This window comes from Vigna unguiculata, chromosome 2 (assembly GCF_037176805.1).
Source record: "Vigna unguiculata cultivar grain cowpea cultivar isolate G323 ecotype 2 chromosome 2, ASM3717680v1, whole genome shotgun sequence".
Classification (NCBI taxonomy): domain Eukaryota; kingdom Viridiplantae; phylum Streptophyta; class Magnoliopsida; order Fabales; family Fabaceae; genus Vigna; species Vigna unguiculata.
The window spans coordinates 32,626,139-32,750,575 of record NC_140793.1 but is presented as its reverse complement, the minus strand read 5'-3'; the positions used below and the strand labels follow the sequence as shown (position 1 = coordinate 32,750,575).

General features: G+C 30.7%; 13 protein-coding genes and 2 pseudogenes across 17 annotated transcripts in view; 9 read left to right on the top strand and 6 right to left on the bottom strand.

Annotated features, from left to right (window-relative positions):
- Positions 1 to 8,242: 8,242 nt before the first annotated feature.
- LOC114173893 (alpha/beta-Hydrolases superfamily protein) lies at positions 8,243 to 12,372 on the top strand. The gene is made up of 5 exons (XM_028058561.2): positions 8,243 to 8,617; positions 10,332 to 10,522; positions 10,629 to 10,662; positions 10,954 to 11,567; positions 11,901 to 12,372. Exons 1-5 carry the CDS (start codon positions 8,290 to 8,292, stop codon positions 12,153 to 12,155), a joined length of 1,422 nt encoding a protein of 473 aa, XP_027914362.1. The 5' UTR covers positions 8,243 to 8,289; the 3' UTR covers positions 12,156 to 12,372.
- Positions 12,373 to 13,254: 882 nt separating this feature from the next.
- Positions 13,255 to 17,560, top strand: LOC114173586 (RNA-binding (RRM/RBD/RNP motifs) family protein). Of its 2 annotated transcripts, XM_028058073.2 has the most exons (14): positions 13,255 to 13,438; positions 13,622 to 13,847; positions 13,975 to 14,064; positions 14,536 to 14,601; positions 14,734 to 14,799; positions 14,929 to 15,014; positions 15,146 to 15,191; positions 15,379 to 15,433; positions 15,632 to 15,708; positions 15,930 to 16,074; positions 16,161 to 16,288; positions 16,401 to 16,505; positions 16,952 to 17,083; positions 17,219 to 17,560. In XM_028058073.2, the coding sequence occupies exons 2-14, from the start codon at positions 13,827 to 13,829 to the stop codon at positions 17,276 to 17,278; spliced, it is 1,077 nt and encodes a 358-aa protein (XP_027913874.1). In that variant the 5' UTR covers positions 13,255 to 13,438; positions 13,622 to 13,826; the 3' UTR covers positions 17,279 to 17,560. The 2 variants fall into 2 exon arrangements, with proteins under 2 accessions (XP_027913874.1, XP_027913875.1); XM_028058074.2 differs by lacking the exon at positions 13,255 to 13,438 and having other exon boundaries at positions 13,586 to 13,847.
- A 290-nt stretch (positions 17,561 to 17,850) lies between these two features.
- LOC114173585 (uncharacterized) lies at positions 17,851 to 20,378 on the bottom strand. The gene is made up of 4 exons (XM_028058072.2): positions 19,470 to 20,378; positions 18,781 to 19,105; positions 18,474 to 18,555; positions 17,851 to 18,257 (listed from the first exon to the last, which is right to left on the bottom strand). The coding sequence occupies exons 1-4, from the start codon at positions 20,086 to 20,088 to the stop codon at positions 18,051 to 18,053; spliced, it is 1,233 nt and encodes a 410-aa protein (XP_027913873.1). The 5' UTR covers positions 20,089 to 20,378; the 3' UTR covers positions 17,851 to 18,050.
- An 8,118-nt stretch (positions 20,379 to 28,496) lies between these two features.
- On the top strand, positions 28,497 to 37,411 carry LOC114173829 (zeaxanthin epoxidase, chloroplastic-like). 2 transcript variants are annotated; one of them, XM_028058459.2, is made up of 16 exons: positions 28,501 to 29,146; positions 30,027 to 30,189; positions 30,330 to 30,404; positions 30,629 to 30,729; positions 30,826 to 30,941; positions 31,080 to 31,291; positions 31,722 to 31,813; positions 32,039 to 32,153; positions 32,256 to 32,359; positions 34,478 to 34,523; positions 34,665 to 34,729; positions 34,820 to 34,903; positions 35,106 to 35,160; positions 35,240 to 35,328; positions 35,416 to 35,500; positions 37,126 to 37,411. In XM_028058459.2, exons 1-16 carry the CDS (start codon positions 28,641 to 28,643, stop codon positions 37,204 to 37,206), a joined length of 1,989 nt encoding a protein of 662 aa, XP_027914260.1. In that variant the 5' UTR covers positions 28,501 to 28,640; the 3' UTR covers positions 37,207 to 37,411. The 2 variants fall into 2 exon arrangements, with proteins under 2 accessions (XP_027914261.1, XP_027914260.1); XM_028058460.2 differs by lacking the exons at positions 34,478 to 34,523; positions 34,665 to 34,729; positions 34,820 to 34,903; ... (2 more) ...; positions 35,416 to 35,500; positions 37,126 to 37,411 and adding an exon at positions 33,392 to 33,585 and having other exon boundaries at positions 28,497 to 29,146.
- A 5,364-nt stretch (positions 37,412 to 42,775) lies between these two features.
- Positions 42,776 to 44,383, bottom strand: LOC114166873 (uncharacterized; annotated as a pseudogene).
- Positions 44,384 to 54,662: 10,279 nt separating this feature from the next.
- On the bottom strand, positions 54,663 to 59,348 carry LOC114173587 (CLK4-associating serine/arginine-rich protein). Its single transcript, XM_028058075.2, has 13 exons — positions 59,002 to 59,348; positions 58,826 to 58,864; positions 58,564 to 58,706; positions 58,268 to 58,343; positions 57,596 to 57,899; positions 57,389 to 57,498; positions 57,211 to 57,258; positions 56,879 to 57,088; positions 56,505 to 56,606; positions 56,093 to 56,220; positions 55,802 to 55,946; positions 54,961 to 55,092; positions 54,663 to 54,870 (listed from the first exon to the last, which is right to left on the bottom strand). Exons 1-13 carry the CDS (start codon positions 59,196 to 59,198, stop codon positions 54,846 to 54,848), a joined length of 1,659 nt encoding a protein of 552 aa, XP_027913876.1. The 5' UTR covers positions 59,199 to 59,348; the 3' UTR covers positions 54,663 to 54,845.
- Positions 59,349 to 64,404: 5,056 nt separating this feature from the next.
- On the top strand, positions 64,405 to 65,656 carry LOC114173522 (uncharacterized). Its single transcript, XM_028057979.2, has 2 exons — positions 64,405 to 64,952; positions 65,192 to 65,656. Exons 1-2 carry the CDS (start codon positions 64,517 to 64,519, stop codon positions 65,272 to 65,274), a joined length of 519 nt encoding a protein of 172 aa, XP_027913780.1. The 5' UTR covers positions 64,405 to 64,516; the 3' UTR covers positions 65,275 to 65,656.
- A 10,268-nt stretch (positions 65,657 to 75,924) lies between these two features.
- Positions 75,925 to 77,726, top strand: HSF4 (heat shock factor 4). The gene is made up of 2 exons (XM_028059093.2): positions 75,925 to 76,407; positions 76,772 to 77,726. The coding sequence occupies exons 1-2, from the start codon at positions 76,204 to 76,206 to the stop codon at positions 77,420 to 77,422; spliced, it is 855 nt and encodes a 284-aa protein (XP_027914894.1). The 5' UTR covers positions 75,925 to 76,203; the 3' UTR covers positions 77,423 to 77,726.
- Positions 77,727 to 79,817: 2,091 nt separating this feature from the next.
- LOC114169837 (initiation factor 4A-like protein) lies at positions 79,818 to 81,833 on the top strand. The gene is made up of 7 exons (XM_028055165.2): positions 79,818 to 79,956; positions 80,044 to 80,092; positions 80,172 to 80,309; positions 80,428 to 80,658; positions 80,855 to 80,894; positions 81,191 to 81,288; positions 81,562 to 81,833. Exons 1-7 carry the CDS (start codon positions 79,907 to 79,909, stop codon positions 81,577 to 81,579), a joined length of 624 nt encoding a protein of 207 aa, XP_027910966.1. The 5' UTR covers positions 79,818 to 79,906; the 3' UTR covers positions 81,580 to 81,833.
- Positions 81,834 to 84,646: 2,813 nt separating this feature from the next.
- On the top strand, positions 84,647 to 85,573 carry LOC114172985 (calmodulin-like protein 30 pseudogene; annotated as a pseudogene). Its single transcript, XR_014992911.1, has one exon. The product of XR_014992911.1 is annotated as a calmodulin-like protein 30 pseudogene (transcript).
- Positions 85,574 to 93,086: 7,513 nt separating this feature from the next.
- Positions 93,087 to 94,280, top strand: LOC114174193 (uncharacterized). The gene is made up of 2 exons (XM_028058984.2): positions 93,087 to 93,898; positions 94,033 to 94,280. Exons 1-2 carry the CDS (start codon positions 93,335 to 93,337, stop codon positions 94,099 to 94,101), a joined length of 633 nt encoding a protein of 210 aa, XP_027914785.1. The 5' UTR covers positions 93,087 to 93,334; the 3' UTR covers positions 94,102 to 94,280.
- Positions 94,281 to 100,004: 5,724 nt separating this feature from the next.
- Positions 100,005 to 103,121, bottom strand: LOC114171584 (uncharacterized). Of its 2 annotated transcripts, XM_028056530.2 has the most exons (5): positions 102,546 to 103,121; positions 102,354 to 102,409; positions 101,897 to 102,067; positions 101,676 to 101,747; positions 100,005 to 100,518 (listed from the first exon to the last, which is right to left on the bottom strand). In XM_028056530.2, exons 1-4 carry the CDS (start codon positions 102,861 to 102,863, stop codon positions 101,678 to 101,680), a joined length of 615 nt encoding a protein of 204 aa, XP_027912331.1. In that variant the 5' UTR covers positions 102,864 to 103,121; the 3' UTR covers positions 100,005 to 100,518; positions 101,676 to 101,677. The 2 variants fall into 2 exon arrangements, with proteins under 2 accessions (XP_027912331.1, XP_027912330.1); XM_028056529.2 differs by lacking the exon at positions 100,005 to 100,518 and having other exon boundaries at positions 101,379 to 101,747; positions 102,546 to 103,108.
- An 8,554-nt stretch (positions 103,122 to 111,675) lies between these two features.
- MAP1D (methionine aminopeptidase 1D) lies at positions 111,676 to 117,437 on the top strand. The gene is made up of 10 exons (XM_028058808.2): positions 111,676 to 111,925; positions 112,034 to 112,103; positions 112,393 to 112,621; positions 113,002 to 113,163; positions 113,237 to 113,278; positions 113,719 to 113,790; positions 114,738 to 114,817; positions 115,746 to 115,843; positions 116,372 to 116,419; positions 116,826 to 117,437. Exons 1-10 carry the CDS (start codon positions 111,808 to 111,810, stop codon positions 116,969 to 116,971), a joined length of 1,065 nt encoding a protein of 354 aa, XP_027914609.1. The 5' UTR covers positions 111,676 to 111,807; the 3' UTR covers positions 116,972 to 117,437.
- Positions 116,830 to 120,201, bottom strand: LOC114174355 (patatin-like protein 3). Its single transcript, XM_028059193.2, has 7 exons — positions 119,964 to 120,201; positions 119,697 to 119,884; positions 119,237 to 119,423; positions 118,989 to 119,153; positions 118,609 to 118,908; positions 118,239 to 118,414; positions 116,830 to 118,156 (listed from the first exon to the last, which is right to left on the bottom strand). The coding sequence occupies exons 1-7, from the start codon at positions 120,096 to 120,098 to the stop codon at positions 118,093 to 118,095; spliced, it is 1,215 nt and encodes a 404-aa protein (XP_027914994.1). The 5' UTR covers positions 120,099 to 120,201; the 3' UTR covers positions 116,830 to 118,092.
- A 3,879-nt stretch (positions 120,202 to 124,080) lies between these two features.
- The window catches only part of LOC114173989 (patatin-like protein 3), a 2,626-nt gene continuing 2,269 nt past the window's right edge, over positions 124,081 to 124,437 (bottom strand). Inside the window, exon 7 of the mRNA XM_028058705.2 lies at positions 124,081 to 124,390. Coding sequence (XP_027914506.1) covers positions 124,327 to 124,390 — 64 coding nt within the window. The 3' untranslated portion in view covers positions 124,081 to 124,326. The remainder of the gene's footprint in view (positions 124,391 to 124,437) is intronic.

Genomic DNA, 124,437 nt, shown 5'->3' with positions numbered 1-124,437 from the left:
TCTTCGATAATTGAATCATAAACAAAAATCTTCAATAATTAACTTAAAATCTTTTGTCATTGAATCATAACTAATTATTACAATATTTTTTTCAATATAAACTATCATATTACTTGTTAAAAAAATTTCAAATTTATTATATGTAATTCTATAAACTTTAGAGAGTTCTCTTTTTTTTTCTCAAAATTTGAACTTATAAATTTTTTTAAGTTTAGTTCATTTTTTTATTTTCATCGCAAACCTCTCTCAATAAACAATTCTTTTACACTAAATCCTTAATCACATGTAAAAAGAAAAATAAATTATTTAAAAAAACAAAAGTAGAAAATAAACTTACTCATTATTTGGTGCAAGATAATTATTAAATTCTCAATTTCAATGTAGTGAAACTTGATTTTGAAAATAATAAAAAATTAAGATCGAAAATTGAGTTAGAAGAAAAAGATAAGAAAGAGACGGAAGTATGGAGAGAGAGAAAAAAAAAAAACAGAAGGGGGAAATTTTGTTTTCAATTTTTTTTTAAAAAATCATTTTAAAACTAACTTTATATACATAATATAATTTAATTTGTTAAATATATTACATTTTATGTAAATTAGAAAAATATAATGTCTATTGTTTATTACACAAACACAAACATTATTTGATATTGATAAATATTGTTAATATTTTATATAACAATATTTGTTATTTATCGTATTTATATTTGTTTATCATATATATTTGTACCACTTTTTATTATAAATATATTCATTGTATTTTAGACATAAAAAAATACTGTTTTATAAAAAATATGGCATTAAGGTGGAATCTTAGTTTGTTCAGGTTAGACACATATTTAACATGTGATGAGAGCGAAATTGATGACTTGGTTATGAAAAATATTAAAAAAAGAAACCCGAGAATCATGCTTCCAATTTGTTAAACATTTGTCAATTTTTTACCCTTTGCGTTGATTGGACGTTTGAATTTTGAGGACGAGTCTTTTATTGCTCATATAAAGATGCTTTTCGTATCTTATGGGTACATTTCTGACAGCTGTAATGTAAAAAAACATCATAAATCCCACTTCACCACCAAAGACAGAGCATGCTTACATCCACTTACCATTTTTTATAATAATCATAATATAAATATGCCCTATACCAACAAGTTGACATTGACCAAACTTAGAGAATGTTGACCGCTAATACGAATATCGAATATTGTTCTTTTTGCTGGATTTTTATTTCTTTAATTTATAGGAATGCTAACCGATCTCCTAAAATTATTGATTAAAGAATAATTGCATATTTATTTCATTATTTTAATATTAAAAATTATAATAATTAATTTTATTAATTAAAATAATATAAATGTATATCACATATTTTATATCATTTAGATTTTTTAAGCTCTCTGTTAAAAAATAAAAAATATCTTTATGACATATTATTAATTTTATGTATTTATAATAAATAATTTTAGTATTGAGATATTATATATTTTTTTAATAAAAATATTTTGTTAAAGTAAAATAAATGTTGCATAACGTTATCAAAAAGTCAGAAAGAAATTTGATACAATCTCAATAATACTTTAAATGTTTTTTTCTTAACTTTTTAGATATTTAGATATTTGATATTATTTTTTGTTAATTATTTCTGTTATTTCTTTATGTTTAATTATATATTAATTTTTAACAATATTAAAAATATAATAATTTTATTTTTTAATCATTTTTTAACTTGTATTCGTTAATATTATATACAATTATATAGTTCTTTTAAACATATTTTTTCCTTTAAATAAAATAAAATAACATTTATTATTAAATTATATTTTATTTAACATCAAAATTAATTGTAAATTTGTATAAAATTTAATACTTATTAATTATCTCCTACCAATGTTTTTAGACCACGTGTTCTAAGGACCTTAGTTCATTTAATAATGTTAATTTTAGCTGGTGTGGAACTTCACAGGAGGACTTTAAAATTTCATGCATCGATATCGAAGTTTGTTTATATAAAGTTTTAGAAAGCACAAAAATTTAAATATAGACTACAATTTTAAAATATTAAATATTATATGTTTTAAAAAATTATGTCTGTTATATCTATTTTATTTGCATACTTTACTAAAATTATACAAAATATTGTGTCCAAAAAATAATATGTAAATATCGCACTGTAGTTTATTATATACTTCTATTTGTTCTATAGAAAAGATTTTGCATGTTTGTTGAAGAAAATATTTATATGATTTTTGTAAAATACAAAGACAATACATATATACATATATTTATTTTAATTTAAAAAATGAAATATAATATTTCAAAATAATTTAGAAACAAAAATCATATTTAATCAAAATATTAAATATTAAATAATTAAAAGACAATAAAAAATGAAAAGTAACATGTTAAATTTTCATTGTAAACACAAAAGATGTGAAAAAAACTTGTAAAATACAAAGACAATGCATATATACATATATTTATTTTAATTTAAAAAATGAAATATAATATTTCAAAATAATTTAGAAACAAAAATTATATTTAATACAAATATTAAACATAAAATAATTAAAAGACAATAAAAAATGAAAAGTAACATGTTAAATTTTCATTATAAACATAAAAGATGTGAAAAAAATCAACTTTATTTCTTAGATTGGTTGTATATTAATTAATGGATTATCTTTTCAATTTCTTGAATATTTATGAAAATATTTTATTGTATTTTAATATATTGAATTATGTTATCAATTTTTATGTTTTTATATAATAAAATGAGTAATTAAATTAATATTGTTAAAATAATAAATACTGATATATTTTACTTTTATTCATTTTCATCTCAATAATTATATTTTTCATTTTCTTACTTTTTTTTTATTATCTAATTCAAATATAGCACGAGTGAAAATTCTTCTAGTAGTTTCCTTTGTTTTTCCGCTCACATTGGTATGTTCTGGATGTTTCCTTTGTCCTGACTCTGCTGTAGTTTCTCGCATTTATAAAGAAGTTGTTGCCTTAAATACTTCTCCTCAGTGACTTATCATGTGCTCTTCACATTTCACGAAATTCAAATAAGATAAAAACACGGTACTCAAAAATTAATTAATAGTCTTAGTTACCGATTTCAAAATAATTAGTACATAGTATCCGCAAATAAAATTCACATTGTATATTAAAAATGATATTTGTGAATTATGGGTATAATATTTTTATATTCACTTGTTAATATGATAGATATGAGTATCATAATATTCGTATTTGTGGATACATGTACCAGTTATACTTTAATTTAAATTAAAAAATTATTAAAATATTAATACATTAGTTTTGAATATGTTAATTTTTTATTAATTAATTTTAAAAAATATTAATTTATATATAAATTGTCATTCAGCACTAAACAAATAGATTATTTAAACTTTGTTTGAAATTTATAAATATTATGCATTGTATTTTTATTTAAATTTATAGTTACAATTTGTTGTTAAATATTAAGTTTTCATTTTTGTAAATATTCGTAAGTACTCGTGGAGATTAAAAAAATATATGGATATCTGCATAACGGATACTTACACATATATAAATACAGGTACAACATGAATATTTATCCGATAAGTATGATATGAGAAAGTTATTACCCATACCTTACTCGTCCCATTGATAACCCTAATTATAATGTTCTCAAACTCTCAAAAGTTTTCATTTATGAATAATATTAAGAGGATCTCAGATATAATTACTGATATTTAAATTTATATTTTTATATTAAAAATTGGAGTGATTAATTTGAATAATATAATTTATACAAAGACAGAAATATTTTTTTAAATTTTTGAATAATATTTTCTAATATAAAATAAATATTTAAGAACTTCTAACATTTCTACTAAAAATGTTTGTAAAAATATAAATATAAACTTGTCAATTCTCTTAAAATTTTAAGTAATTAATTTTTTATTTCGGTAAGTTAATGTTTTTATAATTAATAATTTTAAATATTAAAATTTTATCTGTTTATTTTATATAGAAGATATTTTTAAGTTAATATAATGTTACCAAAAATTATCGATAAGTTAAGAAAAAAACTTAATTAAGTCTTAAATTTATATTTTAATTATTATTTTTAAGTCTTTTAAATATTTAACACAATTTTTTGTTTATTTTTTGTTAATTTAAATATTTTTCATTTAATTATATTAAATATAATTATTTAATTACTTTCAAATTTTTTATTAATATGTATTAAATAAAATATTAAACCGTATAATTCTTATAAATATCTTTATTTTTTAAATAAGATATAATTACAATAATAATTATTAAATCATAATTTATTTAACATCGCACTTATTTAATATCTTTTATAAAATTTAATTGTAAATTAATTATTCTTAATTAATATATTTTATTTATTTGTATTAACATAAAATAATTTTTTCAATCGGAAAAAGACAACAGTTTTATTTTATCTGATTTCTATTTTAATAAAAATAATTTAGTTTCATTTTTTCTTTAAAATAACTTGATGTTTAATAAAATAATGGAAAATGACAGTGATGTAATAATTATGGTTATGGACATGACTATAATCTATAACAATATATAAAAGAGGATTCTTCTTTTGTGTCCACATTTCATAATACCAAACATACCCTTTATAATATTATTATTTATTAATTTTTTAAAATTAATAATTATTTTTATCTATTTTTTATAAAACTGTTTATCTTTTTTTTTATTCATCAACAATTATTCTCTCTATTTATTTCATTTTATTTTTAATAAATATACATTTATTTTATATATTAACTTAATAACATTATACTATTATCATCTACTAATATAATATCATTCATATTTAAAAAATACACACACAGGCGCGATAGCGCCTGTGTTTACACTAGTTGTAATTAAAGTCTTATTCTGTCGACCATAATTAAATAAATTTTTTGTCTTAAATCTATTTACCATCTTTTATAATAATAAGTATGCCCTATACAGACAAGTTGACACATTTTATTATAAATTAAAATAAATTATTTGAAAAATGGTAATCAAATCACAAAAGTCGATAACTGTGATTATTTTTTCAAAATTTTTATTGACCAAACTTAAACAATGTCGACCACTAATAAGTTGTTTTTGTTGGATTTTTATTTTTTTTATTTAGGGATGTTAAATAATATTCTAAATACTAATTAAGAAATAATAAATATATATTGGTCCATATTTTTATATTAAAAATTATAATAATAAATTGATTAATTAAAATAATATAATTGTATATATACAATTTTATAAAAATATCTTTGTAAATTTTAAACAACGAGTCTATGATATAAAAATAAGCATTGGAATTTTTTAGCTCTTTACTAAAAATAATAAAATATATTTCCATGACATATTGTTATTTTTATGTAATTATAATGAATAAATTTTGATATAGAAATATTATGTATTTCTTTAAAACAATAGATATTATTAAATTAAGAGGAATATTATAAAAGGTTAACGAGAAGTAGGAAAAACAAAATTTAATCAAGTATTAAATTAGTACTTTAATTGTTTTTTTTAAATATTTATATGTTTAATATTATTATTTTTTAATTTAAAATTTAAAATGATAAATTATATTTTAATTTTTAATAACATTAAAATATAGTTATTTTATTATTTAATTATTTTTTAATTTTATTGATAAATATTAAAAACAATATTAAATCTAACTTACTTTTTATGAATATTTTTATTTTTTAAATAAAATAAAATATAATTACATTAATAATTATTAAATCAAATTTTATTTAATATCATAATTAATTATAAATTTTTATAAAATTTAATATTTGTTAATTATTTTTAACCAATGCTGTTATGCCACTCATTAACATCACCTTAATTCTTTAAATAATGTTAATTTTAGTTGTTGTGGAACTTCGGGGGAGAACTTTAAAATTTCATGCATCAATATCAAAGTTTGTTTATATAAAGGTTTAGAAAGCATAAAAATTGTTTATATCAGTGATTTATCATGTGCTCTTCACATTTTACGAAATTCAAATAAAACAAAAACACGGTGCTCAAAAATTAACTAATAGTCATAATGTCCTCAAATCCTCCCAGTTAATTTAAGGTGTTCTTCACAGTTTTTATTTTTTTTTATCGAGAATTAACCAAAACTCACTTATTATAAATTAGTGATATATGAATCTATCATTTTTATATTCAGACCAAAATAATTAATCTTATTAATTAAAATAATATGAATTTATATAACAGATAAATTTTTTAAATTTTTGATTAATATTTTTATAATAAAATATAAATACTTTTAAATTTCTAAAATTTTCATCAAATTTTTTTAACTTTATATCTTTATAATTAATAATTTTAGATATTAAAATATTATCTGTTTATTTAATGCAAGATATTTTATGAAGTTAACATGAATGTTTCAAAATATTATCAATAAATTAGAAAAAAAAATTAATTAAGTTTCAAATTCATATTCTAATTATCTTTTATATAGACTTTTTAGATATTTAATATTTTTTTTGTTAATTTAAATTTTTAATATTTAATTATATTTCAGGTTTTAAAGACATTAAAATGTAATTATTTAATTATTTTTAAATTTTTTATTACTGTATATTAAATAAAATATTAAATATAATTGTATTATATTTATGAATATATTTTTATTTAAATAAAATAAAATAAATTTATTTAACAGTTAATTATGAACTTTTGTAACGTATTAATTTTTATTTTATTTATTCCAACACAAAATGAATTTTTCAACCGGAAAGACAATAGTTCTATTTTATCTAATAGAAATAATTTAGCTTCATATTATCTTTAAAATATCTTATGTTTAATGAAATAATTTAAAATGATAGGGATGTAATAATTATGGTTGTTGACATGATTATGCTTGTAACTAAAGTGTTATTTTATTTAAGTTCACCATAAACCTTCATCGGATTCGCACGTTTAGCAGCACCCCTAAACATGTTCATGAAAAGAAGTCAAACTAAATAGAAACTTTTAATTAATAATGGGATAAAATTGTAATGATAAATAAAATAATGAAACAAAATGAGTCATTAAACTTAAAAAAGTAAGTTATGCAAAGTAAGGTATATTTTTGGAAGTATCTTGTATTAAAAAACTCCTAAGGAAATCGACAAAATAATACTCACGAGCTAACTTGTATAATACTTATTGAAGAACACGCTAACTTGTACACTAACAAGTTGTATTATTTTAAAAATGATTGTTTTTTTTTATAATTATTTACGCGCATCAAAACATTTCGAAAGAATAAATTAAAAAACCCATTTTTCACAAGATAATATATTTGTATGCATTAAAAAACAGTTTGCACGAATTTATTATGTTATTTTGTCCTTCAACGTGCCACTTGGCCACCTAACTCTGAAAAGTGTGAAAGAAGTTAAAATTAAAGAGATTAAAAGTTCCAATAAGATAAGATCTTTTATATTAAAAAAATAATATGATATATTTGTAAGCCGATTTAGCTAGTTTATACATAAATTTCTCTTCCAGAAGTCATACTTCATTTACACACAAAAATATTAGTACTATTTAAAGTTATATCATACACAAACTCCTTTTATAGATGTTTTAAAATAAAATAAAATAAAATTTAAAACTAGCTTATTTCCAGAAGATTTTAAATGTTGTTTTTAAGATTATATTTTCAATTCGTGTATAAACTAAATTTGATTTATAAAAAATAATAATGTTTTAGTTTTATCTTTTCAATACTCATAACAAGTGGGAAGAAAGATACTAAAAACAAAAATATCACCTCTCTGCACTTGCAGAATCCACCAACAATATTATCGTGCTCCATGTTTGTCACCTACACAGTATCTGTAAGGATATTATAGTTAGAAAAAAAGTATAGGATTAGTTTATCTAATTTGATAACATTAAAAGTAAAAAATCCTATAGTACTTGTTTGATGAAATATTCAAAAGCATCATATATGAATGATTGAATAAATTATCTTTTAAGTCATTGTTTTATTTTTTCAAATTATTTTATTAAAAAAAGGTTAATTTCTTTGTACATTCAAACTGTATTTTTATTTTTAGGGTTACCGGTCCATTTTATTTCACACTAACTAAATTGAATAAAAAAAAAGGTTGCAAAAAGACACGAGCTTTGTCATTCTGAAAATCGCAATTATAAATATTAAAGGGACACGAGCTTTATCATTTGCCCCTTCTTCTTCTTACTTGTGGAGCTTGTTGTTACCCATGGCGAGCGAACCCAATGGCAGCTGCAACAAGGGTATTGTTGACAGTTATATGTTGCTGAACCCAAAAGAAGCTGGTTTCTTCGATCTTCTTCATGTGCTGTATTCCCGAAACTTGAGAAACCGAAAATTTGTGGACAGCAAGGCCGAAGGAGATTACGAGGGAAGCTTCCGCCACAGATGGCTTATCTTCGTCTCCGTCGTGCTGCAGAAGCTTCTATTGCTCCTCGCCAAGCCACTTGCGTTATTCGGCTCTTTCATCGAGTTCGTCATCAACCTCATTTACCTTAACGGCGGTTTCATCATGATTTTCGTGAACTTCCTCTCAGGTAATTTCTTTGAATGTATCTTCGATAGATCTGAGGCTCTTTGTAATTTTACATTTCTGGTGTTTTGTCTTCTTAACTCAACAAAAATGTTTGCCACATCGATCAGATTCATTTGCTTCATCCACTGTTTTGTGCAAAGCTAAAACCCCCACTAGTCTCTTTCTTTTACCCACTGTGAAAATTTTTGTGAAGAAATCTGCATCCATCTATCGTTTTTCTTTGTCCTAGAAAGAGTAGTTACTCGGTCATTCAGAATCAAATCAGATCGTCTTCCAAGGTCGTTTCCAATTTCAGATTCTTTATTGTTTTTTTTTTCGAGTCCAGTTATTTATTTATTTATTGAGTTTTTAATATCATCTCTGTACGATAATTTTAAAATAGAATGGTATTTTGAAATATATATTTTAAAATCATAAAAAAAAGACACACTGGAAAAACCCAAAGATAATAGAAAATCATCCATTTCTTAGTCTTCTTCATAGTTGTGATTTCTCTGCTACTGATTCAATATTTTTGGGTTTAGAAATAGTGGATTATACATTCTAGCTGGATCCAATATTCTATGTTATTTATGAAGTATGTTTTTTAAACAAGTAATTATATAATATGCGTTGATGATATATTTTTTTTCATAAATAATGTGAGTATAATATGATATCGATCATATCTATTTTTTTATTTTTGTATTAGATAAATACGAGTTTTGTCATCACTTTAATGTACATTATGATTGATATATTTTATATAGATATTGAAGTTGATATAATCTTATCTCATATATTTAAAAGTTTAGGTTAAATTCAAAGTTCAATAAGTTTCTGAATAAAAAAATTGTGAGCCAGTTGAAACTCCAATCTCATTTTCCAACATTGTTTATTTACATAAAAAGATTTGGTTGGGTGGAAATAACACTATACGCCAAATTAACCCACAACTTGTCGCAGTCTCATTGAGGAACATTTGGAGAGGTGGGCCACTTGCCAGAACTTTCTTGTAATAATAAATAATTTTTTTTATTATATAGACAAATTATCTTTCATATCTTTTCTCCCGTTGACCCATAACTCATTACAATTGGGGACAGGGAAATATAAAATGAATTGAAAAATAAGAGAGTGGAAATATATAAAATTGAAAAGAAATAAAATATAAGCTTCATATGTTTTAGTTTATTCATTTTCTCATTTTTTATAACCCACACATAAACTTTTGTACTTCTTTTCAGTATTTTTTTCACTTTATATTTAATTTTAAGTTACATTTATTAAGGGGGGAAAGAAAGTATAAAGATAAAAAAAAGTTCAGTTGTTTGATAAGAAATAAAATAAAATTATAATAAACAAAAGCAAGTGGGGCCACTCACGAAATAGTGAATAGTTGTGTGAAAAGCGTGATTTAATATAAAATAGTATAATAAATCTCCTACGCAATCAAGTCCCATCATCAATTATGGGTAGTCGCTTCCATTGTTTTATTTATTTATTTTCGTATCCACGTGTAATAACAGTAATGAACAAAAAACACTCCTCGAAATTATCAACTAATAGAATAATAACTTGTACTGTTCATGCTATGATTGATATTGTTTATTCTCTTAATTGTTCATTTTAACGCGGTTAAATAAAAATGATGCAACCAAACAAAAGTATGAATTATCCACTCAAAGATGATTAACTTGTATCAAATCTCATGAACTAAAATTTAAACAAAACAGGTCACTTGGTCGTCCCAGATCGTAACGCACAAAATTATTTGTCTTGTATTGGAAATTTGGATGCGCGAGTAAAGTTGGATGCTATCAAGCGTGATGACTGCAGGTACTATGTTTCATTAGCTATGATGGCTTCAAAAGCTTCCTACGAGAATGTGGCTTACCTTAAATATCTGGTCAAAACTCATTGGAAGGTAAAATAATAGCTTTTTTTCTTTTCCCTCTTTACATTCTCTGTCTTTTCCTCAGTTTGCGATGCATTCTTAATTGATTTTGTTTGTGACTTGTGACCTCTTACAGATGGAATTCGTGGGCTTTTTTGATTGTTGGAATGGTAAGAACTGCAAATAACCAATCTCATTTGCATGTCTTAACGTACTAGCAAAAGAAATAATATGGTGACTTAAATATCAAATTTTAATTAGTTTCCTAAATCACATTTAATATTACTATTTCAAAAATATGCTTTTATCTCTAAATTTAACGATTATTATCAATAAATATAATTAAAGGTAATTTAAAAAGAGTATGAATTGAAAATTTAGAAGTCTATTCACACATTCAATAATGAAAAAGGATAAGAACTAAACTCTTGTATCCACCTTTGGTTGCATTGACATGGCAGAATCTCAAGGAAAGGCCACAACCCAAGTGTTGATTCTTTTGGACAAGCACGAGCAGCGCGATACTTACGTTGTGGCTTTCCGAGGAACGGAACCCTTTGATGCAGATGCTTGGTGCACTGACCTTGACATCTCGTGGTATGGGATTCCCGGCGTCGGAAAAGTTCACGGTGGCTTTATGAAAGCTTTAGGGTTACAGAAAAACGAGGGGTGGCCTGTGGAGATTCAAAGGGACGAAAATCTTCCCCCGTTGGCCTACTATGTTATCAGAGACATTTTAAGGAAAGGTTTGAGTGAAAACCCCAATGCAAAGTTCATTATTACGGGTCACAGTTTGGGAGGAGCACTCGCTATTCTGTTCCCTACGATCATGTTCTTGCATGATGAGAAGTTGCTGATAGAGAGGTTGGAAGGGATCTACACGTTTGGGCAACCTAGAGTTGGAGACGAAGCATATGCGAACTTCATGAAAAAAAATTTGAAGGAGAATTCCATTAGGTATTGCAGGTTTGTTTATTGCAACGACATAGTTCCGAGGTTGCCCTACGATGATAAGGACTTGCTGTTCAAGCACTTTGGGGTCTGCCTTTTCTTTAACAGGCGCTATGAACTCAAAGTAAGTACTTTCTCCTTTTTTGAATTATATATTTATTTTTGAAAAAAATTGACTTGAGTCGAACTTGATATAAACTAAAGAAAATTCATTATTTGATACTTCAAATTATTTGAAACTAAAGAAAGAACACATCCACTTAACAACCCATTTGATTTTAACAATATATAATGATGCAGTAATACTTCAAATCAAAAAAGTGAAAACGATGTGATTAGAAAACTATTCAAAAGAAAGTGGTATATATCTGGATTGCAAAATGGTTTTTTTGACAACATGCACGGATCAAAAGAACAAGGTGAACCGAAGAATGAACAAGTTGTTTGATTATTGCAGGTTTTGGAAGAAGAGCCGAACAAGAATTACTTCTCGCCATGGTGTGTGATACCAATGGTGTTCAATGCTGCTTTGGAACTATTAAGGAGCTTTACCATTGCCTACAAACATGGACCTCACTACAGAGAAGGATGGTTTCTGTTTGGATTCAGATTATTTGGTTTAGTGCTACCTGGCTTACCTGCTCATGGTACACAAGATTATATTAATTCCACTCTTCTCGGAGCAATTGAAAAGCACTTCAGAACAGAGTGATTGATGCGTCCATGCAACTCACTACTAGTATTTCCTTAATTAGCTACCCAGTCTTAAAGTCTGTTTCATGTTTCTGCATGGTTTGTCATTAATGAGGCTAATGCCAAGTTCTCCATTTCACCTCTTTTTTTGGTAAATGCTTGTTCCACGTCTTGAAGACACAAAAATGCCACTAGTTATATGTATTAGTGTTTGGAAATTTTATATCCTTTCTCAATATCATCTTTCTCAAAGCGTTTCGGGACTTGATTTCAATAGTTAATCATAAGGTTTATTTAGAGTTATGTTAAAAAATTAATTTTGAATTTTAATTTCACAGTAGTTAGTTTATATTAAAACAATTAATTGCCCAGGCTTGCCCTTATTAAAAGTTAAATTATAAATATGGATTTATATTAACAATGTGACATTGCATATAAATAAATAATTTTATCAGGATAAAAATAAGCACATATATATTTTCTGTGTATGCTTTCATGTTTACAATAGTTATTTTTTTAGGAGAAAAATTATGATATTATGACATTACTTTTGAGCATAAAAATAATTCCATAAAATAATTATAAAAAGTGTATACTCAGTCATACAATGGTAAATATGAAGGACATGAATAGCTTTAACCCTAAATCATAACAAGGGATGAAGATAGCATCTTTTGATGAAAAGATACCACAATTTCGAAATCCAAAGGACAAAAGAACAAGAAATTGAGAAAATCCACAAATAAAAAATTCATTCCCATATTTGAGAATTATCCCACAAGATGATCTGCATGCCATTAACACATTCATCATAGTTTAAGGATGTGTTATATTTATTTATTTTGTCACAAATGCTATGTTGTCTAAAATATTTTATTTTAGTTTATTTATTACTTTTTTTTCAATAATTCTCAAGTTTAATGATATTTTACTTAACAATTTAAATAAGTTTAAGATTAACTTATAATTTATTAGTAGAATTTTTTTTGTAAACAAAATTACAGAATTTATCATAGTAATGTATATAATTAAAGATTTTTAAAAATAAATAATTAGTCATAGGAAAGAATGTATTTAAATGGTTTGGTTAATACTTGGTTCCACCCTAAACCGGGTCTGACTCGGCCCAGCCCAATTCATAGATAGAGATCGAGAAGTGGGCATGTTTATGATGGCCCGATAAACCAAAGAGGGGACGGAGCGAAAAAGCGTCACGAGCGGGAGAGGAAGGAGGAGAGATAGGGAGGGCTAGCGAGAGAGGAAGATCTTCGATTTAGGGTTTTCAATTTCGTATTCACCAAGGTCAGTGAGCGCCTAATTCACCGAATTCTTTTTCAATTTGTAATAGATCTCTGTTTTCCTTTACAGTAGAACTCCAACCCCCCAAAAAGCTGATTTTCATTTGGTAGTATATGATGATGATGCTGATGATGATGATGACGACGATATTTGTGTGTGAGAAAGAAGTGTGCTTGTTATGTGCAGGCGGCGAGTGTGAGAATTTGAGAGAGAGAGGGTTGAGAGCGCTGAGTGCTCTGCTGAGAGATTCCATTACCCCAAGAGGAGGAGGAGGTGGATAGATTATTTCCCCCCCTTTTTTCTTTTTTCTTTTTATTCTCAGAGTGGTGGACAGGGATTTTTCCATCCACAGCCTTCCGTTCTCTTTCATTGTGATTTGTTGAAGATTTTAATGGAGCAGCGAAAGCTTGTGGTTAGTCGTGCTCGTTCAATTTTCTTATTTCTTCCCTACTCGTATGCTTACATGTTCATTATAACAAGCAAAATGATATCGTTTGATATTTTTTTCTCGATTCCTGTTCTTTTAAATTGCATATTAGGTTTTGGGAATTCCGTGGGATGTCGATACTGAAGGATTAAGGGAATATATGAGCAAATTTGGGGAGCTGGAAGATTGCATTGTAATGAAGGTTAGCCGTTGCTTTCCATTTTTCTGTTGTGTTGTTATTTCATGTTCTGTTTATACTCGTCTAACGTGTCGATACTTAAATGCAATAAACAATATGTGCGTGTGTTTCAATTATCCGCTGTAATTTTACTTCATCCTGTCTGTATTCCTATTGGCGTTGAATTTAATTAAAAGCCCCTGGTGCTTACATTTTTTTTTCTCAAGAAAAAAAATTAAAGAGGAAGAGGGGTTGAATTCTTTATACTGCTTTTGAAGATGTTTTGTCCATCCAACTGCCATGTTCTTAGGCTCTAAGCTTCAGTAATATTAATCCATTTCGAGTAAACATCCATTCTGCTCCTCAAAAATAAAATTAGTTTAGTGTTCTTGTACTATCAGAGTAAATACATAAAAAGTTCCTTCGTTGACCAAATTTGATGTCTAAAGGTTGTGGTAGAGAAAAAAGTAACATAATCTGCCTTATTTATTTTAGGAGCGGTCAACTGGAAGGTCTCGTGGTTTTGGATATGTTACATTTGCTTCAGTGGATGATGCTAAGGTAGTCCCTTTACAGAGAGGGGGAGTTGTATAGTCAAGATTAGCTCCTTCTCATATCTCTACCTCTCATTTGATACACCCTTATATAATGTCTACATGCTATATCATGATTTGGATGATCTTCTGGCCGCAGGAAGTATTATCAAGTGAACATATTCTTGGTAATAGGACGCTGGAAGTCAAAGTGGCCACACCGAAGGTTATAACCAAATTTCAATCCGAAACTTGAAATCTATTCTGCTTCATTCCTGGTTTGCATTTTATCCAAAATATAATAACCATATCTTATGATAGTACTACTCATTCTTGTAATGCTTTCATATTAAAGGAGGAAATGAGGGCACCAGTGAAAAAAGTTACTAGAATATTTGTAGCCAGGATTCCACAATCAGTAACAGAAGCTGCTTTCCGAAGGTATGAGTTTGTAAGATTTTCATTATGATAATCCACCGAGGATTTTTTTTTTCTTTAGTAATATATTCTTGTGTTGACTTAAATTTATACAATAGTATCGCAACCTTATATTCCTTTTCTTTTTCTTTCAGTCATTTTGAGAAGTATGGTGATATAACAGATCTGTACATGCCAAAGGTACGTTACTCCTATTTGATCGTTATACATAATACATAATTTAAATGCGGTTTGTATGTATATTTAATTCTTTTTTGTATGCATGCTCGCTGTTGAATTTGCATCTATGGCTGTGCACATAAACTGCAGACTGTCGTGTGCTGTACATTTTTCTTAATTATGGACACTTTACCATTTCTTCCTACAGGATCAAGGTTCCAAAACACATCGTGGAATTGGTTTCATCACTTTTGCAAGTGCAGGTTGGCGTCTATATCAGCCTGTGTGCTCTAATTTTAAGTTTCTACATATTTTATCTGCTTTAGTCATCTGGGATCTTGGGTATCCCTTGGAATTTTACATACGTGCAGTATTTTTGTTTACTATTTTGGTTTTTGGACTTCTGAAATATTGTGGAATGGATGTCCCGATCACTGTAAGGAACATGTTTTGTTGTACAGATTCTGTGGAGAATTTGATGTCAGAAACCCATGAACTGGGAGGTTCTGCGGTGGTGGTTGATCGAGCAACACCGAAGGCAAGAGTTTTTATTTTTTTATGGGTTGTCATTTTACTGTAGAATAGTTTTGGGAAATTTCAGAGTAATAACCAAGACAATTTTATTCAAATTAATGAAATATTAATAGCGAATTTGCTACCCAAGTGTACTGTTTTATTATTAAAAGGACATTTTATTATTTAAAATTTAAAAGTTCCTTATCCTTTTAGTTAAATAAGATTATATATTTCTTTTTCCAGGATGAAGACTTTAAGCCAATTGGCAGCAGAATGCCACCACAGGGAGGAGGATATGGTGCATACAATGCTTACATTTCTGCAGCCACTAGATATGCAGCACTTGGTACTCCTACTTTGTATGATCATCCTGGCCCAATTTATGGACGTAAGCATGCAAGCACCAGTGTTCAATTAAATGACTTCAGTGGCTTCATACTAGTTAGTGACTGTCTGGCATATTTTGTGAAATAGGGGGAGAACCTGCTCGTAGAACTAGTAAAAAAATTTTCGTTGGTCGTCTTCCCCCAGAAGCATCTTCAGAGGATCTTCGTCAATATTTTGGAAGATTTGGCCGTATATTAGATGTTTATGTTCCGAGGGTAAGATATTAAAAAATGCATATATGTTTATGTTGCAAGGATAAGATATTAAAAAAATGCATGTACGAGTTTGACAAAGCTTTGTTAACTTAACTGCCTATTTTTTGGGTAGGATCCTAAGAGAACAGGCCACAGAGGTTTTGGATTTGTTACTTTTGCTGAAGATGGTGTAGCAGATCGTGTCTCACGTAGGTCTCATGAGATTTGTGGGCATCAGGTACTTTAATTTAAATTTGCTGCGGGCTTGCATTACTACCAACTTTCAGCTGCTATAAGTTTCTGTTTGTTCATTTTTCTTTGATTTAAATTTAGATGTATAGATGTGGTGGAATGGAATCTGTGTAGGTACGGGGTGGAGATGAACTCTTCTGCTTTAAAATGCCCATTCTTAGCCTCCCTAGATTTTAGACTCTTAACTATATAGTTCATTCAAATCAGGAGAAAACATGTAATTAGTGGATTTGTTGTTCTGTTATTTCTTAACGAGATCTATGTGATGTAACGTGACTGTCTACTGTAATTGCATTACACAACATATATGCACAGTAGACAAATATAATCCCAGTGTGAATTCCTTATGACATGTCATCATGATGTGAATGTGTTTTGATTATATTTTTTGGTTTAAGTACGATTTTACTGATTAGTGGTTTTCATCTGTAGGTTGCAATAGATTCGGCTACACCCGTTGATGATGCAGGGCCCAGTGGGAATTTCATGATGGAATCTTTTGGGGGATATGGCGGTCCTGTGCGATCTTATGGGAGGATGTACGGTAGCTTAGACTTTGACGATGTGAGTATTTACGTACTAATAATTTTATAAGCGATATGTATAGGAAATGAAAATTTGGGCAATATGTCAAGAAACATTGAAAGTATTAACTAGTGTTTCATGTTTCCGATTTTTATTATAAATTTTCTTTTGCAGTGGGGTTACGGAATTGGGAGACCATCAAGAGCAGCAGATTGGAGGTATAGACCATACTAGTAGGGACACAGTTCACTGGTGACTGCGAACTGTGGTACTGTTATTTAATCATGATTTATGAAGTTGTAAGAAATGTGGATTGAATTTTTTTAATCCATCGTAAGCCAGAAATACTTTCGTTTGAACATATTATCTTGTATCGATTTGTACTAAGCAAGATGATGGGAACATGTTATATTCTAGAACAATGCTACATTTCGTACTATGTATTTTGTTCCTCGTCGTCTATTATCAGACAAGATGCTGATGTATGGTCCATAATAAATTATTCAGTTATGCCCATATTGTATTTTGCGAACGAGAAGATACAAACAATACGAGCTTTGCGCTTTTCTTCCGATTTGACGTGAAAAATTAGAAAGACGGTGTAGAGAAGATGTCGTACGGATGTGATCCAACTCATTCTATTTTATTTAACGCATATCTATATGATGTATCGGCACCAATTTAAATTATCTTGTCTATTGAGATTGAGATGGAAGCCCATCGACAGGTTTGCCCATATGATATAAAATTAAAAATTAAATTGTTGTGCATTTTTTTTTCAGTCTTGTTTAATACCGAATCACAAGTTGCATGGAGGACAAAAAAAGGTAATCCAGAAATAATCCCGATTGGGTTTGGTACATAATGCCGAAAATGTCAAATGCATTAAGAATGCAGTTGTAATTCACTAAGGCAAATAAAAATGGCCTATAACTTAAATTATTTTTCTGTGCTTATGGGCAAAACCTTAAAAATTTCAGGACTTGTATATTGGATTAAATATTAATCATGGAGCATGAGTGCCGAAGCAGCTCTTTGGGGACCATATCTGGACATATTTTTGGAATGAAAATACTTTCCGAGTCTTGGAAACCTGCTGCAGATCCTCTTCTACAGTTATTTGGTTTCTCATCTTTTCAGCTTTCATCTGCGCCCTTCTCAGCTTGTTTAGAATCTTTTCCATCGACGATGATTTCTTCTTTTCCAATTTCATCTGTGTAAAATACTTCCATAATTAGGGGAAAGAAAAACTCGATATGTCCCTGATGTAGTTTTATCATGCAGCATGACACGACACAACCATTTTACGGTTTGGAGACGGAGCCTCCATTAGTGAATGTAATATCTTGCATACGAATTTGAGTTGGAATAGGGACACACATCATATGAGAAAGTTCAATATATATACAAGCTGTGATGAATAAAAAACCTCTAGTGTTCGTATTGCAGCTTCAGCCTTGGCTTTTTGCAAACTCTCCCATGCAATGATTTTGGATTCCTCTCTCTGAAACCTGCGCCAAAAACAAAACAACGACATCAAATCTGTTCTGATCACTGAATGAATGTTCGAGAGATTCAAATATCTTGATAATAATGATACTAGACAATGGAAAACATGCATGGCAGTAGAATTTGAATTCATTTAGTAACTCAATTAGATCTTCCAAATTTATTTTATATCTGGGACAAATCCAAACCCAAGAACACCAAACATCTAAAGAACCTAAAGAACATACTTGGTAGAGTCCAACGTTGACTCTGCAATATCCAAACCCGAAGGTTGGGCTTCCATACTAGTCCTTCTCCTTGAGTGTTTACCAGGTAGCAAGCTCAGCCTGGGTACATGGCTCTTGGACCACCTAATAATAGTAGCCTCACTGTCTACCTCCACATCTCTCACCTCTAACTTCGCAGCATGCCTATTTTCATGATTCATGGTCGAAGTGGGTGACGATTTTGCTGCATCTTTCTCAGTTTCAGGAGGGCTCATTTGAGTTCCTTTATCACATCTAGAGAGAGATGTCAATGCGTCCTCATTCTTAGTTCCATTTCGTTTCTCATCTGTAAAGGAAATTAACTGAAACATTTTAAATATGTGAATATATAACTTTTCATATTCAACTATCCGGTGACTGCACAAAAACAGAAAAGCTTATCCTCGCTTTGATCGAGTTATCTCTCCCACAAATACACCAAGACACTAACTATATTACCAAATTGAACCAACGAATGTCTGAATACAGTATACTTGGAGTTAAATATTCCCTGAAACAAAGTCAGTCACATACACTGGGCTATAAACTATATCGTATCAGTTTTCACTAATCTTTATCCATTTGATATACATATTCAGCATCTTAAATAGAGTATACAATGCAAGTTTAGAAAGACCACTGCCTCTGAAGAGGAACTCCGGTATTCATACCTTGAGAATTAGGCGAAGATGGGTCACACAGCAGTTCTGACCACACCGGTGCACTAGACACTGATGCGAGGATAGCTTCACTGTTATCGTCGAGAAGAGGACTAGAACATTGCATAGTACTGTCAAAGTCATAACGGGGACCAAAAACGGCGTCATGTGCATAATAATGGTGAAGAGAAATAGCATCCGGTGCCAACACCCCCGTTGAAAAAGGGGAACCACCCATCATGAAGTTTTTCACCGCCAAACCTTGACGAAGTGGAATTGTGGGCGAGTAATTGGAGTAGTAGCCTTTTCCTGGAGGCACAATAGGACCACTTTTTGATTTGGGTCGCCGATGAAGTTGTGCATAGGAATTAGTTTTGTGATTAGTATAGCCCGAAACGGGGCTACAAATCCACCTCTCTGCATCATCCCATTTTGATGGTACTGTTCTTCCACTGTTGAAGGGTGTCAAGTTAGCCACACTGGCTTGATGCCTTATGCTGCTACTTGATGGCTGCAACACCCTCTCTGAGCTCCACCCGTTTTGGCTCCCGCTGTTTTTCTCTCTATAGTGCGGTGCCCCTGGACTTAGAAATGAACCAAGTTTCTGAGAGGAACCGGAACTCTTCTTCATGACACTTTATCTACCCCTTTTGGAGCTACTTTCAGTTGGCAAAGCCTCTTGAGCAAGCCCTCTGTCACTTCAAATATGGAAAATCTTGTTTATACCGAAACAGATATCGGTGGCGATGATTCTGAAACAAAGAAGAAAAAGAAAACACCAGTTTCCAGAGGAAAACTAAGCTTTATGTTGGCAGTATCAAAAAAAGAACTTGCAGTAGGTTTTGACCACTCATTACTCAATCACTCGGTATGGTTCAATCCGGGTCACACAGGAAAGCAACAAGGGGTTGAAGGGGACGATTTGTGGTGTTGCGCGTTAAACTAAGACACCAAATGCCGAAATTAGAGGCTTGAATGTGAGTTTATTACTGACTTAGTTGCTAATTACGCTTGAGATGCTGTCATCAATGTTGAATGATGGAGTGGTTTAAGTAACGTTTTCTGCTACTATCGACATTAGAGGGATGCGTACAACACATATGTGTGGACAATTATAGGTTGAGACTTAACGCATAAGTCCAATAACAATGAAGCGAGAGATAAGAAGGTGTGTATTGCGGTGGAATAACCAAGTGAGGTGAGGTGGGTAGGTCTTACCAACGATAATAGGACAAGGAAGACGTGAGCTGTGAGACATCACAAATCATTTCATGATGCAGATTAAACCATCGTCGTTCCTCCAATCAATGTTTACATTACACATAATTTAACTTCGTGATTCTTTTGAAGTTCAAAAAATTTATCGTACATGTCATGAAAATCAGTGTAGAAGGGTTCCACATCGTGTAATAATTTTTTGGGAGACATTATATGAAACACACCCTTGCATTTGTCACGTGGTTTTTCCGTAAAATTGCTTGGGACTCCTAAGGTCAGGCAGACACATGGTGTGGGCCGGAAGCTAAGACATAGTATAAAGTGGTATTTAGAAATCAGTATAACACTATTTTACGAAAAAAAAAATCAATTAATTACATAATATAAAAAACATCTTTAATTCATGATAATTGATATACACACTTTTCAACGACACTGTGGCACCTGCCAGCTGTATATGGGAGGTGTAGTGTATTATTAGAGGAATAACAGTGACTGTTTGTTTACATCGAAACAAAAAGGAGATGGAAACATTGTTAATATCACTATCTAATGCGTATTTCATTCATTAAAGGGATTTGTATTTATTTTAGATGGAATTATCTGAAATATCTCCCTTTCTCGAAAATAGTATAATGAGTTTGTGATTAAAAATGAAAAGTGTTTGGTTGTTAAATTGTTACGGAGAGGAAAGACAGTGAAAGAGAAGGTGTAAGGAAGCAAATGAGGAATCGAGGTTCGTAAGAAAAAGGATAGTGATTACCAAATGTGGAAAAAAAGAAAGGTGAGGAAAAGCAACGGCAACAGGTGATGAATGGAAGGTGTTTTGGTTGGCACAGTGTGCAATTGAGGGTATTGGTGCAGAAGAAGGTTAATGTTGTGTGGCAGATCCAGTGAAGATGTCAGAGACCTGCACATAACGTCAAATGTTATCTGTCGTGTCTCAGAGGGGAAAAATTCATTCACTCTCATCTCAAGTAAAATGAGTGAAACAAGGTCTTGTACTCTTGACATGCCTGTGCAGGCAACCATTGCCAAACATTTTTTACATTTCAAGTATCCTTCCGATGGAGCCCTCCTAGTGAATATCAGATAATGTTAAAAATTTAAATGTGAATTTTAAAATCTTATTAATTATTTTATAAATAATGTCCCGGTACACCTAATAGTCTCACATTCAGGGACGGAACTAGGATAGGACAGTGGGAGCCATTTTTTTTTGAATTATATATATATATATATATATTTATATATTTTTTAAAATTATATTATATATTATTTATATTAAAATTATATTATGGAAAATTATAATAAAAGATAAAATAAAATAAATTAATAGAGACATTAATTTATAAAAGAGATTAGAGTTTTTTTTCTGATTATAAGATCTTTTCACCGTGTAAATTATCATGAAAGTGTATGAAGAGAGATAAATACAAATAGATAGGTTGGAAAATAGAGGTTGGAAACACATAGATTGAGATTCATGTATACATTCTTGCATGATCTCTCACAAATCAATGTTAGTATCTTATTATGATGTATGTATGTTAGTTTATGATTCTTTTTAGGATGTTTCTTCCAACTTAAGTTTATCCCAAATTAATATAAACCCTAATTATAATTTTAGGGATTCTTTTATGAAATTGGTATGAACCCTAATTATAATTTTTCTTAAATTATTATAACCCTTAATTATGAAATTTAGGGATTTTGTATTTTTCGCTACCTATGGTAGTTTTTTTTTTAAGTTTTGAATTTATACAGTATAGCTTATTTAATTAAAGTAGTATGAGTTTTGTTATGTTTTGCATTGTGATAATTGTGATTTGTGAATATAAATTTTATTTTTTTAAATAGATAAGAGGTGATAAATTTATATTAGAAAGATTATGATAAAAAGTAAAAAAATTGATTCTTTTTTTCAAAGAGGAAGGTTTGTGATGAAGATGAAAAAGAAATGCATTTACGTTAACTAAACTTGAGAAATTTAATAAGAACCAAGAATTTAAGACAATATAAAACAAATATCTAAAGTTCTTAGAGTTACATATAATGAATTTAACAATTCATTATAACGTGATCTGGGAAAAACGACATCAAATTTGACAATACCACCAAATCAAATTGATGAGATACGAATGACTTGTCTAAAATGGTATTCATGAATTGGTATCATGATATAATAGCATGATATAATAGCGAATGATATTAATATTTTTTTGAATTCTACTATTATGTGTGTTTGTTTTAAGAAGAGGAAATGAAGAGAAAAAAAAAATGAATAGTTTTTCTTCTAAAGAAAAATTATATATAACAAATCTAATTTGGCCCCCCTACAATTTTAGTCCAAGTTCCGCCACTGCTCACATCGTTTAAAAGTTGAGATCAAACACAATTTATATACTATCTTCATCATTTAATTTGTCTTTTAAGGACAAAATTAGAATTTCACGTTCTAAAATGGACAATACATCGAGAATAGAGTAGTTGATTTATGGGTTAATTGTGTTTTTGGTTCCTCAAGTTTCAGCGAAATTTGGAATTAGTCCCTCATCAAAAATTTTGACCAATTTAGTCATTCATCTTTCAAAATGCATGAATTTAGTCATTTTAACCAAATTTTGTTAAGTTTATCTAACGTTTCAAGCGCATTTCATGATAGTATTTAAATTATTTACACTGTTTGACACATTTTTGCTTCAATGTTAGTTTAAACACTATCATGAAATGTGCTTGAAACGTCAGATAAACTTAACAAAATTTGGTTAAAAGGACTAAAATCACGCATTTTGAAAGTTGAAGGACTAAATTGGTATAAAGTTTTGATGAGGGACTAATTTTAAAATTCACTGAAACTTGAAGGACCAAAAACATATTTAACCCTTGATTTAATGATGTTGTCGGACTTACGGTCGAAACAAATAATATATTAAAAAATATTTATAAACTTGTTAAGATTTTAATACAAATGTAGTGTTAATTTTTTAAATATATCGAATTTATGTTCTATGGATGTTGTGTATTCTTGATAAACTTTGGTAAGGCAGTGTTAGAAGATGGATTTAGGAGAAAGTGTGAAGATGAATTTGTGTGTATTTGTATAGGTAAATATGTGTGTTTTTTTTAATGGATTTAGAAGGTAAAATAAATGAATTTTTTGAAAATGAATTTTATGAAAGTTAGTAAGTAATTTAAGTGATGTGATAAATTAAATATAGTAAATAAAATTTAAAAATTACCAAACTACCATTTTAATAAAAATAAAAATAAAAATAAAAAATATTAAATTTTAATAATATTTTAATTTTAATTATTAATTATTATATACATATATTATTAATAATAATTATATATATTATTAATTATTATGTTATATATATATATATTTGTATAATTATTAATTATTGTATACATATATTATTAGTAATAAATATTATTATTATATATATAAATATATATTATTATATTATATATATATATAATAATAATAATAAAAATAATAATTATATATAATAAAATAATATTAATAAATAAATAATAATAATAATTAATAAAAATAATAATAATAATAATGTATAATAACTTATAAAATGCAGTGATGTATTTCAATGAGGATAAATTTGTAAAATCAAATTACATTCACTCAAATATGCTATATAAAGAGGGATAAAAATTTTATGTAATTTTGTAAATCCATCTTATCAAATCAAGGCATTTCTCTTCAAAAGAATGCCTATAACATCTTAAATGCATCGTTGCAAATCAGCTGATTTGAGTAATTAACTTAAACGAAGAGAGTCTAAAAGAATCCATCACATAAATACTCTACCACCTTAAGTGAAGGGTCCTAGATGATACGTGGGTTTTGTATAATCGAGTACTTAAACTAATTGATATATTATGACTTGAATTAGTTATTATTGGTAATTATTAAGCCAACTTCTAATTTTAGTTTGGTTATTGTTATATTTTTTATTTTGTTGTATGATTAGTCTAATATTTTGTTTTCAATTCTGGAGTCAGTTTGGTCAAAGTCTATTTATGTTAGGATTAGTTTTAATGATCTTTATAACTTATTTTTACTTTTCAATTATTAGTTTTATTCATGTGTTACTGCATAACATAGTAGCAGGAGTTGTAGGTAAGATTGAGAAAGAGAATGGTGTTTTGAAAAAAATAAAATAGTTTCATCATTAATTATTAAATAACAACGATATCAGAAACAAGAGAAAAAAAGTAATAGAGGAAAAAAAATCAAATTTACAATATTATTATATCAATAAGTAGAGGGTAAAATAAAAATTATTTTTGCATTTTTAACTTTCAATATAAAAGTAGAAAATCCTAAGGTAAAGTCTTAATGTAGATATCAACGAGTTTATTGACAAAGCTTATTTATATGATATCTTATTAGTATTATGTTGCTTAGGAGTTACTTCAATAACAATAAGAAGACATAGACAATAAAACTGTAGAGAGAAAGCTCATATTAAGATACAACTAAACTAAGATAAATGGTATGAAATATTTGGAGAATAAGTAGTGAAAAGATATATAGATTTGATGATATAATCATTAGAACTTTTTAGGGAAAGAGATTTGTGTTTGAGAAAAAGTGGATAAAGTAGAATATAACTATTAGATATATTTTTAGTAGAGGGTAGAGTAAAATAATAAAAATCAAACAAATGATAAATAGAGGTTAGATAAAACATAGAATATAAAAGGACTCTTTTGTTACCAAAATTATAGTAAAGGAAATGCTCTTCATAGTAAATCACATTCCTTGTAACATCAATGAGTATGTTTTTCAAAGTATTTGATCAACATAAATAACAAAAAACACATAATAAAAATTTTCATATGGAGAAACAGAGAAAGATGCATGTAAACAATTTAAAACTATTTGATTAACATATGGAGAAAATGTTATTTATATTCCATATTAATAAAGAAATAAATAAAATATCGAATTAAATTAAAATAAAACAGACAGCCTTGCCTTGAAAGTAATCACATTAATATATGATAGACATTTCTAACATAAATTTTATCATAAACTATAAACAGAATATTACTAGCACCAACCTTGACAAATACAAGACTTTTTACGATAATTATACTGAAATATCACATTTATTCATGTTACCCATAACCCTATTAATATAGATCACACCAGTAAAAAATCACCATCATAAAAATATCAATTCACAACAATCTTAACATAAATATAAACGGAAAAAATGAACTAATTAATTGCTATAAATGAATTTTAAACGTGTGACAAGGCATTAATTGGCCGGTTAAATATATAACATTATAAGTAAATGCATAAAAATAAATAAACGAATCAACTACTAATTAGCACATAAGACCATAATAAAGAGATATTAAATATATTAATAAATGTAAATAAAGAACAATAAATTATTCATTAAAATATAAATAATAACTTCAGAAAGTATTAATAACAAATAATAAATATGATTATTAAAAATTACAAGTGTATTAATAAGTACAAAGGAATTTAATTAACAAATAATTTTATTTTGGTGATAACAATTTATCCAATATTAATGTATTGTATATATATAAAATTATTTTTTAAATTAAAATAAATATTTCAAAATAAAAAATAGACATTTATAAACTAATTCATAAATATTAAACATATAGATAAAATAAAAAAGATAACTAAAAAAAGTACGAATTCAAATAAAAAAAATATAAACTGACATATGTAACAAAAGGAAAAAAAAATTGTATCAACGTATCTTTAGTACATATAAAATTAAGCTAAAATTAATTAAGATTATTAATTTAATTTTCTAGATAAAAATATATGATTGTGAAGATAACATTTATTAAAAATAGATAATTAATATTTTAATTAATAAAATTAATATGTTTTAATAAAAACCAATCATCAATAAAATTAATATACATCTTATTATGCAACAAATACTAAAAAATGTTTTAATGAAAGCGAACATAATTTGAGTTTAAAAAGAAGACGAGCGGCATAAGGTATATTAATATTGGTCGGTAGGTGCAAATTATCGCTTTGAATATGAAAAAAAAAAAATCATACATACTATTTATTTAAAACATAAGTAAACTTAATTAATTTTATATTATATGATAATTTTTTTAATTTTTATTTATTAATTGGGATTTTATTTTCTTATGTCTATTTTTCTTTTTAGGAAGAAACTAGTATGATTGAGTGGAGCAATTATTTTTCATCTTATTCATAGCAATATTTGAGTTGAGACTGGGACATGTTCGTATCTATTAATTGTCCTCATAATATATTGGCTTCATAAGTAAACATACAGAAAAATATGAAAAGTCATTTAGGATATAATTTTTTTTAAAAGAATTAATTTATTCCTAAACTAACATTAATTGTAAATGTACTTCTTTGCATAATTTTTTTATGTAATTTTCAAAAAACAAAATTATTTTTGTCTTCCGTGTAAGTCAACTGTATCTAATCTATATGATAGTGAATTATGTTACCCAATCAAATATAATTTCTAAGGATTATTCACTGCCACAGAGAATTATTAGTTCATTAATAACTATTTCAATTGATTTATTCTGAAAAAAAAAAGAGGAATAGAATTGTTCTTGAGTTTTTTCTTTATAAATTTGGAACAAAAAACCTATGCATTTATTGTGAAGATAAAGTATAACTATTATTCTCTCTGAAACATGTTAAATTACAGCTCAGCAAGTTAAATCATTAACTATTTATTAATTTCGCTATAATTGTTATTAATGAAAACATGTCATGGATTATGAATTATTTATCCGAGTTCAATAAAATAGGTGAAATAATTAATATTTTAAACTCTTTGAGAGTTCAATTTTATCTTGTTTTGAAACCTTATTCTTTTTCCTATTGCATTATTATCAACAAAAAATAAAATACAAATTATGTTAATGAAACTAAAAGTTAAAGGCAGTAAAAATACTTTTACAAAAAGAAAATATATAACAGATGACAATTTCCATTGTAAAAAATATTACTCTTTTAATCTCTTAATTAATTATCTCTTAATAATATAATAAATAACGAGTTAATGAATTAAATAAAAATACATTCAACTCTTACAAATTAAATTAAATCTGTTTATGTGAGAATGTGATGAGTCATTATTGAGGAAGAATAATATAAAGATAAAACTCTAATAAAACACGATAATTAAAATATAAGAAATTAATACTATTTTTAAAATAAAACCTTAAAGACAATGAGAGCAACTCTTATGTGTAACGCTGTTTACATAATGAGATTTGTTTGTCAATCATCCGTCACGAATATTTTTGATACAGTATTCGTATAAGTTTGTCATTAAAATAAATTATTTACTTATTAATAATCGGTCTTTAATAAAATATGATTTATAAAGAATATAAATCATGATAAATATTTTTCTTATATAAAATTTTTATTTTTATTCTATATGAAACTTAAATTTATATTCTAAAATGAACATTGTATATCACAAATAAAAGTAATAATAAGTGGTATACATGAGTGAAGTGATGTATCTGGATCAAGTCATTACTCGAGTATAATACTGATCTGTACTAAAGAGATCACAAAAAAGATGAATATTATAATCTGGCGGTGGGTTTTGATGTATCATATGATTGATATGTGGGTGACCTTAGGGGATAGAGCCACCTGTTCCAAAATCTAAGATGTCTGCCACATGTTCATTCAGAGAGTGCCACCTGGCTTTGACTTCTCCATCATTGGTGAATGTTGATCTACATGTGTCCAACATTTTATGTTTTTGTGTTTTGTTTTTGCCGCACCTAAGAATACCACCACCACCTTTCCCTTCTTTTATATTCATGCATTTGCCTTCACTTTCTCATCTCCAAGCCACGATCTAATCTTCCACTCATTGCATGTCCTTCTCGTGTTGACTTTCTGCTGCTTCCACAATGCCTCTTACCTTGACTTGCAGCTCTCTGCATCCCTCAATGCCAGTTTTCTCAAGAACTCTTTTCTCAATTCCTGTGTGCCAAGAGTTTTCACTACCTTGTGCCAGTTATGGAAGCAGAACAGTAAAACAATGGAAGAAGCTGATTCCAATCAAAGCAACAGTGGCGGAGGCACCCCCTGATGTTTGGAAAAGTGTGGCTGGAAATGGAGGGGATGGTGTCCCTCAGAAGAAGAAGAAGCTTAGGGTGCTTGTGGCTGGTGGAGGGATTGGGGGGTTGGTATTTGCTTTGGCTGCCAAGAGAAAAGGGTTCGAAGTGGTGGTGTTTGAGAAGGATATGAGTGCTATAAGAGGGGAGGGGCAGTATAGGGGTCCGATTCAGATACAGAGCAATGCTTTGGCTGCTTTGGAAGCTATAGATTTTGAGGCTGCGGAAGAAGTTTTGAGAGTTGGTTGTATCACAGGTGATAGGATCAATGGGCTAGTGGATGGGGTTTCTGGCTCTTGGTAAGTGTGAATTTGAAGCTGGTTACAGATATTTGATTTGAGTACCTTGATTTTGTTCTTGCTCTTAATGTTTTTGCATGAGATACACCTGACTGGTTTTAGTTTATGATTTGTGGATTTGGGAACTATTTGACTATAAAATCCCAAATTATTTAGTTTCAATTTACTACTGTTTTGTGTGTTCATCCAAGCCTGATAGTGGCGTCTTCTCTGGGAGAAAGACGTGGTGAAACAGATATTTCGAAATGAAATGTATCAATTGAATGGTCCTCTAATTCAGAAGTGCCAGTTCGATGTAAACTCTGATGCTTGACTGGCTGGCTTATTCAGAAATGACACTGCCACAAATTGTGATAATTATGTCAGTGTTTCTAGTAAATTTTTTTACTAACATCATGTTTTCTGTTGGGATTGATTAAACTATTTAGAGCTTTATACATGATGATACTTTAGCTCTACAATACATTGCACGAGTCTGGTTAACATGTATTTTCTGTCTCATTTGCCACAAACCACGCATAAAATATTTGTTCAATGCTGTTTGGGATTATTGAGGGTTTGGTGTAGTTGTGACAATATATGTGAAGTTCTGGGCAGTTTCTAAGAACAAGTAATTGCTGGTAGAATTTGTAAATGATACAAAAATCTGAACTGATGAGTATATCCCTCGTTTGTAATATGTTAATATTCATTTAGCATGTAACAATAGGATAAATCTGGTTTCAGGAATTGTTCAGTTACTGTAAAACAGTACTTCTTTCTAATAAGAATCGTGCTTACATAATATTTTATATAAATTGAATATAGTTTTAAATGCTTACTTTATGAAATTTTAGCACGCATTGTGCCTGCCATGAATTGATATTTAGTTTGGCATTAGGTACATCAAGTTTGATACATTCACTCCTGCAGCAGAGCGTGGGCTTCCAGTCACTAGAGTTATTAGTCGAATGGCTTTACAAGAAATCCTTGCTCGTGCAGTTGGGGAAGATTCCATTATGAATGAAAGTAATGTTGTTGATTTTGTTGATCATGGAGACAAGGTAATTATTTAAAGAAAGCTTTTAAGTTGAAGATTCTCCTCATATTGCTATAATAGGTGTTTTTGATCAAGAACATGCAATGGAAAACTTGAACAATGTTTGGTTTATCACTTGTTTCATCCTGCATTTCACATTTGCAGGTAACTGTGGAGCTGGAGAATGGTCAGAAATATGATGGAGATCTCTTGGTTGGAGCAGATGGGATATGGTCCAAGGTCTCGTTAAATTCACTTTGATTCCAAGCCTTTTTGTTTAGCAAATTATTTTTCCGTTAAAGAAATGAATGTTTATTTATCCGAATGCATCAATGGAATTTACAAAGTTGCTTTAGTAGAAGTGCTGAACTTTTTGTCATTCTGTTCTGTAGAGAGTCTTTATGGTCATAACTCATATGTACTCTTTCTTAATACAATCTTAAATGGTATTATTCTGTGAATAGGTGAGGACTAAGTTATTTGGTGAAACAGAAGCTACTTACTCTGGCTATACTTGTTACACTGGTGTTGCAGATTTTGTGCCTGCTGACATTGATTCTGTTGGGTAAGTTGGCCGTGATTCATGTTCCATATTTATTGGCCTCTTTTTTAGTATTCCCTTTATCATGTTGAGAAGCTTACTTGAATTTCCGTGTTGAAGGTACCGAGTATTCCTAGGACATAAGCAATACTTTGTATCTTCGGATGTTGGTGCTGGAAAGACGCAATGGTATGCATTTCATCAAGAACCAGCTGGTGGATCTGATATCCCCAATGGTAAGTGATCTTATTGTGTTTGAGATTTGACATCTGTCAGAGCACAGTTACTGAATACAGTAACTGTGGCTCATAGAAATTTGATGATGGTGCAAAGAAAACAAAGAACTCATCTTACTTTTGAATTCTGTCTGGCAGGAAAAAAGGAAAGGTTATTTAAGATGTTTGAGGGTTGGTGTGATAACGTAATTGATGTACTAGTTGCCACAGAAGAAGAGGCGATTCTTAGAAGAGACATATATGACAGGACCCCAACATTTACATGGGGAAAGGGCCGTGTCACCTTGCTTGGTGATTCTATCCATGCTATGCAGCCAAATATGGGCCAAGGAGGATGCATGGCTATTGAGGTATAACTGATATATCTTAAATAGTTGTTTGTTATAGAATTTGGGGGAGTGAGTATTCTATGGGATCCTTTCTATTACTATACTATTTCACTCAACCAAATAGTGAAGTATGAATTTTTTTTCTTTACTTTTCAGTCAGCTTCAGCAATTTCATACGTATTTAGACCTAATAAATATCATTGTCCAAGTCTTCATAACTTTAGCGGTTTCACACGTATATCCAAGCTTTCTTGACTTTGTCTTTATGCTTATTTTCCTTATAGCTGTTTAAACAACTTACTAACATGTAGAACTAACTAACCCCAGAAGAAGCATAAAATGAAGATATTTCTTACTTGTTGATGCAATGGACATCAACAAAGTCAAACTATCTATGAAACACTCATGCTAAGGTGAAGTCTTTCTTACTAGTTTCTTTTATCATTTACAGGACAGTTATCAACTTGCATTGGAATTAGACAATGCATGGGAAAAAAGTACCAAATCAGGCTCTCCACTTGATATTGATTCTTCCTTAAAAAGGTAACATGCTAATGAATGCTGAATTTGAATCTAAAGCTACCTCATTTACTTTAATTTTGGAACAAATGAGAGGGAGGCAAAGCACTAAGAAATGCTTGCGTATGTCAGCTAATACTCCAGTAGTAAATCTTACATCATTAGCAAATTGGGTTGATTTTTTATTATAAATCTTTTTTTCTGACTCATAGTATGTATCTTACCCTGAATTCCATTGTTTCTTTAAAGCTATGAAAGAGAAAGAAGATTAAGAGTTGCCATTGTTCATGGAATGGCTAGAATGGCAGCTTTGATGGCTTCCACCTACAGGGCATATCTTGGTGTTGGTCTTGGACCATTAGAGGTACGAACATCAGTTTTAAAATTGAGATACTGAAGAATATAGTGAAGGTGACTTATCAAAACATCATCCTGTCCACAAATTCATGGTTACTCTCATTTGCAGTTTTTGACCAAGTTTCGGATACCGCATCCTGGAAGAGTTGGAGGAAGGTTTTTGATCGGCAAGGTGATGCCTTTGATGTTGAACTGGGTCTTAGGTGGCAATAGGTAATGATGAAAACCCTCATTTATTTGCTTTATAGATTTCATCATGATTTGCTGAAGTTTTTATATCTGAGGATATGCAACATGCATGCTTGAAATTTTAGCCAAGGGGTTATTTCAGAAAAGGAAGGGATGCTCAAGAAACTGGCATTTGTGAGAAATTGTTGAGTGTTTGCACCAGTAGCTGTTTAATTTAAAATCCCTAAATATCTGCCGATGAGTTTTGATAAAGTATGTTAGAAGACTTGGTTTTATTTTTTACTAGCTGTTACAGGTAGTGGGGTAGTAGCTAAAGTTTAGGAATTGTGTTACTTCTCTGTTGTAAGCTATGAAACCCCGGAGATACGGCTAAATTGAAAAAACATAAGACACAAAACATGACATATATATACCTATTAGTTTCAAACTTTTAACTAACACATTGTTAACTAACACAAAAATGAATCTAGTCTATCTATCTAATATCCAAAAAATTGAAAAATAGTGATCATGAGATTTTTTCCTTATTTTTATAATCATAATAGAAACTTACTTGATAAGTTTACAAGTTTATGGGTTTTTTAGAAAACTATTGAATTTGTGGTTATTAACATTGTGTTGAAGTCATGACAAAATAATGTTAAAGACAAAAACATCTTTCAAATCGGATACTTGACTGACACGTGTGTCGTACAAGTATGTATGTGTGTCGATGTCTGATATGTGTTGGACATGGGACACACCATTGATATTACATGTCTGGGCTTCATAGGTTGTAAGTTTTTATATCTAAGCAGATTATTATTCAATAAATTGGTATCTTCTTCAGTTTCTCATTGTTTCTTAGTTACGTTTTAATCCTACAGTTGGTATCACAGCTTAATTATTCTTGAGGGATCTGGTGAGTTTTAAAGTTAAATATCAAAACTTAAACATGTTATTTAGGTAAAGGTGAAAATGCAATCTGATAATGAAACTGATTATTAGAGACTTAGCTAAATTCAAATAATCTTTGGGAGACGGTTAAGGATGACTATAAGATTCCTCGCTTATTAGACAATCCAACTCTTACTCGATATTAAAGTTCGCAAAGGCCATCTGGGATGTTCTTAAGGATTATGAAGGTAATGAGAAGTTCAGAGCGATGCAATTGCTGAATCTGATCAAGGAGTTTGAAATGCAACAAGCAAAGGAGTTTGCTCAAGGTAGAGTGTACCTCAAAAGCTCATAGAGTCTTTCAATAATAACAGGTAAGATCCTAAATTCTCATTAGTTCATGATGAAAAGGTTGATGATCCACCCGTTAGAGGAACTAGGCTGCTTTCATACATTTATGAAAGATATATATAGTTTGAGCCTTACAATTTTAGTGGACAACTGCAATGCAAAAGGAGCTTAAGATGATTGAAAAAACCAAACTTTGCAATTAAGTCTGGACATGAACACAATAATGTTATTGATGTTAAATGGATGTTTTGGACAAAGCTAAATGCTGATGGGTTTATTAATAAGCACAGGTCAGGCTTGTGGTGAAGGGATATGCTCAAGTATTTGGAGTTGACTTCTCTGAAAATTTTGTTCCTATAGCAAGGCTTGATGCACTCATGTTGGTTCTGGCTTTGGTTGGCAGCAAAAAATCTGCTTTCCTGAATGGTTATTTACAAGAAGAGATATATGTTGAGCAACCTGAAGGATTTGCTATTACAAGACAAGAAGATAAAGTCTAGTTGCTAAATAAGGTTCTTTATGGTTTAAAACAAGCTCCAATTGATTGGTATTCTAGAATTGATTTGTATTTACTTAGTTTTGGTTTCACATAAAGCCTACGTAAGTCAACTCCTAATGTTAAGTGTCTAAATTCTGAATTCTGATTGACTGTGTATGGATGACTTCTTGGTGACTGGAAAATGATGCACTTGTTGTGGATTTTAAACAAAGTTTGATGAGTAAGCAGATTATTATTAAATAATGGTATCTTCCTCTGCCAATAGTTTCTTAGCTACGTTTTTTAACCCTGCAAAAATATGTTGCTGCTTTTTATTGGTGCTGGCAAGAATTGGAAACATTTTACATGAATAAAGCTTTGGAAAACTGTGCATTATTACTTTCATCCTTTACATGAAAAATGGTGCTACTTTGCAGCTCCAAGCTTGAAGGTAGACCGATATGTTGCAGGCTCTCAGACAAAGTATGTTGCTCAAACCAAGTTACTTTTGTACTTTGTTACTTTTATACTTTGTTACTAACAAATGATTGTTTGTCTTTTATTGGTCATGTCTATTAGATTTTTTTTTACTGATCTAGATATTGGGTTTGATTATGTATGAAGGCAAACGACCAGTTACAAACATGGTTTGAAGACAACGATGCACTTGAGCGTGCCATTAACGGAGAGTATGTCCATGCATGTGCCAATATGAATGAATATTATCCTTATGATAATGTATTCCATATCTAATGTCTCCATCATTCTATGATACATAGGTGGATTTTATTACCATGTGATGAAGCAGGCTGTATAAAACCTATATCTCTAAGTCAAGATGAGATGAAACCATGCATAATCGGGTAGGTCTTCAGTTACTCCTACTTACAACATGTTACATGTTCGTAAAATAATGAGGATTGATGTTTGATCATTTTAGGTAACATGTTTGTAATTTCTGAGATTAAATTAACCACTACTTACAATTGTAGGGACTAATTTGTTGTGTTGTGCTTCCTTTTGCTCTCAACCAATTCTTGCTCTGACAGGCTTTTGTGACTGCAGGAGTTCACAGCATAAAGATCATCCGGGCAGTTCAATCATAATACCTTTACCCAAGGTAAAATAATTCATCATTAACTGAACATGGTTTGAAACATAATGCTTAAACATCACGCAACAACCATTCTATTTTGAAGGTTTCTCCATTGCATGCAATAATTAACTATAAGGATGGTGCCTTCTTCTTGACTGATTTGAGGAGTCTATATGGCACCTGGATCACTGAGTAAGTAAAGAAATTTGAGGCTAATACTTTATTCTAAGTTTAAATTATTTAAAATGTATATATTCAATTGCCCTCTCATATTTTCAGCAATGAAGGAAGGCGATACAGGATACATTCAAATTATCCTTCTCGTGTTCGTCCATCTGATGTGATTGAGTTTGGTTCTGATAAGGTAATAGACACTATCCCTATAGAAAAGCACTTTCATTAAACAAATATTGCATATTTTTGTCTTGTAAAGCTTATAAGTTATAATAGGTGCATGCTTTTAGAAGTAAGAGTAGCCAAACCTTTGAGGCCTTGACCGCATTAAACACAACCAAATTTTATACTTAGCGAAAGCTTAGTCATGGTTAATTCATGTCATGTTCAGAGGTCTGGAAACAGCATCACATCTAAATAATTTAACATTGTTGTAAGGCTTCTGCATATCCATTACTACTGTTACACGTTGACTTGGGTACTTTTCAAGATTATTTTCTTGAAAATAATTGCGGTATGCCTTAAATTGCTTGACATATAAAGTTAGGCATGCCTTGGGTTATAGTTAGGTATGCCATAATCATTGTTGATTCAGGTGCAATAGTCCTGGAAACAGCAAAACATGTAAATAATTGAACGTTTTTAAGCCTCTACAAATCGAGCACTGTTACACGTCAGGTACACTTGCATCTTATCAAAGATCATTTTACAAAAGAAAAGTGTATGTGGGCTATAGCTAGGTATGCCTCAGGTGAAATAGTCCCGGAAACAGTATCATAACATTTAAATAATTGAACATTCTTTGCAACCTATAAACATTAGGTTAGGCCACTCATTCTGTACTGCTACAAGTTAGGTTCACTTGAGTACTTGTCAACATATATATATTTTTTAAAATTGTACATGACTTCAGTAAGGTTCTAATAGAACTATATGCGACTAGGGGTAAAAATTAGTTTAGACAGATGAGGTGGTGTTTTCAATTCCCTTTTCCCTTCTTCTAAAAGCAATTTATTACGTTGTGTACAAGGAAATGAATGCTGGCAAGGATTGTATTATTTGTTCTTTAGAAAAAATATAGAGGAAATAGGAAAGAATAGTGTGTACCTAAACATAGGAGGGTCATTGTCCTTACATAGAGTTGTACATTCATAACGGTAAAGGATCACAAGACCTAGAAGCTACCTAGGTCTTTTGGTAAAGTTCCTAGGCCATGCTCATGTTTTTGGGCCTGGACTTGCCCTAGTCTGGAGGGACACTCTGAAGAGGTCTTTTGGGCTGGATTCAAATCCGGGTTCAGAAGATTGATTTCTTTTATTGGTATGTATTTAAGTTTATATATTAATCTGACTGATTCAGTAGGAGTCGGTTTATGTAACTGCAAAAGCATACTTTAATCTAAATATCATACTGAAAGAATCAATTAGACCTGCAAAACAATGTTACTGATGCAATCTTAGCTTTATACAGAAATGGTTTCCTGTTACCAAGGTTCAGCATCATTTGAAAAGTGTTACTCAAATACACCTTTTCATCACTAACGATTATTTTCAGAACAGAAGTAGTCCTTTTCATTGAATTTTTTAATAAGTACACAAAATTCAGTAGTTAAATACTTTAACTTAACTAATTTTTGAAGTATAAAAAAGTTGGTCAAGTAACATATTCCTTCTCTTTATCCAACGTATGAATGGTCGCGGTCTTCTATCCCGACATAAATCTTTTTGCATTACTTCAATGTCCTTGCTGACAATATGAGAATTTGCTTCCAAATGGTGTATTTTTATGGTGTCTAACTATCGAAGTTATTTGCAGGCTTCTTTTCGTGTTAAGGTGACAAGATCTGCTCCAAGAGAATCAGAAAAGGAAGGAACAAAACTTTATCAGAAAGAATGATCATGAATATGTTCAGTCACCATTTGTCTTTGAAAGTTACAGAAAAGTTGTACAGCACAAAAATCGCAGTCGTAGAGCCAACATCTGCATTCTTTAGGGCAGGGTATAATACAACAATGCCAATCATTTATGATTTGAACATTTTATACGACTTTTGATGGTGCTTAATAAGAGAATGAAAGGAAATTCGATTTCTTGTCTGCAATATGTTACCAACTTTACTTGATTTGGATCCGACACTTTTTACTTGGACAGATTAGCTCAATTCATGACAGATATGATTACAGGGTTAGTTCATTGTAGCATGAATTCTGCTCGTATGTTGACATGAGTAAGCGTTGTGTATGATTCTCACTTCCCACATCAATATTTGACAGACAAAAGGCAGACACTAGCATTTTACCAGGAATGAGATGTCACTGTTTCTCGGATACTTTATTGGATAGGGAATGTCATTGTATCATGGTTTCGGTTCATATTCAAATATCTGTGACATACTGTGAACAAGTAACGTTTAGACATATAAATTACTGAATTTATCTACTTTCAGTGATGATTGAGTTAAGTTTTTTGGATCAAAAGATCTATTTTTCAAGGGGAGCTATGACTGGACGAGTAAAACTCAACATAAAAATCTGAGCATCTTGCTTCAATTCACTGAAACTCACTACACAGCACTAGCATTGTTATTGATGGTGACAGTTATCATATCTAGGCAAATGATATTTGGAAAACAATTGAGAGGACTGTGAAGTTTTTGTTGTGCCAATCCAACAATGACATGGATTAAAATCAAAAGGAAAGCAAAGCAAGAAAGTCAAAGATAAGAACTTTTTGGTCTGATGTTGTCTCACAAGATATTTTCACAAAAAGTCATGATAATTAAATCAGCATTTGAAATATGGACTTTTTTTTATTCAATGCTGAAAATTGTTAGGCAATAAATCTGCTGGACAACTATCTGCTGTTATATAATATGGCATATTTGTAATAATTGCATATATTTAGGATTCCTAATTTAGGTTGAAAAAATCAGGAATTAGAATCAATTATCATTAATAAGGTGATATGTTATGTATTATTTAATGAGGTGAATAGAAGAGTAAAGGGCATCGAAAACAGAGAGCCCATTTCGTGAGATGAAATGAATAACGGAATGAGTGTTAATCTTGTTAGAGAATTTGAGATGTTAAAAAATGAAGGAGTATGCTAACAAAATCTAATAAATGAGATTCTTTGCTTTTGAATTCTCTTATTAAAAAAAAAAAAAAGTTATGATGTGCTTGAAGTATAAAATTAACTGTCAATTAATAGATATCTTTACTAAAACTCTTACACGAAATAGAATGTTCATTGAGAAGTTATAGTTCAATTAACTCTTAATGTGCTTTTAGTGTTGCTATTTTCTTTTTTAAATACTCTTATAGTACAAAATTTTAATTAAGTAATAATTATTATTCAAAATTAGTGAACCGTTCTCTTTTTATCTTATTTTACATAGAGTAACTCCATTATGCTTTCGACTTTGACTTTGTCAAAAACAATTTTTTTGGTTAAATTCGATATTAAACATACATTCATACACACTTCTTTGTTTTCCTAACTTTAGGATAGACGGATCAGTAACATTTGTTAATATTATTTAGTTCAAACTTTTATTATTATTTATTTCAAATTTTTTTTACTCCTTAGATGATAATTTATTTGTGGAAAGAGTTCTATTTCATGCAAATGATTCAACATTTTCATCTGTAAACTACAACGAGATTAGCGATGTAATTTTGGATAAAATTGGTTAGAAAAAACTAACAATGTGTTATAGGGCTGACATATTGTAGATAATCTAGTTTTTTAAACATTTGATCAAATATTTGATTTCAAATTCATGCATATCGAAAAATATTTGTTGAGAAAAACCTAAAATGCTCCGAACTTTCAAAACATGTGTTTACACATCCTTGAATGCTCAAAACATTCAAAACAACTCGTCTTTCATTTTTTCCGTGTGTACATTTATCGAGTTCACAATCATGTTTGAAGACATGTATAATTTATGATGTGAATGGGGTGAGGATTAAGGATGTTTTTGGAATAGTACATGTAAAAGGGTTGAGGACGGCTGTGATATAAGTTAAGTGAATCAAGTCACACTCGTGATATTTGTACAGTTACAGTTTTAAGTAAAAAATATTACATCAAGATTAATAACTATAGTTTTTGACATAGTATTAAACGTTTCATCGATCGTGAATATAAAATTTTGAAATAATAATAATTATGGTAATGCAGAGGAGGTAATGAATTGAATGGGCCCGTGGATGGATAGACGTGAAAAGTAGGCATTTATGTGTTGATGATTTAATAATGATGTGATGAGATGAAGAAAGTAAGAGGTGGGAGATGGATTGAAGCATGGGGCTGGACCTACAATAAATAATGCAGAGTAATCGAAGAAGTTTAGACATGGCATGGTGAAAACACAAACCGTATAGCAAAGGACAATGTTGGAAGATTCGACAAGGTTGCCTTAATGTCAACAAGCTCTAGTCACCATCCCTCAATTCTTCACGTTCTGTAGTGTTGTCTCCCTTTCCATCAACAAAACGCAAGCCAAAGATCAAACTTCAAACCAGGAATGTGAGAGGGGTGAAGTGCTGGCCACTACCGTCACCCTCTCTCCCAGACAAGATAACTTGGATTCAGCCTCACCACCACCACCACCTCCCACCGTCACATCACTCTTTTCTGCTCTTCATTTTCAAATATGTATTCATCATACCCATAGCTAAATGGCATGTGGACCCTACAAAGGATCCCAACACCATACACATCTCATGGGACCACCTTAATTCTATACTCAATATTAATTTCTTGTTATACTTTTGTTTAAACGTTTGAACGAATAAATGCAGCAACAGCAGCATAGGAAGATCCAACTCCACAACATATTTTCCTTCCGAATATTTAGCATTATCATGAGAGAGGAGGCACATGGAGTGAGGAAATGATGAAGAGTCTTGGCATGTCACATGAATGATGGGAGAGAGAAGTGACAAGAGATCAACGGTCAAGTTCAGAGATCACGTAGAGACAAATAAATAACTCCAATCTGCACTGCTATGACCGTTGGTGGATGCATTTATTGATTGCAGTATTACAAATAAAATGTTTTCGTTTTCTGTTATCTCAGTTGCAGATGTAAGTAAGACTGTAGTTACATTTTTTTTGTCTTTTTTCATTTTCTGGGTTAGTGTGGCCTTCAGCTCAAAACCCTCCACTTAGTATGGCTCTTTCATTACAAATACTATGTTTTCTTGCTACTGTTTTGGATTCATAACTTTCCCATAGTTATGATCTGTCAGCTCATAGTATCAGAAGTTATTGTCACCCCAAAATTTATTTATCATCCTTCACCAACACCATACCATGTACTGTTTATAGTCTCTCCATTTTCTAGCTGCAACTAGAAAATCTGTCACTTCTACACAAAGATGAAAATGAAACATCACCATTTTAGAAAAAAAAAAAGTTCCCTTATAACTTCATAGAAAGATTTTTTTTGTTTATAATTTATTTATTTATATTATTTTGAATTATTAGCTTCTAAGTTTTTTACTTCATAACTTCATTTGATTTTGACACATTACTAATGTGATGATACCCCTTTGGAGCTATTTGAGTGCATGGTTTTGAGAAGTCTAAAGTGAACACTGTAACTTCAAAACATTTCATGCCAATGCTACAGGGGACTTTAAATCTAAAAGCTAGTTCTTATGTGTCTTTTATTTCTGTAACTATAATATGTTTTTCTAACTGATAATTGGGATTGTTTTGATATGCAAAAATAATGTAAGTTTTTTTTTTCAGTATGAAAAAATATGATCATATAAATCCAACATTTTAATAAATTTATTTAAAAATAAATAAAATTTTTACGTTGTTTAATATTTTTTATTCAATTTTAAATTTTTATAAATTAGTATTTGGATTAAGAAACATTTATTACATATATTATATATAAAAGATATATCAATTTTAAAGTATTTTATGTACATTTATTTCAAAGATATATTCTATATGTATATATATAAAGTAAAAAAGCTGCTAAATTTTTAAGACTGGTATATATGTTAGGCTCATAAAAAGATTTACATAAGAAAGAGATCATATACCTTATAGGTGTTTAAGTTTAGTTTCCAACTATATTAATCATTATAATATGTACATGAATGTCCTTATTGTAGAAAATCTAATAATTCAAAACATAAGAGATATGCTCTTAACTTTTTTTAGCCTAATTTATTATTTATTTAATTGAATACTAAAAATAATTCTAAATGATAATCTGTCTTGTTTAATTATTATATTTTAGTTTATTTGCTTTATTGAATAAAAGGAATTGAGTAGCTTATAATGTGTTGGATTAAATGAATATTTGTTATGATATTAAAATATAATTTATGTGACAGATATTAGAAATAATGTGGATATGTTAAGTTTGAAAAATATGTAGTAAAGTCCAAAAGCAATTTGAATTGGAAAGTGGTTAGAAAGTGCAATGAAATAGAAATGCATAGTTTTGTTTCCCGGTACATCTCTCCCTGGCTCCTCCACATGAGGACCTGCCTCTGTGTCTGCTTAAGATAAAAGATGAGATGCTCCCCAAAATCTTTACAAAACAACCAAATTAAGACAAACATCTAACTAAAAAAAATACAAAATATCAGTTTCCTTTCATTTTTTCATCACCCAACAATTTCAAACTTCAGTGGAAGCACCTACGAAGTTTACAAACAACATAAAAGTTTGTACTGTACTAAATATTTATGAGTAATTCAATAATAATCCAATAAACAATAGTATAACAAATCTTATCAATAAGTTTTAGATAACCCTCATCTTATCTTAAGAAAATAATTTTAAAACTAATGATGGTTTCCATTCATTGCCTAAAGTTTTTTGTGTTTGGAGTTCAACACAAGCTGAAACTCATTAATGTGTATGATATTAATTTCATTCAATATAATAGTGTGTTTTCTTTTTTCATTCTTACGGAATTTGATTATTATTGGGAAGCCAACAAAATCCATAACCATTTTTGAGATTAAAATGTTTGCCATAAAAGCTAAGATTTTAAGATAATTTGACTGAATAGTGATACTACTTAATTTCCTTCTCTGAATATGACGGTGTGTGGTATAACATAACAAATGACCATGCCAAAGTTTCTGTGTATTATGTTGTATACTTTTTTTTTTTTGTGTCAGTATTTTGAGCGTGCAAACCCATACATACATTGCATGCATATCCTTTTCCAGATTCCAAGGAAATCGAGCTTCAGTAAAAAAGAAGGGAAAATTTTGGCGTATCTCTGTGAATGACATTGAAGTTGAAAATTATAGTGAAAAGGATGAAAAAGTGGGAGTTTGATTTTGAATGGTTGCCATATGAGAGCAAGTTCATCTGATTGGAGGGAGGCACACCTTTCAATTCAAATAAACAACCATACAACAGAATACGTACAAGTGTGGTGAGTGCAGATTCACACGTGCACCCTCCGTGGTGCTCATTTCGAAACAAAATTCAAGATATTCATTACACTTCTTAGCCTTCAACATTTATTTTCAACTTATACATATATTTATATAAAAAAAAGGAAAAGATGATCATCAACTTGTGTAATGTTAAACCTCTTTGATCTATTTTGTGCATAGTACAACGCGTTTTCCCAACTCTTCGTCGTTTTTAACCCAAAAGAGGGAAAAGCAAGCCCGTAAAAATAAAAAATAAAAAGTGTAGTGTGAATTCACTCATTCATCGGGTTTCCCTCTCCCAGGTATTTAGTCTTGACCGGGAAACCGACTGAGCCAGTTTCTCAATCTTCTCCGCGAGTTGAGGTGACAGTTTCTTAGCCGGTTTCCGCTCCTTCTCTGGTCGGAAATCGAATCCCAAAGCTTCCGAAACCTCTTCGGAGCTCCACCCCGCTTTTCGGAGCGAATCCGAAAATCTATCCGCTTTCAGAAGCAGAGCATCCAACAGAGCTTGATTATCCAACACCACCATCTCTCCCTCGAAGAATCCAGAAGCCGAAACCTCAACCATTTCATTTATATCTGATTCGCTCCACCCACCCGCTTTCAAGACAGACCCGATTTGTCCTATATATTCTTCCACCCAACCCGGAACCTTACTCCGCGGCATCTCGAAAAACCTCTCTGGTGACGAAGACGCCGATAACGACAACGAAGACGACGAAGAGTTTCTCCTCCGCTTATCCGTGGCGGCGTCAGTCCAGAACTCCACCCACCGCGGTGTCCTCCCGCCGGAGGCGTCAAGGCTCCGCCGCGAGAAACCCGCTGAAACAGAAACACCGGTTGATTTCTCGCTTACGGATCGCTGCTTCTTCAGAAGTATAGGATCCGCTTCGGAGCTCCGGAAGAGCGACTCGCGGTCGAAGAAATCGGAGAGATCCAAGCCGCAGCAGAAGATTCTGTTCTCGTCGACGAAGAAGATGGGGTTTCCAGCGAGGGAGGGATTGGACGGAATGTAGCAATGGTTGAAGATAGGAATCAACAGCGGCGCTCTCTTCAGCGCGTTCCGCGCCACTCGCAGCGCCTTCTCCGGCTCGCATGGCCTCGGACCCCATGACTTCGACCACACGGCATTCCTTGCGATCTGGAATGAAATCGCCGCGATCGGGAGGTCCAGCGAAGCGCGCAGATGCAGCCGCGCGCCGCCGGAGCGCCAGTCCGGGAATCCCGGACCTACGGGAAGCCCCGCAGCCAGGACGGCGCGGAGGTCCGGAGGGAAGACGAACCCGAACTCTGCCTCGGCACGTGCGAACTCCGCATCGGAGAGACCATGCTGCACGTGTATGCTCGAGTCCCGAAGGTGGTTTATGACTTTATCTGCCAAGGAAGCGAATGAAACGACACCGTTACGGACCGGGACAGATGAAGCCGCCGCTGCTCGAGCCGACAAACGGCGTAAACCGGCTACGTGAGCCGGATTTAGACCGGTGATCCTCCGGTCGACGTCCACCATTGCGGTTATATCGAAGTGTAGTGATAATTAGTGTGTTTCTCTTTCTCTCTCTCTTTGGTGCCTTTCCACACAGAGGACTTCAACTTCCATGCTTCTTCAATTTATAGCACCAAAACGGTGGACCCCACTTTCAGATTTCTTTTCTCTCTTTCCTTTTTCTTTCTCATAACCCATGTTTTGTCGTAAATGGTAAATAGGAAATTCCAAATTGCAAGGCGTGATATGAATAATAGCTGTTGAGCAACGGTTCATTCAGGAAACACCTGTGAGTGACTGTACTTTTTATTATTATTATTATTGCCAATGGTAATCCCTTAATCTTCTTGAGCTAGTTTTTTCAGTGATGAAGATAAAGAGATTTGGTATCATTGTTTTCACTGTTAGGTTTTTTGTATGGGATGGTTAAGTTGTGATTTTAATTATTATTAGTAGTAAGCATGCATGACTAATGTTTGGCCCACTAGCAATCATGTTTATGTTTGGCGGGGGATCTTAAAGCTAAGCACACAATCATCATGGCACATTGGTGTGTTGTACTCTAACGTTAATCTCTTCTCTTTCCTTTTTTTTTTTCTTACTTTCATTTCTTGCTTCTAATCTTTTTTTTCTTTCCGCCATGTTCGAAGAAAAAGTAATATCCAACTAATGATTAGTGATTAAGAATTAGGTTAACGAGGAGGTGTCTCTTAAACAGAGGGCATGGTTAATTCTGCATTTAAGTGGCCTCCCATCCCAAGTACCAATATCTGTTTTACACATGATGATGATGAAACTACTATGTTTGGCGTTGTTAACTCCCATATGCTACCACTACTATTTTCCTGTTCAAATATTGCCATGTTTTTCCTCTGCCTCCATCCAAGTTAATAAACAAACCTATAATTTATCAATAACCATTCTCAGATTGAAGTTCAGCCTCCTTTAAGTCAAACATAAGTTATACTTAATTCCTTGTAATTTAGTAAACAAATATTTTAGTTATGTTACGGAGATTGACTACTTTTAAATCCTTATGCTCTGTTTCCTCACTACGTTACTGTCACTTTATCTTTTTTTCTATCTATTTTGCAATCGAAGCCTCCGTTAGAAATTCACTTCTCTTTATTTTATGGTTTTAAATTATAATTTGTTGTAAATAAGTTTAAGTTTAGCATTAAATAAAAACTAGAAAGTTAAATATTTTATAAAGTAAAAATTTCATAAAATTCAATATTTTAAAGTTAGAGATACTCTCAAATATCTTATATGGATTTGATTGAGTTTTATTGTTATTAAAACTTTTTTATGTATGTCTTGGAAAAATCTATAGATTTAAACTTTGGATTAATTATTTATAAAAGTATCTATATATTGATAAACCAAGTGATCCAACTATTCCTAAATAGTTAACTCTTCTTTATATTTTTTTATTTTAGAAATATTGAAAATGTAATTAATAATTTGGCATATAAAAGAAGTAAAGTGTTGGTTAAGGTGAGAAGGTAGCTGCGTCTAGTACTGTTTCCAAGAAGTTCACCGATTTAAAAGCATCGGTGAGAAGTTAGCATCACGCAGCCTCGCCATTAATGTGATGGTTCATCCTAAAAGGTGACATTGTATTTGGATTTGGAGGTTAGGGAGAATAGTAACCTCAACCATAACTATCACACACTCACTAACTCTACAAGAGGATGGGGTTGGTTGGTGCATTCACGTGGACCTACTTTTTTTTTATCTTCAAAGTCTTCATAACCTATTAAATCACCTCCCCTTCCAAAATTTTAGACAAAAAACTTAGTTAAACTAATTACGTTGTTTCGATGTCATTTTTAATTCAACAACAACAATCTAAAGCACTTTAAATTATTACATTCATGTTTGTTGAATAATATACCAGAGGGCTTAGTATGTGGAGTTTAGTGGAACTACATTGTCAAACTTGCAAAAAGAATGGACCGCGTAACTGGTAGGTTTTGTTTGTCCAAGTAGTACCCAAAAAGTTTGGGGAATCCTAGAAAATTGCTATCAAAATAGAAAAAAGTGATGAATTTATCTAGTTTTGGCACCGCCTTGTAATAAAAAAGCCGGCACTGATATTTTCCTTTTGTTATTTTTTTCTTAACGTCTCTCTGTAGCATTGGATGCAAGCACATGATGGCATCCTACAAGCATTTGTGAAAACTTTGATTATGGCCGCCCCAAATGTTTTTCCCACGCGACACCCAAGTTTTGTGTCAAATAAGAAAAGGAAAAAAAAAAAAGAATGCTTCTACTAATTGTTTTGTTTAAGGGATCATCATCAACGATGAGAAAACAACAACCTTTGGTCAAACACAGTTACGTGTCGAGAAATGAAGGAAGATGCATTTATTAAGACATGTTGCGACGTTTGAGCGAAGAAAGAGAGAAAGAACAGAAAAATGCACATGCATCCTGTTATTTTTTTTTTTTTCTGGTTTTATTTTGGACTTAAACCTCAACTGCAAAAGGTGAATGGAGATTTGGATAAAGTTATCCCCTTCTTCTACTTTTTCTTACTATGTGCGTGCAGTGCCCTAAATAAATAGATTTTGTGTGAAGAATTGTGTTCATAGCTGTTTGTTTTGATTTAAATAAGATGCCAAATTGCACACTAACGGTCACTTTCTGAGCCTCAGCACGTGACCGATTCACTCATATTCCACCAAAGATATTGGCGCAAAGAGAGGAAATTAAGTAAGGTAAAACAAAACAACTGTCATGTGAAGTTGGACCATTCCCATGAAAGAAAAAAACTGGTTTCATATGTTACATGATCGTTCGTTGGTAAAGGTGATGTTGGGTCAACGACTTTGTGTTACTTATTAAATAACATGCACATTGTTACTGAATGCTTTTTTACCCGTTTGTACCAAAATTGGTTCAATGTTCAAATATCTTGGGATTTTATATCATGACAGTTATTGAAAAACATCAACTAAAACCACTCTCTTAACGAGATATAAAAGACATAGACATAGATAATCGAGTTTTGTTTCAATAGTCAACTAATTTTTAATTTTGACCATTAAGGTATGACTATATAAATATATAGTCCGGAATTAATTAATGTTTTCACATTTGAAAAACGAATATTTGTTGATGATTTAAAAAGAAAAAAAAAATATACATAAAATTGTTATTGATATTGTATTATTTACTATAACATATAAAATAAAGGGCAGTGTAATAAGCAAAACCCGAACCCACTTGAAAGCGTCTTAGTTTGGAAGCAACTTGAAGGCCACTCATTCTCCTCATATCCTATTGTGAAGAATCTGAGTTTGTTGGACTTTTGGGGGTTTTCATGGCCCATTTTTCACACTTGCTTTTAAAAGAAAAGCCTCCACCTTTGGGAACCACCGTGCTGTTTTTGCTTCCTCATTGTACTTTTCTTGAGAGCAACACTTTCACAGCCTTTAGTACTATATATATATTATGCATAACTGTTCTTAATTTGTGGATGACGACGATCCATGTGCAACTTTCAAAAAATAATATCAAAATTTTTGTTCTTGGCCAACAATGCAAGGTTTGATTTAGCAGGGAATGGAATGGAACCGTAGCCACAAAGATTAGGAATAGATGGGAGGGTTAAGACTTTTGAGGAAGGCATGGACCAGTTAGCATGATCACTGACCTTATCGTAAGCTACAAAAGAAGAAAATGTAGAAGGAAAAAGGTCTAAGATTTGTGGTTGAGTGAGTGAGGAAGCATTTGGAGATTCTCCACACCTGTCGTGAGAAAGATGAAATCTTCTCGTGAAAGTGGATTTGGTGGGCACAAAGAACAACGTAGGGGTCCATGCATGTACCAAATGGAGGGTGGGGGTTGTGGCCTATATTGTTTCTTTGTCTTTCTCAAATTAACCAACAACTCCCAACATTTTGTTTCTTAATCACTGATTTGTCAACAAATGACAACCAATTTCTCAGTAACATTCCAAAATCTGTGTTCCGCTCTCGTTTTCTATTGTCTCTGTTCTTCACGTCTGAGTCTAACCACGTTGGTGGGTCAAGAGAATTTGTTTTCATACATATATACCACTAATCCTTCTTTCTATGTCCATTTTGTTTACCATTAAGCAAAGTTCTATTGAAAAAAGAAGAAACAAGAAACAAAGTGGTAAGTAATGTGATTTGGAGACAAAAAGTTGGAGTTAACATCTGTCGGCTTGTCATCTGAACGAACGGTGAATTGAGAAAGAAAAAAAAAAAAAAACTGATGACATTTTCACTGTAATTCACAACTACTTTAGTACTGCTACGTCACAGTGACAAAGCTGGTACTTGAGAGCAAAGGTGTTATACTTTATTTATGTACGAAATGCAATTTTTTTCAATTTCTATGTGTAAAGTAGTTTTAGTCCCATAATATTGAGACAAAAGCTAAAACTTTTGAAATGTAAATTTATATATTAAAATATACATTTATCTTATGTATAATGCATCACCTAAACTATTAAAAAAATTCTCTGAACTAAAGAAATTACTGTGGTTAAAGTAAATGTTTTCAACAAAGTTGGTGGATGGATATTAAAAACTAGGTTCTGCTGGTGAAGGGAAATGATGAGAATGAAACTAGGTTCTGCTTACTGCAATTATCAATCAAAATGATCGAGCGAGGATTTCTCACCTCTTATATCACACTCACAGAAAAACCAAAATGACGCAAGAATGATGTAAAGGTGCACTAGTATTAGAGTGAAGGTAATTTGAAACAAGGGTTAGAACATAGACCAAATAATTGAGATATATGCATCCATCGAAATGACTCTATCTTTCTCGAAACAGATAAAGCATGGAAAATGTAGTTTCTATTTGATACACACTTATACAGTGTAATATATTTATTAGTTTTAGAGTACAAGCATGTGATGATAGGAGATTCATCAGATGTGAGTGCATGCCTAATAAAAGAGAATATAATGTGTAGGGTAAGAGCCTTTACCTACTTTTTCTTCAGTATTATTGAACAGTATATCAGAATATATATAAAAACACACATATGTACCAATTGGGACACCAAATATAGATTAATTAAGCCGTCCAAGAAAAGATACGTCACGCCATGTGCTTCACTTATATAAATCTTAACCTATTTTATGTTAATTAACAGGGTCAAGCTAGTTAAGGGTCTGAAAGAATATAAAGTTTTTGAAAACATATAATTAGTGGATTGTGATTAGCTGTTTCAGGTACATATATATATATATATATATATATATATATATATATATATATATATATATATATATTTCATATAATCCACAAAAAGGTTTAATCATTTCAAGTAAAGAAAAAAAAAAGGAAAGAAAAGTGGCTAAAGATGCAATATAGGTTTCTTTTAGTTAAGGCTTTCTCCTTGTCCAAGAGAAGTGTTAGCTAGGTAGGTGTGTAGCCATAGTTGCTAAGATTAGATTGTGTTTTAAACAAGATTTGTGAGCCCTCGTGTGAGAGTAAAGATAGTGTTATATATTGGAAAGTGTTGTCTGTGAAAAAAAGGTATTAAGTAAAGGCGAGAATAGAAGGTTAAAGGGTAAGAGGCGTGGGGCGTGAAAAGGACAGAATAAAGTGAGGTTTTAGACGTGAGTTTGATGGCATAGCTTTAAGATGGATGGATGGATGGATGAGATACTGGAAAATCCCGTGTGGTTCAAGAAATGCTCGAGAGATGCGAAGGACAAAGAAAAAGAAAGTAGCCATAGCAACAAATTGCAATAGCTTTCGGTAACTCATTAGTATTTCCATATATAAACAAATATCTTAGACTTCCTTTTCCTTGCCCTACAATACAACTATTCACGGTAGAGGTAGAATGGAACCAGTTTACTCAATTGCATGCATCCCCACTTGCCTTTTTTATGCTAACAAATAATATCACAGCTTGGTCCACGCACACAACATAAAGGGTTATCGGAAAGCTAGAAGCTTGCGTGAAAATTTTTGAATAAACAATACACTTTTTATCTTATCATCACGTATCTCATATTTATATCATCGATTTTTTCATTATGTCATCTCTCTAATTACTGATCCTATAACAGTGCGTGCCTAAACTCAAATGATTATCATCTTGGCAGTTTCAAACTGTTGCAAAAGCACTGCTTTTTTAGTTTTGTGGCTTTCATATCCCTATCCCACCTTGCATTTTCTTTAGTCTGCTTCAATCTTCAATCTCTGCCACAGTTTTATTTTCTTTCACCTGCAATCAGTTCCTATATATCCTTATCGCAGGTAAATTTGGTCAAAAGCAAATTACATGAGCTTTTGTTTGGATGGCATGACACAATGAACATCCATAATTCAATGGAGAAATAAGAAGTCTCGGCTTATCTTGGACAGTGGACACTGACATAAAGTTGCCACTAATTTAATGTGCAATTGGTTTTCATCAGATACTGTTAACTGTCATCGTCAGTTTTACCCAACCATCAACTTATACTACATCATCCAACAAAACGAGGAGGGGAAGACAAGACCAAATCCGACTCAATTCGATGATAAACATTTTCTTAATCCAACCAAAGGTTTGTAGTAAATAATCCAATGATTTCATTGTACAATTATTCTTTGCAACAGTTTGCAGATACCACAAACTAAAATATCAGAAAAGATGATGCGCAATTGTCATCCAAATTGTCCAGGACTTCAACCACTCAACCGACTAATTTAACTTTTCATCTTAAGAAGTTTTAACTTCAATTGAATCTTACATAATTGATTTGTAAATAGAAGGTTTGAATATAGTATAAACGTGAAATCTTCCATACACTCCTTGTGACGAGACATTAGTATGATCTGACAGTCGATAACATAATAGGTCTATCAAACAATAAATCTCGTTAATACAAGTTTTGAATAACTTTAATACACAAGAAATTCATATTTGAGAGGAGATTTGAACTTTAAACCTAACTTATAGTTTCAATTAGAAAACAAGTGCTTAATAAAACTGACAAGATGTTAACTCACAATATGTTTGCTGATGCAATTCCTTATAGTAACCGATAACTATGGATAATGGCAGTGGCACCGAAAAAAGCTAAGTCATGGAAATCTCATGACTTTGATTGGGAGGTTCCTGTGTTTTGCTTTTGAGAACTGTCGAGAAATACACAATTGGGAATGAACTCTGTTACGTAAATTTCTCAACAAGATCTGCTTCTTTCAAACATTTGTAAGTATTTGAAACATTTGGTTACACCTACTAATTTAAAGACCGTGAAGAAATAAATTAATACTGAATACCCACATGATATTCTCATGGGAATTGATGTCATGTGAAATTCATATATGTAATGATATGTTCCACAGCAGAAAGTGCAAAATTATTGGACGTCGCAGAATTTTATATATTCATAGTATTACGTTAACTCATTAAAAACTTTAATCACAAAATTAATTTCTGAAGAACTTAAATCTTCGATGTGTTTATTTTAAGAAAATATGAGAAAAATAGTCCACTACAGTTGACTTGATCAGGATCAATTACAAATGAGAGAAATGTGGAGAATTGAAAACAGAAGAAAATGGCACTTCCTCACTCATTTTAATATTAAACCAAACGGAGGAAGAAAAAGAGACTTTAAGGAATGGGTCCATGGGTACAAATTTCTCTTTCCCATTTGTCAACATTCAATCACTCTTTTCAACTCAAGGGGAAAAATGTGCTTCATTACATTCAATTTCTTTATTTTGACTTTTAAATGTAACTAATATTTTGGGGGAAAATTATTTTTATTCTTATCCATCTAAACAATATTTTTTACTCTCTTTCTTTTTTTACTTTTGAAAGTGACTTGTAATCCGAAAAAATCTTTGATCAAACAAAGTGGTCAAGATTTCATGTATCATCAAAGTAATCTCTGCTACTGTTACGGATTTAATCTGTCACTATCTTTGTAATTCCAAAAGTAAAATTGTGAAGTTTTACTAGGATTAAATTGATAATGAATTTTTTTTTTTACGAAATAATTTAATGTTGAAGTCATTAAAGAGTTAAACGTATGACAACATAATAATTGAAAGATTAATTTAGTATCATATTTTTTTTGAAATGTAATTTATAATAATTTTATAGGCCTGATGTTCTCTTTTCTTCTTTTAATAAATCTAAAATATCTCTTATAAACACATCAAAAACTTTCCTTTGTTAAGCAAGGTGCTTTAATGTTGAAAAATGTCTACAAGTTTTCTTCATATATCCTCCTTACACTTCTTTTGGGGCTTTGCTTTGTGACTGTGAAAGGATACATTCAGATCTAATTCTTCTTTTACCTTTATTATATTTACAATCACCCAATACAATAAAGAAACACAAAAATAATTTTAACAAAAAAATATTAAAAGTAATGATACTTTATTTTTTCTCTACACTGTCTCAATTCCTCCTCAGTTTCTTCATTTTGTTGTTAATGTTTCGTTGTTACCTTACATATAGTTCATTGTTGTGAAAGAGATATATTTTTCAATTGTTATATAGTGGTGCATTTTAGATCTGTGGACAAACATTCTTGACGGGGCGTGTCATATAAGATCTTCTAGATTCACCTGTCTGAAATTAATAGAAACATATTTTATGGTTATTTCAAAACCTGTGATGAATTAGATACTCCCAAAATCTATTTTAGACATTTCGTAAGTTGTTTAAATTTCTGTGTTGTAGTATAATATAGAATGCATTTATAAATAGAGTAACCCTTAAAGGAATTATTGTATTTTTTTAATAGTTATAATTTTTTTTTTCAAATTGTGGTAATCGATATAATGTTAAAAACCTATTGCCTCGTTACATACGAGAAAGTCAGTGAGACTAACTAATCAATATAGCTAATAATCAATAAGATGAATTGGTAAAAAGTTGTTTGATGAAATTTATTTATAAAAAAAATTGTAATTTTAATTTAGTCAACAAGAACACTTGACTTAACAATTAGAAATTTAATGTATAAAAATATTGATAGTAACTTTACCGAAAAGCAATTTTCTATCTATAAATATAACTACTTTTATATTAGTTCAATACCATAAAAGAATATACATTCCCATTGCGTGATACTTTCCATTAAATCATAGCACATTAACGATTCACGTCATCACGTTAAATCAAATTAGGAATAAGCAATAATTATTCAAACAGAATGAACTATTTAGAGTTTAGCCTTATCTTGAGAAAAACAAAATACTTCACCAGAATAACATTTAATTTAATTATACAGGAGGACGATATCTTATGCGTAATAATGTTCATCAGCTCAGCTGGTAACGGTATGAGTTCTATAATAAACAAATATTTATCTATGTTATTATATATATAAATATACATACATCTTTTAATTTATTTATTTTTTAAATTAATAAATAAAAATGTATTTATTTATTTAATAAAATAAATGAATTCTATAATAAACAAATAGTTATCTATGTTATTATATATAGATATACATACATCTTTTAATTTTTTTTTTTAAATTACTAAATAAAAATGTATTTATTTATTTAATAAAATAAATAGTTAAACATTTTTTTTTCTATTTCAAAATAATTAGAGACTTTTTTTAAAATAATCACTACATAATTTTTAATAGAATTCATACAAAATTATATATATTTTAAACTTTATTGTTTTATTATTATTCTTAAAAAGTTATATATTTTTGAAAATAATATAATTTTTAGTATAGTAAAAATTAGTTTTCGCTATGTAGAGTAACGGAGGATATCGGATATTTTGCCTAAGAAAATTAAAACTAGTTCAAGGTTTTGGACAACCAACGGCACTAAGTCCAATATTCGTGGTACTGGGCTCAGTTGCTATCAATGCCCCAAGTTTACCCATACTCAACATATTTTTGAAGTTTCCCTCAATCATATATATATATATATATATATATATATATATATATATATATATATATATATATATATATATATATATATATATATATATATACTAAAACTTTTGGAGATAAAAAAAGTAAAACTTTCATGTCTGATTTTCTTTCTAAATGATTACATTTCCATTAAACTGTTTATCAAAAATGAATTAGCCTTAATTTTCACCAAATATTTAAGTTCCATAAGTTAAAATAAAACTTCAATAAAAAATCACTAATCTTATTAAATGATTTAATGCAACAATAAAATAATATTGTAATAAAAATAAAATACTTGCCTGATTTTCAGAAAACCTAAATAAATATTATTAATCATATCTTTTAACCAAACAAAAATTAACCATAGTTAAGAAGCAGAATTTCCTGAATTCTTTCTATGTGATAATAGGAAAATATCTGTTTCAAGGTTTGAAAGGGTTTCTAACTTACATTATAGTTAAAATCATTCTTTTTTTTCTTTCAAGGAACCTACGTTGTACAATTTGATTCAATAAATATGCACCTGATACGAGATTCGTGATAACAAATTATTCGATATACATTAGCAAATACTGAAATGACATGTTCAGAAAGGTAGCATACCGCTGCTGCTTCAACACAACTCAACCAAGAGAGTTTTACGCCATATATTAATAATATCCATACTATAAACAAATGAACACAAACTTCGTCAGCCTTTCTACACGCACACAGCTTTGCCTCAGTGCCTTGATCTGTTTCTTATCCTGAAATTTCATCTTCTAAGTCAGTCTTTCATGATTTAGAAGATCTAGCATAAATTTCACGGGACAGGCAAATGAAAAACAAAACACTACCTAGGAGATCGAGAATAAGGAGACCGAGAACGTGAGCGGGAACGGGTGCGAGAAGGGGACCGGGATCGGGAGCTAGAATAATATCTTCTGGAACCTCTGCTTCTACTAGGACTTCTACTGTGCCTGTACCTTCTGCAAGTGTTCATATCATTCAGTATTAGCTAACCAATAGGAAAACGCAGTAAAACTCCATTTGCTGAAAATAAAATTTCTACTGATGGGTACTAATTCCACTAATTACTAATCTTAAAAGTCCATCAATACATATTACCTAAATGCTACAAACAAATTACAGATCCCTTGAGTATTCAAGGTCCTAAGATGTATTACAGAACGGACGCAATTCCCGTGAACGAGGAAAGGCAAAAGACAGTTCTGATTGAAAGAAAGTCATTCTGATGAGCAGTTTAGATTAGACAGCAATATTGGGCACGAAAAATTGTTCTTAAATGTCAAGACACGACATCAATTTGCACAAATATAATATCAGTATAGATTAGAACTGGCGACAACACTTGCTACAACCGGATTTGAAATACCTAAAAGATAACTTGACACCTGAAAATAACAAGAATTACATTACATCGGGATGGAGGAGCAGGAAGGTAGCTATAGAATTTATATTATATCCAATAAAAAACAACATCCTTGACTTCAAACCACAAAAAGTTGCCTAGTTGGTCTAAAATATAATGGAGAGGTGAAAACTGATGTTACTCAAGCAATTAGACCAAATTCTTGCAGGCTGACCATTCCATTAAATACAGGGGTAAACTATTTTATCTGTGAGTCCATTAACAGCACAAAAGCATCTAACATGTGCAAAGTGAGTTTCAAATACCTTGGAGGGGAACGGCTTAAACTCCTGCTGCGACTGCGGCTGTGCCGTCTATACCGACTCAATCGGCTTGTTTCTGCAAGTTTTTCCTGCCTCTGCCGTTCCTGTTCCCTTTTCTTGGCTAGTTCAGCAGCAGTATCTTTCTTAACTGCACAGGCAAACAATTTTTAACATTAGAAACCGATACAAAATTCACATAAAAACTGCTATACTTGCTCCTGAAAAGAATTAGTGAAATGCATATAGAAGACTTCTTTGATCTGTAAATAAAATAAATTATGCAAGCAGACATACTTTGTTTGTTTAGTTGTCTGTTCATGATTCTTTTAAGTCTTTCTTGAGGAGTTTCTTTCTTCTCCCCTTGTTGTTTTAAGGGACCTCCAGAACCACCAGCCTTTAATTTTGCTAATGCTGAAGAAGCACTGTGGATGGGGAAAAGAGAGCAACAATTAAAAAAATAAATAAATATTCAGAATATTTACATTTTAACAAAAGTGAAATATCCATTTTTAAAACCAGATAAAATAAGCTGAAAGAAATTAATAATAAATAAAAAAATTCTATTGTGTCTTTGACAAGATGACAGTGTAACTGACGCAGACCAAACTTGATACAAAATTTCATGCTCAGTAGAGAAGATGGAATTGCAAAAACCATCTACAATATAAATGTCCATTTGCATGTACACCGTTGGGTGATGGCATACCTTACTGATGGCTTCGCAACTTTAGTGCCCTTATCTTTATCAATTGATACACCGGAAGCAGGATCAACATGCAATGCCTCCAGTATGCAACCAGATGAAGGCCTGCAAAAACAGTGGAGGTATCAGATAAAATACTTGCAAGATTTCCATGCAGCTCACAGGTGAGTTAGTTATGCAAAATTCATTTCAGGGAACAATGAGATTCAAATAGGAAGCCTCCTCCCTTCTCCTCTTGGAAGTTACCCCAACAAACCTAGTCCTGATCTATTCTAAACCACAAAAAATTGCCTCAGACAACAATATGGGAGATATGCTGCGCAGAGAAAAGACTGTCCAATCTATCTTGGCAAGAATTAAAGGTCCAGTGCTCCGACCGGTTTAACATATCAACTTGAGATGTAGGAGATCGTGGTGGAGAAAATCCTTCAAGCCGGGGTTCATCTGCTGCTCCAGAGCTCCCAAATTCAGTTATGTATTCTATTTTAGGTGTCCTTGGTTTGCTTCGGTGAATATCATCAGAATGACTACTACGTGAATAACGCCTTGAGTGCGATGGAGAGTAGGACCGTGATCTGGACCTTGACCTGCACAAAGAAATTGACAAAAAACACTTAATAGAAGTTCCTTTCCAATAAGTACGAGTAATGGGGAAAATGGATATATGTACAGACATCATTCAGATAGAAATGGAGAACCGGTGGCATACCTTCTAGATCGAGAATAGGCTTCATATGTTGGACTTTGCCTTGATTCCCTGCATGTATATATTGAGTTCAAGATTATGAGTAGCATGGAAGAATAATCAGCAATCCCATTTGTTAGTAGGAGTACAATTTCATATATTCTTCGCTCAATCTGAAGGATGGAAATATCAGTTTGTCTACCGGTAGGGGTCATGATGCAGCACACGAGTTCCTGATATCCGTGTGGCTTCTCTCTCTCTCTCCCTTTCAATCTGAGAAGCCTTCCTTCTTTCTTTACGACTTAGCTTCCTCTACAAAATTTATAATATATCATCATAAAACATCATCCAAAAGGTCATCTACAAATATGAAGAACTAAAACATCTTACTGTGAACTTGTGCACTTACAATTGCAGGGTCACCTTTGATCAACTCCTTTTGCCTTTTCTCTTCCTCCTTTGCTTTCTTATCCATGTAGACAAGCCAACCATACCTTTTAACCCCATATTCTTTAGCAATTATTTCCATTCCTTCATCATTGCTATCATCACTATTAAAATCCTCATCATCATCATCATCTTCATCTTCCTCATTATCATTATCATTATCATCATCATCTGAAATATGGGTTTCTTCTTTTCCATTCCCATCATAAGAAAACCCAACCTGTGAGTAGGATCCTTTACTTGCAGAAGGCTGTGGTAAATTAGATCTACAGGTGTACATACATAAACAAAGTAAGATCATCTGCTATGAAGTATACTAACTTGACATCATATAAGGATACAGTTGTTATTACTAATTGCTAAGGTTCAGTTTTAGAAATGGAACAAAAATTATAGCATAAGTAATATAAAAAATAAAAAATAAAAACTAATATTCCAAGACACCAACTAGAAAGACAGAAACAAACATCAGGTCCACAGTAAAAAAGCTACAAATAAATCAAGCAACATATTTTCAGCAGATATTGCTTACATATAACATTAAGGATTAGGAACTTAAAAATTAGTATGTCGCATACATGATGCCAAGTGACTAAAATATAGTTGAATATGCATGAAAGGAACATCATCCAACCTGTCTGATGTAAACGGGGCAGCAGCCTTGGCTTCCATCTCTTGATTTACATGTTGCAAAGCCTCCTCGTCAGTAACTGTTAACATTAAAAACCTAGTTTGTAAATTCAACCTCAAAATCAAAAACTAGAAATCAGACCAGCCTGGAAACCTTTTTGTATCTTATTCCTTTATCATGAATGAACATCATTGAAATAGATTAAAAGACAAAGAAAAATCAATAATAGTAACAAAAACATTAAAGGTCATCATTACAAGAGAATCAAACACATTGTCGAGAAATAAAAAAGTACCGACATCCTCTACGGCGATGCTTTACTAAATCCCGATAACGCTCAAAATTAACAAACTCTTCTAACTCTTCTTCTTCTTCAGACTTTTCCGGAGCGCGTCTATGACTAGAATCGCGAATGAAATCAAGGAGAGCACGGCCATCAAATCTGCAAATGCACACATAGGATTCACATCAAAAGAAGCACTACTAATAAAATTCAATGCAATGAAGCAAGCGTGATTAATTAATTAATGAAATACACGTAAGAGAAGAAAAGGCTCGCACCTGTCAATCAATACATCCTGTTTCCCATTCCAAGGTATCCTGAGATACAAAAAATCACCACATCAACCTTATGCAAATTAATTAATCACAGAATACAATTGAATCGATTAGAAGCTTTGGAAACGGTGATCGAATAAAGATCAAGGTATTGAAAGAGAAGAGTGAAAGAAACGAACAGGCCCTGCTGATCCTGTGTGGCTTGGTAGAGAGCGTCGTCTCGGTAGGTTCGGCAGCGGAAGCCTACGAGTTGAATGGATTGCTGAGGATCGCCGCGTCTCTTGGCGAGGTAGACGGCGCGTCGCTGTGCTCTCTTCCGAGCTGCGTCCATCATGTCGTGGACTTTCTTCTCCGACCTTCTCGCCTCGTGCCACATCCTTCTTCTGCTTCCCCTTCTTCTTCTTTCTCTCCAATGCGGTTTGGAACCCTAATTTTGATTCCTGCAATACACACAGTGGCCTTGCACCTCGTGTCGTGCTCACAGAGTTTGCGCGGGTTTCATCCTGGACCCGGACTTAGTCCCCCACCTATGAATGTATGAATGGCCCAATCGAGGAAATTACCATAGCTTACTGAACCCGGTTCCCTTTGTTGTCACTTGTTCCATTTAATTACCTCAGGCCTTATCTTTTTTTTCTTAACTATTAATTAATAATTAATTTTATAACTTTTATAAACTTATGGGAAAAATGTTTTTTATTTGTGATCATTTAGTTATATAAATTATCTTTTATTATAGTTTTCAGTGAACTAAAATGTAAAAATTAACGTGGCATTTAAGTTTTTTTTCGTAAAGCACGACTTTGTTTAAGAATAACAAAAAAATTATAGTGATGATGTTTTTTGAAAAAATTATATATATATATATATATATATATATAACTAAAACGATATTTAATTTCAATTGAATGTTTTAGCTTGACCATAATAACTAATAAACTTTAATGTAAAGTTTAAATTAATAGTTTTAAAAAAATATATGATTTATGTTTAATTTGAGTTTGAAGGTTGTTGAATAATAATAATAATAATGAATACATATTTCTTAAACTTTAAATAATATTAATTGCTGTAATTTAAAATATATATATATATATATATATATATATATTTTTCATTTAAATCTGAATCTGAAATAATAAAATAATCATGATAAAAAATAAAATTTGGAGAAAATCGTAAAAATCAATACATTTTCTTAACTTGTGTGTGGAAATGATTAAATAATGTGAACAAAAAAATATTGATTAAAATAATCCGATAAGTGAGTCCTGTTCTTTAAAATAACTGTTCTGTTTTATAATGTTTTATAATGTAAGAATAAATTAAGGATCAAATTATATTTTAAATTTAAACAACATGTGTAATTAAGCTGTAAATTTTTTTAGACAGTTTTTTTTTTAGATAAATGAATAGATTCTATAACAAAATTCAACAAGATATTTTTTTATCGAGTCTTTCAATAAGACATTGGTTTCTTGTTCTAGAAAAAAAATATAAAATTATAAATTTAAAAGATTCGTAATATATTTAAATAAAACATGAATGTAATATTCTAGTTTTTGTTATATATGTTTTACTAGTTATTTGTAAACTGTACTCGTATATAATTAAATAATTAAAATTAATAATTATGAAATTATTTAAAAAAATAGTTAAGAGTAGTAATGATATTAAAATATAATATTCTATTATTTTACAATTAAAAGTTGGATTATAAATAAAATTTTCATTATACGATTTCTTACTTAAATGTCTAAAATCTCATTCGACAAGGATTTTGGATAAAGTAGATTTATCTTTTATTCTTTATCTGTCTTGTGAGTATATTTCTTGCATTTACATTTGTGAGGTAGCATCTATCCATGTAAAAGAAACTAGTTAATTGTAATAAATTATTTTATTTTAAATTGATGGATTTAGTAAGATAATTATTATGTTTCATTTGATATTTTTTTGTTTGTCAAGCTAGTTTGATTTGATAGAATTGTCCAATTTAGTATATCTTATAGTTAACTATAACTAACATAAGTTATTTTAAACTAAGAAAGAACTGCATAATAATCAAGTCAGACAGCTTAATCAAGTCAAAAATTTTAGAAGTGCTAAATTATAATTTTTATATATAAATTATTTTTTTCTAATTAAATAAAAAAAGCTTTTCAATTCATCTACTTAAACCATTTTCACACATCACTTATGGACTTTTCAACCTCTGATTTTCTTTTATTTATTGCATGCACACAACAAACCTATTATAATCTTCAATCCAATTTAAGGTTATCCTTAAATATGTATATAATGGATTCGTAATGCATATATCCATAAAATTTTAAAAATTGTAGCATGTGGATTTGAAAACATAAAATTCTTAAAATTTATAATTAAGATTATACTAATTTAAAATATATATATATATATATATATATATATATATAATTAGGGTTCAAACTAATTTAGGAGAAATATCATAGAAAAATCATAAATTTAAGATATATAAATCATAATAAAATATTAATATTGATTCATGAGAAATATTGTCATAATATATTATTAATCTCTCTATTCTTCCAATTTTCGTTTTCTGATTTATCTCGATATTTTTTGTTTTCGACTCCCATACTTTCTTAATGACTATTGAGAAAGTATAAGAAAAAATCCTAATCATTTAATTAACAAATATCCATCAAATTAGTTTTTTATTTTATTTTATAAACAATAAAGATCTATAATGAGTGATATATATAAATAAAATGGTAACAAACTTTCTTAAACTTAATATAAATAATATAATAATGTATAATATATATATATATATATATATATATAATAAGATTAGAAAAATTTGGGGGAGTTAGTGACTTTCCACATTTATACAAAACATTAGTAAGGGTGATAATATGGACTGACCTGACTCACTTGGCCCACAAAATGCAGGTCAAGCTAGCCTGTCATGTATTTTCAACATTGTATGAAAAGTTTGACTCGTTTCACATAAATGCAGACTAATAAACCAATTTGGTTTTTCTTTTAATTTGTTATCATACAACTTTCAATACTCATCAGATCGAAGAACTTTAATAAGAATCAAACAAGAATTTTGAAGAATTAATAATAAATTACTATTTTATATGTAAATTAAATTAAAATTTGTTAGTATTTTTTTTAATTTACCGCAAAAAAAAGTTGTAGGTTTTGAATATATATTTGATCGTCGTTTTGAATACCTAATAATATTAAAAAAATCAAATATATAATAAATTAAAAATAGTGGATATCAGACTGTAGACTACATCCTGTAGTTTTATAATCAAAAATTCAATTTTAAGATTATATATATTTAAGAAATAACGCAAGTAAAATAATATATTATTTCTTATGACATGTCATGTCATCTATAGGGATATCCGTACGTATATGCTAGATTAATCAGCAACAGGGATAATAAGAATAGGGCATGTAGGTCCTAACACTAGATATTATTTCTTTCTTGTGGTTTTCATGGTTTTGGGATGTGTCTCTTAAACTACCACGTTGGTTTGCACCACTAAACTAAAGTCTGCTAAATAAAATTAGTGTTTTTTCTGTGTGTTACATCGTATTCAATTATTGTCACTCATGCTTTCGCAATTTGATGATTTTATATTTTTTATTTCAATAGTTTGGAATATTTCGTATATTCGGTTAAATAAGTTTTAGGTTTTGAATATATATATATATATATATATATATATATAAATAAGTATTTAATAATATATTTTAATTATAAATATAATATGTAATGTTTATAAATTTTAAACAAATTTCAAATAACTTTGACCTGACCTGATCTCTTGAAAATATAGTTAATAGGTTATTTGTCATAATAATTTTTACAAACCTACAAACAGTTTAAACACGTTACCTATTTCAGCAATTTTTGAACAAAAATTATTTTAACAAAAATAACTTAAATTTTTACGAATTGAAATTATTTCATATACAAAGTAATTTTAATTTATGAATTAATTAATTTTTTGATGTTAAAAAATTTAACAAGGCAGCTTATAAAATATTTTGTGCAAATAGTTTTTCATTTACAAAAATTTACTCTATTTTTCGTTCTCTTTTTATATTTAATAATAGAAAATTTTTATGCTATTTTTTTAAAATAGATAATGTTTAATAGGATAAGCACAAAAGTATGAAATATATAAATATAAGATACAATTTTTGTACCTGAGAGATAGTATAAAGTTTTACTTTCCTTTTTAATATAATATTTATATTTGATATACAAATCAAAAGAAGACGTCAAGTTGATTTTGTTATCATAATGACGACTAAGAAATAAACATACACCAAATAACATATAAAATTCAAAATTTCATCTATAAATCCATGGTTAAATTTTTCAAATATTAATGAAATTATCAATTAACTTTCATTCGAAGGCTAGATTAAATATGTTTTTAATTTACATATCATTATATTGCAGTCTTAATTAAATTTTCGATTCAGATGTTGCTAAAATAAATATTATTTTCACTAAATATGCTGATGCGTGAACAAATGATATAAAAGTTAAGAGGGGTTTTAGTTTGACCAGATTGCTTATGGATAACTATGGTTAAAGTTCAGAAGGAGATAATAAAGGTTTACATGTACTAGTTTTTTTATACAACATTAAAAGTTCTGTTAATAATTCATAAATATTTTGTCAGACTCAATAATCTTAAATAAATATAAGTGATAACATGTGCAGTTTAAAATAAATAATATCACTTTCACTTAAATGTGTAACTAATTTAAAAATAAAATATTATTGTAGCTAACTTAAATTTTATAAAAATGGTACACTTAAGAATGGTTCATCGAGAGGGGAAGAAAAAGAAAAGAGGGAAAGTATCTTCACGATTAAGAATAGAAACTCAGGTTAATAATATATAGAGATGAAATAAAGAGCCAAATTGAATGTTTACATGAGTAAGTTGTGGCGTCTTTGTGGTTGGAATTGACAAAGTAAAATGGCGCATGTATATAGTTTAATCGATGTAATCTTACTAGTGGACCACGCATTCATACTATGCGAATGAAACTATAAAATATAATTTCTTTTAACTTATTATTATTACAATAATGGAAACATGCATGGTTAACAAGAAAATTTTCTGGATCCCAAGTTCCCAACACGTCATAGCCAGAGATTGCTTTTAAGGTAAAGGATTCCATCAATAATGCATAATGCAAATAACAACATCCATATATCGTAAAATTGAAGCTCTTAAGTATAATTTAAAGATAATTGAGTATTATACCTAACTTAACGTATAGTTAATCTCGAAATAAGCATCAATTAATGTGAGTACCTGGAGCTTATTATTTCCTTAGTCAACAAGGCATTATTATATTATTATAATATTTGATTATTCTCTGCCAATGTATTAGTTGGACATATAAAATATGGTAGAATGAAAATATTTGTACGTCATGCAAGAAAATAAGACATAAGATTAAAAAAGAAAATATATGACGTGGACCAATGAGAGAGGACAGAGGTGTGGGTTTGATCCAAGCAGCTAAGAATAAAGCCTGTGGTGTCCCTTCGCATTCAAAAGCGCCGAAAGAGAGAAACCTAACAACGCCATAGCGTTCTCTAACTCATCGTGCGAGGTCCCTCGACCTCCGCACAACCCCAACTCTAAGGGGCTGTGCATGTTTTCCACGCCCATGTCGGAATCGGATGTCCACGCGCAGCCGCCACCCTTCCTGCTCCAGCGTCCACCGCTCCTGCAGTCTGCGCCGCCGCTCTTCAAGCAGCGATCATGGTCGCCGGATGTCTACCGTGACGAGGCCTGGCTCCGCCGCAAGGGAAACTGGAAGAACCGCCGCAGCAAGAGCGTCACAGACGAGGATGTGGACGAACTCAAAGCCTGCATCGAATTGGGCTTCGGATTCGAATCCTCCCCTGAGGTTGAGCTTGATCACCGCCTCTCCGATACCCTACCAGCTCTAGGTCTCTACTACGCCGTCAACAAACACTACAACGAATCCCTTGTCCCCAAGACCACACCGTCTTCCTCCGTTGCATCTGACTGCGAAGGCACTCCTTCTCCCCACGGCAGTCCCCACTCTACCATCTTCACCACAGGTACTTAACAGTTATCTGATCTATTATCTGTTTTCCATAAAAATCTCTCACATGTGTCACAATTATAAAAAGTTTGCATCCAATAATTTAGGTTATCAATTTTTTTGAGAAATATAGATAAGGACATTTAAATCTCGGTCTTGTTTAATATGCGTTGAGTGTGATTGAAGTGGATTAAGATATGACCATATCTTTGTTTGCTGAATCATTGCTTTGTTTGATGTGAATAAATTATGAAGGTGATAACCCTCAGACGGTGAAGACGAGGCTGAAGCAGTGGGCTCAGGTTGTTGGTTGTGCGGTGCGTCAAAGTTCTAGCTGAATGGATTATATGATGCGATGATGATCCTTGATCCGGAACCGAAGCAGGGTTGTGAAACCTAAATCATTACAATAGAAACTGTGATTGATATAAATGACAACTATTTCTCACCGAACTGAAGCGATGGCGGACCCTGTTTAACCACCCGATTGTGAGGGAAGCAAAGTAGGTAGTTAGTAATACATGTGGGGTGTCGGCAGAGCCTTGTTTTGTGATGTACTTGTGGAATATGTGATGACTACTAAGTTAGATCTATTATAGTATTGTCTATGTGATGTGGTAGAAGTACGTACATTTAGTTTTGTCTTTGTTTTTGTGTTTGTGGTGAGTGTGTGAAAAGAAAAGTGAAAAGGTGTTGGTTCTACTAGTGCATTTGAATCCAGTACTGTGTGTGCTGCTCTGCTCTACTCTGCTCAACTTTGGTATCTGTAGTTTCTCTTTCCTCTTGGATTTGCCTGGTAGCTTGGTTGGAGAAGCGAAGAATATAACTTGAACGAGGGATAGAGCTTGCTTTCTAACATGGACCTGGTAGCAGTACGATTCAACTTATGTCTTTCGTGAAAGGTAAGACAGGGAAGCTTCAAATTTCAACATTCTCCTGTTCGTCTGGGTCTGAGAATATTGCGCTGCTGGCATGACTACTTTGTGTTTCTTACCTTTTGTACTTTTAGCTAGCTTCCCTCTGTCATCACTTATTTTCCACCCATTTTCCAGAGACAGAGTGGCAATGGAATGGAAAGTCTCCAGTGTTGACTTTTTTTACGCGGAGACTGCCGTCAAGTCAATCCATTCCGACTAACATCAAAGAAATTGCAGTGACCGGTTATGTGTTGAACACCTATGTCACGAGAACTGTGCCATCCATGAAAAAATTGAAGGTTAGGATGAAGGCTAATGTTCGGCCTGCACTCATTTGAGGTGAATTTGGATGATAGTAATAGAGAGATAAGAAAAGTGAAAAAGATAATAGTAGATATAAAAAATGGTGTGGTTAAAAGAAAATACATTGAAATGAGAGTAAATTTATAATCTTGAGAGGTAGGGAATATCTGACTATATAATCTGGATATATCTGACTATGTAATCTGGATATAACAAACACAATTGAGTGTAGCTAGAAAACGTTATGAGTCATTTGCACGGAACATATGAACAAATCGGGAAAGAAACTACGAATCCATGGAAGTTTTAGCAGAGCTTGGAGTTTTAGCAGAACAGAACGTTGAGCTAAAACATATTGCAATATATTGTCCTTTCTCAACAAACCATAGTTTATAATTCTGCATGTATAAGTTACATGACTGTTCAGTGATATACCTATTTTTCTCGTGTTTCTGTGTACAGAGTTTTTAGTTTTGTAATTAGTTATATTTTGAACCGAAATTATTGACACCTGCAGTAATACGGTGTACCTTAAACTTAATAATGTAAGGATAATAATATTTTAATTTATCACTTTAATATTTTTAATCTGAATTTTTAAAATAACAATTTCACCTTGTTTCTTTCTTTTGTCATTCCTAACACCTGATTTATAATATGTATATAAAGTTTGACAAGATGCCTATGACTCGAAAACAGAACTTTCAAATATGTCATTCTTAATACAAACTTAAATTATTTGTTATTATTTTTTTATTCTCTGAAGTTGTCGTTTACATAATTCACTTAATTAATTTTCAATCTTAATCGACCATTGTTATATTCTATTTTATTTATGATAAGAATATAGTAAGTTAGTGTGTACCCCATCATTTAACTTCTTTATCCAATTATTTCTACTTCTTTTTGCTTTAAGTAAATATTCTCCTTTAATATTGACTTTTGATATAATATATAAACCTTGTTACTCAGACCACTCAAATGACTTAATAATTTATTTAGTTAGTAAGGAATAAATGAGGTTCATTTCAATTCTATTTTTTCTATAAAAATAAATAAATTTTATCACTAAAAATAAATAAATTTTATAATTAAAAATAAAATTGTGGATTAAATATTATAAAAATAAACAAAATGTAATTTAACGTTAGTATTATTTCACACCTCTTGTACTTAATGTCAAGTAATTTAATTTTATGGGTTTTTTTAGTGAACAATTTTTTTTTTATTTCTTAAATGCATGATTATTTTAAAAACTTGATTTTATATATCTTGATCTTAATCAAGATATTTTACATATTGTATCCCTCAATACATCGAAGTATGATGCGGTCAACTTTAGATTATAGTTAGAGTCTAAATTATATCAACTTATTTAATTACAAAATTTAAGAGGTCAACTTTAGATTATAGTTAGAGTCTAAATTATATCAACTTATTTAATTACAAAATTTAAAACAAAATTTAAGAGGGATGGTTCGAGAAGGAGTATTATAACATTCAACATGTGTCTGTAGTGTTCATATATATAATAACTTAGTCACGAAAATAATTATTTTACATAGTTTAAAATTTAAAATAAAATAAGCATAAAATTGTTCTTTGCACAGTACAGTATTTTATTATACATGTGAGTCAAATTGCATTGCATTATGTAGTTTCTCCAATTTTTATATGGTATTTATTAGTGTTCTTATTTGTTCATATATTCAATAATATTCAAATTTAAGAAAAATATTATTTAATTAAAATATTGTTTATAGATAATTATATTAAATAATTTGAACATAAGAATAATTATGTTTGTAATATTATTTGATTATGAATTATTTTTAAATGACGACAGGTTATGTTTAGTTGTTTTTAATTTTATGTGTAACGTACCATTTAATTAATAAATCAAATTAAAAGGAGATGTCACGTAGAATAATATGTTAAGCTAAGCAGTCCTGGAGTACAATCACAACTTCATACAGTAACCAAGGCACACCATGATGCCAAAATAAAATATAGAGAAATAACGAAAAAGTTTTCAAAAAAATAAGCCCAAAGGCCAAACAATACATGGGCAAGCCATTGCCCTAAAAGAAAAGTCCAATCAGCACAAGAAGTCCAGTCCAGGAAGACTATGCAGCGGATTCATCTCTCCCCTGTTGACCACGATTTCCTCTCGTATCTGCTCCCATCAATAAATTGATCATCATCGCAAAAGTAGAAGAACAAGCAATCAAACAAGCAAAGGGTAAGCTAGAGCCAAAAAGATTTTCTTCATGCAATCATGTATACTTTCACAGTCCAATAAATATACAACACCTAAGCCACCTAAGTCTGTTATGACTTTCAAATCAATACACTAAGACTCGACTCGACTCATCCGGATACATATAACCTGGTCGGATTCAGCGGATGCTTGCACTTGTGGTGGATACCTCTGCTCACCACGTGAAAATCGAATTCAAGAGTGAAAACTCCAAAACCTTTGCTCCGATCAATTTAAATACAAGATCCAAAACTCTGCAAAAGTAACAGAAGAAGTCAGGATCAGTTGTAGAACAAGAAATGACACCACCAGAATGGTCCCCATAAACACCCAATACAATATTTTCTTTTTGCAGCTGGTTAACAGAGTCATCACAGTTTAGCCTCAACTCCCAATGAAAGGTAGAAGAATATTACCCATAAGCTAAGAACCTTGGAAGAAACATGTCCTTTGATTTATCAACAATAAACCATGTCATATAAAACTCTAACCATCTTATAGTGCAAACATGCGGAATTGTCTCCATATCTCATGTTAAATTGATGATGAGTTGAATGAAAATTAAAAAAATATCATGGTTGCAAGGATAGAATATAAAAATTATATTTTGTCCTATTTGAAATTTTGATATAATTTGCTTTTTAAACTTTAAAAAATAAATTTATAACCAAATTGTGGTAAATTTTGTTAACATATCAAGCAACATTAGAGTTGTTTAGATCATTTGATATATTTTGACTCAAATGTTAGTTTAGTTCGAAAGAAAGACAGGTTAACACGTAAACAAAAATTAACAATATTGTGTTAATAGAATTATATTCACTCAAGTTTAGAAACAAAAATGTATCAAAGTTTTAGATAAAGACAAATTATAACTTTGAGTTCAAATTTTGAAACTAAAAATATATCTAACCAAATAATTTATAATAAATGTTACATTTTTTAAGACAATTTTCATTCTTACATATTAGGTATTGTATCATCCTTACATTTTTTTAGTAACACGCCTTTAATTAAATGAACTAAATCATCAACTCACCACTTACATGTTCAATTCTCATTTTCTTTCTTTAGTCAAAAATACATTGTAAAGTTATCACACTATATTTTTATTGGCCAGTAGAATTGTCCAAATATAAAACTCTTAAATTATACAAGATAGCATCAAAACAAGAAAATAACTTTTTATCTACAATGAAGCAATAGTCAATTTTTTTTTAACCTACTACGAGATATATAACTCCATTATCTAGCATAAAATATTAACTAGATGTTGATTTTAATTTTTGTATCAACACAAACAACAAAGTTTGAAGTATTACCTTGAAATCACTAATTTGTGTATATGTAAGCATGTCATTCTTTGCTATTTAAAGATACGTTATTAATTTATTTACATTTTTGTAATAGTTGACACTTAGATTAATTGACATCTGAACGTCCAGTTACAAATACAATGTTAGGTTTAATGTAAATTTGAACATACATAAAATTATCCATTGTCAAAATATTTGATTTTATTATGTTTCTCTTTAAAGTTTTTTTTTTTTTTGGAAATTGACTCAAGTGCAATTTATCACTATTTTAGTTATACTAGATGAATATATTTTTTTCTTTTTATGTTAAACCTCTCTATACTCTTTTGGTATGTAAGTCTATAAAAACAAAGTTAAAATGATTTCATATATTTATTTATGAATCCTAATGTATATAACATAAGATATCTCAACCATATACTTTTATATTAATATTTTTTGAGATAAAATATCTCAATGTAACATATATATGACCATTAGTTACAAGCGATATGATATTATATACAGTAGCGGATCTTGATCAATATTGTTGGGGGAGCCAAAATAATACGTTCAAAATTTATACATTTAATTATTGTCACTAATATAATAAAAATAAATACATAATTTAGTATAACGATAACTAAAAAAAAAAAGATTACAAATAAATATATGGAAGACTTGAATTTGTATACCTATTTAAAAAAAAATACTAAAAAATAAATTTTCATAATCTAATAAAAAACTGAGAGACGTAAATATCAAAAGAAAATTCGATGATAATCAAACCACACTTAAGATCCAGTTATAAAAAACACACAGTACAATATTTTTTCTTTTATGTTCATAAAATAAAAAATTAATATACAAACTCATTAAATAAATTAATATACAATTATTAAACTAATATTTCACTATCATGTGATACGAGAGAATTACTTTCTTCTTTATTTTTTCGAGAATGGAAGACAACAACTTATATATGAGAGCAAAAATAGTAGATCTTTTTCTCTTTAAGAAACAAAAGAAAATAGGTGAGAATGGGAGATGAGAACGATTTGTGAGAAACTCAAGTCATATAATGAACCACAGTATCCGGTTATAAAAAAAAACACACAATAAGATACTTTTACTTCTATGTTCATAAAATAAAAATTAATATAAAAGAGACTTATTAAATAATTTATTAAACTAATATTTCACTATCAAGTAAGATAACAAAATTACCTAATTCTTTTCCTCCTCGTGAATGAAAGAGAACAAAGAGAAATAAGAGCAAAAAAATAAATATTTTTCTCTTCAAAAGCAAAAGAAAAAAAATTTAAGAATAAGAAATGAAAACGATTTATAAGAAGGTCAAACCATAATGAAAAATAATAATAAAAACATCTTGATAAATCTTTGTATTCTTTATTCTTTATTATGTTTAATTTTATATTTTATTATTTATTAACATTAATTATTATATTTATAAAAGAAATAAAATATTTAATTTAATCATCATTAATTTATAATATATTATCTAATATCTATAATATAAAAAAATTTAAAATACCTAAAATTTTAAAAAAAAAATCAAATTTTTGGGGGTGCCATGGCCCCTCCCTGCTACCACAAAGGTCCGCTACTGATTATATACAAGTTACTTTGTGTATGGTACATACTCTAGGACCGATCATCCTTTGACGATCACTTTCGAATCGATCATTCTTAGCTGACCAACTTGACCAATCATTCTAGCCTACTTGTTGTAGAATAAAGATCAGATTAATCACGAATCAACCAACTAATGTTGATTAAGGTATGATTGAGTCATGATTAGACCAACAAAAAGGTAGAAACCTATAACACAAACTAAAAATAAAGGTTTTAAAAAATAAAGGTTTAAGGTATGGTTGCAAAAACACATGCATTACAACCCTTAATACCCTTTTCATGAGTCACCTATTGACTTTAGTTTAGAAGTACCGCAATATCATCCAAGTGGTTATAGGTGAACATGAGACCTTAAAAATTGAATGAACAAGAAAAATAAGTTTTACACGATAAATTATCTTGGAATTGTAGACACTTAAGCAAACCGATCCATATTGAAACACTTTAAAAAAATTCTCTAATATATTTGAATTGTTATATTTATTTGAACAACTCAAAACTTTGTCAAATTTAACTACTTGATTGAGTTTATGTAATTCAGATTGTTCTAACTTAAAAACAAATATATGTAGTGATTATCATGGATTTATATTTTTTAGTTTGGTTCTAACTCAGCTTTAATTTAAAGTTCTCAATTATTGTTTAAGTTGTTTTAGTTCTCTTTTTCAGGTAACAATGCTTTTGTAGAAACAACTCCACACACGTTTAGAGTATTAATGTGTGAGATAACTTACCGTTAAATTTTGTAAATTTTAATCTCATAGAATATATATGTATTTTGTATATTGCATGTGCACGTTCAAAAATATTTATTATTAATTTTCTGTATCGCAGCTTTATTTTTAATAAATTAAATTTATTATATATATATATAAATTAAGATTAATATTTATATTAATTTTTAAAATTAAAAAAATTACATATTAATATGGTAGTGAGTCATATCATATCTATTGTAACTGTACTTTTACCTTTCAAACATGGCTCCTCGTCTTTTTTTTTTTCTTTTACTTGACACAGTATATTGTTAAATAAAAATATAATAGGTGAAAATGAAAATGATATTATGTATTTTGATAAATTATTATTAAACTTTAACTGTAATAGAAAGAGTCAAATATGTTACGGTAAAGCAGTGGTCGGAAAGTCATACCCTTTATTTAATGCGAAGGAATTTTGATGATTATTTATTCCTAAAGTTTGACTCACATTTTTCACGCAAAAGGTGTGTATCGTAATTCGTGTATCGTAATTCGTTTGGTGGTGCTGCCAACTACAATGAAATTGTAGAATATTCATTTATCAAATACATTCCTATGTTGGGCATGCATCAAAGTAATTTGACTCCAGTCAAATTGTTTTTTCCTTTTAACTATTTTGCTACATTGAACTATATTTTCTCTATGTATCTTTCTACATTGAATTAGAAGATTAGAAAATTCCATATATTTCTTTAATTAATATTGAGAACACGTATTTTCTCTCTCTATATATATATATATATATATATATATATTTATAGTTTTATCTTATATCCAAAATATCTTTTCCTATATTTTTAATTTTAATTGTTGAATAATTTCATCTCAATTGTAATAAACTGAGTTAATTATAATAAATTGAAATCAATGTACGTAATTATATGAATTTTTATATTTTTAGTTAGTATGATATTTGCGTCCTCGTTACTTTAAACTGTTCACTTGCATTTGAAATTTTATTTTTTGAATTTTTGAAATAAGTACATGATTTTTTTTTTCTTTGTAATCATTTTTTAAAATTTAAATAAAATTGTATTTTTGTGTATGAGTTTTTGCGGGTTTAACATTTTACTTTTGGTTTTGACTTTCTATAATTGAGTTTAAGGACCTATAATTAGAGCTTATATTTAGACATATTCTTACTTTAACAAGATCTTTATGCATAGTATTTATTGAACTCTCTAATTTAGAACACTTAATTAATTTTTTAATTTTTTCATTGTTAAAAAAATCATCTTTAACTTTCAAAATTTTATTTTTCATATATGTTTTTCTTTTTGGATCAGTTGTTCTTCAAGGATGAATAAATAAGTTTTAAGGTTCAATCCATAGAATTATGATTATACAATAATTGAGTTTTGCTTTAATTGATGAATTCTTCATTTTTCTTTAAATTTTACATTTACATTTTATGGTATTAAGTTGTGTTTATGTTTTTTCTAGAATTTAAATCATAAATTAATTGAATTATTAAATATGAATTCAACTAAATGATATTTTAATTTAATTCATAATCATGAGTTAGTTAGTTTTCAATTGAAGTAACTGATTGGACAAATTAAGTATTCAATTTTGGACGAATTTTATATTTCCATTTTATGATAAGTTGTGTTTATGAATTTTTATAATTTTAATTAGAAATTGATTGAATATTGTTTTAATAATTAAATACATTTAATTTAATAATTAAAAATATAAGTAATATAATAATTTAATTTTAAGATAATCATTTAAAAAAAATGCTATTTGTTGTTTTCATGAAAATTATATTTCTTTTAGCTTTAAAGTAATATTCCATCTTTTGTATTATTTTCAAGATATTGTGTTCTTCAATTTTTAAAAGAATTACTTGTTTTTTATTTTTTGTTTTGTTTTCTATGTAACTATTTATTGCTATTTTAAATGTTATAAATTACTGTATGTGCAATTGAACACATTATTATCATTTTTTTTATCTTATTTTTAATTATTAAAAAATAAAGATATTTCATGAATTTTTATCATCTGGACTTACTTAATAATAATATACAAGAGATTGACAATTTTGAATTCACAAATGTGTGAATTCAAATATGAAACAAACCTTGAAATGTCAAAGCTGAGAATTTTTTTAAGATAGTGACGGCATATTTTTTTTTTTCTTACATTCCAATAATTCAAAATCAAATTGTTCTTAATTTGTTATTAATTATTGTTGCCTTAAAAATAAAATATGACAAGTTAAACGATTATGATTTAATATATTTTTTGAAACATAATATAAGAACCTTTTTGAAAAGAAAAAAAAAATCTTAGTACATAGTATATGGCATCAATTATTAACATTTATAATCGAGTGAGAACTTATGTTAGTCGTAAATTGAGTAGTGGACAATGAGTAAATTGAATGAAACATCTGATATTAAAGTTTCATTATTCATATAATGTAATCAAACATAACTTTTTTAATGAATAATCATGAATATATTTTATATATTTTCTTTAAAAGGTATATAAAAGGGATGGTCATTTTATCAAACACATCCTAATATACATGTATAATAATATTTTCATAAGTTTAATTAACTAGCAAATTAGGAAAAAAAATTAAGTGGAAAAAGTTATTAACGAAAGAATATGACTATTTTTCTCTCTAAAGATACAAACACAGTGTCCTGAAACATCATTATCCACACAGTTTAGAAACAAGCGTATCATCTAAGAAAGGTGTTTTGTCAGAGTCAAATACATCATTAACCTAGACTAATTAACTCCTAATAAGGTATATATCTTTATTATTTTGAAACCTAAGTGATTTGAATAAGACTGATAAATGAGATTAGTTAACCTAGGCATTCATGTATTAATTGTCCTTAAGTGGAGTTGCTTGAAGAGACAAAAATCCAAGCGTAATTAATTTCAGTGAAAAAGAAATGAAAGAGTAGCACGAAGTACATAGTTTAAAATGTGGTGTTAATAATTTAGTGTGAAAACTACATCGGAGGAATCTGTGAGGAAAGAACATAAAAGTCCAAATCAAGTAAGAGGACAAATAAAAGGCATATGTGTGTTTGTATCGCATTAGTCTTCTTTTTCTTCCATTGTCAATATTTCTTTATATATTTGTTGGGCGGTCATAACAGGCAGAAAAGGTCTAACACAAAAAAAATTAAAAAAAATTGGACAAAGTGGATGGGGCGACCAATTGATGAAACATGACAAGACACGTACATAGTTAATCATAACAACATTAGTAATAATAATAATTAAAATATCAATAACGATGAATGCAGAGTTAGGTGAGGGCAGAGAAAAAGCCCTCTTACCCACTTGCTCTTTCCCCTTCCGATAAATTAAAATTAACCTTATAAAATATAATATTTTTTAAATTAATTTATTTCGCAACTTTTACAAATACTTACAAGCGCACGCGTCCTTCTATCAAAACAATATATTTTATGTCATAATAAGCAAAAACTAAAATGGAAAAGTTTTCAAGCAGGGAAGCGTATTCGAAAGTTCGGTTTAGAAAATGTATGAAGTGAAAACGCAATTTGCACGAGAGAAAACCCTTGTGAAAAGCGTGTGTGCAATGCTTCTCTTCTATTGCCTCCTTATCCAATTCACTGTTGTGTAAAGCAAAGTGCCCTGTATATTGCGTACGTGTGGATTGAGTTTTGGTTTGGTCCAAAATAAACATTGCCATTTTTTTTTATATGTGTAAGTTTCTCAAAAATTCTAGAACCCACACGTCACTTTGGGTTGGAATATGTTTGGTTCCGTATTATATAAGAGTCCGTCTCGTCCTAGAATCCTCGAGGAGGAGAATAACAAAAGTATAAGTATTCACGGTACTTTATCCTTTTGTGTCGTGAAATTATGGTAATTGATTTGGAGATTTTGACTCATGGATTCTGATCATTCCAGAAAACCTTCCAAGAATTTGCTTCACTCTCGCTTTTTCCTTTCTGGCTTTTATTGCTGGGATTGGGAGTTTTTGACAGCTCTCCTCCTTTTTAGTTCTTCCTCCTAAGTTCTCTCTTGCTTTTTTTATTTAGAATAATTGTAATAAGAAGAGATTTGTGAGGGTGAAATCATGTCGCAACGATCTGTGCCGGCACCGTTTTTGACGAAGACGTATGAGTTGGTGGATGATCCAGGGACGAACGAGGTGATATCGTGGAGTGACAGTGGGAACACGTTTGTTGTGTGGAAACAAGCGGAATTTGCCAAGGATTTGCTTCCTAAATGTTTCAAGCACAATAACTTCTCCAGTTTTGTTCGCCAGCTCAACACCTACGTATGTTTCTTCTTCTTTCTTTCTCTCGTTACATTTACTTCCACCAATTACTCTGCCTTTTTCTGTAATAGTTCTTACTAATTGCTACGTATATTCGAAAACATTTGGAGTCCAACATTTGGCCTGCAAAAAAATCTTAAGTTAAATTGATATCTAAGTATGGTATATTTTTTACGATATATGATAGGGATGAGCAAATTTAATGAGCTTGAAATGTATAATTATTTCGGGAAAAAGAGAAATGAAAACATCAATTAACAAATATGATTACTATTAATCATTATTATTATTATTATTATTATTAATATGATTAACAGCCAATCATTACAAATAATAATAACAAATCGGCGTTTTGAGATTGCAGGGATTCCGAAAGATTGTGCCAGATAAATGGGAATTCGCAAATGAACATTTCAGGCGAGGGCACAAGGAGCTTCTCTGCGACATTAAACGCCGCAAGACCGTGCCGCAATTGCCAGCGCTGCCACCGGAGGCCGGAAAATCCAGCGGGGGTGGTAACTCTCCGTTAAACTCCGGCGGTGGAGATGACGCTGGGTCCACCTCTACCTCGTCCTCTTCCTCCGGTTGGAAGAACACGGGGTTGGTGGAAACAAACACAACAGCTCCTCATGAGTTATCGAGCGAGAACCAGAAACTGAAGAAGGATAACGAAACGCTGAGTTGCGAGCTGGCACGTGCGAGGAAGCAGTGCGATGAGCTCGTGGGTTTTCTGAAGAACCGTCTGATGGTGGGCCCTGATCAAATAGATCGCATCATGCGGCAAGGAAGTTGCGGATCTGAGAAGGCGGTAGGTGAAGAAGGTGGTGGGGAGTGTTTGAAACTGTTTGGTGTCTGGTTGAAAGAGGATACACTAGCAGACAAAAGACACAACAACCACAAGAGAGCGCGCGAAGACCAAATGGGCTTCGGTGGGCCTCGCCTGAAGGAGTCCAAGCCCGTTGTTGACTTTGAACCTCTAAATCTCATCATGACGAGCAATAAGGTTTGCAACTGACCAACCGATGAACAAAGAAGAATTTGATTTTTCCTGTTAGGAAATTAAGGAAGGAATAGGATAATGAAAAAGTAAAAGGCTAAGCGATAATTATGTTTGGGTAAAGAGACCAAATGCGGTAGCCTCTGCTCTGCTCCCTCCACGTGTCTAGGTTATGTTATTATTTTAATTTAATTTTAAATTTAATGATGTATATACCTAGGTCAATCCTTGTATGATTGGAAACCATATATGGGTTTTTTATGTAAGGCATTCTGTAGCTTGGTTGATGTTAACGATTATGTTTGAATTAAAGTTTTCAAAACAGTATTTCTTGTAATAATGATTAATAGGAGAGATAGCAATTTAATACTGTGGCTTTTAATAAATCAATTTTCATTTTGATTAATTTATTTTTGATTAATCAAAAAATCAACGTCATAGATGGATCTAGCTTAATTGATTTATACTTTTACTAAGATAGTTTAATTTAGAATAATGAATAATTTAATTCTTAAATCTTAGAAATTTTGCTGATTTAGTCTTTGAAATAGTAAAAAAAAAAATTCATTTTTTAAAATGTATACACAGTTTAAATTGGCTGTTAATATCATAGCTTTATAACAAAAATAATCCTTGATTTATATGTTTGAGTAAAAAAGACCGATGGAATTTAACAATAGAATATAATTTCAAAACTTGGTATACATTCAGAGACCAAAATGAAGATCTCTTATTTTCAAATTTTAATTTAACAATATCTCACCAATATTTCTATTTACTCTTTAATTTGTTGCTCAATTTATGTCAATATATTTTCAATTTTTCACAGAAATGATATTTATGATTCTTTTTCTTTAATTATTACTATTATTTATTATTGTGATATGATGTTCACGCTTTTAAGTGCATTGCACACACATATAGCATATTGAAGTTAAAAGTTAACGGTTTAAACTATATTGTCTTATCCTTCATATTATTTTTAAATTAAAATTAATCTTTTTATTTCTTAATGAGATTCACTTTAGTTTTTTAATTTTATAACTTCATCTAAAACAGTACTTTAATTAAAAAAATTATATTAAACGTGGCCAAAATACAAAAAAGAAAAAGCAACTAAATTGAATCTTGCTAAAAAGAATTAATTCTACACAGAGGCAGTTCTCATATTTTTTCTATTCGAAAGATATTAAAATTAAATGTACTTATAGATGTTATATATAATTATATTAAAATAAAATATAACAAGATACCATAAAAAAAATAAATACAATTAATATATTATAATTTTTAAAATATTTAATTATATTTAGAGAATGTCAAGGTCTTCATTCCTGAAGACACAATATCGAAAAAAAGGTGAAAGGTAATAATGGTATTGTTATTTACAAGTGTGTTCCCAAAGTGTAATTGCTTATAGATGATGATTGTTTATGAATAAGATGGCATCACTGTTTGGCTTGTTACTTTCACTTCACTTGGTGAAATGAAACTATCGAAAAACTAAACATTGTTCACGAATTTAATGTTGGTAATGTGATGAAAAGGTACAAGACACCGACGTATGTGAACGTGTGAACATTGAGATACGGATTAAGATGAAGATAAGTAAAAAATAATAGGATTCCCTTCCTAAAATTAAACACGTTGATTTTGTGAGAGAAAGGTTGTACCAAATAATAAGTCATGTTGGACTTTGGCATAAGTAGTGAATTTTGTTCACCCTCTTTACAAACTTAAGGTTGTCGTCAAATTCCAAGCCACGTGTATACTATAATTCCAATTTTAACATTCCGAAAACTTAATTGTTAGAATTAACATATTTATTTTACGTTAAAAAAAAATTCAAAGAAAAGAAACATACAATAAAAATGAAAGCTGTGAAGACATTTTTAAAAATCAAAAAATAAAATAACAAAAGTTAAATATGTTTTTTCCTCAAATTTTTAAAATTTGGAATTAGTAATTTTTGAAAACTTTATTTGAAGTTAGATCTTTATAAACATGTAAATTTAGATTTTTCAACCAAATTTTATTAAATTTATTTAATATTTTAAATATATTTTGAAATAATATTAAGTTGAATTGTTTATACGTTTTACATATTTCTATTTAGATATTAGTTTATAAATGATATTATTTGAGTTGAGTTGTTACACATTTCTATTTAACTGTATAATATTTCAAATATATTTGGTAAAATGAATTTTGAATTTACATAGTTATGTTTTCATATTTAACCTTTCAAATGCATATCATAGTATTTAACATTAAAGTGGATTATAAAATAACATTAAAGAAAAACATAACAAACATGTAAACAATTACACTCAAATGACACGTTTAAAATATAAATGAAATTAAAAGAATTAGTTTAAAAAATCTAAATTTATTTATAGCTAAATTGGAAAAACATATTTATATATAAAAAAAAAATACTAAAAGCGTGGAAGAGAAAGAGAGTCCACGGTGAAGCAGCATCTCCTCTCCTCTACCCTGGCGATGGACAGCGTTTACGGTTCGTCTCCGCCGTTTCAGGGCGGACCGTTCGGGTACTCTTCTTTCCATTCTCCTTCCTCGTTTCCCCTTTAAGTTCCTTTTAAGATTCATAAACATTCTCCCCTCTCCTTTATTTTCAGCCACCCGCGTCATTTTTACCTCGCCGTTGACAGGCTCAACTTCAAAATGGTACTCTCTCTCTCTCACTCACTCATTTTCACTTTTTGTTTCGATTTTTTGATTATCTAAAACGATCGACATATCGCAGCAAACGGTAATCGAACTCGTGGATCTGGTCGCTCGACGTCCATCCTTGCCAATCGTGGTCTGTTGCAGCACGCGCGACGATCTCGACTCTCTCTGCTCCTCTCTCTCCACTCTCCCCTTTGTTTCCTCCTCTGCTCTGGTCTCTCTCGAATTTTCCAATCACCAACTCATTCACTTCCTCAAAATTCCCACGCGCTACACTATTTTATTTACGTAATTCGCTCTTGTTTCCTCCGTTTCCCTTTTCCGCGTGTCAGTACAGTGATCTCGCTGAAGATGAACGCGCTTTTCTTTTAGAGAAATTTCAACAGGTAACAGCACGGTGGAACCAGTCGAATCAGGGTGGAGCGCCAAGCGAGGATGAGATTGGGAAAGACGAGAAGTCTCATATGATCATTGTAACAGACTCCTGCCTCCCTCTCCTTTCTTCTGGCGAACTTCCCCTGAATGCTCATCTTCTCATTAACTACGAGTTACCGGCAAAGAAGGTTTTTCTCTTCTCTCTCTCTCTCTCTCTCTTCTGCATATTTTACTGCAGCTGATATTTACCATCGCTATCTGCATTCTTATATTTCATGTTTCCTAGCAGAAGAATGCAGGTTTAGTTGTTTATGTATGCGAAATTGGTGTCCCTGAGTGTATCGTCTGTTCTTATTTTCCTCATTATTTTTGTGTTTCCTGCAGGAGACATACGCTAGGCGATTGGCAGCTTGTTTAACATCCGGTCCTTTTTTTATTGCCTACTACTTCTGTAGTTTTTTTTTTTTTTTTTTTTTTTAAATTGGCCAAAACATAGATACAGTTCCTTAGATGCTATCTCTTCTATTTCCTTCTCAAAATTGAAGTTTTATCTCGAAATTTTGCATATTCCTTTAGTGTAAACCTTTATTATCGAGCCGAGTTTTCAATTTTGACTGAAAACAACACAAACAAGATTTAAGGAACTGTATTTAACTTTTGTCTAAGTATGTGATAGTTTGTAGTTTTTCATTGCTGCTAACATTCCCGAGTAATGTGCAGATGGGATTGTTATTAATATGGTGGTTGGGGGGGAAGTGGTGACTCTGAAAAGTATCGAAGAGAGCAGCAATATTGTCATGCAAGAGATGCCTATGCGAGTAAGTTTGCCTTCTAACTCTTTCTGCTCGAGTTTGACTATGGGAAGTTCACATGACAGTCATCTCACTCTGAATTTGTTGAAGTATATTCATACCTATTAGTTTTTTTTTTTTTCAGAGCAAGGAATTCTGTCTTATATGTTGTTGGATGAAACACTCTTATGTTTTTTCTCATTCCTATTGGTCTTCCTGTCTTGTTAGTTTAGTACTATTGTATAAACGTCTTTTTGGTTCTTCAATGGTCTTATAATTACATATCTTATAACATTGCAGATTCTTGACGTTTTATGAAGATCTTCAGTCTTTGCTCTTTCTCGAAGAAAGCAAAATTTGATCGCTTGCATTCATGAATGTTTGAAGACATGAGGCTTGCTCATTTCTTCGAATATTATGGGAGTGGTCACTAGCCAGTGCAGCAAAAAAATACTGATTTTTTATTACTATTTTGGATTTGTAGATTTTCATTCTAGATTACATCTTTTATTGGATGTTTAAAATTATAACACAGAAATTTGGTAGAAATGACAAACTTCTTATTCTTCTCTTTTCTTGGAGATATAATTGTAATTTATAGTTTAACATTATAGAAGTGGTATTTGAGGGGGGAGGAAGCAGTTGAGAGTCAGTTTTCTCTCCATCTCTCTCTCGGAAAGATGAATGGAAATAACTTTTGTAGTTATATCTTCGGGAGAAATTTAAGAATGAGGCGAAATACTAAGCACGTAGAAGGAAACTTATCATTTAACAACTAAGCACTGATCATGCTCGACAAGCAGTATTTGTGGTGCATGTATCGCAATGTAGACCGTGGGACACTGACATTAACACGTAGACTATGCAAGAAAAAATTTACTGGTTGAAGTGCCCTGAAATTTGACAGTGCCACTTATGTGCTTAGTTTTTTCCGAAAATAAGAGGCCTTTTATAGCATAAAAGTGCCTGAAATCTAGGCCCTGTATTTGTCCTGACCATTGTCTGGGAAAACACTGAAGCAATAGAAACACTGAAGTAGATTCAAGAAGTGTGCTAATACTGTGTACAGTTTTCGATGAGATCACCCTGCTATGAGCTGATTAGCCTAGCTCTTGCAGAGTAGGAATTGAGCGATTTTCAATTAGGCTTCCATGAATTTGGACAATCTCTTGTGGGAGGTTGAAGATTCTGCACTAAATAGTGATATGACTAAGTTTAATATAGAAGTGAGTGATAATATTCAACTTATAAATCGGTCTTATAGGAACGACAACACAATGCTAAAAATGAAATCGAAATTTATTCTAATGGAGCTTGTTAGGTTCTCTATTGTTAGAGGATTTCTAAACATTTAGTCCTATCATCTTTATGTCTACCAGACTTTGCTAGCTTAACTATTAGACCATTTGTAAATATTTGGCCCAACGTTGTGTCTGATATGTCTAGTTATTTAGTGAGGAGCATATGCAGGTGATCTTAAATTGATTAGTAACATAATCAAATTAAAGTTTGCAAGTGACTTTGGATCCCACGTAAATCGAAATAGAAAGAAAAAGTGATTTTCCAAGCAAAGAAACATGAGGCATTTTTTATACATTAAAAATGAAAACCAATGTACGAGGCTGATTTTCTGAAGCACATTTTTGGGATGGAGTCTGTACTCTAGCTAAAACTCTAACCGCAAAGCTTTCCTGTGCGTAAAACATGAAAGGGACAAAAAATGTCCCGTTGATGAAGTTAGGCAGTGACATTCATCTTAAAAAATGTCTCGAATCGTTATAGTATCGTCAAACGTCTTGGTGAAACGTCCAGGTAGTGACTTTTATGTCATAGAAACAAGCACTTGAAAAAAAAAGCACTTCAACAGAATATTTGAAGAACATAAAAGAGGTTGAGAAGACATTTCTTGACTGTTTCTGTTTTTTTTTTCCTTAAACATTTCTTGGATGAAAGATTGATTGAGTGAAATTGTTTGAGAAATCAGTTTGTAAAACAATGTAAGAAGACAATCAATTAGACAGTACTTAAGAACTGAAAATGTTTGATAAAACTAATTATGAGCTTTGCTTTGAAATATGGCTCGATGGGCTTGTTGCGTCCAAGCAGCAGGGCTGGTACATGTAAAATGTAATGGCTCTTTCTTTCTGCACCACATAGTTTAAGGAAAAGAGTGTTTTATATTGTACCATTTGGAAGTTATTTTTACCCAAAAATAAAATTAAATTGTAATTCAATTTTTTTGTGGATTACATATTATAGAAATGAAAGACTTTTAGAATGTGCAACTTATAATTTTTTTTTTATGAAAGAAGATGACTTCTAAATTACATAATTAAGAAATTATAAAAGCTTTTTAAATTATACAATTTGAAAGTCATGTAAAACGATATACAATTTAAATTATACATATTTTCAAATTGTACGAAAGTTTTTTTTTTTTTTTTTTGCAAAAGAATGATTTGGGGATTGCTCAATTTGAAAGGAAAAAAAAATCTTTCACATAACTTTTAAAGATAAAGTTTATTCTGTATTTCTTGGAGGCCCACAAAGAAAATTATAGGGGGTGTAGGAAGAAACAACCAATGTAATTAAATAACTTAATTAAGTGCTTGTTAAATAGTATTATGTATCGTATAATCACTTGTACAGGTTTTATTATGATGTAGGAAGAAGCACTTAATTAGGTCTCTTCATGAATAAGTAGGAAGAAGACATTATTAGATTAAGAATTGTGAGGGATCAGTTTAAAATTGACAGATATTAGGTCTCTTCATGGCCTTATATCTCTCGGTCATTTGTTATTGTCATTGTCATGTTTTTTCTTTGATGCTTGCATCTATACAACTTGCTGGCTCAACGAAAATTAGGCGAGTTAATATGCTCAACAAAGTTTTCAATTGCAAATGGTTGAGTGGTAAAGTAGAATATATTGGCGAGCTTCAGATGGGTGTCATCATCTCTAGTGTGATGAACTTCACATGAATGAAATAAAAAACTGCATATACATTAAAATTTACGCAACAGGAATGAATCTCTCCAATCACCAAGTCCAAAAGAAAGAAAGGTTCATGTACACGCGTATATACCTCATCACACATATATATTAACAAGTGACAAAAGAATAGGATTCGTTCAGCTCTGTATGTGGTGAATACACGGTTTTACCAAAAAGATCGAAGGGAATCGTCAAACACATTGCATTTCAACCTAACACAACACCCACCTACGTGAATTCTGACCAATCAAAAAAATATTCTAACTTCACCAAACTAGTGTTCATCAATAAACAGCTTGAGCGTGTGAGCAGAAACAATCCTAAAGAATGTAGCATAAAGCATATATATCAACTAGAGTTTAAACTCCGGGCATTGGAATGAGTCTTTATTCAGATTCTACTACTTTTCCTTGTAAACAATATCTTGATCCTCGAGGGAATCCAATGGAGGAAGGTTATCTATATAAACAAACCATGATGAAGTAGCCTTCATAATCATACTAAAGCCTAAGATTTGTGTATGTTTTTAACCTAAAACGTATACATGTCGAATTTGAGTTTCCTGAGGTTCAACTATAGCTTCTCATGGAAGCCCTCCTCTTCACGCAAGCATAGCTTCATTTCAAGACAGACATCGAATAATGAAGGACAAAGTTTCCAACCAAAAGAGGAGGAAATGAAATGGGTGTTTCAGAAATTTGACACCAACAACGATGGCAAGATCTCACTTGAAGAATACAAGGCTGCTGCAAGGGCTTTGGATAGGGGCATTGGGGAAGCTGAAGCAGTGAAGGGTTTTAGGGTGATGGACTCTGATGGGGATGGCTTCATTGACTTCAAAGAGTTCGTGGAGATGCTCAACGGAGAGGGTAAGATTAAAGAAGCGGATATCAAGAACGCTTTTGAAGTGTTTGATTTGAACGGTGATGGGAAGATCAGTGCTCAGGAATTGTCCCAAGTTCTGAAGAGGCTAGGAGAGAGTTGCAGCCTTAGTGCATGCAAAAAAATGGTGAAAGGAGTGGATGGAAATGGAGATGGTTTCGTTGACTTGAACGAGTTTACGAGGATGATGATGAGTGGGAAGAAACTAGGCTAAGTGTTTAGACTAATTATCTTGTTTTCAGTGTTTCTGTTATTCGTGTCTTAAGAAATACTTTGTTTCTTTTTCTTTTCTTGAGTGCTAGAGAGGTTACTATAGTTTGTTGGTCCTATATATGAGATTAACTATAACTATATCATGCTTAGTTAGTAACAGGTGTAATGCTTCTGATATCAATGTATATGGTAAATGTTAATGTTATTTTGTCTTTGATTCCCTGCCTTGTTGTTTTCTCACTCGAGATAATCTCTTACACATCATGCTTGGAAACACATTATAATTATGATATGAAGAAAAATGATATAAGAGAACTGAGAAATTTAAGTGTCAGTATAAGTTTCATATCGACTATAAATGAGAAAGTGGAACACTATATAAGGATAAAGACCCATAAACCCATCGTCTTAAGGTTTTGGGTTGAGAGTGGTGTCAATGCCTTATGTGGTTGGGCTCAGGTCTCATTTGGTACTGTATCTCCCCAGTGATATCTCTCCTTATAAACCTAACAAGTGGTATCAAAACCGATGGTTAAAACCGGCTCAGACGAGTACAGTATGATCCTAGTATCGAAAGTCTTCCTGGCAAGAGTTTCAGGTATCTCTCCAGTGAAACACCCTCCTTAAAAACCTAACGAATTGAATGAAGAAAAATGATACCAGAGAACAAACTTTGAGATATAAGTTATAACACAACTAAATCATGGCCCATGATAAACAAATTGAATTAATCAGATCTTTAACTTCTGTTGCAATTAGAAACTAAATCCTAAAGCACTGAATCGTTTAATCAACAACAATTCTTAATCTAACGAGTCTCCTGTTCTTTCTACCGGGAGAAATAATATTAAGGCTCTTGACCACATATTTATACTGGAATATTTTTAGAAACCCGAAATTATGATTCGGCATGACTCTCTAGGACAATTTTTCTTATTAATGTTAGACAAAGGTAACAAATAAGTAGTACCAATGGTTATAAAAGAAAAGTTGTTTATAAACTTTGATGCAATATACATCGGATATCTAAGTGGATTAGAAATAGGATAAATTTACACCCATATGAGTAGATTTATATTGTCTGATCAAATTTGTTTTGTACGGTTGAATTAAATTAAAGTCCACTTTTGTTAAGTAAACTTAAATGAGGATATTTGAAAAAATATAAAAGATAGCAGTGTTTGTTAGTAATAATTATGGAGTTTATTAAATTGTATTTCGGTAATAGTTGGATAACTACTTTTAAGATTAAAAGTTCATTAGTAGTATTTTGGAAGTAGTTGGATAGTTATATCAATTGTATATTTTGGTACCGGTTGTATTAAGGTTCAAGCTAAAGGGTCTTACAATTACATTGATTTTATTAAAAAGTGTTTTAGATGCGCATGGTTCTAAGTTAATGTCCGATAAAAAAAATTAGATGAGTTACTTTTTATTCGCATTGGAAACACATTACACTCTGGTAGGGTAATATCTCACACTTTAATAGATCTTTTACCTGTTTAACGGGATAGTTAAGAGATTATCTGGGCTTAAACTCTTCACAACTTTTCAAGGGATAAACCTTTTTTATACGAGTAGTTTATCATTATGGGCATGGATGTTTTTGTTTAGACTACTAAACCCATGTTATTAATTTCTTTGCGCGGTTGTTGACAGAAATTAAATGAGAAATTAATTAAGTGTTCATGAACTTACATCTTTGGCTAATTTGATAATGTACATCTTTGACTAATTTGATTTGATGGAGAGATAAACTAATGACTATTTCCATTGTACAAACAAGATAGGTTGGACTAGCCCACTTTTCCATAGGTTATATATTCACTTATGTAGCTTTCTTAATTGTCTCTACATCACACATCATAAATAGTAATATTAAAAGAGTGTTTATCTAAAAAGATTTGTTGTGGACATAATTTGGTATCAAAGTTATTTAAAAATCTATATTACTTAAGGAATTTGGTGTTTATTAGAATTATCGTGTTATTGCATCGTTGATAGATGTCTAATTTAAAACTTGATATGCATAAAAAAATTATATTTAAGATATCAATTAGAAAATAAGACAAACTTATATCATTTTATCAAACCTTAAATGTTATCTTTATTAATTTATTACCGGGATTGGAGGCATTTTTATGGGTAGGGCATGGTCTTATTGATAGGTAATTAATGCAGTTGGATAGATTTTGGTGGGACCTCGATATTTCCGAAATGCACATTTACCTTTGCATTCTCTAAAGGGTGCATGGAGTTTTGGTTGCAGTTTTTGAGGCATAGAATGAACGAAATCAAAAATGGCGTTGGAATTGCGTAGTACTAGAAGTCACGGTCACTCTTGATGGCACCAAGAAATTTCTGAAAAGCAACCCTTCCCAAGGCCCAAATTTATAAACAATGCTCTTTTGAACTTAATTAAACAAAGTTATCTGCTTACAGCTGCGCGTGTGAGTTTTCAACTTTGAGACCATATCGCCTGTTGCGGCGTTTTATTCTATCCATGTACAAAGGAAACAACTGCATTTTCATCTTCTACATTTCAACTTCTTTCTCCACTTTAACCTAACATTAATTTAAATATATCCTTTTTTCTTTCTTCAAACATCTTTAAGGATGTTTCAAATTTTAAAGTAAACAATACTTGGCTAATGGATTATAATACTATTACCTTCAAATACTTGAAGATTGGAAGTGTTCTTTCCCCTTACCATTGTGGATTAAGTGATGCAGAATTTGTCAGTCTAAGATCAGTTCGAATTTGGTGAATGAAAAGAAAGTGTTGGATTTTTTTTTTTTGAAAAGATAGTAGAGATTTATTAACAAGGACATAAATTCTTCGTATAAAAGAAACTAACATTACAACATAAAATCTTAATATTAAACCTTAAGATTTAGTTCATGGATTTTGTTTTTATATATATTATTCAATTATTTTTCTATTCTATGTCAGAATTTCATGAATTTCTAACAAGAAAACAAAGTTTGAGGTTTTAATTTTGTGTCTGATGGCTTTTCTTCATGTCCATTCGGTTTGTTCTAAAGTCCCAACGTACTTATAATGGAATACATGGAAAAAAAAAATGTCCAATTTGTTATAGGAAAATATTAAAACATTCAACTCTTACACCATTTTCAATTAGAGATTTTATGTTTATATGCATTTTTTTTTCACTTTTTACGCAACCAAGAAGAAATAATTTATTTATCTAGTTTGATCCTTTTTTATATCAGTGTCACTTTTTGTTTTAATCCCTATATTTAAAATTCCATGTTTCATTTTCTATGCCATTGGCATTTCATATGTTTCAGTTTTTGTTTCAATTTTGGACAACTTTAAGCTATATGATAACTTCACTAGACTGCCATTGGGGTTTTCTTTTTCGTTGAAAATTTCAAGACTTGTTTCCCAAACTTCTTTGCACAAATATTTAGAAGAAAAATAAATTTCTTTATAAATAAAAATTAGTTTATATATAAATTAATTTATAAAATATATAACTTCTTTAAATTCTTATTTTTAATTTGCTAAAGAATTTATTTAACTTTTTTCTCTCTCCTATTTAAGGAGAAGCTTATCTAAATTATTGTCACCACAGCTATACTTAGTTATATTAAGATAATTAAAGATAAATAATATTACTAAAAAGTATATTGCAATAAATTTCAAATTAATCTTTATTGTTTAAGTTTTGTGTTCACATGTAAATTATCTTTTATATTTATCAAATTATTATAAAAAAAGGTTAAGATGAAGTGTACTTTTCTATAAAATTATACTGTAAACAAATTCCTTTTTCCTCATATGATCTATCCATTTCGCTTTATATATATATATATATATATATATATATATATATATATATATATATATATATATATATATATATATATCATTTTTAGAGACAAAATTGTTTCCGATTAATTATCCTTTATAAACAACATAAATTAAATACTTTTTTCAAGACAATCCTTGATCAATATTTCTAGGTGAGTAATTAGTTAGAGACAAATACTATATATTTCTGACCTTAGAGATATTATAAAATAAAGAAAAATGGAGAGATTCGGATGATTAAGTTATTTACTACAAAAACAAAATAATTTACCTAATGTAAAAGTTTATGGATAATAACAAAAATTCATGGTAATCAGAAATTACCAACGGATTATCCACAACTCAAATATTTGATGTCAATATTTTTTTATGGATTTTGTGTCTGTGAGAAATATCAATTTGTGGATAATAAATTTGACCATCGTTCGTGGATCATTTTTCTCCACTCAAATTTTGTAAACAATGTATACAGACCACCTTTCATATATAATTTTCATGACTTCACTTATGTGAGTAATGCTGACAAACCATTATTTGTGGATAATTTCTCACCACAAAAATCCATAGATAAAATTGATGATAAATTTAAAAGTGTTGTCTCTATATTCTCAGATTTTATTTTCTTATCCGGTTAATTTCTTAAAATATAAAAGCAAGGGTATGATATATTATAATGAATTCCTTGATACATCATATATTTTTTTTCATTTTTTTTTCTAGCCTATCGCATAAAATTTTATTTTATTTTAATTAAAGTGCCAAAATCGTAATTGGCGAATGGTTCAATTCCTACTGAATTCCTAGAGTTTCATTTTATTTAAACACATCAAAGTAGGCAAATGACACGTACAAATCAATAATGAGCTTACCAAATTATGAATTAAAGAAAAATCGACACTAGCACATTATCTATTTCTAACACTAACAAATAAAATAAAAATAGAGATAATTAACAATATCCATGTGAACTTTTCAAATTTGAAAAATGTTATACATATATATATATATATGGGATATTATTGTCAATTTAGCCAAAAATATAAAAGATAATGATATTTTAACCTTTTTTTTTTATTTACTTTTAACCCGTGAGCTTAATCATCATTAGATCATTACATCACTTGAAAAAATCAAAATAAATAATCTAGTGATGATTAAAAAATAAGTAAAAAGTGAGTAAAAAAATGTGAATTAAACTATTTTTATCCAAATATGAATGAATATCGAAGCCCAAAATGTGAGGATAATTAATGAATAGATTTAGCCAGCGTGACTTGCCCTATTTTAACTTATATCACAGTGCCACTACTGGCTGAAACAAAGCCTCTTAACAGCATGAGCACTTTTGGAAGCTGTTTTTTCAAATGTAGGTCCATACCTGTCTCCCAAACAACTCTCACAACAATCATTCATTACTCTTCTTCACACGTCTTTTATTATATACTATCCATGCTCAGCAGTAACCATTTTCAAAATCATCAAACAGTTTAATTGCATCAATTTTACAATCAGCTTCCATTCCAAACCAAAAAAACTGTTCGGATATAAGTTTAAGTTTTGTATCAGTAAAAATAAGATTTTGAGTTGAATGTACAGTTATTATTTTCTGAGTTTGGCTCAGCTTTCATTGTTTTTTTAATCTCTCCAATATTTTTTTTTCTCAAAAGATTCATCAGAACTACAGCACGAGGTGGGAATAATCCATCTATAAGACACCACCAATGACTTATTTTTACGTATTACATGAAATAATCTTCCTGTTGTTAAATCAAAATTAGTTTATGTATAAATTAAAAGGTAAAATCTTATATAAATTATACAAAAGCAAGTTATCATAAAGAAATTAGACACAGAAGAATCATCTAGCTAGAAATTAGTTCGTTGTTGAGATCTGGCATTGGGAAAGGAGCATGGACATTAAATATAGAAGAAGTTTTTAATATGAAATTATGTTAGGTTTAGGTGGTATCACAGACGATATAAGATGGAAGTAGTTTTAGAAGGAAATGGAAGAGCAAAACCGGGATGAGGACAAACTGAAGAGCCTTTTCATCTCCAAGAATTTGCCGATTGTGTTTGACTGGTCCATGTTCGAGGGTTTTCATTTGTGGGAATCAGCCACATGTCATAACCCCATTAGCAGAATCACTTCAAAAGAACTGAACCACGTGAGTGACAACCTTGTCCTTTGCTGCAGCTTAGTTTTTCAAATTTTTTAATAAACTTTTAGTGGTCTGTGTCCTTTCCCTGCATGTTACCAGGCTTTCTTGGTCCTGAAGACTAGTAATTCTACTTCTAAACAATACTCCAAGAGTTCAAGATTACGACCCCTCTCACCCTTTTCTTTCTCTCTCTCCCATTTGCAAAACAGATAATCATAGTAACAATTTGTATGATTGCCATAACAGAAGTTGCAATTAGGATGCAAAGCCATTTGGTGCGTACCAGGAATATTCACACAATAAAGATTCAAACTGATATATGAATTGGTGTAAGCAACTCATGTTCTAGCTAGATATATCCAACACTTGAATATGACATTACAGTTAAAACTCTTCACATGAAATATATATATACATGTATACATACACCTTGAACATATTAAAACATACCCTTGTGGGCTTTGGTTTGGAATAGAGTCTTTTTGAAGTGAGGAAACTGCACTTATTATGGTTGGACTCATTAAGGATTGTTGAAAAAAGGATTGAGTCTGTTTATCTTTCTTCTGATATATACATCGTGCTGTCTGTTTCATCACACTCGATTTATGTCAGTGCAGAAGCTATCATTTGTAGTTTTTGCTACTTTTTATTGGTTTTAGATAAAACTTGAATCTTGAACATGTCCCCAAACCAAACCATCCTCAAAAAGTTAACACAATTTATAACCAGAAAAGAAGACAAAAAAAAAAAAAAACATGGCTTGAATTCAATTCACAACAAAAGTAAACGAGCATTAACTTATTTTAAGTGAGACACATTTATTTATTTCAAGATTTGGATCTAGTAAGTGATGGTACTAAAATGTTGTATCTTCCTCACCCATGTATGTGTGTTGGGTGTTGAGGATTTAGTAGGTTGAATTTGAATTAATAAATGTGTGTTGTGAAGAAGAATCCGGAGTCACGTGGTGACTTTGATCCGTTAGTGTCGCCAGCTCATTCCCTGGCTTTGTTTGATTTTAGAGTCAAAGTTGGGTCAATTATGAGAGATAAAATGTGTATGAATACAGCATATATGCATGCGCATGCCGGTCCTCTCTGTAACTGTAAGCTGTAACTCTGCCACTGTGCCACTTTGGTGGTGGTGGTGGTGGGAGCCTTCAAACTTTCATATATTCAAAAATATTCCAACCATCTAACTCTGCATAATCTCAATATAAACCCCATTTCTTTAATTTAAATGTTGTTTTATGTAACTCAAATGCTTGCTAACTGCTATATATCAACTCTCCTCCATAACCTCGACACCTTTGAAGAGAACAAGGAGCAAGCAAAATCTTTTGTCTATGCAATGGTTGTTATGTTATTCAAGTTGTGAATAAAGAAAAGAAAAGATAAAGCATAAAGCATATATAATATGGTTTGTTATTACTGTGCATTGGATGATGAGAGATGGCATAGTTAAAAGTGCAAGTTCTTCGAATCTTCCCAAAACTTTGTTTATATTAGAAGATGAAACACAAGGGATTGGCCTAAAAAGGAGAGCTTTTGCATGAGTTGGAAGCAGCCGATGGTGATGGGGTGAAAGGTGAGAAGGAAAATAAATAAACAAAACAGTTAAAATACTTAAATTGTTGGCAGTTGCAGGCATTCACAATTCACATGTGTCCAAGAAGAGCAGTGTAAACTGGAGACAGTACAAATCTTGAAGATTGACCGTCATTGAAGGCCAAATTGACATGTCATGACAAAGCATCATGTCAAGGCATGCCATGCATGTAAATAATAGTATTTATTAGCAAAGATAGGAAGAAAAATCCAAAGGAAGATCCCTTCTGTGACACATATAAATACAAACCTCTGCTGTAAGTGGGGTTGCAACACTGTGAAAGAGGGGGTCCCAAGTGGAGTTCATTGTTTCTACTTCTCTCGCATGCATCCATTTTGTTTTCTTTTTATCTTAGATGCGGTGTTCTGAAATCTCATGGCATGCTTAGACATGTATAACAACTCCGACCACAACCGTGATGAAAACAACCACCACCACCACCATCCCCATCACCATCACCATCATCATCAGTGCGCTCCAATGAGCCCTAGAATCTCCTTCTCGAATGATTTTGTGGATGTGCAGCAGGCCATGAAGCAACAAGAACAACGAGGCTCAAGATCAGACGCGCCTGCAGTGTCTTCAGACTTCGAATTTTCAGTCACGAACTACTCCATGATGAGTGCTGATGAGCTTTTCTTCAAGGGTAGGTTGATGTCGTACAAGGACAATTGCAACAACCACGTGATGCAGCAAAGGGCCACCACCACCACCACCACCACCACTCTCAAGGAAGAGCTCCTCATAAATGACGATGAATACGATCAGGGTTTTTCTCTCAGGCCACCCAAGGCCTCCTCAACAAGGTGGAAGGGCCTTCTGGGTCTCAGAAAGACTCACATTGGCTCCAAGAAACCTCACAAGAGTACTGAACCTTCTTCAGAACCAAGGTCTGCATTGCTCAATGAAGCTCCTCCGATTAATGTCGCTTCTTCTCAGGTCATAAACTAATCTCTCTCTCTCTAAAAAAAAAACTTCACCTGTGGGTTGTGTTTGTTTTGGTTTTTGTTTGATGTGATCACTACGTAGGTGGTTGTCTGATAATTGGGTCTTTGTTTTTTGGTGTAATCCAGGAAGTTTTAGATGAAGGAGGATCAAATTATGGAGCTTATGGGGTGGGTGACAGTGTTGAGTATTTGTAGAGGAATGGAGCTTCTCTTTTTTTCTCCTTCCTTCTTTGTTTCTTTTTGCCTCTTCTTTTGTTTTTCTCTTCATTTTGTTATGATGAGTTAAGTAAGTTTATTTGTGTTAGGATTTGGCTGTTTTCTTTTTATTCTCTCTTGTAATTTATTTCTCTTGAATGTAGAACCTATTAGCTGTACATATTATTTGCATCTTGCATCTTCATGTTTCACTCACAAGAAAAATATTTTGATCGTCATTAATTTCCCCTAACCACTACATTAGGCTTATACTGAAGGAAAATAAATGTCTCTTATATATCATGAATGCTCGAATCTAATGCGAGCAGCCACAATAGATCGAGAAAATCACTATAATAAATGTGTACTGTGTTTTATTATATACAAAGGGAAGAGAGAAAAGAAGTGCACTGTATAATGGGATAGAGTACGCTGTGTTAAGTGATGCATAGAAGAAGAAAGGACAAAAACACTGTTTCTTTGATTTAGTTCCCACAAGAGTGTTTCCTCCCTCTCCTTTCTATTCACTTCGAAAAAATGCTTTTGTTTGCAGTTTAGTTTTTCATGAGAGTTTTATACAAATATATAAAATTCTCATTGGTGGAAGATTTTGTTGTGTGTTTTACTGTAGTTTTTGAGTGTGAAAGAGACATGTGCAATATTCTACCTCTTTTTTTCTGAAACAATCAGTAAAAGACCGTCAAAACCCACTTGTTATATTTTAATTTTGTTAATTTTTACGTACAAAGAAAAAGTTAAAGTTGAATAACTTTTATCTTAGAAAGTAGCAACTATAATATTGGTATCCAGTTGGAAAAAAGATTTTGATTCAACATGCTATATCATGTAAACAACTAACACATTTTTTGGCATGTGACAAGTCACGAAAATAAAAATGAGTTATAAAATTAGATTGTAAAAGGATATCATCATAGATATGTAATAAAGTATGTTAAATATACTTCATATACATTCAAAGTCTCAAATAATGTGAGTCATTACTTTATATGAAGAGTAATTTGTATTAATATTATGGCTAAAAATATTGTAGAGAGTAGGGTAAATTTAACATCAGTAGCTTTGTTTGGATTTGAGAAAATGAAAAATGATAAAAAGTAGAGAAAAGAGGATGAGAAATCAAGTTATTTGAACCGAGAAAAAATCATGATAACTGAAAAAAAGAAAAAGAAAATATTTGTGAAAGTTACTAAATGATTTGAGGACTGTGTGATAGACAAAACAAGTGTTTTAATTAATAAAATTGTAAGATTATAATTTTGTTTTTATTGTTAAAAGTAATTTAAAATAGAATATAATTAGTTTAATTTAATTTAAAATAAAACATTAACTATTATTTAAAATTAAAAAGTTTTAATTAATGAAATTAATTTAAAATAAGATATGATTAATAGAAATTAAGATAAAATAAAATGTGAGTGATTAGTTGAAATATAAGAATTTAAAATGTGCTCTACAAGATCTAGGAGCCTTGCTATTGGCATATTTTTTTTTATTTACTCCCTATATGACATTTTTGGAAAATATTATCAGACTGACAAAAACAGGTAATTCATCTGTTGGGATGTCTTGTAATAGTGATATGTTTTTTTTTTTTTACGGTAATACCTGATAATAACAAGTTTCTGTTGTTTTGTTTTTTAAAAAAGATAATAAAAGGTAAGTTTTTGTTGTTGTATTAAATTTGAGTTGTGTAACTTGTGTTAGTAGAGAATGTGTGGTGGGTTTAGGGATGACAATGGATCGAATCGGGCACGGATAGTGTCTACCCGCAACCCGATCCGGCAAAAAAAAAATCTGTCCGTTACTCGTCCGTTTATCTGCCGGATATCCGTTTAAAAAATATCCGCGAATATTTTTAAAATCCACTGGTACCTGTGGATATCCGATATCCGCAAATATTTAAAAAAATATGTATTTTATAAATTTTTTAATATAAAATTATAAAAATAAAATATAAATTAAATTAAATTATAATTATAATTAAATTTGACATAATAAAATATACTATTTATTATTTCTAATTTTAATTAAATTTAACTTAATAAAATATAAATTAAATTTTAATTTTAATTTTTTGCGGGTAATGGGTACCCGCGAGTACGGATAGTATGATACCCGTACTCGACCCGTTTATAAGCGGGTATTAAAATACCCACTACCCGCAGGTAGTAACTATCCGTCGCGGATTTTATCCGCAAAAATCTGCGGGCACGGATATTTTTGTCATCCCTAAGTGGGTTTTTCTTTGCGACCTCAAATTTTGTAAGTTCACATTCCACTTAAATTGACATTAAACTCTTGAGATTGGGCATTAAACTTATGAGATCAATATCTGAATGTTTATTATATATTTTATTTTTTTAGTTTTTTTTTTTTTAATTTTTGTTAATGTTAGTCTTTTTAATTTTATTTATTTTCTCAACACCTTATATAAAAACAAAATTTATAAATACAAAATAAAAAATACATACATTTATTTTATTTTTCTTAACATATTATATAAAACACAGAATTAAAAAAATAATATATATTTTTAAATCCGTTAACTATCTTAACCGGATTCCAATCCGTTAATCATTTTAATTGAATTTTAAAATTACGTAATTCCCTTACCTAATTTTTAAATTTGGTTGTTCCTTTAACCGAATTTCAACATTAGTAATTCTCTTAACCAGAATTCGAAATTCAATAATTTTTTTATTAGATTTTGAAATTCACTAATATCCTTAAATAGATTTCGAAATTTGATAATCTTTTTAACCGGAATTCGAAATCTCATATCTATCCAAATCAAATTTGAAATCCTGTATTTTCAAAAACATTTTTTCTTCCATCAACTGTGAGAAAATTGCGAGGGAGTAAGTACTGTTGGATGGGTAAATATAAGGAAAGATTTTTTTTTAATTAGTTAAAAAGCCGATGATGATTTAAAAGATTTTAGAAAAATTCTGGGATGCAATAAGAAAAGTTGGAAATGGAGGAAGAAAACCCAAATGTAGTTATTGCTTCCTGCATCTCGTGACTTACAAAATCCCACAATAATAGAAAAATGATTCAAACAGCCTTTGGCATTGTTGTCGTCGTTGTTTCCACCGTCATCACTACTGAGAAAGAAGAGGGAGAGAACGTTGCAAAAGAAGAGAAAATGCGAAAGGAAACTTGTTTCGAAAAGTTCGAAAAGCATTTTAGATGTTCCAGAATGTTATTTTTAAAACATATTTTCATGTAACAGTGTTTCAAAAAACTAGCTTTCAAAAGGCATTATACGCCTTCTGAATGCTTTTTTCCAAAAATCTTATTGCGAAATGTACTTCATATGTTTTAGAAATATGATTTTGAAAAATCTATTCCAAAAATTCTGCTAAGAAAATTTCCTTCTGAAAATCTTAATCTAAGGAGTACAAAGATTGTCCAGAAAGTTTTCACAATATATATATTCTAAAAGTCACTTTTTGAGAAGTAAAATAGTCATTTTAAAAATTTGTGAAATTGTGCTAAATATTTGTAGGGAGACAGGAAGTAAAAGCCGTTAGGGGTCGACTATTACGGGAGAATTGGGCTTTTCTTCGTATTAGTAAGCTATTAGTAATGGACCGTAGTAAATTGGCCCATTGGTTTGAAAAATGTTGTTTCTATTTTATTTCTTGTTTTTACTGAAGTTTATGAAAAAAATATCCTTTTATTTTAATTTCACATTTAAAACCTTTTTATTGAAAATATAAATACAATAAATTTCATTTTCACCAAGTTTATGATATAAATTTGCCAAAACTAAAAAAAAAGGGTTAGAAAGGGCCTTCAATATGAACTTAGAGAATCTCATTCGACCCATATTTGAATCACTAAACATGTTGATTAAGGCTGTCTAATTCTTAACAGTGTGTACACGTAGGAAGAATTTGTTATGATAATGAACCCATTCCTATGGTTTAGGCTCGGAAAAACGATTAATTTTTAATTAAATTTTGGATTTATTAAAGTTACATTTGGGGAATATTATGGGTATTAGCTTATTAGTTAATGGGATCATGTAGACTATAATATTAAGTGTTGACAAGTTATCTATAAGTTCTATACTATTAATAAATTGTGCTTAACGTATAACATACTTTATTTAACAATAAATAAAAATGATAAAAACTATGAATCCTTTGTTGCAACATTAAATTCGTTGCATTATTAAAGATGAATGCATTCGCTTTGTTTCAAATGGGAGGTTTTCCTCTTTAAAAGAAGTTTCATAATATTTGTAAAGTAAGGAAAAATGATGCTTTTAAACTATCTCTCACACACACACACACGAAATCATAAGATTCTAAATTCAAATAATTTCGATTAAATAGGTAAAGAAATCTCACATTACAGAAAGTGGGTGTGAAATGGAGTTACCATTGGGAGTAGCTAAGAATAATTAAAGAACATAAATGGAGAGAGTAGGTAAATAAATGGTGAGGGAGGAATATTGAGGAGGAACACTTAGTAAGTCAAAATTCCACGTGGGTAAGAAGGGACCAAAAGTAGCATGAAAAGAAGCTGAGGAGAAGTGAAGTGAAGAAGGAACAGGGCACAAGATCCAAGAACAATAGTACATAGATTCAGGTTTTTGTCCACTGCCACTGTGCCACTTCCCTTCTTTAATACCCACATATCCTCCTATTTCTCCCACCTACCTACCACACTCTCTTCATCACTCATTCAAAAATCAACAAATCAACATAATAAAACACATAAACATGCTTCCAATATTTCACCACCCTCTTCTCCTTCTTCATCCTCTGCATCATCTTCAACTTCTTTCTCCTTATCCTCACTTTCAGCCTATAACCGTCCTCAACCAAAACAGACACTGTCCCCTATTCCTTACCTCACTCTACTCCCTGGCACCAATTACACCATTTTAGAACCTTTTGCTATCAACCATTGATGCATCAAATCAGCGTACAATTGAATGTTGGCAGGGCCCGCAAGCCTAACTCTCCTCTCTCTTCTTTATGATCCAGCATTGTGGGTTTAATTTACTGCCTTTTCCGGAGATATATTCCTATTTCGAGTGCCCTCGTGCACTTCTACCTTCAATCTTCGTTTTAGCTACGGATTACCATTTTAACCACACTTTGCGTCTTTATGCCTCATCCTTCCACAGCATATCTATTAAACCCTGTCTTTTGATCCATTCAACTCAAACATAATAACGTTAACCCATATGCCATTGTCTCCTTTTTCATCGATATTATTAATAATAATATCAATATCTCAGTCCGGCCTACTGCTGATGCCTATGTTTTGCCCACATCTATGAATTGCACCAAATATATATTACTTCAACCAACGATTGATGTTGTCTAGATTGTTATCATGCAGATGCCTTCTCTCGGCAACAATAAAGACACGGAGACAAAAGAAAATAATTAGCAGCCGTGAATTTGTTGAAAAAGTAAATCAGTACTGCTACTAATTTGTGATGTGAATCTCAACGTTTTTCACGTACATTGTACCTAAGGTTTCGAATTGTGTTGTTAATTATTGGTTAACACGAACTGCAAGGGGAAGGACAAATGAGGTGTGGATAAGCAATATACTATTTCATCTGTGAATTACATTTTGCATCATCCACTTGTCGTGACATGTGTCATAAAAAAGAATATCTGGGGGGACCTACTTGATAATATATATATATATATATATATATATATATATATATATATATATATATATATATATATATAGAGAGAGAGAGAGAGAGAGAGAGAGAGAGGTGTTGTTGTATCTTTCGTTGATTTGAATTTGGTTTTCTGTTTTCTTGTCCTATCTGGTTGGTAAAATGGTTAAATAAATATATGATTGGAGGATGTAAAATAATTATGCTATGAAAGACACGCACGAACACAACTTAATTATGACCGTATAAAATGATGATAGAAATAAAAAGTGTCACATAATCCGATGTTCATATACTATCATAAGATCCCACTAAAACTTGGACACTGCTTTATTAACATTGCCTTCTAATTAAAGATGAGATGAATGTGTGTTTTGTTTCCACTTTTGGGAGAAGGAGAAAACAACACACAACAATGTATTTATTATATGAATGTGCACATGTTAATAAGGGTTAAAGGGGAGAGAGTAAAGGTAAAGGTCCTGATTGGAGATTGAAAAGTTTGCAAGAATGAAGATCCTGTGTTGTCGAAGATATTCTGATATCTCATCCGAATCACAGTGTTTGATTTGCAGGGCAATGATTATAACATAACGGAAAGCAGCAGTGGGAAGGCACATCACGGAATCACAATCTGCAGCAGAGAATCTCAATCCTCATAACAATGTAGTACTGCTGCACTATCTCAGCGCCTTAATAAGCCACCTAGCTAGTACGACGTGACAAACACGTTCCTCCTGCGCAACATGGCAAAATAATTAATTAAAAATTGCAAAACCAAAACGACGGCCGATAAAGGTCACACTAGCTACCTTCCATCTCTAGTCCCACTATGGCTATGCAGCATCAGGACCACAACTTCTCAACCCAACTATACACCACTCTTCTGCTACCTCAACCCTTTCCTCTCATCTTCATCACCGTATTCCCATTCTCATTCCTACTTCCTCTTCCTCTCTCTAATTAACTTCTCTTTCTTTCAATGAATCCACCTTTGCCATAAATTCTAGAGATTAAACAAAACAACCCAACTAATTAATGATGCCTGTGTCTCTCTTTATGGATTTCAAGTTCTGATCAAGACCAGATACTTTCCGTTTTATGTATCTTGGTAGATAAGAAGAAGCGAGAATGGTACCGTGTGGAAACAACAATAACAACAATATTCCAATTTTTACTCCCTTACATATATTTGTTGTACTTGTGAAAGTGGAATGGATTTTGCCGCAAGCTTCGAAGACTTTTCTCACATGGTGGGGGCGGGGATCATCTTTCTCACCCTCTCAAACACGTTCCGTAACTTAAATGGTGCGTGTCTTTGCCCCCTCCCATGTTCAACATCTAAGAAAAATCTTAGCCTCCCCTCTTCCTTCAACCAACTCCCACTCCTTTCATTTCTCCATTTTCGCTATAAGTCGCTTAATCTTCTTCCTTCTCATTTTTGTTTGTTATCTATTTTTTCTTAAAAAAATATACAAAAGAATAGAAAAAGTAGACACAATCATACAGTCACTGACTTCAGTGTACTCTACACTAAAAAGCGAAGTTTAAAAAGACAAATGGACAGGGATTCTAGGGGAACGCTTAGAGGGAAAAATGAGAGAAGTTGAAGCCTGTAATGGGAGCATTAGTTCTTCAAAAGGAAATTTACAGTATTCTGCATTAAGCTGCTTCTTTGTACAAGGAACAAACGAATCTCAACCTGTTTACATTAACCACACTGAAATACAAAAAGTTGTACACAAGAGAAAAGAGTCTTGGTTGGTGTAAATGATAATTAACATTCAAGAAACCAAAGACCTAGACCGGACTTAGCAATATTATAATTAAAGAGACCAAAATGGCATGTTCAAATTGATAGGAGTTCTTTGTTCTTAGGTGGCGAGACTCACACCTTCATGGTTTCAACTGAACCCACTCATAACGTCCTTCCAGCGGCATATCCTTAACAACGTCATAATTGTACCTGCAAAATAAATTTTTAATTAAAATGGAATGAGTGAGCTACATCATATACTCATTATGGTGTCAAAAACCAAAACTAAAAAAAAAAAAAGGAAAAAGAAAAAAAGAGTGTGAGAGAGAAAGAAGAAAATTCTAGCAATTATAACTTACTTATCTTGAAATCGTTTCTGAATGTCTTTCTCGGCGGTAACGAAGAATTCTTCCAGCTCCGACACCGTTGGCATGGTTTGAACCTTTGACGAGGCACGACAAGAATTGATCTCCACTGACTCTGTGTCCTCCGAATTTTCGAGATGCTTGCTGGAACGATTCATCTCTTTCCTGAAATGTTGACACCAAAACTATTACTGTTCAGAATTATATATAGATAGAATAAAATGAGCAGTGCGCGAAAAAACACAAACACTCACACACGAGATAGAGAGAGAAGAAGAATGAGTTTGAGTTTTGAATTGAGGAAATTATTATGACTGCTGAGGCATTTTTTATGTCTTGCTGTTTTGACTTGAATTATGAAGAAAAAAAGGGTGGGAGGAAAAGCGCCTGGATATGGAACTATAGCTGGAAGCAAATTCAAATTTAAATAAAATGAGTTTGATTAAAAGACCCTTCAATTTGTGCAGCACCATTGCACGTCGACGTTTCAACTTGCGCGCTCTCCACCTGTAACAAAACGTTGAATGCGATGCATTAATTTAGGTGAAGGAAAATGAGTGAGCGAAAGGAACGATTTAAGAGGAGAGTTGAATCACAAATTGTATGACAGACAGCAATAGATAAGAAATAATAAATTCGTTACCTCCAGATCTAAGAGTTTGATCATGTCCTCATCAAGGCTGGTGGATCCATTGTTGGAGCAGCAAAATGCAGGAATTTCAGCGGAGGTAGGGCTGAGGCAGCGTCGGTTGATCTCCGGTTGCTGCGGGAGAAGCGTGAGAGGTTTGACGAGGGAAGAAGAAGTGGTTCTGGTTCTGGTTCTGGGAGACTTGGAGGATTTAGGAGGGTCTTGGTTGGTGTGGGTGATGGTCTTTCTCTTGGGAGTTGGTCGAGCTGAAGTGTCAGGTTCCATGGCTAATGCGGCTCGGGCGCGTGTCCTGACACCGACCTGAGCAGGCATTGATGTGCACTGTGAGTCCCCTTAAGTACTACAACTAATGTTGCGTCCTCTCGCGAGGTGATTCCTATTCAGGTGTTGGTGGTGTGCACGATGTTGCGTTGTGCGTTTTTTTGGGGTTGGGTTTGGTAATGTAAGATAGAGAGAGAATGAATGAGGTGTGGCGTGAGTGAGCGTAGTAAGTTGGTGCGCGCGTGTAGTACGGAGACGACGAAATTGGGATAACGACGAAAGGGCTTCAACGGTTGGGATTGGGTAATTGCTTTTTCTTAGTGGCGCTGGCAAGTGTATGTGAGGAGCTTGTTTTTCATTGTGGTGGTGGTGGCCTAGTTTCTGTTAACAATGACTGGGAATCTAAAAACGGGAAATCTGACGGCGCCGTTATTCATGTTTGTACCCTGCGTCTTCTTACACCTCAAGCTTCCAACCGGAATAAGATTAAGACAAATCAAGGATTAGTGGGATTAGCCTCTATATTATACACTACAAACAAAGTAACGTTGATTCTGTAGTGCAAAATAAGAATCATGCGCTTCTGATGAAACTATCGTTAGGTATATGCGTTTCTTCCCAAATTACGGATATATCCTTCCTATAAACAGTGAAACAAGAAAATGCCATTTAATACTCCCACCACCTTTATCCTCTTTGAAGTACACTGCCATTTGCGCGTTCTCCTCTTCAAACAATTTGGGTGCATATTTTATATATTTATTTATTTATCTATTTTCCTCCTTGGTTTAGTCGTGAAGTACGTATAGTGAGTGGTCACTGCTGCTCCCTACTATGCTATACCAACTTATTATACTAAAATAAATAAATAAAATTCTAATGTTTTTTTAGAAGGAAAAAACAAAAATTCAATTTTTTACTTACATGTAAATATCCATGTGCATGTCCTTGGACACTAATTAAAAGATATTAAATACAAGAATCCTAAGGTTTTGGATTAATATTCTCCGTGTAGTCTTTGGTCACACAGTCTATCTTTATTTAATCTAATATATATATCTATATATATATATATATATATATATATATTTTTTTTTTTTTTCTTTTTCTTTAGACAGTAAGTTGTAGGAACATGTATTGACTTTGGTACTAATTATAGTTCTTCCTAATTCAAATCAATTCTACTTTTAATTCAGAAGTAAATAATTTTTACTTTGACCATAATTTGATTCTAATTTTTACTGCTTCATGAAGCATGAAAGCTAATTTGAGAAATAAAAAACATATAGTAGTTAGTTTAGCATTTTATTTACTACTTTGTGTGCACTAATTAAGACTTTGTGATGAATACACCGCATTTTGTTTCAATTCTATCAACCGTCCTTATCTCATTTCAGAGATAAAATATTTGTTGATAAACAAAATGTGACCGCTATTGAGTAAACTCATACAATTAACCTACATTTGTTGTAAAGATTACTTCTATAAAAAATTATATATACTTCAAATTATATTATATTATATTATATTATATTATATTATATTATATTCTTTTCCTTGCTCATAAAAAGAAAAGAAAAAAAAGTACTTGTAATTATTTTTTTCTGCTTCGATATTTTTGGGTTCCTTGTGTTGGGAGGGGATTTTGTTTCTTGCAGCTAGTATTTCCTTTTAGTGCCTCATTCTTAATTGATGACAATAAATATTGAAATGGTGACATGCAACAAATTAAGTTAGGAGAAAAGAGTAGGGGACATGACACACATGGTCATTTAATTTTGGACCATACCGATTTCTATATGTGAGGTAAATATGGATATTGAATGTAGGTATGATCAAATACGGTTGAGATACGCATATTGCGATACACGTGAGTCACGAAGATCAATTTGCCACCAAGTATACACATACATCATCTATATACCACCACGTTCAAACCCAATTTAAAATTTGAAAATAGAAGTAAAAAAATCGTAAATTACAAAAACTCAATTTTAATAAAAAATCATTTTAGCATAAAAAGTCAAACTATTATTAAAATATTATTGAATATAATATCTATTGATTAAATTATTTCAACCAATCCAAAGTGTAATTGATTTGATTGCGCAACTAATTTCAATAAAAGAAAATATTGATTTGGATGACTTTTACTTAAAATTGAACCAAACAACACAACAAATCCCGCATTCAAGATCACCTACATTTATGTTCATCCCAAAGTTTTATACAATGTCTTGCTTTTAACAGAAATAGATAAAACTGCAAATATTTAAAATGAAATGAAACATCTAATGAAAATGGAATTAGAGGATTTTGATATGACCATCGAACGGTGAACCGAAATTAATGATCTGGTTATTTAAATTACTACGTTTAAATTTAATTGGTTTTTAGTGAAGATTTTTTTTTCAACCGATACATTGATTAATATACATATGTATGAGATATAGTACATAATTCAAATTTTGTGTATATGAAGTTAAAAATAGTTGTTTCAAATTAAAGGCTCTGAAAACCTATGCATGATGCTGGTGAGTGGGGAACAGATGTTAACCCAAGGGAACAAAAAGGAGTTTGTCCTTCCATCACCAGGCCATCACATTTTCCAAAAAAAATCAAAGCAAACTTTTTCTTTTCACGTATTCTTTATTTCCCTGAAAACATCTGACTTATTTTCATTTTAATTTCTTGAGCATTATCATTAATCTGGTTTGAAGTGTGTTTCGCTCCGGACCCCAATTACTCTACCAATAAAGTCATGATTTTGTTTCATTTTGATGGCGACCAAGAATGAAAATGAGAGAGAATGAGAATAAAATGTTTCGTGAGGAAAGGAGACGCGATCAAAATGTTTCACACCGATAAACAATAGCAATGAATAATGACTTTGCATGGAAAGAAGTAAGAGTGAGTTTTTGCAAGTGTAAAGGAGATACAAAGGTTCTACAAAGATGCAATATTGAGGTAAAAAAGTAACTTTTCTAAAAGTTCATACCTTAAACAAAAACTTATGATTCAATTCTTTATAGAACTGAAGTCTTTTAATTGTACAAATAGACCGAATTATTATAGCTTTTAGTTCTTTAAACAATTGAAATCTATACCAATATAAACTTTAGTTATTTTAAAAGTGAAGCCTATAGTTGTATAAAGGTTAAAGTATGTCTTTGGTTTCCATTTCCGTAGCAAAATATTTATTTGGTCCATCTATTTTTGTTTTATGTTAATTTGGTCCCTATTTTGGAAAATTCGATGCAATCAAGTCCTCTTCGTTAGTGGTGTAGTAACAACCTTAAAGGGTACCACATGTTAGTTCTTGGATTTTTTGAAATTTTGAAATTTTGAAATTTTTATTTATTTTTCTATTTATTTAAAAAAATTAAAATTGCCACATGTCACACCGATGTCATGCCACGTGTCGGTGATAGTGTGATATAGCTGTGATAGTGCCATGTGTTACTATCATGCCAGGTGTCATTTTCTCATTCTCAATTTGGTCCTGTATTTTAATTTTTATCTCAATTTAGTCTAAATTTTTGTAAAAATTGAGCAATTTTGTTCTTCTCCAAATTTAAACTAAATTTAATTTATATATATATATATATATATATATATATATATATATCAAAATTGATATTTCAAGTAAATATTTTTAACAAAATTAAGTTTATTTAAATTTATATTTTACATTGAACTTTATTTAAAATTATTTGAAAGTTCTTAATATAAAATAATGCTAATAGAAAAAATTCATAAATTATATTTATATTTTATTACATCATACTTTAATATTTTTTTATTTGAATTTACATTTCAAATAATTATATATTTTTAAAATGTGCAAAGTTCAATAATTTCTATACAAATGTTTGAGTTAGTGTAAAAATAACAATTATATAAATTTTAAAAATAATTTAACTAGTTTATGTAAAAATCGAAAATAAATAAATTTAAAATTTGAAAACAATTTTAAGTAAGGTTGAACCTGAAACACAAATTTAAAGAAACTTAGTTTTGTTAAAAATATATAATAAAATTATCAATTTGAATAAAAAATATCAAATTCAATAAAAATATTTGTATAATGTTTCATCGTTGTTCCAAAACAGATAATTCAATGTACACAATATATTAATATAGTCTTACAAAAGGTATGACTATAAAAATATATCACTTATACACTTAAACTAAACTAATAAACTATGTACTACTGACCACTGCTAAAGCTCCCACTGGAAACCTCCTCTTCAACACTAACATGATGGCTCTTCATCCTCCAGAAGTGCCTTTGACATTGCAACCACATCTGCTCCCATCGAATAGGTGATCATCGCAAAAGGAAACATACAACACAAGACAGGAACACAAAAAGCAAGGGTAAGCTAATCTGATTAAGGAATCATGCAGTTCAATTATAAACAGAAACCATGCAATCTTTCTCATTATCACCAGAATCATATAGACCACCACAACACATATACATGACTCTAAACTCAATATCTAGATTATGTAAGCGACATCGAATCTCTTGGTGGCTTGCACCTGTGACGGTTCCCAAACTCTGCAGAGTCTGGACACATGGAGTATTCACCGGACCGTTCACGGGGTAAGTCCCCTTCACGTCTAGACTGGATCAAGTCCAACGACGAGGACCTCCTGCTACTCTTCACGACATAATCCATTATGCTCTATCTGAGCTTGAATGATTATTGGAGTTTCAGGATATCAACCATTATAGATTCCTTACATCCTTACACACACTACAATTCCACTTGGATTTCCCTTGAAATTCCATTTCAACCTTATCTTCTCATAATTTGTATTCATCCAATTTAATCATACAATACATTAAAACATACATTTCCACCAAAGAAAACAGAATTAGAGCACTACTTCTGCCATAGCTCTCGCTCAGGCTAAAAAGTCTAGCTTAGGCGAGAGGTCATCTCGCTCAGGCGAGACACTAACAGTGGCAAAAAGAGAAAACCTGGGTGAACTCTCGCTCAGGCTAGGCTGGTTCGCCTAGGTGAGATGTCTCTCACTCAGGCGACCCAGCTCGCCTAAGCGAGACTTCGCGCAGGAACAGAGGTGCGTCTCCTGGTGTTTTCGCTCAGGCGAGCGTCACTCGTCTAGGCAAAAATACCAGGTCACGAACCTGTTCCCACATGCAGTGGATCAGTTTGCCTCAAGCACAAATCAATTATTCACCAAATCATGCAATTCAAACACTAATTCATCTATCAAACACGTAATTCAGGCTCATCTACGAATTTTCTATTCAAATTAAGAAGAGTGGTTAGCTTCCCTTACTTGTTATCCTGTTTAGACAGCTTTATAAACGTCAACGCCTTAAAAACGTCAACACCTCTAACTCCACAGGATGCTCTATCTACACACAGAAACATCACAAGAACGATCAGGACATACCGTTATGATCACTGATCAACAGAGACTCATACTGATGATTAAAACGTCGCATGCAAGCGGAAGAGGGTTTGCATGTAACAGAAAACAGAAAAATACTAAAAAGAGAGCAGAAACTTAACTTACGCGAACGGAGAAACTGATTGGTCCAATTTGAAGAGCTTGTCGTGAGGATCAATCCTACGGTCTCGGTTCTTCAATCAGACGACCAGAGAGACAGGACCTCTAGAGAGAAGTCAGAGAACTCTAGAAAAGTGATTTCTAGAGAAATGGTGTGTTTTAAAATAATGAAACTCGTTTTTATAACCATTCTATTTATACTAAAACCTTTTAGTATTAAAATAATCGAGTCTCACTAATTTTAAACCACTATCACTTTTAAAACGCTATTTTCTAGGGTCTTACATATAACATTTATATAAAAATTAATTTTTGTTTTAATTTGGAGAGGGACGAAATTGCACAATTTTTACAAAATAATTGGATTAAATTGAGACAAAAATTAAAATACATAACCAAATTGAAAATGAGGAGATGACACTTGACATACTAGTGACACATGCATTTTCATTACCACATTACTTTGTCACTGTCACGTGGCATGACGTCAAATTGACACGTGGCAAATTTTTTTTTTCAAAAAATTTTAATGTCGTTATTACACCATTAACGGAAAGAACTTGATTGCATCAAATTTTTTAAAAAAATATCAAGTTGAGATAAAAAAATAAGAGACCAAATCGATATTTTGTTACGAAAATGGAGATAAAAACATAATTTAACCTAATTTTAATATTTAAATGGAAATAGTATTATGAAAAAATACAATATTTTTCAATATATGTTTATTACGAGTAAATATAGTTTGAGATTAAAAATGATCTTTTTAAAAAATGACATTTTTATCGAATATGATTTTTGAAAGAGAAACTCAAAGCAAGCTAACTTATCTTTGTTTGAAATGTATGTAGTATGAAAATATATTTATGCAGATTCCACACTCCGTTACAGGAGTGCGTGGACTTTTGCGCAGATGCATGCAGCCAAAGACTCATTGATTGCAGGTTGGAAGTGCGCAATAATGAAGGCAGCCAAACGGTAACGCTACAGACTTCAAAGCTCAAAACCCTTGCACCACCGTCATCTTCATCTTTGATCCCACATTACCTATTTTCATGGATAAACTTTTCTATAAATAAATAAATAAATAAATAAATTCAATTGCCTTTTTCATAAACAAAATTTATTTTTATTCAATTGTTCCCAACATTACACACTTCTCCGGAAAATTTAGATTATTCTATTATAAGATGATATAGCCTTATTTGGCACGTTGTACACTAAAAAGTTTGATTTCCGTCTTAAATGTATTCTTTTGAGTTTTACTGTATGTAACCTCCCACAGAAGAACTTACAGAAGTCCTTCATTTCTGAGACAAATGGATTTTTGGTGCACTGAAGCATTTAGAAGTGTTTGATAGAGGGTGAGAGAATAAAAAGGATTGGTTTGGGGCCCACAGGGTAGGGGAAGTCGGCATCGGATTCCAAAAAGTGTGGCCAGAAAAGAAAGGAAGGAGAAAAGGAGTAGTCGTAGTTGTATGGGCTTGGCCGCATTTTGAGCGGGGGACCTTAGGGAGCAAGTTTTTGTTAACAATGTCTCTTTCCTCATTTCACCACCCGAATTTCATGCAAACAGATTAAATCGCTATTCCGTTTCTTATGTTCAACTGCAATTTTTAAAGTTATGAAAAAAAGTTGCATTAAATATATTTTTACCTCTTCATTTTTAATAAAAAGTATAAATACTTTAACTTTTGAATTAATTTAGTCATAATTTAATCATCTATCATTAAAAATGCATAAATTTAATTTTTTTAACCTAATTTTATTAAATTTATTTAACGTGTTTTCATCTAGTATTTAGAAATAATGTGTTAAATACTATAAATAACTTAAATATTATTATGAAACGTGTTTGAAATGTTAAATAAACTTAATAAAATTGTATACATATTTTATAAGGTTTAAAGACTAAATTAAATTAAAATTTTAAATAAAAATTAATTATAATTTTTATTGAGAATTAAAAGACTATAGATTTAACCCATAAAATTTGGAATTTAAATTTTTTGCTGAGTTTGTTTGTGCTCTTTCTAATGTGTCTTTATAATTACTACTAATTTTAATGTTTTTGAATATATTAAAAAAATAATTAAAGTACGATGTATTTTTATCATTTGTTCATTAATGATTTTACATGAAGATATAATTCAGCTCATAACTTACGTAAATATTTAAGATATTTTGAAGATAAGATTTTACATTAATAGATAATTCAGTTTATAATTTACTTAAATATTTAAATTAATTTTAAGTTTACTTGACGTGGAACTAGAAATCGAGTATTATAAATTTAAAATATGATTAAAAAGATGAAGGTGAAAGGAAAATATATAATTTATGAAAAAAATAGATAAAAAAGCGAATTTATGATGAATAATATATGGACTATGATATTTTGATAAGTTTGTTTTTCTTACAAAGTATAACAAAGTTTAATTTTTAACACATATTAAATATTTTTATTCTCTTTCTAAATTACATCAAACCTCACTTTTATATATTAAGATGCTGTGTTTGTCGACAAAACTTTCTCAAAAAATAAATTTCCTTTCTTTTCATTATTAATGTTATACAGTATATGCTACAGATATTCCTTTTTACAATCCAAGGGTCTACAACCGACAGGATTTTTCAGTTTCTGTTTTTGGATCAATGGGCCAGCCTTTACGGAGTGGGATTGAGCATTATTTGGGCCTGGGTGGTGATAGATAGACTAAGATTATGCTTTTAGGCTTGTTCTTCCTGCATCCCTCTATAAATTTTTGGCACACTCTCATAATTTTCAAAATAATTATTTTATTTTTATAAAAATGACTTCTAAATTATCTGTTTTGAAAACCATCAGAAATAAACTTTAAAAAATTTTCAAACGAAGTATAGAATAAAATTTTTAGAACAAACTTAGTAGAATCGTGCATTTCATAACAAGCTTTCGGAAACAAAGATTTTTAAATAAGTTTTTAGAACATATATAATACTCTCCAAAAATAAAATTTCTACAACACATGAAACAGTTTTAGAATAAACTTTCTACAACAACTTTTTATCTTGTACAAGTTCTCGTTATTCTTCTTCTACCGAAGAAAACGAAGATACAACAATAATGACGAAGACGAAGATGCAGATGAGAAAAACAACAGCGGGTACAATAGAAAGATATTATAGTCTTTCTCATGTTAATATTACGTTGTATTTAGTAATAACAGGGTGCAGGAAGAAAAAAATTGCCTTTACATGGTTTTTTTGCTACAGTTTCCAATGGGGTGCAGGGAGTATTTGCCCTAAACTTAAGGTTAGGGCCCATACGGAGACCAGAAAATGGTTGAGCCACCATAGTTTTATTAAGATGAAAAATATGTAAAAGAAAATTCAAGGGACCAAAAAACATACGGTAACGGATAACAAGAATGGAGTAAGAGGAGGAGCAGCAGAGGAAGAAACAAGAATGACGAGCGGCGTGTCACCGCAACTGCAAATGAGTTTGAAATCCTCTTTCATCGGAGATCGATTCTTACGGAGTTCAAGGAACCAGCCACTTCCTCAACTATTCCGTTTCAACCCTGGTTCTCCCTTTTCCCTGACCTTCTGCTTCTTCTTCCATTTTCTTTTTCATTTTAGCTTCTAGGTTTTCCTTTTTTACTTTTAACATCGCTGTGTATTTATTTTAACAGGAAGCAAGCATGTTTCGATGCAGTTATCTCGAACGCTTTCTGGCTTGACCAATCTCTTTTTTAATAGAAGGTATCTGCGCGCGTACGCTTTCTGCAAAAGGAGTGAACGCAACTGATGATGTTGTGCTGTAGTGTAATTTATATTGTCTAAGGATTCTATTCCCTTCATGTCGTGTGTTGGTTATTTCATAACTTTACGGAACAGCTATTATGTTTTTCGATTACTGTTTCTGTTTGCTTAGGATTTGAATATTCAGAAGTTTGTGCTCGTTAATTTATTGAACTCTTGGACGAAAGGATTTGAATTCACAATGCGTTCCTTTTGGTTATGAAGTTTTTTGTGATGGTTGGTTTTGCAGAAATGTGGATGAAGTGCCTAACAGCAATCGTAAACGACTGAGGCCTGGAAAAGTTTCTCCACGGCGACAAGTGCCGAAGCATATACCGAGGCCTCCTTATGTGAATTCTTTGATTCCTGCGGGGCTTGTGAGTGGACCTCAAGTGCATGACAAGAAAGGAATAGAATGCATGAGAGCTTCTGGAAGGCTTGCAGCTCAGGTTCTTCAATATGCTGGCACCCTAGTCAAGGTGAGCTCCTTTCATTCTTTTGTCCATTGAATTGCACATTCTTTAATTGTATGATATATTGTCCTGGTGAGCTCAGCTTGACCGTTTACTATGAAATCTTTATGTAAAGAAAAAGTTTATTCATAACTTTTGGATGATATATTGTCTTTTCCTCTCCCTGGCCTTACTTTTTGCTTGTATTTTGAGGATTGTAAGTCCAGATTACCAAAGGAAGTTAGGAATGAAACATTGTCGCTTGTTATTATTTGTTAGTGCAGGATATATTACAAGTATGCAACTTTTTAGAGAGCAGTATAAAGTAATCTACGAAATCATCATAGTTTTGTATAATAATGCCAATTTTATGTTTTTATCTAAGAATGTTGTGCTTCTGTTGACAGCCAGGCATAACAACAGATGAAATTGACCAAGCAGTTCACCAAATGATAGTTGACAATGGTGCATACCCATCTCCTCTTGGCTATGGTAGTTTTCCAAAGAGTGTCTGCACATCTGTAAATGAATGCATCTGTCATGGAATACCAGATTCCCGCGCCCTTGAGGTCCTTTTGGTCAATCTTTTTTCATGTTAAAATCCCGAGTTTAAAAAATTGTTGACGCATTCTTTATTTGCAGGATGGTGATATAATCAATATTGATGTTACTGTTTATCTAAATGTAAGTTTTGTCTTTTTGTTTCCAGGGGGTGGGTTACGGGGCTGATTTTGCTTTTGTGAGATGGTGAGAATGGAAAAGCTATAAAATTTCATTTGCTACTTGACTTATGCCCATTACAATTTTCTTTTTGTTAAGCAATCCTGATGATATCATCAACATCTCTGTTTACTATGTTGATACCCTCGTGTGTATTGTTTGGGGACGTGGGGGGTGCAATTTGTTTATTATGCGCACATAATTGTTATTTTTTAACTTAACTTTGTACTGTATCAATTTTTGTGAAAATTTTAATTCGTGTTGCATCTCATTATTTGAGCTGTTGAGCATACTGCTTTATCAGTTATTATGCCATTTTTTATTTGTTTTGCAATTACATCTGTTAATATTTGTACATTTTAAGCTATAGTTTGGTGAATGAAATGTAAAGATTTGAATTGCAGGGCTATCACGGGGACACATCAGCCACTTTCTATTGTGGAAGTGTTGATGATGAGGCTAAGAAACTAGTTCAGGTACCGCTTTGTTTTCATGCCACCAATGGCTGTGATTTGTTGCTTTTGTTCTTCATACTGGCACAAACTCTTTGTAATTCTGCACTTTATTATTTCAATCTAATTCACAATGTAATGTACTTCTTTCATTGTTTCTTTGTTTCTATATTTTTTAAGTAGAATTTATGTATTCTCTCGTACCAAGATTAAAAAAAGTTACACTACTATATTTACTATTCGCTATTAATGGCATGTGAGTTGTGACGAGCAACAAAGGCTGAAGCTTTCTTGTTTTACTTCTGGTGTTTCTAGGTTAGGTAGGAAATTGGAATTTCAATTTTTAGTTCTGAACCGGTTGGCCTGAATGCTTATTGTTTTCTGCTTTGGTGTTCATTCTGAAAAAGAAAGGACTGACTGTGAAGTGGCCTGATTTCATTTGGCATAGATAGCTGGAAAATAATGTTAAGTTTTGTTTTAGAACTCTGTAATATTAGCAGAGAAAGAAAGCTACTTTACTGGATTTGAGGACATCGCATGTGTTACCATAGCAGAGCAGTAACTATAGGTGCCAAGATGTAAAGCTGTATGTTAGAATATCCCACGGTATTAAATTTTTCATATTAACTCAAATAGTCTTATCTTTTGTTGTTATTGTATTCAGGATGCATTAGGAAGACTATCCCTATTATTTGTTTATTGCTTTGTACTGTCTACTCACTTAATGACATGCCACTTATTTATTCTTATCAGTGGTATTTCCCCATATTATTATTTATCTGACCGCTTGTCTACTATTATGAATTTTGTTTATACTTTTCTTTTTTCAACGTATTTTGATATGCTTCTAGTTGAGTACTGTTCTAGAAGTGTCTTATGTGGCTTTGATTTTGTGAAGTTTTTTATTTTGTTCTTGAGAATCGAGATATTGTTCTCGTCATGTTTTTGAGAATGCTTGTATGTTAATACAGATAACTAAAGAATGCTTAGATAAAGCAATATCAATATGTGCACCGGGAGTGGAATTCAAGGCCATTGGAAAAACAATTCAGTAAGATGTCACCCCCTATTCCATTTGTTCTCTATCTTGTTCACTCATTTTCCGTATACTGCAGAAAGCCAAAAATCCTTGGGCAAATATATTCGATGTAAGAAATAGTTATTGCATAGCTTTAGACTCATGACCCTCAATTTTTTTTTTCTTACATTTAACGTGTCAGGAACAATTTTGGTTCCCAAAAGCCACTTTTCCACTCTTAGTTTAGCAAAATTAGGTGATAGTCAATCAACTGCAAGGTAAAAGTTGAGCTAAGCTCTGATTAAATTTGAAGTATTTGAAATTAGTTGGAGTAGGTGATGTATGTAAAACGACATAAAAAGACTTATTTATGTTTTTTCTATAAATTCTACTTTGTTTTGTAGAAAAAACAATTTAGGTAATTTAGTTTTATATTTTTTTCAATTTAGTTTTAATTTTTTATTGAAAGGATTTGGTAAAATTAGTTGAAGTAGGTGATATATGTAAAACGATATAAAATTACTTATTTATGATTTATGTATAAATACTACATTGTTTCGTAGAAAAAACAATTAAGGTAATTTAGTTTTATATTTTTTATGAATTTTAATTTTTTAAGATCAAATAGCTAGTTTAATAAAACAGTTAGAGTGCAATATAAAAATCATTAAAAAGATGGTACAATGGGAAATACATTTAAATGGTAAGGATAAAATCAGAAAAAAGTTGCAAGCATATGAGCTATAAATGGGTTTAGTTCGTGTCTTCTGTGACATCTTTTATATCTCTGCTAGAAAACGATAAGAGCAGGAGTTTACTTCCTCCATAAATAGTTCCCTCAATCTATATCCACCTTGAACTGTTCCTTGATCAAGCAGTATCTAAGCTATTACCTCATTCATATTAATTTGAGCTAGTATTATAATGATTCATAATTTACGTCTTCTCTTTTCCTTTTTAGTGATCATGCAGATAAATATCGTTATGGTGTTGTCAGAGATTTTGTTGGCCATGGAGTTGGACGTGTTTTTCATGCCGATCCAGTTGTTCTTCATTTTAGTAATTAACTTTATTTGTATCCTTTTTTCATTATTAGCTCTACATAAATTCTATAAAGCAACAAACCTGTGGTTAGTTTTGTGAATATCATTTTGGCTAAGGAATATTGAAGTCAATTTGTGTCCATTAATTTGAAAAGTGATTCTCATTAATTGTTGAGAAATTAAGTTTAGATTTTGGATTTATCAAATTATGTTGTGTATTGATTAATGAATTGAACGGCTCAGAAGTTATTCTTTTTCTTCAATTTTTTTTTTTGTACACAATATAATTAATAAAACATATTTTATTTTCTTGTTATATAATACCAAAACAGAAGATCCATGTTAACTTTCACTTGACTTCCGTTACTGTTTGCAAATATTACTTAAATTACCTGTTAAGTTTTGTGGTACTAGTTTGTTCATGGACCTGTTAGTGTTTCAAAGGTTTTTTATTGCAACCCTATTTTTTATATTTAAAATGTTTAATATTTCTGTCAGCTTACCTATTCTTGGTGTCTGTAACAATTACTGTTATTTTCTGCAGGAAACAATGAAAGTGGACGAATGGTGTTGAATCAAACGTTTACAATTGGTAATTTTATTTTGTACAATATGGAAGGCTATCAACTTTTGTGATTTGTTGTTTGAGGAATTATAGACAGTGTGTGCCTTCGGCCCTTGATTATGTTGCGTGGAATGGGTTCTAGTATTCCTTCTGAATTATGATACGTTAGTGCAACATTAAAAAAAGTATGGATATGGAGTATAAAAACTCAACTTCTAGACACCGATGCAAATGACATCAGTTAAAGCATTTCTTTCCAGCTTACAACAATTACATTACAAGTATTTAGTTAAAATATAAACTAAATTATTCAAATAAAAATAATAAAAATGATTGTAAATCGGTGGTATAAATTTGTGTGGTTGTGAACTATCATCATTCTTTTGTTATATCACTATCGGTAACTCTTTTGTGTACTTGGTAAATTTTACAGAACCAATGCTGACTATTGGCAGCATCAATCCTGTGAAGTGGAATGACGACTGGACAGTCGTAACGGAAGATGGAAGCCTTTCAGCACAGTTTGAGCACACCATTCTCATTACCCCCGACGGGGCTGAGATTATGACTGAATGCTGACAGATACATTTTATAATTCTGAACAAAACCACATGGAGAAACTTCATTATTTAGATGCAACTCATTTAATTCCTTCTAGTTCCAGATCAATTCTTTTTTGCTGGAACTTACCAGGGATGGTGGCGAGGAGAGGAAGAACCTCTTTCATTTAGTGAAAATGAGATGTTGGTGATCTTGGAAAAGTTTATACGAAATGGATTGTTCAGTGTTCTGGGTTTCATGGGTTATGAGCAAGGAAGAAGATAAACTATTAAAAGATACTGGTAGAAATGAGGTCAGCATGCATGAAGCTGCTGGCAGAGGTCCAGAATTTTGGAATTGTGAAAAAAATCAAATGAAAAAACAAATAAAAAACATCTTTAGTTTGAGATTTTATCTTATACTACTTTTTAGTAGGTTGTTGTATGTAATTTAAGAGATAAAATCTTAAACGGTCGTGCTTAATTTTTAAGTAACTTATTCGTAAGTTCCAAGATATGTCATAGTTTAATTTTTATTTACATTTTGTAAGTTGTGAAATTATAAAAAAATTGTTTTCTGGAGTTCTTCAGAATGCTTAAACAGGAACTCATCTTCTGTGCTACCAATATTTATTTTGGCTTTAGAGTAAGAATTTTTTAGGTTTAGTGATAGATAAAATTGAAATCTTATATTTAAGATTTTAACGAAAGATGTGGCACTAAAGATGATGACGGTTGTACAAGTACTTCAAGAAAAAAAAAATTGCTATATCTATTATAAGTTAAAATTTAATTTATATATAAATAAAAAAATTTCAAAAATTACTGTAAATTGATTTTAATTTATTTTCCTCTTATTTTTTGTCATAGAAGTAAGTGTGCAAAAGTTTCTCCAACTAATGTATGCAGGTTGCACCAATACCCTGTAAAGATATACATATCCTACACTTCTAGATTCAATAGAATAAATTGTGACAAAGTAAATAATCTTTACATCATCAATAAATTTTAATTGAATTCTTAATTTTAAGTTTCAAAAGTTTTGCAACAATTGTTCTCTTCAACATTGAAGATACTACCTTTATATTGTATAGAGATTATACCAAATCGATGAGAAGCTTCAACCCTGGATTTGTCGTTATCATGCATTCTTACGATCATTTAGTTCCTATCTTGTGAGTCGAACTTTTTCTTCTTTCTTGCATCCGAGAGTGACTTTGCGAACCTGCAATCATCAATTAATTTATTTAGATGTCTTCGTTACTGCTAAAAAAAAAAATTAAAAATATTATACAAATAAAATGAACCTTTTAAGTGCTTCCTCATTGGTGCCTTTATCCGGAACTGGTTCATAGAGTCCTGTATCAAGATTCACTCGCGTAACTTTTTTCTTCAGTAACTTCTCCCCAACAATGACCAGATTATTCAAATTCTCTTCAGTAGCCACATCCAAAGATGCTAAATCCCCCTTTAATGTATCGTCCTGATTGCACCAACCGAATTAATTAACTATCACGTCACGACCACCATTTTCAAAGACACAGACAGCAATAAAACCAGACATAAGTACTTCCAAATTTATCTAAAAATGTCCTTAATCATTTAATGTTTAATTTAACATTGTACTGCCATAAGAATTAGAGAGAGAAATGGAGCACAGAACTTCATCAAGCTTACTTGAATCCGGAGATAGTTGTCTTCAGACTGAAGCGCCCTAAAAACCACGCAGTTGTGGTAGTCAACCATATCATTGCTTGCTTCGCTGAAACAATGTATAATGGGCGTGAATCCAGATTTGAATACCCAACTTAAAATTCCCCATTTTGACACCATTTTCGCGTCGTATTTGTGTTCCTTCTTGTTCGATCCAGTCCCCAATGAGAGAACAAGAAAGCGATCATAGTTCAAAGGGCTGATACCTATTTCATTTGGCTTCCTTATGATTTGCTTCGTCAATTCTCTAATTGCAACCAAAGTCTGCACATCCACATATCAAGAACCAAATTTAAGTTTTTTAACATCAATCAAAATCTTTTGTTCTGTCTCAAGAATCTCACCGGATTATTTGCAGCCACGCCACCGTCAACGAGGTTGAATTCTCTCACGACATTTCCACGTTCATCTTGCTTTGTAAAATAATGAGCCGGTAAAAAGGTTGGAGCAGCCGAAGTGGCTATGCAAATATCTGACAGTTCTACGTCCAAAGCTGCCTCCGTGGCAAGCTATACAAGATGTTCAATTCACTACAATTTCAACAACAAAAGCTAGCAATGTATAACTATGTACTCAAATTCTGATTAATGACCTTAAACGAGGAAAAGATGGTAGGTTGAAGTGTCTTGATGTCAAAAGTGGGAATAACAACGTTCGTCAAGGTCTGGTGCAACTTTGTGTCCCCTAACTTCTTTCTTATCAACTCATGCAGATACTTCCCATCGTACTTAGGCCCCGTCAATGTTTTCGCTATGTTCTTCAGCCAGCCAAATACTCCTCTGCATGCACGTGAAATACGAAAGAGTATAACCAAAGGATATATACCGTATTTGGTTATGAACTATATATATATATATATATATATATATATATATATATATATATATATATATATATACATATAGCATATATCTACAATGCAGTGTCAACGAATACATATATATATATATATATATATATATATATATATATATATATATATATATATATATGTGTGTGTGTGTGTGTGTGTGTATGTGATAAGAGTAATATTACTGTATATATTATTGGACCTGGTGTGAGGGAAAATTTGTGGAGACTTTTGGAGGTAAAATGGAACAATTTCTTTGGCAGAAAATAAAGGGCGCTTATTGGCATTTGGATTGGGAGCTGTTAACATGGCAGCAACAAGACCCCCTGTACTTGTACCAGCAATCACGTCAAAATAATCTGCAAGTCTTGCATCCTCACCGTCTAACTCCTACATTCAGAAGCATTAGAATCTAATAACTCAAAAATTAAACACTGGATCAGTGCAATTTGCTTTTCTGTATGTTAACCTGAAGTTGAGATTCAAGGTAGGCAAGAAGAACACCGGGAATGATTCCTCGGATACCACCACCGTCAATGCTAAGAACCGTAATGAAATTCTCGTCTTTTGAAACCGGAATTTCGGGAGAAGATACATTTTCCATGGCTGTTTGGAAACTAGAAAGCAACTCTAGCGTTGAAATGAATAGAGAAGTCCTGAGGAAACTGTATATGTATTTCACGCGAACTCTCGAGTTTTACTTTGTTTTTGTTTCTTTTCCAGAAATCCGCATTTGAGTTTAGATTTAACTATTATAGGTTATGTCATGATGTTGTTCTTGATGCACAAGTTATATGTTTACGTGAAACAGAGATGAGAATTACTCGCTAAATGACAATATTATAATTGGAGTTGTTATGGTATTCACGCGAATTAATAAGAAAACGCTTATCAGTCATTACTCTTTCTTTCTTTTTCACTCATATTTCGTTCCCTTCTCTTTATTGCATCACTTAATATTTTATCTCTTTAACTTAACGTGGTATATATAATTAATGTACTAGAAAACTTGTAGTAACTTCCTACTGCCACATTCCTCGTGACAAAACAAGACTCCAGGATGAACATCAGATTAACAATGAACATAAGAAATAACGATAAACATGCCAAAATATATATATATATATATATATATATAACGAATTATTGACTTGATTATTGAAGTGTCTATGGAACATCCATCTGAGGCTTTTTTGTAAAAAGAGGTCACTTTGACTAAGAATTTGTAAAAATAGGTCCGTTGAATTTTTTTTGCAAAATAGGGTCAAGTCGTCGTGGTGGAGGACGACATTAAAGATGAAGTCGTCCTCTACCGGTTTCTTTTTTTTCTTTTTCAAAAAATGAAACCGTGCTCTCAGAAGCCGGTTTCTATATATTTTGAAAGTGAAGTCGTCCTTAGGCCTGACGACTTCACTTTTTGGTTTTTTTTTTTTTTTTTTACATTCAGCTTTATATATATATATATATATATATATATATATATATATATATATTTAGTTTTTTTTTTAAATATTTGTTTACAGTAGACAAATAAAGTAACATCTTCAATGACGATTTTTTCGTCAGTTTCTTCTGATTTGGTCAAAACGTTTTCTACTTCTTCGTTTGATTTTACAAATTTAGTATTTTATTAAATGATACTTGATAGTTAGTAGACTAACTAAACCACAAATAAAATAAACATTAACAAATTAAATATTCAAATATAATTATCGAAGGATTTTTTAATATTTTTTTAATTTGTATCATTTTATCTTCTTAATTTTGTATTAAGGTTTAACGATTAAGTATTTTAGAATTTTTTTAAAACTATTTTTCATATTTTTACTTAAACAAATATTTTAAAAAAACTAAATTATATATATATATATATATATATATATATATATATATATATATATATATATATATATATATATATAAAGCTGAATGTGTAAAAGAAAAAAAAAACCAAAAAGTGAAGTCGTCAGGTCCAAGGACGACTTCACTTTTAAAATATATAGAAACCGGCTTTCGAGAGCACGGTTTCGCTTTTTGAAAAACAAAAAAAAAAGAAACCGGCACGGTGGAGGACGACTTCACCTTTAATGTCGTCCTCTGCTATGACGACTTGACCCTATTTTGCAAAAAAAAATTCAAACGACCCTTTTTTACAAATTCTTGGTCAAAGTGACCCCTTTTTACAAAAAAGCCTCCATCTGACGTCTCAAATTAAAAGATACACATAAATAGTAAGGATGACAAAACTATTTATATCTTGCAACTAATAGGAAACAAATCATTCTAAGACTTGTTTATAAAGTAATATTTGATAACGAATAATTTAAGATTCACTTATAAATTGGTTGAGTGTGCATATTATATTATTGGTGCCTACATTTAAAATAAAAATATTATATTTTATTAGATTAAAATTAAAATTTAATTCATATTCAAATTATGTTATATTATATATATATATATATATATATATATATATATATATATATATATATATATATATATTTTATAATTTTTTTAAATATTTTTTAATATTCGTAATACTTGTGAGTTTTAAAAAGTTTACAAATATTTTTTAAACGAATAACCAATAAATATAAAAACAGAATTTTTGTTATGAATTATATAACAGGTACGCATTACTCTTACTCAACCTAGTTCGTTGTTACCTCATTTATAAGAAATTTTTATCTCATACAAACAGTATAAACAATAATAAAAAATCTTGCAATAAGAATTTCTCGACCTACCAAGAATATATATATATATATATATATATATATATATATATATATATATATATATATATATATATATATATATATATATATATATATATTGTGTACTATTTAGAGTAACAAACAAAATTAAGAAATAAATAGTTTGTCATTTGACAAGGTCTGTTTCGTATTGAATAATTTAATTAATTATAAATAAATATCGTAATTCTGTATTTTAGTATTATAAAAACATAGTTGGAATTTAGTTGTTTAAAAAGGAGTTGGTTGTAACTTGTGAAGGTATCTTTTTCCTAAGAAATATACATGGAAGCTTTGAGAGCGTTGAACTTATACCCATTTTCTAATTTTTCTTATTTATTTTCAGTTTTTGCATCTTTCTTTCTCCTAAACATTCCTTCTCTTTAAGTTTTTTGTATTTGTTTCTCATCCTTTCCACAATCAAATCATTTTAACCAGAAGGTATACCTTTGTATCTCATTAAAAATGATACAGAGAAAGCTCAATTTTATGTTATAATTTATTTATTATATATAACTGAACACTAGTTACGATCAATTCACTTTTAGTGGGTCTGTTAGATAATACTTTTGATTCTCTCAATTATATTCTTTTGTAAACTGTGTTTTCAATTTTATTTTTTTTACTAAACTTGTAAGTTTTAGGAATTTTTCGCTACCATAATCTTTTGTTTGGAATCAAGTAAATTTCAAATAAGAAGGGTTATTTTTGAAGCATTAATTATTGAAATTTTGGATATGTATTATTTAGACTAGTTGATGGTAGAATGTTTTGTTATGATAGACTGAAAATGAAATTGATTTTTTCTTTTGTTCGTGTTGATTACTTAGAAGTATATGCATACATATAAAACTTTGAAAGTAAGTTGATTGATCATTGAGATCAATAGATGTTCTAAAAATGTCTTTAAATAGAGATATATGCGCATGCTAAATTAGGAAACAAGTATAAAATGTGTTTGATGTGAAGGGTTTATTTTAATTAGCACATGGTATTTTCTTGATTAAATTGGAAATTATTAGGTATTACATTAAAAATAGGTTGAGAAGTTTAAATTGAGAAATGTTGATTATTATTTGTGAATCGTGTCTTGTATAAGTTTTCCTAGCATAATTTAGATTTTTTAGAATGAACATTTTGAGTTAGTTGGAATTAGAAATGGTTTTAGGAGAAGTTTAGTCTTTGAATGAGACAATGTTATAAGTGTTAAGGTGTTAACATTTTTTTTTTTTAATTCTAACAATCGAATAAAGTCAACGTTAAAGATGAGTTAATAGAGAAGTTTAGTCTTTGAATTAGACAATGTTATAAGTTGTAAGGTGTTAATATTTTTTTTTTTTAATTCTAACAATCGAATAAAGTCAATGTTAAAGATGAGTTAATAGAGAGCTTTAGTCTTTGAATGAGACATGTTACCCGGTTTATAGCATCTAACACACTAAAATTTTATGATAGCAAGTTAAGAAAATAGTTTCAAAATAATATGTTTATTTTAATATTTTAAAACTAAATTATTAGTAAACCTCTTAACTACTAACTTAACTACTAAAAAAATCCATATATAAGTGGAAGTTAATGTAAAATATTATATTGAAAAATATATGGAGTTATTGTCAAGAGGACGTGCTAATTAAAAGAAATAGAGTTTAAGTCTATGCTTTGATCTTTGATCCAGAATAAAAAATGATAAATTTAACTTTTATTTTTAAGTTTAAAATTGATAATAACTATTCTCTCTATTATATATTTTGTCTTTCTTTATAGGAGAAAAAATATAAGAAATTTTATATTCAAATAAAACAAGTATATACAGTTTCTTGTTACACGTTTTTCTCTATCTCACACACAAATAAACACATGCATATATTATTTAAAGATTACAAAATACATAAAAAATAATTAAATACAATTAACATTTTTAAAAAGGTACAACATTTAAAAGTAAGCGAAGGGAGTATTTTCTTTTAACATTTATAATAATATGGTAGAAATTTTAACACTTGTATTTTAATGGTATAGGAATTATGGCAAATATATATATGCGAAGCTTCAACCATGGATTCTTCTGATCATTTAATTTCCATCCTGTGAGTTAGACTTTTTCTTCTTTCTTGCATCCGAGAGTAACTTTGCAAACCTGCAAACATGAATCAACTTGTTAATTAGTCTTAATACTGCAAACAA

Excerpts from the sequence above, each read along its gene's own strand:
- LOC114173893 (XM_028058561.2), top strand. The coding sequence starts at position 8,290 with ATGGCGAGCGAACCCAATGGCAGCTGCAACAAGGGTATTGTTGACAGT. Across the intron at positions 10,523-10,628 it reads TGGTCAAAACTCATTGGAAG|ATGGAATTCGTGGGCTTTTT; the intron begins GTAAAATAATAG and ends GACCTCTTACAG. Across the intron at positions 10,663-10,953 it reads CTTTTTTGATTGTTGGAATG|AATCTCAAGGAAAGGCCACA; the intron begins GTAAGAACTGCA and ends TTGACATGGCAG.
- LOC114173586 (XM_028058073.2), top strand. The coding sequence starts at position 13,827 with ATGGAGCAGCGAAAGCTTGTG. Across the intron at positions 14,065-14,535 it reads AAGATTGCATTGTAATGAAG|GAGCGGTCAACTGGAAGGTC; the intron begins GTTAGCCGTTGC and ends TATTTATTTTAG. Across the intron at positions 15,192-15,378 it reads CAGATCTGTACATGCCAAAG|GATCAAGGTTCCAAAACACA; the intron begins GTACGTTACTCC and ends TTCTTCCTACAG.
- LOC114173585 (XM_028058072.2), bottom strand. The coding sequence starts at position 20,088 with ATGAAGAAGAGTTCCGGTTCCTCTCAGAAACTTGGTTCATTTCTAAGT. Across the intron at positions 19,106-19,469 it reads ATCTTCGCCTAATTCTCAAG|ATGAGAAACGAAATGGAACT; the intron begins GTATGAATACCG and ends TTTCCTTTACAG. Across the intron at positions 18,556-18,780 it reads TCAACGTTGGACTCTACCAA|GTTTCAGAGAGAGGAATCCA; the intron begins GTATGTTCTTTA and ends TTTTTGGCGCAG.
- LOC114173829 (XM_028058459.2), top strand. The coding sequence starts at position 28,641 with ATGCCTCTTACCTTGACTTGCAGCTCTCTGCATCCCTCAATGCCAGTT. Across the intron at positions 30,190-30,329 it reads TTGTTGATCATGGAGACAAG|GTAACTGTGGAGCTGGAGAA; the intron begins GTAATTATTTAA and ends TCACATTTGCAG. Across the intron at positions 35,161-35,239 it reads TCATAATACCTTTACCCAAG|GTTTCTCCATTGCATGCAAT; the intron begins GTAAAATAATTC and ends TCTATTTTGAAG.
- LOC114173587 (XM_028058075.2), bottom strand. The coding sequence starts at position 59,198 with ATGTGGCACGAGGCGAGAAGGTCGGAGAAGAAAGTCCACGACATGATG. Across the intron at positions 57,900-58,267 it reads GCCCCGTTTACATCAGACAG|ATCTAATTTACCACAGCCTT; the intron begins GTTGGATGATGT and ends GTACACCTGTAG. Across the intron at positions 56,607-56,878 it reads CAAGTTGATATGTTAAACCG|GCCTTCATCTGGTTGCATAC; the intron begins GTCGGAGCACTG and ends CTGTTTTTGCAG.
- LOC114173522 (XM_028057979.2), top strand. The coding sequence starts at position 64,517 with ATGTTTTCCACGCCCATGTCGGAATCGGATGTCCACGCGCAGCCGCCA. Across the intron at positions 64,953-65,191 it reads CTCTACCATCTTCACCACAG|GTGATAACCCTCAGACGGTG; the intron begins GTACTTAACAGT and ends TAAATTATGAAG.
- HSF4 (XM_028059093.2), top strand. The coding sequence starts at position 76,204 with ATGTCGCAACGATCTGTGCCGGCACCGTTTTTGACGAAGACGTATGAG. Across the intron at positions 76,408-76,771 it reads TTCGCCAGCTCAACACCTAC|GGATTCCGAAAGATTGTGCC; the intron begins GTATGTTTCTTC and ends TTGAGATTGCAG.
- LOC114169837 (XM_028055165.2), top strand. The coding sequence starts at position 79,907 with ATGGACAGCGTTTACGGTTCGTCTCCGCCGTTTCAGGGCGGACCGTTC. Across the intron at positions 79,957-80,043 it reads TTTCAGGGCGGACCGTTCGG|CCACCCGCGTCATTTTTACC; the intron begins GTACTCTTCTTT and ends CTTTATTTTCAG. Across the intron at positions 80,310-80,427 it reads TTGTTTCCTCCTCTGCTCTG|TACAGTGATCTCGCTGAAGA; the intron begins GTCTCTCTCGAA and ends TCCGCGTGTCAG.
- LOC114174193 (XM_028058984.2), top strand. The coding sequence starts at position 93,335 with ATGGCATGCTTAGACATGTATAACAACTCCGACCACAACCGTGATGAA. Across the intron at positions 93,899-94,032 it reads TTAATGTCGCTTCTTCTCAG|GAAGTTTTAGATGAAGGAGG; the intron begins GTCATAAACTAA and ends GGTGTAATCCAG.
- LOC114171584 (XM_028056530.2), bottom strand. The coding sequence starts at position 102,863 with ATGCCTGCTCAGGTCGGTGTCAGGACACGCGCCCGAGCCGCATTAGCC. Across the intron at positions 102,068-102,353 it reads GGTGCTGCACAAATTGAAGG|GAAAGAGATGAATCGTTCCA; the intron begins GTCTTTTAATCA and ends TCAACATTTCAG. Across the intron at positions 101,748-101,896 it reads CAGAAACGATTTCAAGATAA|GTACAATTATGACGTTGTTA; the intron begins GTAAGTTATAAT and ends TTTATTTTGCAG.
- MAP1D (XM_028058808.2), top strand. The coding sequence starts at position 111,808 with ATGACGAGCGGCGTGTCACCGCAACTGCAAATGAGTTTGAAATCCTCT. Across the intron at positions 113,164-113,236 it reads CAGATTCCCGCGCCCTTGAG|GATGGTGATATAATCAATAT; the intron begins GTCCTTTTGGTC and ends CTTTATTTGCAG. Across the intron at positions 114,818-115,745 it reads GCCATTGGAAAAACAATTCA|TGATCATGCAGATAAATATC; the intron begins GTAAGATGTCAC and ends TTTCCTTTTTAG.
- LOC114174355 (XM_028059193.2), bottom strand. The coding sequence starts at position 120,098 with ATGGAAAATGTATCTTCTCCCGAAATTCCGGTTTCAAAAGACGAGAAT. Across the intron at positions 119,424-119,696 it reads CAAATTTTCCCTCACACCAG|AGGAGTATTTGGCTGGCTGA; the intron begins GTCCAATAATAT and ends ACGTGCATGCAG. Across the intron at positions 118,157-118,238 it reads AATGAGGAAGCACTTAAAAG|GTTCGCAAAGTCACTCTCGG; the intron begins GTTCATTTTATT and ends TGATGATTGCAG.